Source organism: Pipra filicauda, unplaced genomic scaffold (genome assembly GCF_003945595.2).
Source record: "Pipra filicauda isolate LSUMZ 115617 unplaced genomic scaffold, ASM394559v2 scaffold441_size551697_pilon, whole genome shotgun sequence".
NCBI lineage: Eukaryota > Metazoa > Chordata > Aves > Passeriformes > Pipridae > Pipra > Pipra filicauda.
The window spans coordinates 426301-551691 of NW_024104578.1; the positions used below are offsets into that span (position 1 = coordinate 426301).

General features: G+C 44.3%; 3 protein-coding genes across 5 annotated transcripts; 1 reads left to right on the forward strand and 2 right to left on the reverse strand.

The window, feature by feature from the left end:
* The first annotated feature begins 1869 nt into the window (after positions 1-1869).
* Positions 1870-92117, forward strand: ABCA1 (ATP binding cassette subfamily A member 1). 2 transcript variants are annotated; one of them, XM_027714400.2, is made up of 50 exons: positions 1870-1898; positions 16997-17141; positions 23250-23343; positions 27124-27265; positions 28134-28255; positions 45829-45950; positions 50048-50239; positions 57246-57332; positions 61846-62086; positions 62662-62801; positions 63038-63154; positions 66028-66216; positions 67069-67274; positions 67367-67543; positions 68074-68296; positions 68653-68874; positions 69480-69684; positions 70226-70339; positions 70813-70984; positions 71524-71655; positions 72181-72320; positions 73320-73457; positions 73999-74219; positions 74582-74654; positions 75176-75378; positions 75847-75895; positions 76565-76678; positions 77021-77172; positions 77652-77776; positions 78153-78251; positions 79265-79454; positions 79599-79693; positions 80083-80115; positions 80684-80789; positions 81501-81575; positions 81955-82124; positions 83049-83226; positions 83760-83875; positions 83963-84107; positions 85446-85569; positions 86181-86310; positions 86444-86564; positions 86741-86803; positions 87258-87364; positions 87798-87939; positions 89176-89310; positions 90020-90123; positions 90251-90343; positions 90525-90768; positions 90970-92117. In XM_027714400.2, the coding sequence occupies exons 2-50, from the start codon at positions 17076-17078 to the stop codon at positions 91108-91110; spliced, it is 6789 nt and encodes a 2262-aa protein (XP_027570201.1). In that variant the 5' UTR covers positions 1870-1898; positions 16997-17075; the 3' UTR covers positions 91111-92117. The 2 variants fall into 2 exon arrangements, with proteins under 2 accessions (XP_027570201.1, XP_027570203.1); XM_027714402.2 differs by having other exon boundaries at positions 77024-77172.
* Positions 92118-92828: 711 nt separating this feature from the next.
* LOC113984430 (nudC domain-containing protein 2-like) lies at positions 92829-93494 on the reverse strand. Its single transcript, XM_039385853.1, has 2 exons — positions 93417-93494; positions 92829-93318 (listed from the first exon to the last, which is right to left on the reverse strand). Exons 1-2 carry the CDS (start codon positions 93492-93494, stop codon positions 92869-92871), a joined length of 528 nt encoding a protein of 175 aa, XP_039241787.1. The 3' UTR covers positions 92829-92868.
* A 3761-nt stretch (positions 93495-97255) lies between these two features.
* Positions 97256-106536, reverse strand: NIPSNAP3A (nipsnap homolog 3A). Of its 2 annotated transcripts, none has more exons than XM_027714410.1 (6): positions 106462-106536; positions 103940-104141; positions 100128-100289; positions 98838-98987; positions 98365-98451; positions 97256-98253 (listed from the first exon to the last, which is right to left on the reverse strand). In XM_027714410.1, the coding sequence occupies exons 1-6, from the start codon at positions 106534-106536 to the stop codon at positions 98177-98179; spliced, it is 753 nt and encodes a 250-aa protein (XP_027570211.1). In that variant the 3' UTR covers positions 97256-98176. The 2 variants fall into 2 exon arrangements, with proteins under 2 accessions (XP_027570211.1, XP_027570212.1); XM_027714411.2 differs by lacking the exon at positions 106462-106536 and adding an exon at positions 104271-105146.
* Positions 106537-125391: the final 18855 nt, after the last annotated feature.

A 125391-nucleotide genomic window follows, 5' to 3' on the forward strand; every position in this document is an offset into this window, starting at 1 on the left:
GTAAATGTTTGGAAATGTGTAAAGATGGAAAACTCTAGTATATGGTGAAGAACACACAGCTGCATTTATACATTAAAGACCCAATTTTTATTTCAGCCAAGTGAAGGTACAAAAGAGGCAATCAGCTGCAGTCAGTGATGTTATGTAGCAGCTACATTGGGGAGACCATGATCAGGACCAGGAGCCTTTTCATTTGTTCAGCCCTGAGCCCATCTGTGAGATGCTGACACACAGGGACTAAGGGAAGAAGCTGGGATCACTGACAAAATGGATGAGCCGGCTTTTTTCAGTGTAGAAGGGTCTGCATTATTAATTTGAATATTTATTGCTGTCTGTGATACTCCAGTGCATTATTTCAGATTACAATCAGTCTGAACTCTCTGCTTTCAGGTGTTTGTATTTCTGTACCACTCAAAGAATACCGTGGTGGCAGTCTGAGCATGGAAATAAAAGCCAGGAAACTCGAAGATACGGTTCCCTCAGTAACCATGTATCATCCAGATGGCTCATAATAAGGCAAAGCATTAACAATATGAACGATAACATCAACCCCTTCACTGCAGAAGAGCAATGGCAGTGCATTATGTCTGTAGAGTGAACCATAATTTAGAGTTGCCTGTCTTTCGTGCATTATTTCTTTTCAGTCACAGAGCATTTTATGCACTGAAAATGCACTGCTACACTTTCACAGACTGCACTGCATGATTTTACAGTGTTCCTGCCATGTAACAAGCAAAAAATTTGGAAGGGTAATGTTTCTAGGGGAGGGCCCCATTTGGGAGGACACCTTCAGCCATCAGACACAGGCCATTTTTCCAGTAGATAAAACACATTATCATTTATGGATTTTGTATCTGGAGAAAGTCAGGTCGGTCACTGTGAACTGTTAAAAATAAATTAAGATTTGTTTTTATTAAAGTTTGTGATTAATTGTCAGTTTCTCCAGGAACTGACACAACTAAATCCAGCATTATTTCTGGGTACGTATCCAAGTGTTGGCTTTCACATTTCCTTGCCTTTCCATTGCCGTAAGTGACCGGGAGGACAGCACATCTGGTCCTGTTGAATCTGTTCATTGTTGACTGACTCCTTTCAGGCCAACACTCTCGGTGCACTCCGTGTGCTCTGTAGCTGTACAGCGGAGGATGTATCTGTGCTCAGCTTGCGCCGACTCAGCCCTGAGGGTGCGGGGAGCAGTGCGGGCCTGGCGCCGTGGGCGGCTGGAGCACAGTGACCTCGCTGGTAACTCCGTGACCGGGTTTCTGCTCTTTCTTTTTACGGTTCTCAGGAAGAGTCGGCCGAGGGGTACGTGCAGGAGCCAGATGCGAAGGGCTGGGATGCTTCTCACGCACCTGGGACGGCGGAGTTTCACTAAAAGCAGCGAGTGCAGCTACACCACGGACCTCTGGCTCGCCGTGCGAGGACGGAGCGGACATACCCAGCCCCGAAGTTTGTTTTTGGCTGCAGGGTGCACGCCCACATGCAAATCGCCGCGTCCCCACCCCCTCCAACAGGAGCCGCAGAGCAGGGAAAAAAATCAAAAAAAAAAAAAAAAAAAAGGCGTGGGGGGTGGGGAGGGGGACAGGAGAGGGGGAAAAGAAGGACAAAGAAGAAGGGGAAGAGCAGACAGAAAAGGCGAAAAGGAAAGAAGACCTCAGAGGGTGGGGAAAAGCAAGGCTCCTGGGCGGCCCCGAGCAGGGAAGGGGCGGGCGGCGCGCCGAGGAGGGGAGAGCGGCCGCCCTATAAGAGGCACTGCGGGGCGGGGGCGCCCGGCAGCGGCAGCGGGGCCGGATCGGGGTCGGGAGTGGGGCCGGAGGGGTGCGCGGAGGAGGAGGAGGAGGAGGCGGCGGCGGCGGCGGCGGCTCCCTCGGGACCGACGGCGGCTGCCGGCCGGGGAGGTAGGAGGTGGTGGAGCCTTGCGGGACGGGGGGGACGCGTCGCGGGCGACTGACGGGGAGGCTTCCCTCTTGTCCCCGCTCCGCCCGGAGCAAGCGGCACAAAGCGAGAGGAAAAAAAAAAAAACCGAGTAGGATGGTTGGGGTGGGTTTTTTTATTGTTTTGGTTGGGGAGGGAGGGGGTATATTGTTTTGAGGTTTTTTTTTTTGTCTTCCGACGTGGTGGCATTCGCTGTGCCCAGCGTGTCGGGAGCGCGGCTCGGAGGATGGTTTTTCGGCGTAGCGGCGGATCGGAAAGGGGCTGATAGTGCATGTGTGCGAGTTGTGTGTGCTTTTTTTTTTCTTTCTTTTTTTTTTTTTTTTTTAATAGTTACATTATTTTAGCTTGTCCTGAGCCAGGCGACTCTGATTTGGCAGCACTCGCTCACCTTACTGCCGCCTCTCCCTGCCCCGGTGGGCTCTGAAAGATAACGGGAGGGTTTTCATCCCCTTCACCCCTACGTGAATCCTATAAAGTCGCGGGGGTGGGATAAGGGGACGGCCGTGGGATGAGGGGGCGTGTAAAAATAAAAAAAAATATCTATCTGGCCGCTTTTACGATGGGCAGGAGGCTCAGTTGCATGCAACAAATCATCCTGCTGCGTGCCAGACTGTTGTGAAGTCTGGACTGCTACACTGCAATCTATTATCAGGCTGTTGTTACAAAAGACTGGAGCTGCACGGCAGCCCAGATGCTTAAAACGTGCCTGGAAAGATACTCTGATTCTAAATTCAAAGTTCATATTAAACGTCATTTTTGCTTGTTTTTAACCAGGGGTGCCCCATCTCTCCCAGCTGTTGACCTTGGATATTTTAAAGGCTGTACAAATAACATATTTGAAGGATATGGATTAACACATTAAAATTTATTTTGGAGGTGCTTTTGGAAATGAGTTGGTGCTTGAACTGCAGAAAACAGCAATGTCTTGGGGATGTTCCACTGACAACAGATGGTCAAGCCTGCTGTCGAAAGGCTATTGTAATTGAGCAGTCTTGCTCAGTTTTGAAAGGGGGTCATGGTAGTAAACATACTGTGCAAATGCTTTTTGTTCTTCGCCCTTGTGGCACATCTTGCCTCCCTAACAAGTGGGAATGACAGTGTATGCTCGGACTTTCCCGTAACACAAATCAGTGTGTGATGCCCCAGCTGGCCATTAAGCTAAATGGGTAGTACCTGGGACTCTGCGGTGTCTTACTGATGTAATAGGTAAAAATAGTGTTGGTGGGTCTTCACAGTTCATTGTGCAAATTTAAAGTTCAGTTTATGTAAGAGTTGTGTGATAGAGTCTGTATCTGGTATGGTCTGGACAAGTAAGGAGTTTGATGCCTTCACTCATGACATGGAGCACCTTGTTTCCCATGTAATCATAATTTGGTAGGGCTGATTATGGTAAAAATTAAAGTCAGCTCTTAACAAAAAAAGTGTGGGTCACATGAAACACAAGTGTTGCATGATAGAATTTAAGTTGAAATTGTGAAGTTGAGAATACTTAGCATTAAATAATAAAGTTTGATTTTTTTTTGTGTGTGTTTTTTTTTTGTTTGTTTGTTTTTTTTAATGCTCACTTTAGGTGTTCTGAGGTGTTACCAGCTGGCCTCTGGACTGCAAGAGATGACAACTTGCTGTAATTTGGGGTTAGAATGGGATAATTCAACAGCTAGCCCAAACTATTCACAATAACTGTCCCCTGACAAGTTGCTGCAGAAGGACACATAGCTGTGTGATAGGTGAAATAAACACCTTGGGTGCAGCTATATATAAGGTTCTGGCATTTCCAGGAGTCATGGTACTCTTTTGGATGTTTGTTCAAAATTTCTTCTGAATAGAGCTGCTTAGCAGTGCAAGCAGGTACATCGAATGTTTCTTAGTGGTCTCTTCATTGAGGCACATTTATAAATCAGTTTGCCACAGGCAACGGCTGGCAAACCTTTTTTGTACTGCTAAATATTTTTCAGACCCAAGTCTCATTCAGTGGTGTGATCAGAGGCTTGATCTGGCACCACATTCAGCATGTACCATCATGGTGTGTATAAAGAGTAGCTCCTGGTCAAATGCTGAACTACAGAAGATGGAACACCACGAGCTTAAAAAAGGGTCAGTGAACTTATTTTGGCCTTTGTTCCTGGAGTGGCCTTTTTTCTAGCATTCCTTAGGCTAAACTTCTCCCTGGCTGTGTGCAGGTAGACCAGGCTTCTGTGATTTAGGAATAAGCCTTAGTGGCTTTGGGAAAGTGACGGCAGGTCTTCTGTGCAGGATCTGGGTTGGAGCATTCTCACCTGTTAATCAAGTGTAATACATTTCAGAAAGCAAGTCCTCCCTTGCCTTCACCTCTGCAAGCCTGGTATCTCACCACTGAGTTCACCTGGCAGAATTAGACCCACAAAGACAGAGCAGGAGGAGGATTGGTACTAACTCATCCATCTGTGGCTAAATATGATCAGCTCTGCTAGTGTTTATTATGTGCATTGCACCATGCAGGCACAATATTTCTTAGGGTGTGGTTTCTTCAGAACTTTAATCCAGAGTAATTGAAGGTTACCAGTGAACTAGTACTGGACCTGCTTTATTTTCCCTGGTCTGCTTGCTCTTTTTTTCTCTCCCCGTCTATTTCATCCTTTGTGCTGGCACTGGAGTTCACCAGCCCAGGGTGAGTAATTGAGAACAAACTCTTCTTTTTGTTTGGTGATTTTTTTTTTTTTATTTTTTTTTTTTTTAACCCCAGCATCCTGTGCTCAACATCTTCTCATGGCTTTGTGAGCACTGGCTGCACAAAGATGATGACAGAAGGGGAGCAGAAAGGGAACCAGACTACCACTTTGTTTAAGAAACCTTGAAGCAAGCACCCATGATGTTTATATAGATCTTCTAGGCTGGGCAACACACCAAATCTTGGAATGAGTCCAGAGACCATGGCTGACTAAACACCAGCATGTTTTGATTAGGCTGGTTATTCCTGATGATTCCTGTGAGAGGGGCTAGAGTAAGAACCTAATGTTTAGTAAAATACATTTCATACATAAAATATATTTTTCTTGATCATCTGAGGCTGCTAGGGACTCTGCCCACTTTCTCCATGTCTGATGTGTTAGAAACTCACTCTCTCTGTGATTATCTCATATTTATGCCAGCTGAGGATTTTAATTATGAATAGTTGAAAGTGTTTTGTGTAATTGATGAGCATCCACGTCTGCAGTTACTTGTATTATGAGTATAGATAAAAAATACTGTGGTCAGACTCTGCTTGTAGTGTTCAAAAGATGATCACCACGAAAAAAAAAAGCTTCACATTCTGAAGCTGCATGTTCTGCTTCTGTTGATTGTCCAAAAATCATACAGATCCACTCAGAAGAACTACCATGACTAAAACTACTGAATGGACTACCTGGCATACACTGTTTTCTTTTTTTAAAATTGGTGGCAGCAAAGCTAGTCCTGTCTTTTTTAGCATTTGTAGTTGGGAGGAAAAGCATGTGAGCTCGCCTCAGACTGAGAGCAAGACAGAGTAGGATGGAAAACTGTTGATGCAGTCTTCCTGACACAGCAGGCTAACATGGTAGGAAAAATGGGAGCATTCAGGTCTTTATTCATTGGGTTATTAGCAAAAAAGCTTAATCATAGATAATAAAGATGCCTGTTGGTTTGAATGGCATAAATATTCACATACAAGCTGACCTTTTTCCTCTTCTGTTATTTTCTGGAGGAGTGTTGCCTAGCAGAGCTCTGTCTTATTCAGTGAGATTGGTTTGTCTTATGCTGACTTTGTTAGAGAACAATTGGAGTTAGACAGAAAAAGGAGAGCAAAAGAGCCTTTACAGGACTGTTCTGGTTTGGGCTAGATAGCAAGGTTATTCTCTGTGAAAGAACAAAGTCCAAGCCTTTGACCGCACAGTTCAGAGATAATTCTGGGGATCTGGTTTCCTTTGTAGCAAATTTAGCCAGGGCTGTGTGGAGGATAGAGGTGGCCAAGACCTGTTACCACTCTGCTTGCTTGACTCTCTGAAACACTTTGCAGTTTTCCTAGCCCAGTTCCAAGTGGAATGGTTGTTCCTGGGAGCAAGCAAGCAAACCGTGCAACAGATATTTATTAGCGCAGTAGTTTGTTCTTAGCTTAGTAAAATTCAAAATTAAGATATGTGGAAGGTCTCAGAGCAGCACTTTTGGTGGTGTAGGTGACAAGAGCAGGGCTGGGGACCAGGAGAACCTGGATCTCAGCACCTGTACCCATCTTTTAATGACTTGATGCATTTCTTCTTATCTGCTTTCAGCATTATTATAATAATGACATGACCAAAGTTTATACTCTCTATGGCAGAAGTGAAAGCATGTTTGTGTTTTTTTTTTTTTTTTTCTCACCAGCAGCAGGTAACACTTCTTGAAGACTATGGGCCGTGTTGCTAATGTCAGCAACCTGGGTTTAAGTCCAAGGTTTTCAGAGGTATGACTGCTTTTACAGGTGGATTTTTTGTGCCTTAAAAAGAAACAAGCAAGTTAGCATAAGTGTTCTTTTTGGCTGAGAACTGTATTTATGAGGAATATATTGATATTTTGGGGATCTATTGGTGGGGGTTTTTTCTCTTCCCCTTATCTTAATTATGCTCCCAAAACAAGAATTTGGCTATGACTGACAGTAAAAGCAGAGTATGGACCAAATTTGGATGGATTAAAAAAACTCCAGACTCTCCTCGTCCAAACAATAAAGCAGCACTGACTTTTTCTGAGTGCAGATGCATGGACATTTCATTCTGGTTCAGTACAGGAGCCAAAATTCAAAACCTACTCCTCCCCTGAATGCAGCGTTCCTATTTAATAAACTAAATTGATCCCTCAATTGTATTTTTGTTCTACGAAAGGTGCTTTTAATCTAATTTATTTGTTTTAAAGTATTTTAGATATTTAATTATTCTTTACCTTATTAAATCAGAGTAGCAATTCTTACTGCGTTGTTTCCCAGCTCTCTCAAACTTGTATTTAAATATTCATTGTAAAGTAAGCAAAAAAGGAGTTTTTCCTACTGTCTTTGGAGAGATCTGGACTTGCTTCCTTCTTTTAGCAAACTGATACCATCACCTGTACACCCTCTGTTTTCAGGCTTTGTCAGATGTTATTTTTCCCAGTACTTTTTTCATTCTCCTGATTGCCAGGTCTCCCTGTTCTTGTGACATAGTCTTAATAGTCCACATCACTATATGTATCCTCCCAGTTGTGTTTATATATAAACCCAGACACAATTGCAAAACTGGGTTGTCTGACGGAGCGTGCTTTGGTTCCGGTGGAACTTTCCCAGCACAGTTAAGGATATTTAAACTCAACATAAAAAAATATGTTTTGAATCCTATATCCATTTAAAAACTTGCAAAGCTTCTTTTTGCTCACCTAGCTCTCCTGCAAGGTTATTGCTTTTCCCTTTAGCATTTCATGCTACTTCTGCACTTGCCTGAAGTGTTTTCTGTTCCAAGCCATTTGGCTGAAATTTAGTCGAACACCTCTGTGCTTGGTCCGTTGAACCTTTTGGAGAAAACTGATGGAACTCTGTCCTGAATCTTTCTGCGTCTTGAAACGTACCTTAGGACACGAACAAATTCTGTCATCCTTCTTTCCTGGATATGTGTGTGCATGATGTTAAATTAGGCGTGCACTAGCCTGCTTTGTGTGCCTGCTAAGTGCCATGCTGGCCCTAGGGACTGGAGCTCCAGCAGCGGGGTATGGGCTGTACGGCTGGAGCTGGAGAATAGAAAGTGTGTGGAACAGCTGTTTGCTCTGTGGATCAGGCAAAACGGGAAGATTGGCACACACTTCCTGGCAGCGTGCCCAGCTAACTGCGCTGTGCCACACCTGACCCAGCAGGTATTCAGGCTGCCTTATCATGTGCCCGCTATTTTCATATTCTTCTATGAATAACTTTAGAGATAAGTGGTTATTAAAGTCTGCATGGGTTGCCGAGATTGATCAGAAATTCGTTCCTTGTCATAGCTGACACTCACTGCTTTTGAAAGTACTCGGACATCTCTTTATCACTTCAATGAATTACCAGCTTCTGTATCAGCACTGTTGGACGGTAGCCATGTGGGAGCCGAGGTCCTGTTGTGGCCCTATCTGTTGTAGGCTTTGTAGACTCAAACTCTGCTCAAGCTGACAGTGGCTGCTAAATACTGACTTTGCCAGTTTATTGCTTTCTTTTGTCAGTGTCATTTCCTTGCATTGTGCTAGAGGCTTTTTCTTGGCTGCTGTTTTTCTGCATCGTGCAGGGTTATTTTTGTTTCACTTGCTGTTACTTAAAGCTGGGGCACAGATATCAGTGCAGCTGTGTAGATATCCAGCTTAACAGACAGCTTATTCTTTATGCTTATGAATCTCAAGGGCACCACTGGGATGTTTATGACATGATAGGCCATGTTGTTTTCTGCTCTGTTACTGAATACATGCACTGGTTTTTGGCATGATGTTCCCAAATAGCAAAGATGGAAAGGAAAATAACGGTACAACTTCTTTTGATGTTACGGGACAGGCATACATCTCAAACTGCAGCTTAATCTTGTACTGGACACAGTTTGTGTCCTTCTCTTCTCCTGAGATGAAGGAACAAGTTACAAACACAGGATGCAGGAGAAGACACTCCTTTCCAAAACAATCCTAAAGAATGTGATGGGAAAGCTGCAAGGCTTGATATCTTTGCTCAGTAGAAGATAGAAGTGATGCTCCAGCGACTCTGCAGTAGGATGGTGGAACACCTGTCAGCTTTGCACTTTGTTAAACCAGATCTGTGGCTGATTAGTGTAAATGACTCAGTGATCAGGAAGGGGTGTGGAAGGGGTGGTGGTCAAAAGTGTTTCTGTCCTAACGCCATCTGAGCTTGTGGATTTCGTTTGGGAAAAGCTGCTTTCTTGGGGAAGCTGTGCCTTCCTTTTCCCCTTTGAGGTTGCTGCCAAGCAGAAAAGTACCTTTTGCAATGTGAAATTCTTTACCCTTTCTCCTAGTTGCAGATGTAATGTCCTTAAACAGGATGTGCCAACAGCTGGAAAAAGTGACTGAGGCTGTGTAACACAGCTTTTTGCAGAGTGTGTACTGACAATACTATACTTGCTCAGAGATCAAAGCTTAATGGCATGAATTGTGCTCAGATGTCGCAATTATTATTTTAGCAGGATGTTCTGTTATTTCTAAAGCCCACTAGAAAAGAGCCATTCTTTGAGAGCCCAGGAAAAAAAAAATCATCTGCTAATATGGACTATGGATTTTTGGACATTGGCCGTGATAAAGTAAATCACATTTTGTGTTTGTTTTTGCCAAGGAATGGACTAGATTTTTGCCTTTTTATTTTTTTTTTTTTCCTCCCGTGGGGAAAGTAGAGGACATTCAGTGTAATGTTTAAAGTTGAAATGCTTCACGTATTTCACAACCTTCCCATTTTTTTAGCTATTCGAAGCTATTTTTTTTTGGTAAAATAGATGACTGGATTTCATCTTGCGTCTTATACTTGACACTTAAGCAATTCCTCTTGCCTAAGTGCATGCCACGTTCCCTTGCATGTGCATTCCTTTAGGTCAGTCCAGCTGTGGTGCATGCAAACTAGACACCTTCCATTGCATTGGAGCTGTGCTTGTTTTCATCGATGAGCCTTTTAAGCGTGCTAGAAGTAATGAGAACCAGCTGTTTTGGTGATTCTGGGAAGCTGAGCTGTGACAGGTTCTTCAGAATGACTTGGCATGTTGTGTCAAAAGGAAATGTTATAAAACAGCAGCCAATTTTGAAAATATGTATCCGTGTAAATGTGTAAGGAGGCACTGAGGACTCTGGAAAATGTAGTCAGGCTTGTATTTATGGAGTACTTTAACTGGTGCTGACTCTGGAGGGAATTGTCCCATATGGCTTGTTTCTGATTGGTAAGGGTAGGCCCACCAGTGTCCCAGAAATACATCTTGGGAGTTCGGCTTTGACAGGAGAGGCAGGTTAAGTACTGTGAAGAGTTTAGGGCCAGGAATGTCAGTGCTCGTTGTGTTAAATCTAGGCGAGGTCTTTCAAAATTATCATCTGCTCATGCGTTCATAGTGGAGCATTCAAAAGGGCTCAACACACAAAATACTGACTTGTGAAAAATCAATTTTCTCAGTTCTCATGCCAAGGCTAAATACCTTTAGAAACCACTTGCCATTTTGCGTAAAGAGTTGGGAAGTCAGGTTCCTGCTCCTAACGTGACATTACGTTAAGCCCAAGTCTTGTTTGAGCGAGATCCAAGCTCACTTCAATGTGTAGTACCTCATGCAGCAAACGGAACCCAATATAGGGCTTGGTTTTTGTCACTAGTTGCTTTAGTAACAGCAGTTCAAGCAGGTTGTGAATAAGTATTTTACTGTCGGCCTGTTGCTAAAATTATTTCTTTTCCACTGATTGCCTCCAATTTTCTGTGAGGTTGGAGCCCCCTTAAATAATGAAGTAATTTACTTAGTGTTTTATAGCTGTGTGCGTGCTGCCTTAAGGATCCTGTGGATGAGTGGGAGGCTCTGTGTCTTGGACCAGAGGTGGCAGGTCGCTGGAGGTGTTCCATGAGGCTCTTCCATCAGCTTCCTGATATTTTTGCTTTATTCTTTAAATCGTGGTTTTACAAAATTTGACAGGCTCCTCAAGGAGGGAAAATGAGTTCAACTGGTTGTGAATTATCACAAAGATGGATCCTTAAAATTGTGCCTGTCATACAAATCACTGTTATTTAGAGGGCTGATGTGGCTGGCCATGTTGAAAGCAATATATTAGTTGCCTTCAGTATTGGTAAGCACTGGAGAACAAGGCCAGTTTACTACCTAACCTAAGAGCAGGTAGTCAGTGTGTGAACTGAAGTAAACTAGTAGGGGATCTTGCCAAGAATTGCCACTAAAATGCTGTTGTTTGTTATCCTAATTCTTGCCTGCTGACCCAGAAGCTCTCCAATCACATTCTTAGGAACAAGGAGTTGGTGTAAACTCTGTGACATGACCTAGGTGATTTTTGAAGAGGAAAGCACTTCTCTGTGAATGACTCTTTAAACGGGATAGGAAACTTTGTGTCCTGTATTCATTTGGCAAATAGGAGAGAAATGTCCTCTGTGGGGAGATTATGAAAGACCTGCTTTTAGTGTTTGTGTGGCTCCACTGATAATGATCCTGTGTCCCAGGCAGAAGGCTCTAGGTTCAAAGCTCACACCTCCACTGCTGATCCTGCATTGGTTGTGATTGCTACAGAGTCCAGCCGTGCTTAACCCAGGAGATGGACGTGTGAGATCTGCAGGTTTTATTCTAATCTCTGCTTTTGTGTGCTTGTGGCCCCAGGTGAGTTGCTTGAACTCTGTGCTGCTAATGCTTTATATGGCACCTATTTGTAACCTAGTTCAGGCTCTTCGGCTTAAAACATTAAAAGGTCAATACTGTCATTTATATAAAACTATCATTATTTAGGTGGCAGTTTCCCCTCTTTCCGAGAGCCCCAGTAGGTGCCGTTAAGTTTTTTGACTGCTCGAAAGTTTTAGAGATGGGAATGTCAGATTTGTTCCTTTGGGTTTTGCAAGCTTTGTATGAGTTTTGATCATGATGGACATTACTTCTGGTTCTTTATGCGTTCCTTTTTTTTTTCCTATGGATATTAGCTCCAACTAGATGATTAGCATCAGGATAAAAAATTATTTGCATTTGTCCACAGCTGCTCTTTATCTGACCTAATCTTAACAGAATCTGGATTAATACTGTTTTTTCCTCTTCCTTTAATCTCATTTGAAGTTGCATCTATGCAAAGTACTTTCTGGGAATTGAGGGAGTAGCAATGAAAACATCTTCCCAATACTTATGCCTTGAGAGCTTTTTATGGCCTTGCACAGTTTTAAGTTCTACAAAGTGGATGCAGTTGTGTAAGAGTAAGTCTCTTGGTTACAGCTGCTGTGCTGGAAGAAGGGAAATCCTGGTGTTTGGCAGAGAAGTGGCCAAGATACTAGACCTTGTTTTGGGAGACGGGGATTTGATTCTGGACTCTTGGCTTAATCTGTACCTCTGTTACACTAATCCCCATCCAGGCTGCTAGTTTCTTTGGTGATTTGTCTTATGAGAGTCAGAATGTCAGTTCATAAGGGAGACACTTCCATCCTGTCTTTGTGTGTACAGTCCTCGTGGGGACCTGATCTCAATTGATGGCATATGGATCACTGGGCTTTGCAGAATTCACATGGCTCATGGTCCTGTTTCCTTCACAAAACAGCCTGACACTACCTAAAAGAAATTGAATGATAAGACATCTATCAGCATTCACAAAGAGGACTGTATTTCTGCTGAAGTATGATGTTTGTGCCTTAGTTGCTTCTTTTCTTTGAAAGTGGGTCTCATTAGACAAGATCTGTTGGAGTTAAGCAGATGTACAACTTTTTGTCTGGGGCAGAAAGCCTGAAGTGCCAGATCCTGTCTGCTTGTGGCAGGGGAAAGCACTGGCTCTAGGAGCTCAAACCCGTGCTGTGTCCAGCAAATAATGCCTATTTTGCCCTCATAAAGGCAAAAATCATATGTAGGCATCAGATTGGCACTCTCCATGGCTGCTTGATCTGTGGAGAGTTGCCAGTGGTGGTAGTTTCTGTGATGTGGAAAATCTGAGAGGACAGAGGCTGCTAACTGATTTCACAGAGGCCACTGAACCTTCTTCAACTAATAAAAGCTTTTTAGCTCTGCTGACAAGGACTTAGTTAAAGTTGTCCATAGTCTCTTGCCAGAATCATGAAATGTTCCAGTCTCAAAGTTTGTTAAGTTCGTTTTGTTCCCTCTTGAAATAATGATTTTTTTAAAAAAAATTTTTTTTTTTTCTCCAGGGGAAAGAGTTTTTTGCCCCCCCCCCCCCCCAAGAAAGCAAACAGCTGCATTGTTTGCAGAAAGCTGCTTTTGAAGGCCATTTTATGTTTACTTAGCACAGACACCAGGCATGGGGGTGGAGAACGGATTCTCTGCCACTTGAGGTTTTTCCTCTCTAAATCTACAGCTGTAAAAATACATTTCTTTGTATTTAAGGTGGATTAAGTCCGGAGACTGTTGGTATAGCAGCTAATGGACTTTTCCACAGCCATTGTATTTCTAAGTGGTGGATAGCACTTCTCTAGAAATAAAGGGTTGGCCAAAGACTGTGTTTCTCTGTCATTGTTTTCAGAGGTTGCCCTGCAGCCTAACTTTCTTTTGAGAGCAATTTTCTGAATTGCACACAGGGTTGAAATAGGTCTGGAGGCTGTGCAGGTTTTTTGCAGCAGGGCAAAATGTCGTGTGTAGGGAGTCTTCTGCAAAGGCAGACCATGGGACAAGTGTGTGGAATCATCGCTTTAATTGTGCCAGTCCGTGTTGTACTGTGGTACTTTAGACCACAGAAAACTGATACTGTGGGGATGATTTTTTGAAGCTTTTCTTACCTTAGACAGAAACAGTATTTCTGCTTCAGATAGTTCTGGGTGAGCGTCAGGAGTGATAGTTACTGTTAGCTCAAAATTTTATGTAGGTGAGGCACAAAAGAATGAACTGGAAACAAGCTGTGTTTTGGCACTGCAGTGCTAACTGGCAAGTTGGATTTCCCAGCTGTGTTGAACTTATCAGGCTGGTCTGAAACAGAGATAAAGATGGACTTCAGCTCTAACTGAGCTGGAAGTGTTGAGTCTATCACTTTTTTCTGCATTTCTGTCTTACAGTTCTTGCCTGTTGTGAGCTGGATGAACATCTGAAAGGGTGCTAACCCATTTTGCTCTGATACTCTTAGTTTGCAGAGCGCTTTCTGATGGATTAGTAATTCATTGGACCTAGCTAACTTGTGTCAGCAGTGAACCAAATATGTCAGCCTTTGTGGATGAAAATCAGAGGCGGCTCTAGGCATTAACAAACCTGTGTTACCCAGTTTGTAACAGATACTGGGGCACACAGTGTCATTGCAGCTGTCATCCAGCATGGCTGGAAGAAGAATTGGATATGCTTCAGGTTCAGGTGTTGTGCTCTTGGTGGTTAGTCCAGTGTTAGGCTCCATGGCCTGGTTTAATGCAGGGACTTAGCTGGTATGCCTCCAACTGGGCAGTCCTTAAAAGTCAGTATTTTTACATCATATGAAACCTATATCCAGGCAAACTGGTCTTATTTGAAGGCCAGGACATTTGCTTTGTTCCCAGTAAAGTCTAGCCCAACTCCAGAGAGTGGAAGTTCAAGCAGAGGTGGCACAGCTGAGTCTTCCTGGCTGTGCAGGCTTCTGCTCATCAGCTGAGACAAGCTGATTGATCAAATACTTGCCCTCTCTCACTGCAGTCTGCTAGTGTGATGGGAATGCTACAACCTCTATAAAGCAGTATTTCCATGTTCTGGATCCCGTGGGCTGACTGCGACTGCGAGGGATAAATATTTGGATTTTCACTGATAGGCATTAAATCAACTGCCCTGACATTTGCTCAAACATCCCACAGACCGTTTCAACTTTTATCTCTACCTCTGTGCAGAGTATTAAGGTGCAGGAGTAGGGCCTAGTTCCACTGAGGAGAATGCCAAAGGCCTCTTTGACTCTCAGTGGGATCCTTCTTGTACTCTTCCTGTGGCACGTCATACGCAGGGATTTTGGTGTTTATCTTTAGTGGTTGGAAAGCATTGGAAGTCAGCTTATTGCAGAGAGTTAACAATATTGGGGGGCTGGGGTTGCAATATAGAGTGGGTACTCTGAAACACACTTCTGAAGATTAAAAAAACCCCTGTTACATAAATACCACTGATTGTAGAAGGCTGTACAGTGGCTTCCTGTCCTCTACTCCTGTATGCCAAACTTTTGCAGTGGCCACAGGATCAGATGCAGGAAGAAAGGATTATGTTTCGTGGCATGTTGGACAGCACAGCAAACCAGTACCAGCACCCTTGTGGAAAAATGCTTGAAAAGATTAATTCTCCCAGTGTTTTGTAAAGTGATTTTGCACCAAGTTAGTGTTTGCAGCGTGCCTGTGTACTATGTGAGTAGCAATCCAGGTTTCTCAGTAGTGTGAGTAAAAGTGTTGCCAAATCCCCCAAATCCTAAGCAGAAATGGGACAGTGGAGGAGGTACAAAGAAGAGGTGATAATATTCCCTGCTTAGTTCTGTTGCTAGGTTACATGTTAATTGCAGCTTGAAATGTGTAGTACTGACATGCAGGGGAGGTGCTGCAGCCCTTCCAAACCTGTAAGCAAAGGTGTGCTTTGGGTCCACGAGCATGTGTGCAGTCATCACCAGCCAGGGTTTGTCCTCTGAGATTTCCCCACAAAGAGCAGGGTCTTTTTCCCTGCTGTGGCCTGTCAGGTGCCTCACTCTAAGCATGTCTGAGAATTCTATCAGCCAGATGTGCATGCAGCTGGAACGTGTTACTGTCAGGGTGCTCCAGCCAGCAGCAAGCACTGTGCAGGGAAGGATGGCTCTCCTGCCAGATTAGTTTTGGGCATCCCTCTGTGAAGAAGCATCTGTAGAGGTCATGTCAGTGAGTTACAGCAGCACGTAGCAGAAGTTAATGAGCCCATGCTGACTGTACACTCAGCTGCCTGCGTGCTGACATGAGGTTCGATTGGTAGGGTTTTGTAGGCATCTGTTGTTGTTCTTTGGTTCTCTGTGCTGGCATTAGGAAGCACTGTTGTCTTGTTGTGATACTATAGTGTAATTATCTGTAGAACTCAGTGTAATGGGTTTAATTTATTTTGTTAGTCATGTTAAGGAAATATTTTTCTGACACAAGGCCTGTATTATTAAGGGAAGTTTTCATCCCACAAGTCATTGTAATAATGGAATTTACTTTTGGATGAGACTTAAAGATCACAAATTGTTCATCAAAGCTCAAAGCTCACATCCAGAATTGCCATTTAACATATAATCTTAACTCCAGTGTAGGGCTGGTCAGAGCATTTCCCGAGGAAGTGTTACGTTCCTAGTACATTTATGAACTTTGGGAACCTTCTCAAAGCAGTTTGCAGTCAGGGAGGCAACTCTGAATCACAGCACTAGGGTACTGGTATGTGGGACACCAAAATCAAAAGCATGTGTGTTCCCAGTTTAACAGGTGTTTGAAGGAATGATTCTCTTGCTGTGTTTTTGGATCAGTTGTCTTGTTAACACAGAGTCTGTCAACAGAGTATATTCAGGTACATAAATCAGAATTAATTTAATGTGGATTAACTGAATTCTCGTGTGAACACTTACTCAGAATTAAACTACTCTTGATTTGAAGTGGTCTTAAACTCAGAAGTAAATTAAACTATGCCAAAATGATTCTGGAAAGAAAGGTTTAATGACATTTAACTAATGTATTATAAGCTCACCTTTCTGTATGATTGAGTTTTCCTGGAAGGCTGTGTACCCAAGCCTATACCATGCTATTATTAATAGCTACCAAAGAGATTAATGTATTTTTTAACCCTTTATACTCTCATACTCTAACAAGATGCATGCTTAATGCACCTAATTCTCAGTAGTGCTGGAGGCCAGGTGCTCGCAAAACCTGAACACTGACTCAACAGCAATTTTCCATTCGTTTTATCCAGATATTAACAAGTCTGGGGTCATTCTTAGTCAATTATCTTCGAGGAAATGAACATTTCTGCCTTGCTTGTTAAATGCAAAACACTTTCTCCTACAAGTGGTGGTGTTGGCTGGACTTCAAAACAAAGGCTTTGCTAATTTGGCAGCGGGCTTCTCACCATTATAAAAGTAAATATGGAAAGAAGCATTTAGAAAAAGGGTTGAAATGTATGATTCTATCTCATTCAGAGGGGTCTTTAAATCAGCTTTCAAATAGTAGTATTTTTCTTATTCTGGGCTATTCTTGCTTTTGGAATTCTTGGGGCAGAAGAAAAGAAAATTGTCTTGCAGAGTGGTGCTTTTGGAGCTCTGAGGTAAGAGACAGCATGTCTAGATCTAAGCCTACTGAGACCCATGAGATTTGGCTGGAGTGCATGGGATAAGAAGGCAGTGGGGAGTGCCATGTGGGGGCTCCAAGGTCACAGAGTGCAGCCTCTTGTCTTTCCCTGTCTTGTTGCCTTTTCTCTTGTGACTCCCTTTCAGCGTTTTTCCTGTTTTTGTTTTCTATCCTTAGTTAATGCCTGGCCACAAACATCTGTGCTGTGTACTGCTGCTGCTGCACAAAGGAAGCTTCTAGGCTTTACTTAGGGAAGATGGCTTTCTGGACGCAGCTGGGATTGCTGCTATGGAAGAACTTCACCTACAGAAGAAGACAGACTGTAAGTATTAACCAAAGGGTGTTTTGAGACCTTAAGCTGTAGCCTTTTAGCTTACTTTTCAAGCAAAATGGGGAAACATCCTGTATTTTACTTACTGTCTTTCCTCTGGTGGTCCCTGGCTGAGCAAACTGGTCTGGTTTTGGAAAGACCCAGTTCAAACTGAAGAGAGTGATGGGTGTACAAAAACCAGAGGGCTTGAAGGAGCTCAAGACTTCTGTCCTGAATTCCAGTGTGGGAGAGTGTTGGAGTACTGAACCACTCGTGTCAGATCAGGCAGAGAGGGTGCATGACTGCTGTGCGCAGCAAGGAAGACGTGAAATAAAAACCTGTGCTGTGACCCACTCCACTCTGGGTGAGGCATTCCCAGGCTGTGGGGATGTGCCGATGAGTCTAAAAGCTTTGGAATATTGCAAGCTGCAACAACAGCAACAAAATTCTGCCATTTCTTAATGGCAGAAATGGTGGAGACAATAGCAGGCATCACCACTCACTTTTTAACCAGGGAGAGAATCCCAAACCAGTTATGTAACTTTACAACAGGAGATATAGATTAAGTCAGTGGCATGAAGCATGTTCTTGTATTGGCATGGGGATAAGCCTAGGCAACTGATATTTTTCTACTAAGGTGTGTTCTGAGTAGTTTTAAGTGCTAGCCTCACCATCTGTTAACTGTGTGGAAATGTACCTGTTCAGATAGGCAGTACCTAAGAAGAGCTTCTCCTTGCAATAACAAGGGCACTGGAGTGTGAATCCAGCACGGTGTTCTTAAAATTCTTTTGCCTTTAGGTTAATGAGACCTCATAGAATGCTGTAACTCTTGCAGATAGCTAAAAGCCAGAGAAGACCTGCTACTGGACATAGGCATTTAGGGAATAGTTGTGTTGGATAAGGGCATGTCCTGTGCAATAGGCTTGTTCAGAGGATCCAGAATGTTAGATCTGACCTTGAGGAGACATGAGTAGGGAACGTGAAAGGAACATGAGGCACTGAGGTGGTGAGTGGAAAAGTGGTCTCTCTGATAAGCTTTCTGAACCCTCCAAATGTCAGGGTGCTTGCCAGCTGGTTGGGTTGGGTTGTTTTAGAAACTCAGTGTCACAAGGGAGGGGAAGCTATCATATTCACCACGGGGGACAGTGACAGTCCTGAAAGTCTTCACTCAGGTGTCTGAGGCTTGTTTTTATTGGACTTGTGGGGTCATTTTAGTACTGGAATTAGTCCATTCTTAAATAAAACAAAGGTGCCTCATGGCATCTTTGACTTTTCCTGTATACCTCTGTGGTTAGAGAGCTGACAGCGAGGACAAAGTTTTTGTTTTGCGTGTTTTTTCCCTTGCTTTACAAGTCTTGATCTCCCAGGACAGAACTGCCCCCCCAGAGAAGAGGTCATGGACCGTATCATCTGCAAGGATGAGGTTATCTGCTCTCTGGATGCCTGGGCTGGCATCCTGACCTTGTGAACAGCCTCTTAGTTTATAAAAAAGTTACAAATGAGCTGGGGAAAGCAGTCTGGAAATTTGCTATAGCCCCTTAAGATTGGCTCTTCTCAGCTCTTGCCTATGTAACCTAGGCTCTTGGAGCTAAAAACATCCTTCCTCCCTTACTACTAGAGGTCTTACTCTTGACTCCTCCAAAGCTGCCTTTTGAATGTAGGGGAACTCTAGGATGTTGTGGGATTTTTCTGGAGCAATGCTTAAACCAGGAGGATATTTCAGAGGAGCTGAGTTTTACACTGAGGATGATGGCTTTTTTTGTGTCAGGATCTTCTGAAAATAATAGAATCACAGAATCATTAAGGTTGGGAAAGACCTCCAAGATCATCAAGTTCAGCCTTTGGCCAAATACCACCATGCCAACTAAACTATAGCACCAAGTGCCACGTCCACTCATTTCTTGAACTCCTCCAGGGACAGTGACTTCACCACCTCCCTGGGCAGCCCATTCCAGTGCATGACCACCCTTTCAGTGAAAAAATTATTCCTGATGTCCAACCTGACCCTTGACACAGCTTGAGACTATGTCCTCTTGTCCTCTTGCTAGTTTCTTGGGAGAGGAGAACAACCTCCATCTTGCTACAACCTTCTCTCACATAGTTGTAAAGAGCAGATAAGTTCTCCCCGAGCCTCCTTTTCTCCAAGCTAAATAGCCCCAGTGTTGCATCAGGTTTGAAGGTTTCTTGAAGAGGTCTGAGTTTAGCGTGGATGTCATGTCAAGGTAGGTGTAGGCCAGCTTACTGGGCAGCAGAGATGCATTTGTGTCCTTTGGTGATGCCACAAAAGTGCATCAGAATGGCTAACCATTCTGGATCTGCTCAGCTGTATCTTGGTACCTTCCAGCAGCTTCGGTACCAGTTTCCCATCAAGTATCCCAGAGGGCCTGAAACTCTATTCCACCCTGCTGCTATTAGTAATTTCACAATGAAGGTCTAGGATGTGGCTTGTTTTCTTGGGATTCCTTGTATTTGTGGGGGTTTTCTCATTAACAGTTCCCATTTGAGCTTTACCTGAAAATGTCAGGAGGGGAAGGCCACTTAACAGGAAATTGCAGAAAAGCAGCAGAACACCTCTTCTCACCGTGCTATTGTGATGTCTGCACAGTTGTTCATCTGTTTGTTTTCCTGTTAGGACACCATTGTCCTTGAGCTGGGTGTGCTGATGAAGGCTCTCTCCCATTTGTACTTAGTGAAGATGTAGCCCAGAAGTGGTTTGATCCTTGCTCTTCTTCCCACACGCTAGCCTTGGCTTCCCGCTGAACCCCCTTGCTGGCTGCTGTGAGTTTGGGCTGCATTGCGAAAGCTGGGTTCAAAGCTCAGCCTGACGTGTGCAGTTCAAGTGTTACTTTGTACTGGATAACTTCCAGCACCACCGGAGTGGGGGGAGGGAGTCTACAGGGGGTGGGAGAGAGAGAGAGAGGAAAGAAAAATCGTGTTCGGGGATCGCTGTTTTAAAAACATTTCTCTCCCTGCTTTTTTGCAAATGAGGGGACGCCCCAAACTTGCATGGAAAGGCTGGTCAGCTGCTGGTAGCTCCCTGCATTTGAAACTGGACCATAAAGGTGGCGAGGGGGGTTGGCAGTAAATGGGGTCATAGCTTAGTTAGTTCTTGCTCAACAGATTTCCTGTTGACACAGTGTAGAGCTCAATATTTGATGGCATCCTGCATCATCAGGCAACTGGTATAAATTTGATGTGCTTCAGGGATTAGCCTCGGTTAAAATAAGGAGCAGTTTGTTCTTGGCTGAGTGTTGCTGCTGAATTCACCTGCTATGTGCAAATGGGATGTTCCTCCTTCAACTCCCAATGGATCAGGGATAACAGAGGGGTTGGGTGGTTGAAGATTGATTTCAATATTAACCAGGATTCTCTAGTAGTTGCAGCACAAAAGTCGGTGAGGAGGCTTGGCTTTTCGCTATCTACTTAGTGTGAACATCAGTGAGATATGTCCCCTTTAGTATCTTCGTGTCCTCATCTGCAAAGGCCACAGTAGATGAAAAGTGCTGTCACAGCAAGATCAGGAAGGAACCTGCTGACTTTTGCAAGCAAAGGAAGGTAATTCGGTTTTTGTTCAACAGCACAAAAGGCTGGACAAGGAGTCTCTGAGATGCTGCTGACACTCTGAGCTTGGCTCTGTGCAAGCCTCTGGTGCAGCAGTTGCCAGCTCCTTGTCATTAAGTAGCACTTTGGTCTCTGCCATGATGCAGCAGCCTTCAGCTGTAGAGGTGCAACTTGGTCAGTCCAAGCTGCATCCCTCCTTTCTCTGTCCTCTCTGAGCCTGTCAGGTTAGGTAGGCATGTTGTGTGTGGGGAGGCACACAGCCCTGAGCATGCAGCCCACATGTGGTTACCTTTGTGACTGTAGTTACCCATAACCAGGCAGGCAGCAGGAGCTGTGTGTACAGGTGGCCAGTTCCCCCTTCAGCAGCAGGGCCATTTGGGCACTGCTGTCCCACCCCTGTGTGGTGTGGCTGAGGTTGGTACTTCTCTGAGCAAGCCAGGGCTTGAACCCAAGGGCATTAGTTTCTCACTGGTTCTGTAGCAGTTGCAGGGCTGAGAGAGGCTCTCTGGCTTCATTGGTCACCCCCAGAAGCCCCCAAAAGCCCAGCTGACACTACCCTTCCCCAAACAGTGTAGTGGCAGTTGCTTGGGGTACACGCTGCTCACCTACAGCCAGGGTGTCAGAGGGCTCTTACTTGTGCCAGGGCATGACCATTGATGCTGGTGGGCTTGTCTTGGTTTCACAGCCATCCTTCTGTCAAGAGGAGGAAAAGTCCTGCTATGCCATCCTGGAAGCAGCTGTAAGGGGATCCTGAAAACAGAAGGCGTAGACAACTTGTCAGTGCCCTAGCTCTGAGCATCTTTGATCTGTGGGGGCCAGAGCACTGTTTAATGTGGAACAAATCAGGCTGTCCATGTTAATGGCTGAGTGTGTGCTGCCACTACATTGCATATTGTAATAGGACAGACCAAAAATGCTGAGACATCTTCCTGGCACCTTTGTTAGTGTGGTCTCTTTCTTATCCAGTAGTCATACAGTGTGTGCATGAAAATAACAGATCACAGAATATTTTGAGTTCAGATGACCCAAAGGGATCATCAAGTCCAAGCCTTAAGCGAATGGCCCATACGGGGATAGAATCTGCAACATTGTGATACTAGTACCATGCTCTAACCAATTGAGCTAATCTCAAGGTCCAGTGGGTAACAATATCTCAAAATTATCTTGCAGAGACTGGCGCTGTTATCAGGAGTGCCTGGGAGACTCTGATGCTCAATTTTTGCCTTTCAGATAGAGTTGCTGTTTGGTTTGATGTTAGCCCTCAAGGGTATCTATGAAAAGCTATCCTACGTAGTTTCCTCTGCTGGATCAAGTGGCCTTTGTTTGAATGGTCTGTTTTTACAATGTGAGCTTATTTTGAGGTGGAGTAGTCACCTAGAAGCCTCACCTCAATGTTTGCATGGAGGGCCTTGTGCTGAGTGCCGAGTCCAATTTTAGCTGTTAATGATGGAACATGGGAAAACATGTTTGTGTGGGGGATTCTGTCTCCTACTGGAGTGCAGGTCTGGCTCTTAAGGAGAATGATGTAGACCTCTTATTAGAAAAGACTTGAGTTTTCCAGGAAAGAAAAGGAAAAGAATTTTCTTTACTTGACCAAGAAAACACTGTTTTTCTACTTCCAATGACTGAAAAGTGTAAGAAGTGGCAGCATAAAAAGCTTTTGGTTTTTCCTTGTCTCGTGGCTTTCTGAAAATCCATGTTTGGGCAGTCTTTCTGGAGTGGGAAAAGATGGGTGTGGCTGGGGAAGCTCAAGTCTGGGAAGCCTCAACTTGTATCTCAGATGCTCTAGGCCAAAGAGTTGCTTTGTCCACGTGGTTCTGTGGGATGTGACACATCTCAGTGAATTTTTCTGCACTTCAATTCTCTGTTTAAGAAATGCTATGCACTTAATATCAGACCTTTCTTTTTCTTGTCCAGTTCCTCTAAATTACTGAGTTATTTCTTTATTTACCTGACACTCCCTGCCTGTCTGTAGATAACCTGGACCAGTGGGTGCCTACCTTGGGCAACAATGGTACATACATTAGGATAAAACAATAACTAGATATGAGCTTCAGTTTAATAGTTTTTCTTTCCTGATACCAATATACTTCTGCAGCACTGAAAGATCTGGCATAGCTGTGCATCAGCACAGTTTCCATGCCTGATGTGTTAAGAGTAGAAGCTTGGTGGTTTATTATGAGAAGGGCATATAAGTACCTCCCACTACCTCAAAATTATGAGGCAAAAAATTTATCTTATTGCTGGGAAGATTCATTGGAAAGTTTTTTTCAGTCAGGGGACAAAAAGAACTATAAAAAGAAGCCAAAAATAGCCCTTTAAGCATATATCTAGTTTAGTCCAATAACGGCACATTTTAATGAGAAAAGCCTGTAATTCTTTGCAGATTATCCTCTGAAGCTGGAGGAACAAACTTCTTGATCCTGGAATGCATAGGCAAATCAAAATGAGACAGTATTTACAAAACTATTCTGGCTTACAAGTGGATTGTCCTGGAACCTCTGTTCTGACCTGTATTTTGAATATGATGTCTTAATACTTTGTCTTTATTGTTTCCAGTTCCAGCTGCTGATCGAAGTTGCCTGGCCCCTGTTTATCTTCTTCATCCTGATCTCTGTAAGACTTTCATATCCGCCCTACGAGCAGCATGAATGTAAGTACCAAGCACAGCAGCTGCACCCAGAATGGCTGTTGTTTCATGGCTAGAAGGTAATAATAATGCAGCTGGCAAGATGCAAAGAGAAGTGATTCTCTACTTCAGTTAGAAATCCATAGGGAGGTCTTAATAGCTCCTTTGCTTCCCCCTCGAGGACTGCAGTGTCTTCTGACATGTTAATGTTGCTCCAGGACTGTACTTTGCTGCTCTTTTTCTTGCTGTTTCTTATTTTTTCCATTTATAATGAATTACCTGAGAATTTGCTGTAGAACTGTGACAAATCTGTAAAACCCACACAGAACACAAATCTTATTTTTCACTGTTGATCTGTATGTGACTTAGCATGAAAGAATGCAGTGTTCTGATCTCTAAGAAAGCAATCTCATTTCCAGGCAGTAATGTGCATTAATGTATTATAAAAAGCACAAGTGCAATTCCATTCCATCTAACCATTAGGGTGTCAGCTCTGCATTTAGCAGATTCAACAGTCACACATTGCTGAGGAAAAATTGTTCTACTTTTTTCTTTATACCATAAATGGACACAATTCTGCTTTTCTTTCAAAGGATGCTTGTTCTTTATAAATGACAATCTGTAGGCTTCTTTGGTTGGCATTTGATTTAGGAAGCACGACTTGTTTATTAGGAACATGCTTTGTTCTACTGTGTTTGGTGACAGCTTCGCACTGCAATTAGCTGACTCTGGAAGAGCTCTTTGTTTATCTTTCCTTGGCCTGATTGCTGCAAGGTAAGGTTTAAGGGTCAGCAAAACATGTTTCTGAAGGGCACTCTGAAGCATTTTGTTCTTAAAACAGGGCATTTTGTGCTGTTTGCTAGATGTTCAAGCTAGTAAGGGTCCTTTTAAAGCTGAGGTGTTAGTGTGTGCAGTTTCCCATTACACTTCAGACTCTGCTGGTCCCATGTACTGCCTAACTCACTTTCTTCAGTGCTCAGCAGGGTAATTGAACCTTCCCTAAATTAAATCTCATACTTTACATAACATTTGAATTGCCTCTTCTGACTGAATGTTACAGTGACATTAGGAGAGGTACCTGTAATATAGACATGAAGCTGAAGAGAAGCAATAAGCAGTCTACTCAGCTGGTATAAAAAACTAGCAGCTTTGATAGTAGTTCATTTCAACTGTGGCAGTGCTGTATATAAACTCAAACCTAGCAAGAGCTGCAATTTCACAGAGCTATTTAGATTGATCTTGTTAGTCAGTAGCCTCCTTGTAAATCATTTGCTCTGGCACCCTGGTGTCACAAGCAGAGTTTTGAGTCTTCCACCTGCACCCCTTTTTCCTTCCCATTTATGTTGTGTGTTATTGCTTTGCCTGCTTTCTTAGTGTCCCCAGGAATTGTAGAGTATAGGACATCTGGTAACTTTTTAATTAACTTTTATGATTAACTCCTCTTCATTTTTCTAAAAGGTTCTGTGAATAGGTTTCTAAATTACGTTTTTGGCATCTGGATTGGTTTCACTGAACATTCACTCATATGCTGACAAATGTGGATGTGTTGTTGTAAAGTAAAACAATTTTTGCTGAACTGTGAGCAGAGATAGAAAGAAGCTTTGGGTTTGTGGCAAACTCTTTGGCAACTCTGTGGATGCCTTAAGGGAAGTAAGATTGTTATCTGTAGTAGCAGTGCTGTATGCTGTTATGAAATCACTTGAGGTGATGCCTGGTGATAACAGTAACAGAGCTGCATGCAAGTGCTTTGTAGCCTCCAGATAGCCTCAGAATTTTAATGGTAGTCTTTTCCAACAAACAAGTAAAATTTTCAGTTTTCTTTTCCTATTTGAGAAGAACCAAGGATTGGACTTGTTATCTTCTCAGGATTTCTTATTTCTAGCAGCTTGGCTTAGTGTGAGGAACTTTTCTGCGAAAACATGGGGGAAAATTTTGCTAACTTTGAAGTGATAGTTATGTGGCTTTCACCAGATCAGTCAGAGAAGATCTCTCTTAGATTGCTATTGAGCCAGATTGCTGACTTGTGTCTTCTAGAGCTTTTCTGTTCCTGTGACCCCTTAAGGTATTCAAAATGCACTTTACTGGGGGCAGTGGGAGGGAAACTGACAACAAGGGAATTTAATCTCTACTGAAAAGCTAGATGTTTGAAGCAATGTAATTGAAAATGGTGTGCTGTTGCACTGTGTTTCCTGTGTAACTCATCTGATTTAAGACTGGCAGATTCCTGCTTTACTCTTGGAGAAACTGCTGTCACATGCATCACTATGTGTAAAAAGTTGCCATAAACTCTTGGTGCACCATTTCTTTCCATATTGCTCTTAATAATTTCTTGGAGTTCTTAACCATGTAAAATGAAAGGCATGGAGGAGAGAGAAGGTGATTCTCCGGGAAATTTTACAAAAAAGGTTCTGAAAGTCTTAGCGTTTTTTTTTTTTTTTGTCCCTCCCACCTCCCAAGCCCCTCAGCCAAGAAGAACAAAAAACCAAAACGAAACAAAAGCCAGAGAGCTCAGGTAAACAGCTCTTCTATTTTAAACAGAGAACTAGGAACAAGAGCTCTCTGAGTACTGGAAAAAATGAACTTTCGATTCCTCCACCTTTCTCCTGGACAGAGTCCTTGGCTTTCTCCCAGGAGGGCTGATAATACTCCCGTCTTTCTTCAGCCATGTACATTAACCAGCCTTGCTGTAATTCAGCAGCTTTGATATTTCTTCCTCCTGGGGCTTTGGTACCTTCATTGAGGCTGTGGAGGTAGGGAGCCAACCCCCTGAGTGATCGAGGCATGCTGGGAGGACGAGATGAGATGCACATTCTCCTCCCCGGTGCCCATCATCAGAGTCTTGAGCTTTGAGATACTGAGGAAGGGGATAACCTTCCTCCAGGCTTCCCTCCCTAGTGTGGGGGTGAAGAAGGGAACTCCTGGCAGAAAGTAGCTGGACAGCTCATCTAAGGTGCAGGATTATACAAGGGAAGCCTTTCTTCCCCTTCACTGGTGGATGAGGGACTCGCAGGTACCTGAGCCACATACTGCTGGAGATCTGCCATGAGTAGGGTATTACTGCTTTGTGCTTAAACAGGCTGTAAACTCTGGCCTACGACTTCAGTAGTTCTGTAGTAGAAAGATTCAGACTTGAGCAAAAAGATTTGAAATATGGCAGGCAGGTGGCTAAACATTTTGGAGACTCTAAAAGTTTTAAGACTATTTGAGAGTCAAGCCAATATGGGACATGCTTATCTCAGGGAAACAGTGTAGGCACCCACCCTTTCTTTGGTCTTTAGTGTGTGTGTGTAATTGGAGTGAGCAGATTTTGAAAACCAAAAGTACTGAATAGAAATACTGTGGGTCTTCAGAACCTAGACCCTGGCCAGGGCTGTCCCTGTGGCCTCAAACCAAATCCTTGTGTTAGTTAAGGCTGTAAATCCAGAGCAGCATGGCTGGTTTGGAAGCATGTATGCATGCATGAGCTCACCACTGCCAGTCTTTGAAGTTGCCTGTTGTTAGGCATTAATCAGCAAGAAGTACTTTATTCCCATCAGCATGGCCAAAAACAATGCTGCACAGCTGAGAGCAGCAAAGAGCTTCTCCTACAGGTTTAACAAGGTTTTGTTTTTCAGCTGAGGAGGCTAGAGAAGTGTGGAGAACCTAACATGAGCTCAGCCCTTCTTAGTGTTGGCTGCTCTGCTCTCTCGTCAGCACTTTGGGGCAATAACCAGCACAGAGTTAACACTGTCCTTCAGATTCAATGGTGTGAAGTAGAGGCTTGTATCGTGTGTTTGTTTCCTAACTCCCCTGCTTCTGTTCTAGGTCATTTTCCAAATAAAGCTATGCCTTCAGCAGGCACCTTGCCATGGATACAGGGGATCATCTGCAATGCCAACAACCCTTGTTTCCGCTACCCGACTCCTGGGGAATCCCCTGGTATTGTTGGAAACTTCAATGCCTCCATGTGAGTCTCTCTGCTTTTGCCTCAACTCTGTTCTTGGGGGGAACATAATGAAAAGGGATATTTGGAAGTCACCAACTAGTTGTAAAACTGTACAATATCAAGGGTTTTGCAGTTTCTACCACCACTGAAGTACCAAATTCTTCAGCTACCAAGTTCAGAGGGACTAGCAGACAGCTGGTAGGTGTGCAGTATCTTCAGGTCCAAGCAGTTGAAGCTCTTGGTGAATGAAAATCTCTGCCTTGATGAGAACTGAGTCCATTTGCTTATCGGGACTCAGAATTTGGCCCATAAAAAGGTACGTCTTTTTAAGATGCTCTTTTTTTCAGAGCATCTCTTTCCCTGGTTAATGAACCTCTGAACAAAGCAGAGTAAGAGGCAGTTGAAGGACAGGTCTGGGGGATACTCCCTGGCATTTGTCATTTATTACTGGCTAATGTGCAACAGAGTTTATGGCCAGCTTCCCTATACCTTGTCTGACTTTCTACATTAATACTGTCAGGTGAGCTAGGCTTGATGCAGAGTATAATGTGTCTGCAACCTGGAGAAACGTTTGAAAGGAGCAAGGACATACTTAAATTATTGTGCTTCCGAGGAGTAGTTTGCAGGCAGCAGGAGTCCCTCTCTGCCCCAGTCTTAAAAATGCTTTAAAATGCATGGATGTACCCAATGTAACTTAGTTTGACCTTCCTTTAGCAGACATCTTTTATTAGGGTCCTTGGATTGTCCTAGTGGATGCAGGGTTTTTTTGTGCTGGAGTGGCATAACTGAAAAAGACTAAAGTTTGGAATTGGTATGTAAAACTGTGTCTGTGGATGCTGGCTCACAGAGCTGATGAATGCTGCGTGTTTTTCTGTTTTCCCATCCCCAGTGTCTCCCGCCTGTTCTCAGATGCCAAGAGGTTACTGTTGTACAGCCAACAGGACACAAGTATAAAGGATGTCCAGAAGGTCCTGGGAAAACTACGCAAGTTGGGAAACTCCTCTGGCTTAGGTAAGAGAATGGCAAAAAAGAACCACCTACATCTGGCACTTCTGGTCTGGTTAATTCTGCATGTGTGTAAATTTCAGAAAGGTACCGTAATGGGAATGTGCATGATTACAACTTACAGCTCATCAAACCCTTTCCAATCCTGTAGAAGTACCTTAAGCTTCTCCTGTGTCAGAGAAGTTTGTATGCTCGTTAGCTTATTTGGTGGAAGTGAAAAGGGATGGTGTGCAATGCCAAGAACAGCAGCTGTTCTGGATGTGAAATTAAAATCCTCAACGCACCGAAGTTAGTCAAAATGCTGGCTTTCTCAAGGAGAATAAGTAGTGTTTCTTTTTGGAAAGTTATGTTGATATTTTGTCAAGCAGTGCACACAATGTAGCTGCAGTTTAGTGTCCTAACCCCTGAGCTCCAGAGGGAAGTGTGCTGGAAGAACACAGATGATGTTGGCCTCCAGTTTACAAACTTGAAGCTGGTTATTGTCTGGCAAAGAAGTATCCATTTCCCTTCTTGTATTTTGTTTTGGAGGGGTATCTTTGTTTCTATATGACTGTTTGGTGTAGTATAGTTCATTCTCTTCTATTGTCTGGCAGGATTTTGAATGGCAAAGTACAGAAGAAAATTTTTTTGTTTTGCACAGCCCTATTTACCATGAAAAATTAGAATCCTTATGTTGTGTGAGAAGATCTGGTGTTCCTTCCTGTACTGTGCAGATGAATGAATGACAAGTATGAGATCTCATGGGAAGCTTGCAGCACACCTGGGACATGAAAGAGCTCTGTCCAGTCTTGGGAAATGTGGCAGGTTGCTGGTTGCTTGTTGTTGCCAGGACTCTCTGATATGGCAATTTGTAAAAGTTTTTTGGGATATTTTTTTCTGAAAGGTTATTTATATTGGCTGCTGTGTTAGTGCTGCACGAGTCTCGTGGAAGTGATGGAAAGCAATGGTTTAGAAGGAAATACAGCAGGAAAATAGATCAGGGAGAACAACCATTGACTGTCTTCCTCTACAGCATTTATCCAGGCATATGGAGCTCTTTGAATGTGGGTAGTATTTTAGTGCTTTGTGTGAAAATTGCCCTTGGTTTTATGCCTCTCGTTCTTCCCAGCTCTTTTCATTTGAGCATGTCTCAGGCAGGCTGCAGGAAGAAAATACATTTGACTTGATGTGATGTGAGTAGTTCCATATAGTCTGATGTGTGCTGAGCACACTTAAAGAATAGATGGCATTTTTACATCCTTTCCTGTGTTGCTCAGTACGTTGCAGGTGACTTTGAAATAATCTGTATTGTTAGTGGTTGGCAGATACGTGTTCAATGTATACCATGTCACCAGGCCGTCTGTCTTTTTCCTCGGAGGACCTGGCAAGGGGCATCCTCACGCTTTTACCGAGATCTGCAGCAGCATTAGGGGGGAGAGCCTGCAAAGTGAACCCTTTTGCATGGAGATGGATACATAATGAGCACAGCCAAAATGAGCTAAGATGGTTATTTGCTGAGGGGAAGTTTGACACTGTTTTCATGGAGGCAATCAAACGCTTAGGAACAAGCTCTCTCCATCAGAATGACAGATACTGCTGTTAGTGGATTTTACACTTTGTGCTTGTAGCAGCATCTGCAAGGTAACTCTTCCAAAAAGAGTAGATACCGGTGTTTTGTATTGAAACATACAGTGAACATCAGACATGGACATTTAGAGGGAAACTAGCAAAGCCATAAGCTGAAGATCTCCTTGCTGGTAAGGTTTGAGGGGGAGTAGTGATTCCAAGAAGCGTTTTACACGCAGTATTGTACAAGTTGAAAGTCAGAAGGCTCATGTTTCTCTATACTGTAAAGATTAGCTGACTAAATTGCAAAAACAATACTCAGACCCAGTCATCACAGATCATAATTCTAGAATAAAATATTTCAAATGTGTAATCAGAAAATCAAACCTCTGAGTCATTAGAATGACAGAATGCCCATTGTTGGTAAGGCTTGTGGACAACAAAGCCTGTTTGTCCTTCTTATGGTCATCTACAAAGCCTCCAACTTGGGGGTCCCTGCTGCCCTTTCCTGCTGTGTGATTTGTTCTCTGACAGAATGCATGCATCCTCTAATCTTAGAAGTATTTATGTATTTATACTTAGTATTGCTTAGATTCATGTGCAAGGAAGGTCAGTCAGCCCTTCAGTTGCTGTTGACAGTGAGGTGTGAGAGATGCAAATCCTCTCCACTCTGGGGCGTTTGCTCTAGTGACTGGAAACCTAAGACAGCTGGAGTGGATGTTAGCTGTAAGAACACCCCCAAACCTCAAAGTACCATCTTTATACAGTTGTTTCCCCAATTAGCAGGAGGGCTGATTACCTGATGAGCCTAACTGAAAACATTGTAATACCCTCTGTGTCGTAGCTCTGGCCTGGACCTGAAGTTGTGTCAGTCGGTGGTGCTCAGGGGTGCAGCTTTGCAGCTTCCCCTGTGGAAGGGACTGTGTGCTCCCTGCTGTGTGCTGTGGGCTCTGTTGGAGTGTCTGCAGCTCCCTCATCCCCTCACACACTGCTCTCACTAGTGCCTGATGATTTTGAAACAGGTTTCCAGGAGGTGATCTTCTATTGCTGGTGTATAAACTGGAGCTGTGGTATAGATATTTTTTCTAATGCTGGTCATACAGAACATGCGTGTCTGTGTTTGGCTTCTGATGTCTGAATCTGTTCAGAGAGCATTTGCTAAAATCCTTTCACCTGAAGCTTCTTTCAAACAGCCCTCACAAACTAATGTTCAAGGTGTGACTCTTAGAGTTGTCTGATCTGAAATTAGGCATGCACTGAACCCTGGGGAAGGGAGATTTATTTAATGTGGCAGGTTGCTTGCACAAGTATGTGAAAGTGAATGTCTTGTCTTCGTTAAAGACAAGGTAGGTCACTAAGATTTTTGTTCTCATGCCAACATGCTTTGTGTCTCAGGCACTTCTTGATGCAGTGTGAGGTAAAATCCTTCATAACAGGGCTGTTTGTGCAGGAGTTTGAAGGGGAGCAGCATGGAAGAGCTCTCTCATGGAGAGAGGGGAAGGTGTCATCAGTAAGGAACAGTCCGCTGTTGCTTAATGTAGCACCTTTTGTGGCCAGGATGAAGTACTAACCGTGGTGTGAAGGAGTTCAGCACAGTTAAATGGCTGCTTTCAGCAAGACCTGAGCAGTGAAATCTACGTGCAGGCACACACATACCTTAACATAATCAATTTTGCAGGCAGGTGCCAGGTGCCCTCTCCGTCCCAGCACTTGTTACATCTCTGTCCAGCAATATCACCAAGGTCTTCTACACTCATGATAAGGGCAGAGTGCAAATCAGAACAGAGAGTCAAAGACCTTAGTGACAGCACTTCCAAGAGCGTGACATGGCTGCTGGGATTGCCAGCTGCAGTTGGTTTGGGTCACTGCTTGCAGGCACTGCATTTGCAACTGGCCTCAGTACCACTTTAGCAGATAAAGTGTTTGCAAGAAATAAGCTTTTGTTCTGTTTTGAAAGGTGGAGATACAGCTTGCTGTTGATTCTGAGGCACACTTTCTTTATTTCTTCATTCCCTCTACAGGGCTTCCAAATACTTTGTTCTGCAGTGCCATGGGGTAATAAATCAATGGATATAATTAAAGCCACCTTCTTTGGTTGTTGCTAACAGTTGCACATATAAGCCAGTCTGGCTGATATTTACTTCATTGCTCTCAGTTTTCAGTGATCCCAAAGGAAATGTTTCTATTTTTCTGGAAAGCAACCCAACCAAACAAAAATGAAGCAATGAAATAGGCAGAAGGAAACAAACATCGCCTAAGAAATTGCATCAGATCTCAGATTATTGTTCCACACGTGCCCTGCCTGTCTCAAGTTGTTTGCTGGATTAGTATTGCTCATGGCAGAGGAGAAACATAACTGGGTGTCATTCTCTGCTTATGTTGCACCTTGCTGCACAGACCGATGCTGAGACTGAAGGAGTTTGCAGCCTGTCTGGTCAGTGCTATTAGTGCTTCTTTCATTTAACAGGTAAAAAATGATGGAGGGCTTGGGCTAAAGAGCAGCCTTGGAGGAGGCTTTCTGGTGGCTGTGTCCTACTGTATGATTACAGGGTGTTCAGGGAAACAGGATGTTGTACATTGTCTGCTGGGTGACATTAGGTGATGGCTAACTCCCTCTTCAGTGTCATGTCCCTAACAAAATTGACCCCACACCCTCAAGCTAAACATTTAGATTGAGTCTTATACCTGCCTACGCCTCCCTGATTGAACTGGTTTCCTCCCTGGCTTCCCTTGGGAAGAATCCTAGCAAAAGCCACCCAGGCTAGAATGAGGACTAGCAAACCATATGTTCAGGTGGCCTTCACCCCTGGAAACACCTGCAGGCACCAGCTGTGGCAGGGTGGCATTCCTGTTGCTGTACATAAATATACAGCTGTGTTCTCTGATACTGTGCTCCATAGTGGCATACACATCCTTTCCTTTCCTTTAGGCCGGGGGGGGGGTAAAAACGTTGCCAAAAATGCTGCCCTGTGGTATCAGTAGAGAGATCTTGACTCACAGGGGCAGGTAGGAAGGACACTTTATGTCTCTTACTACAGGTAGTGGACAAAGTCTGTGTGAATCCAATGGGTCTGTTTTTTTTCTTTTGATTTTATCTTACACTGAAACTGGGAGGCTGACAGTCAAGAAGTATGCGAAGGTAGAAAAGACTTCTAATGGCAGTGTTAGTCCCAGGGTTTTGTTGGACAGTTAGGTATGTAGCTTTTATTAATGAGGTGGAATGATATTGGCATAATTCAGAAAATATCATAGTATAACTATAATACAACTGCATATGCTGTCACCATCTTCAACAGAGCCTACTTCTGCTTTCCTTAATATTCTGAAGCCAAAGATGAGATTAAACTAATAAAATGATCTTGGTAGAGGTTAAGGTACAAAGGTATGCTGTAGCATTAAATCTGTTCCCAGGAGAATCATGCTTGTTTCACAGGGGACTGTTCATGAACAGTTTTTACTACATGACTTAGCTTAGAGGTTGAGATGGGTAAATGTATGATTAGATAATGTGTATTGCCATCTTCTGATTCTGTAGAACTGGACTTTGGTGCTTCCTTTTGGTCTTAACGTCCTTGCTGCTGAGACACTTTTGAAGTGAGAAGTTTAGAATTATGCCAGCTTGGATTCTAGGTCGGTCTGTATGGATGTGAAAGGGCAAGACTGCAATCTCTTTGAATAGGGAATTAAAAAAAGCCATGCAGAGTTATGTTAAATCTGGCCTTGCTGTAGTGTTTGCACTTTACTAGGTGACACGAGCTTGAGAAAAACACTTCTGAGAATCCTATCACAGAATATTGTGTGAACCCTGTTAAAAACACACAAGTGGAATAGCAAGTTTGTCAGCATAAGCCTGCACTGACAGTAGGTTACTTTAGGACTGGCTAACCTGATGGTGCCAGCTAATAGGTTGACTTCGTGTAAGGAAGTTAACAGTGCCTGTAACTACAATTAGCAACAGAGCTATTCCAACAGAAACCTAATTGCCCTACTTTAAAGGCACCATCTTTATCTTGCCGTTAATTTGCTTTAGATAAAGACACAGTGATAAAGAAAGCAAGAATTGCTTACTGTGCTTGTCAGTAATTAATATTAGTATGTGCTGCAGAAGCAGGACAGTATTAAAAAGTTCTGGGTGCTTTCTTTAGTCTGTAGCTGACTTTTTAGTCTTAACACTGACTTTTATTTTAAACCAGCAAATAAAATGGAGAGTATTACGTGAACAATTACACCTTTCACATTTTGCTATTATCTCCCTCTTTTTGTATGCAGCCTTGTTGGTACAGCTTGCTAATACCAGGATTATGTTGCTGAAATTTAAACTGGATTAACTTCAATTTGCATTTTTTTCTATGTTTTCCACTCTGACAAAATTTCTAGATTTGTTCTCATTAATTTCTAATCTCAGAATTCTCAATAAATTGCCTGATTTGTGGAAGATTGCAATCGGTTTATTTAAGCTACAATCTGAAGTTGGTTGAGACAGCAGGGTAGAGACTTTTCACATGGAGCTTGGTGTTCGTAGTCCCCTAGGAAATTTGTAACACTGTTATCTGGTGAAAAGTTCAGCTTTCTCGGGGGATTTCCATGGGCCTGAGCTCTCATGAGAGTGGTGATTATGAAATTGTCCCATTTGGAAAAAGCCCTGTCCACTTCTGTGTCTGATTGGTATTGAGGCCAGAGTGTGTAATCTGGATCTGACCTCCCATATCTTTCAAGTTAATATTCAGCTTTGGAGCCATCTCTAGTAATAATACATTTTATCTTCAGCATGCGTTACAAACTCTTATTACCTAATTTTTACAGCATTCCTGTGATCTAAGTAAATAAACAGCTTCTAAGGAATTCTGAATCACAGTGGGATGTGGCAGTTTTCAGTGCAGTCAGGATGCAATAAAAGGTGATGGCTTTGAAATGTTGATGCTGAATCAAATTTATTTTTAGACAGGCAAGAGGACAGAGCACTGCTTGACTGAATTTTTTTGAAAATCCATGTCAGTTCAATTTTTTGTGGGCAGCCTTTTTCGTGGGAAACAGATGCTGTTCTATTTAAATATTTTTAGTCATTAGATGAGCGAGTGTTAATACCAGGATCCTGGCTTATTCTACCACCTGTTGCTGAATTTTTTTGCAGTTTCAGCAAACTGCAATATTCTTCACTTCCAACCCTAGGTTTTTTTTTTGTTCTGCTGTGTTATATTGAGTATTGGTTGGGTCTTGTTTGAGATACATTTTTAGTTCACTTTACAGTTTTTATGCTTATACTTTGCATATGTTTTGTTTCCAAAATTGTGGGAAAATCCTTTGAAATTAATTGCAACAGCTGCAGAATTAAAAAGTGCATATCCTTATGTATTTACTAAGTGTTAATAATTAACTGAGTTTGTAAAAACTGCATATTGCTTAGGCCTGTGTGGAATCAAATCCTCAGCTGATGAAAAAATGGTGTAGCTCTGAAAATTTAGTGGAATGTAGCTCATCTGTTAGCTGAAGATCTTGCCCTAGCTTTTTTTTTTTTATGCTGATCTGGCAGGATTCTTATGTGCTATATGTGGAGGAGATTCAGCCTGTTCTGTGACACACATCCTCTGGAAACAGCCAGAGTTTCCTTCCCTTTCTAATTTAGTTTTAAGGATGGTGCAATAAAAGACTCTATTAAGGAATTTTAAATAAGACCTTTTGCTGTGAGTTTTGATGTTTTGTGAGTTAGTATTTGCATGTATTTTTGCTAGACACTGTCAGAAGGTTTGTGTGACCTCTCAGGAGGTCCTTTCCTTGTGCTTCTCGATCTATTTTAATAAGTGCGGCTGAAACATAGCTGGACCCTATCTGAGGCTGACTGAGCATACACATGTGCCAGAAGGAGATTTGCTGATGGGACAAAGCTTACTGCAAAGATAGCAATATCTGAAGTCTGAGTGCTTGTTCTGGCTTGTGCCAGCCAGCTCCTTAGGAAAGCAGCAGCTGCTGCCTACCCACCAAAAGTGCTATTTCAGAACAGTAGGGGAAAAAAAAGTGCTTTGCCACTTGAGACAAGATGTGGACATCAAAGTTCTTTGTCCCAACAACTTTTGTTACAGCAAAGGCACAACTGTGTGACAACATGGTCAGCAGCCATGGCGTATATTATTATCCTGCTCTGTTCACATGCCCACTGCCTAGCAGGTGGAGAAAAGTGTGCTGTAAAGCCAGAGAACACAAATCAAGACAGTGAAATAGCCCTTCAAGACCACAAGTGTCTTTGCATGCTTGGTCTCTTTCCTTCTTTTTCATGTTATCTCTGCTTCTGCCTTAAAGTGTATCCATAGAAATAATGCAGAACCTGGTACACAGAACCAGGTTCCTAAAGTACCAGGAGGCACTGCTGTTCTGTGTCTAGTAGTAATGTTCCAGTCCTCTGTGTGAGACACAGTGGTGCAAATACTCTGTGTATTTTCAGCTTGCAAGTTATGTCAGAACTGAAGGGAAGGAATGGTTAGTATATTGACAGTCCAGAAGAGAACCAACCTGAAGTGTGAGCTCCTGAGACTACCAAGGCAGGGGCTGTTGGGAGCATCCTGATGTGAACAGCAGTGTAGCGTCGCACTTAGGATATAAGAGACATGATCTCCAGCCAAGCCATTATGTCAATTTGGGCAATCCTTATCTATTAAGCATCTGTTTTTCAGTTTTTCCCAAAGACTCAAAAAGTTCTTCAGCTATTTTGAAGTGGTGTTGCTCAACAGTCTGTTTTATAGTAGTGAAGGCTTTGAGTGGTTGCAAAGGTTGCCCTAAACTAGGCAGAGAAACCATAATCTTTTCTTTTAGTGCTAAAGCTTGAGGGTTTTTTCCTTTCTGTTGGACTTGAGACTCAAAACCCAAATTACTATCCATAAGGGTAACTTCGCAGTGACCAGCTAAACTGAAATGTAAGAAGCAATCATGGGAGATTGAAATAATCTAGATGTAGGTATATTTTCAGTGGACATAAAGAGTTGTTCTGGTTAAACTAGTTGCACTATAATAATTTGCTTATTGTTGTTAATCTTTAGCATTTTTCGGATTGGTTTGACTCTTTGTTCTAGAGGTGGCTTCTGCTGTAGTGTGCTAGATAAGGAGCATTAGGACTTGGCAATTATCTGGAAATGACAGGTCTTCCTGAAGATAGGAAAAGCAAGAGCCACTATGATCTGCTCACTGCAGGCTTGATATCTTGTTAAACTTTAGAATATGTCAGGTGTGAGTCAGGTTCCCCAAACTTTTGGCAAGTGAGAGGAAGGGATATCTGGCAGGATGAGTCTTCACACCCAAGGGAGGGGTGGCTTTTTCACTTCTTGTCAGCCTTTCTGCATAAGGAGGGGCAAACACAAGTACAGCATGGTCAGGGAGCTTCAGTCCTGGGAAGCTCTGCCTACCATTTTGCTTCAGGTTCACCATGGCCATGCCAGTTTCATGGGGGAAGCTCTTCCAACTGTACAGCTGGTGCTGTGATATGTTCCAAGTAGGAGGATACTACTGGGTTGGTTCTGCCTGCTTGTTTAGGGGACTCAGAATGGTTCTGATATGAGTGTCTTCTGTTTACATTTGAACCAGCAATCTCCCAGATGCATGCTTACATAAACAGCTTTCAAAAACACTTCTGCTGTTAATAATGGTCATTTGATTAAAATGTCCAGCCCTGCTTTTTCCTGTTACTTGAATTTCCACTAAATTTAAGGTCACTTGTTCAAGTACAAGGAATTCTGGACAGGGTCCTCTTTGGTCACAGCTTATTCTTTCAACTTCTATTTAGCTGCATGCTTTTTTAATGGCATAATGCCATTGCTTGCATGCTCACACCAGTGCTTGCCATTAGAGTAGCAATATGTGGTTGGATGTGACCATGGCATTTGGTTTTCAGTCTGTCTGTTGATTTTTATTTTTTTTCCCCCAATGTGTTTTACTGTCTGAGTTTATGCTTTGAAACACCTAAAAGCTGCATATTTTCTAGGGCATAATACTCCTAGTGCAATGAAAATCCAATCCTAACAGCAAAGCCTTACTTTCTGCCTCTTTACCAGGATCTATCTTGCCTTAAGCTGGATTTGACCTTTAGAAGGACCTTCTCTGCAGCCTGTACCATCCTTAAATGTGTTCTGTTTACCACTCCTGGAAATAATTTTGTTGAAATAATGAAGTATTGTATCTGGTCACATCTGTGGTCTGCCATCTCTGTGACTGACAAGCCAGTTCGGAGGCTGAGAAGTTTGCAGTTTGTCCTTATTTTGTGAAAATTAGTGTGAGAATTTTCAACCAGTTATAGCACCACACGATTTGGAGCTCTGCTCAGGACTTGCTTCTGAAGTGGTAGAATGAATGTACTTAAGGTGTTCCCTTGAAGTCTGTTTCATTTTTTGCACTGGTAGAAGCCTGCGTAATTTTTTTTCCTGCTTTTTTCGTTGGCAAGCTGTATTTCACAGTTGTCTGTGCTGATAACAGAATTTGTCTTGCAGCAGGGAAGGCCACGAGAATATCTCTTCTGTGGCATTACATGGGGCTTGGGGAGGTGTTTGGGTGTGCCCCTCCATAGGCAGAAGGTCTGCAGGCTGTGTTTGCTGGCAGGGCTGCTGGTGCCCAGCCTGCAGCTTTTGCTTCTGGGATTTGTGTCTTGGCTTTCTGATGCAGAGTCTTTCTGTCATCATGTGTGTCATACTGGAGGAGGGCCTGATGGCTTTTGGGACTTCAATAACTGCACAAAGGGAGGTATGAGCCTTGTGTTGGCTGCTGGCTTCCCACGGAGAGCAGAGGTGGGATCTCAGCTGGCTTAAATGGGCTCTGCATCCTTGAAATCACCCCCAGTGAAGGCTAACTGAGGATTGTGTCGTGTATGTGACTAGTGTAGGCTGTGAGCTGTGCTTTTGCCAGAGTCATTGTGCTGGCCACTAGATTTAAAGCTCTTCTAAGCAGAAATAGTGACTTATAGAGGACTGGAGGTGGTCCCAATGTTTACACTCTCAAGATGAGAGAGAAGACCTGGGCCTGTTTCCCCTTCTCTCAGGAGAGATCCCAGCTGCTGGAGATGGATGGCAGGCTGCCTCCTCTCTACTCAGATCACCATTTGGCATGGCAAATATATGAAGACAATGGGCTCTGGTTAAGGGGGTGCTCACTTTGGTGTTATCTAATGTCTGCAGAGGCGGCACTGTTGGGTGTCTGATGGCCTCGGAGCAGAGAGCTGCAGCCCACTGTAAAAACAGGGCAAGCCATGGCTGCACAAAGAGCAGCACTTTGACTGTGAGCAAATTAGGCTTGTATTTTCCCACTAGTCAATCCTGCACAACAGGCCTGCTGAGCTGCTTGATTTCTTGTCAGCAAATCAGGGTATGGCTGTCCAACTTTTTCAGAGCGCAGTTTTAGCTCTTGCCAGCATCAGTAGGTACACAGGCAGCTCTGAGAGCTGTTCCCACCACACAGGGGGAAGGCTGCCCTAGAAGAAAAGAGCAATTAAAACGTAGTAATTGCTTAAAAAAGAAAAAAGCCAACTTAAGAAATGTTACTTTATCATGCTCTCTGGATGTGTTGTCCAAGGTTAGGAGTATGATGAAGGTGGGAAACTGTTCCATCTGAAAGGTTTCCTTTTTTCACTGTCAGTTGGGGTCATTGGCTCACTAGGGTACAGTGCAGTGACATGGTTCACCATTAGGAGACTGTTGTGCCCTCTGGATGGTTGTCAGTTTACTGCAGATGATTGTCAATTTACAAGTTTTTGGTTCTCCTGTTGAAGTTGTTTGAAAGCCTTTTTTTTTTTTTTTTTTTTTTTTTTTTTTTTTTTTTTTTTCCAATGGGAAGTAGCTTCAGACTGTAGATCTTCTGTCTACAAATCAGTGTTGGGTAATGAGTGTGACAATCAGTCCAGGTGTTCAAGTGCACCCATCACCTATGCATGAGGAATACTTCTCAGATAATGAAAGTTAATACAAAATTCCAGTGTACAAGGTAACTGTGTGACAGCATTTGGTTTGCTTGCCCTGGTCCTGTCACCTTGTGAGCGTTTGCTGAAAGGTAAGGCAGGCTTCTAGCCAGAGACTTTGTGGTGGTCATGTGTGCTACCAGTAAATGCTCTCAGCTGCTGGAACTGGAGCTTCAGCTCTTGCTCTCGGCTTCAGCCTCTTCATGTGCTTGCAAAAACTCCTGTTGCTGGAAGTGTGACTAGTGAACAAGCAATGCCCTGGGTGAAGCAGGCCTGTGTGACCAGGCTGCCTCGTGACCTAGTTCTTCAGTTGTGCCTGGGCACTGTGGAATAGTTTTGCACAAGCCTGACGGCCAGCTGTGTGATCAGGCTGGGCCTTCCCTTGCTGTAGAAGCATGGCTTTACCTGAGTGGAGAACTGTGAATATGAACTCTTTAAAAAGGGAGAAGAAACTGCAGGTGCCTCTGACTGTGCTGTGCTGGGAACCCACTTCTCTTTTTTGTCTCCCTTGGGCACTAGCTGAAGCCTGCTGACTCTAAAGAATGAAACTAAAGCTTCTCATGCCTCACCCTGTCTCGCTTTTCATCTTGCTGTGATGCCTTCATGTTGCTTTTACAAAAATGATTGGGTTACCCTATGGTCAGTCTCTGTGGTGAGAAATAAGGGTCAGAATTTAACATCAGCTTCTCTGTTGCCTTGATACTTGACTATTATGAATACAGGCTTAGCCAAAGGAATGAATATAAAGAAAATAACATAGCTGTTTTCAGCCTTGCATGTTCCATCAGTAGAGAGTGAAATCCCCTGATGATAAATTGTCGTGTCTGTAGATCAGACACACTGCCCTGCTTTCCTCTTGGCTGTTGAATTATCTTTCGGCATGAAGCCCCTTCTCCCTTTTCCTGCACCCAGTTCTTTGTAGGAAGTCAAGATATATGAGGCTGTGAAGAAGGTTTGACTGTCACAGTGTTTTCACTGAGTTTGTTAGCTTTAAACTGTCTTAAAGTTGGTATATTGCAGATTACAGGCGCAAACCCTTTGGGCAGAAACCCCACAAATTAAAGTCAGACCTGGTGAGCTGTGTACTCTACAGCGGACTGAGATATGTGGAAATAACACTTGCATGCCTTTTATTTTTAGAAGGCAGTGTTCAGGATATGAAAAACGTAGCCACAATTTCCGTGGGGTTTTGTTTTTCCACCCTATTGTTTCATCATGACAGACAGTGCACCATTAAGTTTCTGGAGGAAGGTATGGGCCTTCTCTGCTTTCAAGTGAAGCAGGAAAGAATGAGAGAGAAGTTTGAGGAGAAAGGTCTTGTTCTGTAACCTGCCTCTAGAGGCTTTTTTGTTCTGCTTGCTTGTGGATCTTCCCAGTATTGTTGGAAATTGTCACTGCTTACTGTGGGACCTGTTACAGTCATCCTTGCAGTAAGATCAGCAAATTAAAACTTGTTCCTAGCCGTGGTTTCAGAAGTAACTAGGGAGGTGTTTCTGGAATGAGGACACTAAAAACGTCTGGCTTTTGGACCACAGGTACTTCACTGCACAGTCGGTGCTTCAGTTCTGGTCTGCATGGAACAGAGACCTCACATAGCACTGACTTGCTGTTTTTCTATAATGCACATTTTTGTTTTGATGTTCCATGTAATCAATAATTTAGCAAGCATAGAGGTTGCTTTTCTTCACTAATTCATGTGACTATCTTGAGCTGCTTGAGCAGGTTTTTTTTTTCTCTTTTTTTCTATTGTCACAAAATTTTGGCTCTCGAGCAGAGACTGATTGGCCTACCATTGTGCTCAGGAATGAAGGTGCTGGAAAAAATTAGGCTGTCAGAAAAATGTAAATCTTAAAAATATTTAAAACAGTGTTACAGTCCCGTAGGAGATGCTCTGCAGTCTGAAAGTCCAAGAGTTTCTAGTTTCAATGCCCAGAATGCAGCCTCCAAGGTTCTTTTGAACTGTGTGGAAATGAAGGACAGCTGTGCCTTTCACAAAGACAATATCCGTGAAATGCTGCCACGTGGGATTCTCTAATCCTGACCGGTGACTTCAGGGAGGAAGGAAGGTTTTGTGGTTAAAAGGCACAAGACCTCCAGAATCTAACAACTCTCAATTCTACTGGAAGCTTCCTTATGTGACCATATGAAGGATCTTTCTCCCTGCCCTGCATGGGAATTGGACTTCCTTCTGCTTGTTTCATGTGAATAGGGACAGTCTACTGTTGTGTTGCCACACTGTGCCCAAACTAGTTAGAACAAAAGCACTTCATCCCTGCCAGACCTGCTGGCATTGGGGGTTATTTGCATGATTTATATGCAAAGTCTCTGCTTTACTATCTTTGTTCTGCTGTTGCTCCCTTAGTGTCAGGACTGAAACTGTAAAAGTAATCTGCCATGGGGAAAAGCTGTCTCAGTATTACTTCTGCAGACATTTATCCCACCACTGAATAAGCCTGATGGTTCACATCAGATCTGACAGTCCTGGAGTGTGTTTGTTCAGTCTGACCTGAGGTTCATCTCCACACTTATGCCTGGGGCTTGGCTTGCTTGCTGGGACCTGTGGTTACAGCCACAGGCCATACCCTGCTGCAGGACTGCAGCTCCTTTGGTTTTGCCTTGAAGATGAAGGCAAGAGGGAAGGAAAGGCTGCATGTCTTTGTCGGGAGGCCTGTGGAGAGACTGCTCTGTGATGTGCTGCCTGGATGCTGCAGCTGCATTTTTCTGTGCCCACCAGCTTGCAAGGGCTGACCATAAGGATGCTCTTGGGGAGATGTGTGAGTTAAAACGTGTTTGAGCTGACATATTTTGCCTCATGTTTGAGTTACTTGATAGGGTGTCTGAACTTTTTTGGCAGGAAAATACTGCCGTAGTAGGCTCATGGTGGTAAAATGAGTTCTTTCACTCGAGGTGTTTGCATTATTAGGTAAGCTTGGTATTAGCCTTCAAAAAACTCACCTGTTTCTTTTGTTTCTATTTTTTGAGGAGTTCTTTTAAATAGCCCTCTTGTATTTCCTCAAGTCCTAGTGGGCAGGCGGTTGTGTCGGAGGGGAATGGCTGTTTTCAAGAGGAAGCCTTTATTAACTCTTGACTTTTTGAGTTATCCTGGGAAGGAATTTAGATATTGCAGTGTTAGGTGCTCTTCTGTGGTTTCATGTGCAAGTCGTTTTTCGTGCCTCTGTGATTGAGACGGGTTGCATAAGACACTGACCCACAAGTCCTGGAAGTAGGACCACATGGGATGGGGGAGGAAAATGCATGGTAAGAAAAGGCTAGCTGTTTGCTTAGGGCACTGCAGCCAGGATCGTGGTGTTGGGATTTAGCTCCTTGGTCTCGCAGAGCTTTCATGTGTGGCCTTGGGTTAGTGAGCACGGGTTCGTGATCAGCTGGCTGGAATCCAAGCATTGTCCCACAGTTTTGGTAACTTCATGTTCTGTTTCCTTCGTGTTTTCCTCCAAATGATGATGAAAACTCCTTCAGATGTTTGTAGGCGTTCCTTGGAAGGCAGCTTTGATTTTCAGCAAATTCTGATGTTGAGCAAGTCTGAAAATGCTAGGCATGACAAAAAAGGCAGGGGATAAGTGCTGTGTTAATGCTGGGCTGGTTAATTATAGCTGTGGAAGATGGCAGGCTCTTTGTTACTCCTCCTCATGATTATAGACCGGCCAGCAGGAATCTCAGTGTAGTTCAGGTTGCTCTCCTGCAATTGCCTATAGAATATGTCCCCGACCAAGAAAATCCTGCTTCCATGTGGCAAAAAAAACCTCCAAACCAAACCCACAAACAAAATAGCCCCGGCAAACCCCAAAGCAGCAAAACACTGTGGAAACAGAAAAGTGGGGGAATCATTGCCTTTTTTTTTAAAAAAAAGGTGTGTGGCCCTTTAAGAGAAGCTTGAAAAATATCTTAAATGGCGACAGATTAAATGAAAAAGCTTGCAAACATCTGATCTCTGCATGCCAGTGTGCTTTCAGCCAGCCACCCCTTTGTCCATCTGAGTTTCTGAACAGTAGATGATCTCACCAAAAAATAAACAAGCTGCAGAAGTGCTTAGGGAGTTTGGCGCATTTAGGAATAATTAACCAAGGAATCGGGGGGGGGGGGGGGGGGGGGGGATTTTTCCTCCAGCTACGGCGAAGCAGGGTGCTTCAGCTGGAAAGAAAAGGACGTTTTTGTTATTGCAGGAGCCGGCTCTTTTACCAGCCTTTCCCCGGGCTGGGAGTGGGGGGTGATGGTTTTTTTTTTTTTTTTTTTGGGGGGGGGGGGGGCTCAGTGGGGCGTTTGCACGGCCTCAGACCCGGCACGTTCACGAGTGGGTCCTGCTGCGTGGGGAGAGAGAGAGAGAGAGAGAGAGAGGAGAGGGCGAGGGAGGAACTTTTTTCGCCCCAGAGTAACCTCCGCGCCGCCTCAGCAGAGGCGGGTGATTTTACTTTTTTTTCGCCGTGGAACAAAAAAAGGCAGCGGGGAATTTGTAACTGGATATGTGGATGAGGGAGCAATGACCGTCAGTAACCCCGCGCGCTTCGTGCCGCAGGAGCGGAGCGTGTGGATTCTATTCCTCCCCCCGACGGCTGCTCCGCCTGGCTCCGGCCGGGAAGCAGAAGTGGCACCCGAACCACCGGTCCCCCTGGTACAGCTGTTCTCTGTAGGACGAGGGGGGAAGTGCAAACTCTTAGTTCTCCCATGTCATTACTTTCTCTTTAGGGCTGGCTCGTTGTTTCCCCACTGTTTGCTCTGGGCTGCGTGAGTCCTCCTTTCCTAGAGTGGTAAAACAAACAAACAAACAAAAAAAACCCAACAAAAAAACAGCCTTGCTGGTTTTGTCTTAGCTCAGCCTGGAAATCTTCACCCTGGTAAATCCTGTGGTGCTTGCTCTCTCTGCCTCCTCCTGGCATAGCTGCTTTGCTCATCGCTGCTTGTTTGCAGAATCACAGAATATTCTGAGTGGAAAGGGACCCGCAGGGATCATCATGTCCAGCTCTTAAGTGAGGCCCATAGGGGGGTCAAGCCTGCTGTCTTGGTTTTATTAGCACCATCATGAAGGCAATAGTGTTCTCTCTCTCTTGAAGAAAATAACAAAACCAAAACAGAAAAAAACAAAAAGAAAGAAAAAAACCAAGAGAAAACCAAACAAAAAACCCACCCCCACACACCAAAAAACCAACCAAACAAACCAACAAAACCCCCAAAACCCAACAGAGAAACACCCCCCAAACAAACAAAAAACCAAAACTACCCCCCTCCCCCCAACTGAAAAAAGTAACCAAACCCAAACTGCAAGACGAAAATCCAAAACAGTGTTTGAGGGTCAGTTTCTTAAGGTCCAGGTTTGTGACTTCAGTAGTGTGCTTGGATTACAATTTCCCTATGGTTCCCCTCTTCTGTGGTGAAGATACGAATTTGTTTTAAAGCCAGGAGGTGAAACACCAATGGCTTGAGAAGGTGAAGCTTTTGGGAGAGAAGTTGGAAAAAATCCTGCAAATGTTTTTTTTTAATTCCAAGTGGTTAAGATTGTTTGCTAGATCTTTGTGCAATTCTATATCATACCTGTGTGTCTGTATATGTCAGACTTAGAAATTTGTGGTAGAGTACATTTACTATTAACATAATTGACTGCGGGATGGTAAATCCCTTGGTGGTCCATGCACCAGCTCAGTCTCATGTTCTGTAACAACACAGGGATTAAGTGCTAATGCTGGGTTTCAGCCCAGATGAGGGGAAAGCTTGGTGTATCTTGCTTCTGTGTACATATGTGCAAATTGAGCTGAACTAATGGTGTTAAAGGGAGCTGTTTTTAAAGGTGGGTTGTTGGTTTTTTTGTTGGAGTTTTGAATTTGTGGGGGTTTGTTTGTTTGTTTGTTCGTTTGTTTGGTTTTTTTCATTGGGGGGTGGGGGAGAGGGGGTTGAGGTCAAGACATCATAGATTGACATTTCTGATGTCTGCAAAGCTTCACAACACTTTGCCAGCAGCTCCTCTTTTCCCTTTGTGCCATGGTTTGTGTAATTCCCTATCCTCCATTTGTCAGCTTTGCTTTTCCTGTTCAGAGCTCTCACATGAGTTTCCTTTTGGCTTTGCCCTGACCAGAACGTTTCTTGTTTTGTCACTTTCCAGACTTGAAACTTCGGGATTTCCTGGTTGACAATGAGACATTCTCAGACTTCCTCCACCATAATGTGTCCATGCCATCATCTGCAGTAGAGGAGTTACTGAATGCAGGGGTCAACCTCCAGCAGGTAAAGAGCACTTTCAACCACTAACATAATGCTTGTCTGTTGTTTGTTTAGCCATAGTGCCAAGATCCACAGCGCAGAAACCCTTTGAGATAGATGTTGTACAAACACAGAGGAAAATGCATTCCCTGCTTCTCTCTTCCATCCTGCCCTCTCAATTTACTGTCTTATTTGATTGTAAGCTGTAAAAGGACACTGGGAACACATGGGCAAATGTTTTGGTCTGCCTGAGATCTCAGGCTAAACTGAATTTCTTCTTTCCTTTTTTTTTAGTGTAAGTAAAACATTAATTAGGTTGCTTGTGCTGTTCTAACTGTTCGGTCACTCAGCTTGGACTGGAGCAGGGTTTCTGTGTGCCTTATAGTCCTGTGCAGCAGAAGGAGGCATGCTTTTAGGTTTGTGGCCAACTCTTCAAGACAGACACACTGTATATTATGTACTACAGGAGTCCTGATATCAAATGAGACTCCTGAGCGCTCCCATGGAGCCGTAAACACAGCCATTGGTGACAGTGGGCTAGAGCCCCTGTCTTATGATGGCTGTCTGCCATTGTCAGGTTCATAACGTGTTTTTTGCTAGTCTTGATGCATTAGTCCACCAGCATCCTTTCCAATGCAGAAGTCAGAAGAGACTTCAAAGGAGACCCATGGTTCTCTTGAGGCGTTGCAAAAGATGATATGCAAAAGGAGAAGGAAATCCATTCTGCCTCCCAACTCCGTATCAGATCTTTTCATTGAAGTGGGATGGATTAATAGTCCTTTTAGTCTTTGTTTTCATGTAGTTACAGATGCTGTGCTGCTTTGCACGAGTTGTGTTGTTCTTCAGTAAATTCTACTATGCCATCTGTTTTAGTGCAGTTTGATAGTTAATACTGTAAGTTAAGGATATGTTCTACTAAAAAAAATGTGGAAAAAATTTCTTACTCGTTTTAGGGTGCAAGTTTTGTTTTATTTGAAACTAATTTGCCTGAAATTCAAGCTAGATTAAGACAGAATCATGGTACGGATGGTTCTGGAATGATAGCTGGAAGACTTCAGCAACAGCAACATAGTCATTCTTCCTAAACTGGTGTGGAGAGGCTTTTAAAGCATGCAAAAAATCCAGCTCTCACACTTACCTTGCGTGGCTGCCACGTTGTATCGGTTGTACAGGGCAAAGCCAGTGGAAGGCGAAAAAAGCTTAGCTTTCATCTGTATAACATGTCTGAAGGGCAGTCAAGGGGTGATTGATCATCTAGTTCTTCCTTGAATGATTTAAGCTGCGTTCTTGTTTATGTAATTCTTGAGCTCGTTCTGCTAGGGCACTGGGAGTGAGGCTGTTAAATCTTAACAGTGTTTCGTGCTCGGGGATGGCAGGGAGAGCTGACAGGGCAAGAGGGCAGTAAGCTGCAGAGCAGTGGCCCACCAGATTTTCTTTGAGCACTTTTCTAACACAGACGGTAACTAGAGATGTAGAGCTCTCTCCTCCTGCAGAATGACTTCATCTGAGTCACAAAATGGACCCCTTTGATTTTGTGGGAGATCTGGGTTGTAGATCTGACCTCGCTGCTGAGCTGACTTCAGTATTAATAGGCAGCAGTTATTAGGTCTCTGTATGGGTGGGTCATATAGAAGGGCCTATGCAGAGAATGCAAACCTCTCACAGGAAATATAGCTGCCTTCTGTGGTCTGTTTGTGTCCTAGGGTTGTTCAACAAGGCAGGAAGTTATGATATGCTAGCAAGTAAGGAACTGAAGTCACCAAGGAGATGGGACTGTTCACTGGTCTTACTGTGATGACAGTGCTCCAACGTGCCAAGCTGGGTTGTGTGTCCAGCATGCTGAAATAGGTGCAAATAGATAAAAGCCACCAAAACCTTCTCTTGATGGGCATGTTGCTTCCTGGGGCAGAGTGGCTCAACACTGTTTCTCCAATAGTGGCAGCTGAGGGATTTGGAAGGCTCCTGGATCAGCAGTGGGCAGGCAGCTGTCTAACCAAGTCTAATATGCTGCTGTTGTCCAGGTGTGGCCAGACAGCTCTTACGTGGCTTGGAGGCAGGAGTAGGTCCTGTCCCTCCAAAAAGTTGGAGGCACAGTGAGGTCCTGGGCCAGGGCTGCAGCATGATGTATTGAATAGCAGTGAGGAGTGAATAACAATGGCCAGTGCATATTCTGCTTGGAGCAAATCTCCCTGTTTCATGAAGCAGGCGCAGTCCTAGGAGAGAATGATGTGACCTGTGAACACAAAACAGTGACCTGTGACTACTTTCAAACACGACCTTGGCATTTTGAGAGTCCTTAGGGGACTTAGTCTGTCACTTAGGATGTATTTTTGCCCGTTGAAGATGCTATGAGTTCAGATGACTGCAGATGGTTAGAGAACCGGCTGGCTTAGCGTGACTGGGTGTTTTAGTTTGGGGTGGATGGGCAGAGCCTTAATTAAGGTCTTGTGCTGTGGACCTCAGCATTTGGAAGGGGCAGCTTCTCTCCAAAAGAGTTTAAAATCTGAGTGAAAATAGTTGGGCATACTCAGGATGGTGGAAGGGTTGGTCACCTTCAGTTTTTGTGGGTAATGCTGAGACACTAGGAGACACTGGTTTTCTATATGTCCATGCAGGGAAGCTGGTTTAGACTAATTCCAGGTCTCTGGAGTGTTATTTCCATACCCTATGAATATCTCCTTTTCAACATGGCTATAACGGCTATAACACTGGTAGTATCTCTGCTGTCCAAAAAAACCAAACCAAACCAAAACAAACCAACAACAACAACAAAAAAAAGAAAAAAAATCCCCCAAAAAACCTCCAAGATTTTTCAAAAGTCCAGCCTTTTTGATGAGAGAGAGCTGATTTATTCAGCTGAGTGTGCAGCACTGAAATATTCTATTTTTGGCATATGGACACAGACCAGAGTTAAATGTTTGCACAAGTGTTGCGTTAAAAATCTTTTGCCTCTCCTGTCAGTTCCATTTGCTTGTTTTCTGAACATAATGTGCTTTTTCCCCTAGATGGTTGATACCCCTTTGGTTTTGAAAGATGAGAAAGTTTTCAGACTTACCAGCACTGTTCAGGAGCTGGTAACTCTTCTGGGATGTAGATCAATCCTCCTGAGTTGTTACTGGAAACTGGGCAATGCATGCCAGGTATTATTAAAGAATAGAAAGAAGAAATGAAGTCTAAAGCTATTGTTACCTGTGCATTTACAATAAAATTGTTCCTTCTGTCTAGCCCCATGGCAAACAAAAAATTCTTGCCAGTAGTAGATTCTGCATTTTCCTTGTTTATCACCTTTCTGAAGTGTGCAGCTTTTTTGACATGGACCTGTTTGTTGTTCAGCAAGCCTATATTCTGTAACTACCCTGATTAGAAGAATCTAGGCTGTAAGGTCTGAAAGGGTCTGATGGTAACACAGAGGGATTTTATCAATTTCTTTCATTAATAAGGTGGTTACTTGTGGGTTAAGAAACATTATCGACAAGCAAACCATTACCTTAAGTAGAATTTGCCTGTGAGGGAAGACTCTAGAATCTTATCTCGTCTGTTGCAGCCAGTAAGATAACTTTTTTTCATTGATATGTTATCTGCTCAAAAACACTGCAAAAGGTTTGTCTCAGCACTTAGTGAAGAGATTTCAGAGCTAAGGGAGAAGATGGTTCTGATCCAGAACTACACAGCAAATGTGGCTGGCAGATACGTCTGAGGAGCTTGGGACATAGGTCTTTTGCCCTTCGCATACATTTGCCAGACTTGTGTCTAGTCACAACCCTTGTTTTTGTCTCTGTGGCTCAGTTCCCAGAAGACTGAAGGTTAGGCAATGCATGTACCCTTGGTTGGAGGAAATGGCTGCTGTGGAGGACAGGATCACTGCTGCTCTGTGCATGTTTGTGGAGAAGTGAAGAGAGACCTTCCTCCCCCAGGACTTCTCTCCCATGTTCTTCAGCGGGGAAACGTTTTTCTTGGAACTGAGTTGTGTATGAGTCAGGGCTGCTCAACCTGTAGAGAAGAATGCCCTCTTACCTCTATCTGGAAATGTTATGAGTGTTTTCTTTTGTCTAGGCAATAACCAGTTTTTTGCTTGGAGTCTTATTTGAAGGGAGACTGACATGCCTTCCTCACCTTTCTAGGTCATTGTGTCTGGTTATCGAATGCAATTGCGAGATCTCTGCAATAACTCAACGTCATCCGAATATCTTAAAATCCAAAATCAGACGGTGGCCATGGACTCTGAAGCCTTAATTTGCACCTTGTCAAAGGAAAAACTCCATGCAGCTGAGCAAGCCTTCCGTGCTAACCTGAATCCTTTGAAGCCCCTTCAGGTGAGTTCACTGGTCCTGCCTGTGAGAGTCTGTCACTGACACAGTGGCATTTTCCGGAGCTTTCAGTCTAGGAACTCATTCGTATGTTTCCAGAGTGAACTGTTCATTGGCAGTAAGAAAGAAGATTGTCTTAATTACTGGAGTGTGAAGAGCATTGCTTCTTCCTGTCGTTCTTACCCTTCCTGTTGCAGTCTGCTACTTGTGGAGCATAAATGTGTGTGGTCTGCAGTTCAGTTTGTCAAGAGGAAAGTGTTTATGCTGCATAGTAACAAACAGGCTCTTGGTTGTCCCTGTGTTTTAGTCAGATATTGTGTCTTGACTGGAATGGGCCTGGATATTAGACCATCTTGTGCTGAGTGCTAAAACCATCACCCTCTGTCCTTAGCATGAGGCCACTGAGAGTAGAAGTTTCCACCCACTGATAAGCCACAACCTTTAAACAGGTTTAATTCGTACAAACTAGAGTCAAGTTTTAAAGTCCTGTTTCAAAAATTGACCAACTGAATGGGTTCTGGATCAAGAATTCGTTGAGCTTCAAGAAAATACATTATTTACAGGGTAATTGGAGGCTGGAGCAGACTTGATCTGGGAAAATCTAGTGATGTTTCGCTACAGATCCACAATATCTGTGAAAATACAGAAGTCTGAGGAATTCAGTGCTGGAAACAACAGTAGAGTGAAGAACAGACCACAGAACCCACTCTGTTACCCACTAAAACAAACATTCTGTTGTCTGCTGTGGAAGAAATAAACACTTCGGCTGTGTGAGTTTTCAGATTTGATGAGCCTTTCAGGACTGAGAGTCATGTACCCCTTGCTTGGCTTTGTCCCCAGTCAAAGAGGGTCATTATCGAGTACTGGAATCATGTGAGTCTTCTGTGCAGCATGTAGTGGTCAGTGACTTCTCTCCACAACTCATCTTCTGTTTTCCATGTGTCCTCCATCTGCATTTTTTCTTTCCTTCTGGAAGAATAAGATAATCATAAGCATGAAAAGATGAGGTAACAGCACTAAAACTGTCCCCATAACAAAGATGGGCTCTTTGGAGAGGAATGGCTGTATGCAGTTTCTTGTCTTCAGTTATATGTATGTGTGCACATCTATACATATATTGCTTTAAGCCATTCAGTGATGCTAGAATTTCGGGGTCTGAAGAGGATGAAAACAGCCAGCTGTTGTACCACTCAGTATTGGCTTTCTGGGCCCTGTGGAGACTCAGTTTTGCTTTTCTCATTTGTGGAAATTCCCCCAGGATTGCTGACAGAAGTGGGTACTGAGTGTGTCTGTGCCATTAGGTCTGTGTTGGTTGTTGGTGAGATAAAGCAGTCATAAACCACTCTGTGCCACTTGGCAACAGCAATATAGATTTAAGACATTTATGTGCAATTGTAGGGGACTTCTGAGAAGCTGGCTCATTATCTTGTCTACAAAGGGAAAAAAAGCTGGAGTACAGAGGCCAGCAGTTCTAAACCTGCTGTGTGTTACTGTCTGGTAAAGGCCCACAGTTTTTTCTTAGAAAAATGTCACAGCGTACCATCTAGTTAAACTGCTGTAATGCATCAGTGAGTGAAATAAAAACTAACTGGCTTCAATGTGTCCGGGCAAAGTGAATAAATTAACTCTAGGATCACGACCAACACGTTTGAAACTTGTGTCTCTAAAGACCAAAAAGTGCGCTGACCTGCAGTAACATCTTTGAACAAAGAGAGAACTTTCTGTTTGTGAACAAAGGAGGCTTTTGACACAGCTTATTGAAAGCACTGTGTGTCAAATCTTGGACATGCACACTGAAGATAGCTTGTACCATATCTACTACAGAGTCTGTAAACCAATAACAACAGTTTGCCCAGAGATTAATTTTTTTTCCCCTTAATCTCTTTGATGTACTTCACAGCAAGTCATTTCAGTAAGTAGAGTAAGAGCCAAGTCAAGTGCAGGTACAACAGCAATTTGGAGGCAGGTTTTTAGTTTGTGTAATGGGACCTGGGCTTCACTGGTTGCACCATTTTGTGACTTATGGAGTGGCAGCATCTTAGTGCAAGTAGGGTAGTACAAGGACTGGAAGCTGTGTGCAGGAACTGTGTAAATTCAACACCAAGGGCTTGAATAGTAAACCAGGAGTTTGAGCCCCTCAGATATGTGCGCAGTAAAGTGGCTGTGGTTTCTTGAACTGTCTTAATCCTGAAGACTTCAACTCCTCCTTGTTTCTGTCCCTGTGCATTCCTGTTGTTATTCCATCTACAAGATGATGGCAGTAAATTACATCATGGAATTGATCCAAGAGGCACCTGACTGGGTGCTTACACAAACATTTGTGCTGAAATATGAAGAGGAGGGTGCAATATTGAGAGTGCAGTGATAAGGGAGTGTGTGTGTGGCCTGTGACCCTGATGATGACTCCTGCTGGCTTAAAGTGTCTGCGTTTGAAGCCTCAGAGAAACTACAGGTGTTCTAGGTAACTCTTGAAAACTCAGTAATTATTAACAAATTATGGCTTTAAAAAAGAAAAGTGCTTGCTTGGTGAATTGCTTGAGCTGTAAATGCCACAGCACTGTTAAGGACTTTTTTTTAAAAAGAAAGGCAAAAAATAAGCACTTTGTATACCTGCTCATCAGTTCTATCCAGAACACCTTGAGTGTTGCCCCAAGTGCAGCGGTACAGTTAAAACAAAGAAGAACTTCTAATTAAAATTTTCCACTAGGATTTCTAGCTCTGTCACTCATCCTTTGTATTACTTCTATTTAACCTTCTCTGTGGGATGAGAAAGCAGATCCAAGCACATAGAGGCATAGTAGGAGGGTTAAAGGGTGTCTCCTTATTCTTTTTTTTTATGTAAGAACCTATTTGAGACAGGCTGTTTAGATCAAAACCCAGCAAAATATCTGGAAGTGATCGCAGGGCAGCAAGGCAGAGGATCAGCTTTCCTGATCCCACGTCTTAGTCTGCATTCATTCTCTGAAGCCTTTTGACCAACAGTAAGTACTGTGGGACACGGGACATGTTGTACAAGATGCGGACACATCTTCTCTTTTTGGGGTTTGCCTTGTGCTCTGGGTGTAGTGAGTGGGACTGAGGTAGGAGAAGCAGGTTTGAGAACAACAGTGAAGCAGTAAGGTTGCAAGCACTCCAAATTTCCTTTCCATCTTTCTCCCAGTGGTAGGGCAGCAGTTGTCCCATGGAAGAACTACACAGTTTGGGAAAGATTTGCAGGAGCAATAAGTCCCCACCCATCCCAACGCAGTCCAGTGGGACACCTCTGACTGTCTTAAATCATAGAAATACCTGTTTAGATTTCCCTCTGCAAGTTCTCCCCAGTTTAGAATATGATTTGAGGGGGAGGGGAAGGTTTAATGACAATTCAAATTCGTCCTGTAGGATTTCATCTCTGCAGCACTGCCTAAGAAGGGCTTTGCCACACTCAATTCCAGTGAGTAATAAGCCATAAATATGTTGTGGCTTGTGTACTGTAGTGGTCCTTGAAAGAGTGTGGGTGAGCACATGAAAATCCGGTTGTTTTTTCTCCCTTCGTAATATGGGTGGTATTTTGTCAAAAGGTTAGCATGAACCAAGTGTTAGATAATAAATGGCTTTTAGAAAAGGTCTCTTAATGTTAATATGTGCTGCAACTGAACTTGTGGCTTTCCTTGCTCTTTTGAGAGCGTTTTCAGTCAAGCCCAGTGATATCATCCTTTTAAGCAGCAGTAGTTTGGGACTTCTGGGAAACAAAAGCAGAAGCTTAAAGCACATGATTTTTCTGCAGAGGCCAGTAAAAAGTTTCTGCTGAGATCAGTATGGAGTTGCAATAACTATTTCAAAGCAAATGTGGCAGAGTGGTCTTTATGAAGCAGAAACAGTTAGCTGTATGATGCAGACTGAATTTTGGTGGAATTTTGTTATGACTTTTCAACACTTTAAACACATGCACTCTCATGTATGTTAGCAAATTGGATTTTTCCATCCCCAGTAAGTCTCAGGTGGATTTATTCTAGGCTTTTCTTGATTGTGCAGTCAACTCCAGTCATCTCAAGTATTTTTCACTATTTTAAATCTTGTAGCGTGCACGTACGAGCAAAGTCCCCTCAGAGCACTCTGTGCCTCGAGAGTATTATGATGTTGGCTGCCCCAGAAGACAAGTCTAGTGACTTGCTAGACACTAACACAGCAATCATACGGGGCAGTTGTGCTCAAAACCTGCTAGAACTTTGTCTTTCCACATTGTGTGCCTAGAATGGACAGTCGATGTTTTTGCAGTGCTTCACCAGAACATGAGTCATTGCCCCTCAGCCCCAGGATGTAGTGCAGACACCTGCTAAAGCCAGCCTCACAGTAGGACCAATCTTACTGAAGCTGCCCTGAACCATCTAGATGTTTCTTATTTATGGAGTGATCTACTTAATGAGCCCCTACAAAGTTTTATATTGCAGGGAAATCAGTGACACGCTCATCTCTTCGAAGAAGACTGGCCTCTGTGACTGACTTTTGTCATTGTCTCTGGAGATGACTTGTGAGAGGCTACCTGAGTGGGCTTTAGCATGCAAGAGGTGGTAAAGAAAATAAAATTTCCTCCATGTCAATGGTACCATTGCAAGTTATGGTGAGAAATGAACTTGAAGTGACGTGAATTTGTTAGGGAAGAAAAATCAGGGTACTGTGGTGTGAAAGGATAGGTTGGCTGCTCCTCATGTTTCAGAGTAAGGTTTGCAATCTCCTTGAATCTCCTAAGGCTGACATACTGAGTCAGGACAAAGTCTTGTTAAGCTCAGTGTCATTGAGTGATAGCCCTTAATGGAGGCATGTGACAGAATGCAGCCATGGGGCAAATATGTAATATTTCCTCAGTATAAAGTCCTGTTCTTCAGTAGCTTGCAACTCAGACTTTGTCAGCTACTGCTAGGATCTTGGTGTTCAATAGCATTTGGTAAGATTTTTATGTTTAATGAGTTCTTTTAAGCCTTTGTCAAACTCACAATACCCTCAGGATTGCATAATAGCTACTGATTTTTTTTTTTCCATTTTGACTAAGTTGCATATGCAGAAGCTTCTTTTGGTTTTGTTTTAGACTAGTCATTTCACTGGAAGTCCTCCAGTCCTGTAATGTGAGGCACAGTGAACAATCATCCCCAGTTTCCATTCTCCATCCCACTTGTAATTCTACAGACCTCTCATAACCTGTGTTTGTCCTTACAGATCCCATTGGAAGAATTGTGGTCTATTGTTCTTCCAACGAAAACCGTTTTTGCCTTGAGTCACACTTGTGGCCTTTATTCCTTCAGAGATGGAGAACCTAAAGTTGCACGTAGTTCTTGAGAACCAGGACTGCAGTGTGGATTTATATTGATGTTAATCTGTTTTATCACTGTAATTCTAAGATCTCCCTTTCTGAGTGGCACTAGCTCATTCAGAGTCATAGAAGCGTATCTTAAGGTTCTTCTCCCTATGTACTTTGCAGTACCGAATTATGTTTGGCACTTTGTAAGTGTGTCAGCATGAAGTTGTTCACTGATCGCTTTGCAATTGGATTTTGACTCTTCACTGCTCTGAATCAGTTAGTGTCATCAGAAAACTCTTCCTCATCCACGCTGTTCCTGAATCGCCTCTGAATGCAGTGAGCAACACAGAACTATGTAGATTGAGGTATATGGAGCAGAACAAGCACATCTATTGTTATACAGGAACCTAGGACCTTCCAAGTCGTTGCTAAAGTGCTAGAGCAGATATGTAGCTTTGGTATCTGCTAACTGAATTTCTTTAAATGTGTCTTGAAGGTCTAAGCCTGTGGGAATTTTGAATTGCTTTTCTTCTACACCAGTGATGTGGGGTTTATTTATCCAAACTTTAAGGCTCCAAAGCAACTGGCTTTGGAGCGAACACTAACTGTGCACTCAGAAAAATTATCTAAGTCTTAAATGTCCCAGCAGATCAGCAGAGCAGTGCCCATTTACACCAGCTGATGCTGACCAGGTCTTAGCAGCCTCCAGCAGATCAACTAGAATAAGTGAAAGCCTCCAGGCTTTGTTTCCAGGAGTTACTCCAGGAAAGATGTGAAAAGGAAAAGATTCAGCTCAAAAGTCGTGTGCTGGAATCAAGGGCTTGGCTGTTCAATGTGTCACAATGTAACTTCAGTATGCTTTCAGATGCCACAGCATGTAGCTACTAATGTGAAATCTTAAGAAATTACTTTAATCTTCATTCCCTTGAAACAAAGATTGCGTCCAAATGTTTCTGTGCATGATAATACAGATATGTGAACAGAAGGGCAAAAGAACCCCACAGCCCAAAATCCAGGCCTGCTAGTTACATGTAGAGCAACTGGAAACAAGGCGTTGTCTTCAGTGTAACTCCCTGCTAGAGCAAATAATTTCCTGAAAGCTATGCCTTCCACTTCCAGAAACCTGTCAGTCTTGCTCTTGGTGAATGGTGCATGTCAGCTGTTTCCTGGAAACTGGTTGTTTTTAAATAGGCCACTGGTTTAGATAAAAAACATTAAGGCCCGATGGGGGGACTTGAATAGTGCTGATATACACTGTAGTAAGGAGTTCTTTGTATGTGAGCTGGTATCTGTGTAGTCTCACTGAAAACTTGTGCCTACCAAATCATTTTGACAATATCCTCTGTTGTACTGACTTTGTACATCCCCTTCTTAGTACTGGCTTGCAGGATTTCAGGTCTGTCCACGCGCTGTGCTTGCTTTGTGATCTGGAATGCAAGTCATCCTTTGCACTGTTAAGTGTGTGTGCATGCATATAACGTTTTATTGGTATGGTTCTGGTTATGGCATCTGTACCTAAACCCGTGAGGAGGGAAAGGAGTGATCCTATCACATTGCAGGGTGCAGATGGACAAGGTATTTTAAGTTCAAGGTTGCACAGAAAGCCAGCTCTGCCTTCCCCATCAAGAAAGTTGCTGTGTAAGCAGTCCTTACTACTCTATACAAGAATGTTTGTAAGAGTTTAATAATCTTAGTGCCTCGCAGTAACTTTTAGTTTCTTTTTCTGTCTTCCTGCAGAGACAACTTTCTTTCAATTCCTCCTTGTGGGATCTATCAGAAACTGTGGAAACTTTGAGAGAAAGTATTGGGAAGCTTGTTAAAGAGGTAAGGAGCACCTTTGTGTCACAACACATTACCATTGTGATGAAGTTGCTGTCTTAGCCTGCCATGGAGCACAGAGGCACGGGTGTCCTTAAAACAACTCTTCAGTCAAATCCCTGGCTTGTTTTGAAAACTTTGCCCATCCTACAGCTGTGTCAGTGCAGGCAGCGCTCTCTTTGCAACCCCTTGGCACTCCCAAGTTACAAACACCATAGCAGGAGTTCAGATGTTTTCTGTAGTGTTTTGCCTTCTCAGCAGTGGCACAACTGTTGCCCTTGCAGTACATCTGCTGCCTAGCAGTGCCTTACAAGCTGTACGTGGAGGCTTTTCACTCTGTTTTTCTTCACTCGGTTGCCAACCATGTCAGGGTTATTACTTGGTTGTATCTACTGTTTTTTGAGTGCGGTTAGGGTATGGCATGTGGAAAAGATGTTGTGGCTGTTCTAATCTAAACTGGTAGCTGTAGGCTGCTGTTGCCTCTTTGTCTAACTAGCTTTTTGGGGCAGAGATTGTTTTCCAGTCTTGAGGGGCACTCGGCACAACGACATGACAGCACTAAACATTAACAGAGATTTGCAGAGCCAAATTGACATTCTCGAGACTGCAAGTATTTGTTTTTACAGGTGAAACGATGGATCAAGAAAAAAAGCCCCGCGTACCTTAGTGTGAGTCAGAAGTCCAAATCTGGCGGGGTGGGGGGTGGGGGGTGCTGAGCCAGAAACTTATCCTAGTTTTTTTGGCTGACTCTGACTTTGAAGTGCTGCTATTAGTCAAAAACATTCTCTCCCTGGAGCAGAAATCACAACCATCTAAGCTAAACAATGCCGCCGCCTCCAAGTAAGCCTCCAAGTAAGCTAAACAATGCCGCCGCCTCCTCCTCCCCTTCGCTAGTCTTCCGTCTTCTGCATCAGAGCAGGAGAGCTCAGCTGTGAACGGCAGTAACCTCTGAGAGCAAGCACAAGAGCGGGTCACTTCAGGTTAGCGAGCGCCTCGCTCCCACGGAGGGGCAGCTGCCGGGAGCCTGCGCCGTGCCAGCCAACAATTCCTGGCACGCATCCTTCCCCGAGTCCTCCAACCTGCCGCTGAGTCCCATTTGCATTAAAATTAAGACTATTCCAGGATCAGCTTCAGCTAGGATCGACCATGGCAGAGCTTTTGCTGCCACCAGGGAGGCTGCCCTTCAGAGTTTGATTACAGCTGTTTCCTGTTACGTCACTTCAGCTTGCGTTTTTTTCTTGTCTGGGTTAAAAGTAATTGAAACCATGTGATACTCAGTTTGCTGATGTGGACGAAAACGTCCCACAGTAACTTGCCTTTTGCTTGGCAGCTGCTTTGGGTAGGACTACCTTTTATTTTGCCCTACTGCTCTGCAAACAAAGGCAGCTTTTTGCCCTGTGTACAATATGAGCTGCTCCAGATGGCTTGACCGAAAGTTACTTCTTATTGTCTGTCAGGCGGATTTCTGTGTGAAAAGGAGGGACTTGCTCCCTTGTTTCAAAGGGCAGCAGCTTGAGGGGGTTGAGAGAACTATTGTTTGTGCCATGTCTAGGAGCCTTTCTAGCAGGGAATTTTAATTAGAAAATGGTCTGAACAAAATATTTGTCTTGGAGTGTGGGGGTTGATTGGGTATGTGTCCTTGAACTCTTCAAATCAAGGTCCAGGAAGGCAGATTAGACACCAAGAGCAAGGGCAACTATTAAGAAACACTTACAGAGCCAGGTCTGATGTCTGGGAAAAGAAATAGCTTAGTAACCCTTCATGCATGAGATGCTTGTTTCCAGTGGTGTAAAAAGAGCAACTCTGCATGTAAATTGTGAAGTTGCTGGTGCCAAAGATGAAACAAAGCTCCTTGCTCAGGCTGTTTTAACATTATATGTAAAAATGTATTTGCCAATGTACTCCCTCTGTAAGATGATTAACACTTCACGTGTTCATGGGAATTAACTACACTTCCTATTTGTGCACCTTTGCTACTCATATTTTGGAGTTTGTGGTACTTAGCTAAAGCAGTTGACTTTTTGCTGAGCTAAAATGAGCTGTTTTGCCTAAAGTATCAATACTCCTTAAGGGGTTTCTTTGAATTGTACTCTGAAACTGTAACACGTCTGAAACGCAGCCTTGGCCTCTTGGGTAGGGAATCATCAAATCCGAAAGGCCACATGAGCATGTGTAACAGACGAAGGCTGTTATGTGACACTTTTTTTCCATCAATGTCCCATGATGCTAGGGTCCTGTCAGTCACCCTGAACCTGTGGAGTCAGCTTGAGTGGCACCAGGGTGCAGACAAAGGCAGCAGTGAGGAAATGAAAGCACACTTGAACCAGTCACTGGACACACGTACTGAATCCTCAGGCTTTAGCTGTTCTCACAGCTGTCTTCCATCAGATCAGTGTGTCATGTGTTTTTAGGCAGCTAAAAATAGAGGCTCCTCATGTAGATGACACATAGTAGCTGTAGTTTAGCATAAAAGAATTTTTGTCCAGATGTTGGCACATCCAGAGGATGCACAGCACTGCAGATGAACACAAAGGGTCAGGTTTGCTTCCCACTGTAAGGCCAGAGACTCTTGAGTGCACTTTCATTGGGTGATCTTGGACTGAGTTGTTCTAGCACACTGCTGCTTTTCAGCATTGTTGCTGGCTGGCTTTACCAGCTGTCTTAGACTTGGGTTACCTGCATTTTAAACAAAGGTGACAGAACCAATACACAGTGAGCAAAATTGGCAAATGGTCTTTGATTGACTCCGTCCCGTTTTCAGAGACGGTAACAGTTGGACCACAGCATCTAAAGTTTGTTTCTAAAATGAAGCTTGATGAGCAGTTACAAATAGGTGTCTCAGCAGCTCTCCTTGCCTTTATTAGTGCATGTGGCTGTTTTGGGCAGCATGGTAAAAACATCCAAGTTAATGTCACCTGATATTTCGTAGCAGTCAAGAAATCAATTAAAATGCCGGAAAACATTTAAAATGGGATAGAGAACCATGTAGCCTTTCACCGTTTGATATGGAACACAGATGTAGGCCCTTAATCTCCAAAAAAGGATATCAGAATTGAAAAAAAACATTCAGAAAAGGGCAGTTAGGACATTTAGAAGTGGAATATCTTGCACACAAAGAACAAGGGAATGAGACTGGACAGCTTGGAAAAGAGACGAGCTGGGGATATGGCAGAGGCCTATGAAGTTGTGTGGCACATGAAAGAGATAGGAATGGAATGTTAACTCTCTCTTCCAGTAAAACAAACAAACAAAAACAAAACAAAACAAAACAAAAAAAACCACACAAAAAAGACACCAAAGGGAGCTAACCATAGCCAAATTAAGGAAGGGGAGAGAAGGTTCTTTCGAGTGATACGGTGATGTGTTGGATGTTAAACACTTGTGGATGTTCAAAACTCTAGGAGCTGATCATGGAAGAAATTCATTGAAGGTTAGGAAACAAAAGTTCCTGGAACTGAAAATAAATGGAAGGTGGAAGGTTACTTGGGGAAAGTATCCTACATTCTTGCCTTTTTCTTGTTTTTTCATAACATCCACTTACTGTCTCTGTCACAGAGGTGTTGTTCTTGCGTCTTGAGACAAGGAGTCTGAGAGCAATGCTCCAGTGTAGCATGAAGTACTCAGGGAAGTGGGTTGCTTTTCCTCTTGTGGTGAGCTTAGCCATACCCAAGTATGGCCACATTAATGCAGTGAGTGTCTCAGACTGAGGGCCTGGTGCTTTTATTCATGACACATTGCAGACACATTGTCTGGCTTATGCCAGACAAATGAGTCTGGAGGTACCAATTTTCCTGGCTGGTTGTATGTTGTCACCCCAAGCCTGGTGCCAGATCAGCTGGGCAGAAGACTCCTTGCTGTGGCTGGCTGCATGCACAGCTTGCGCTGTAATCAGGCTCCAGGCTGCAGCAGGGCTTGTTTTCAGGCATTTTCTGGGAATGCTGTTGACGATGGGACAGGGAGTTTCTGGGGCAGGGATAAGCGATACCAATCTGAGTGGTCAAACTGGCTGCCAGGTGTAAATCAGCGGAGGCTTGCTGACCTCTATGGAATTGTGCCAGGTGACACTGCTGTGGCCTGCAGCTCACCCAGCCTGTGTCTCCTGAGCTGTGTGTTGTTCCTTTAATCCCTGTTCTGACTCAATGCACCCCACCCCACCAGTCCTTGTGAGGGGACTCCACTGGAACATGAGCCATTGTGCAACCGGGAGGAGAAGCAGCTTCCATGTGAGAGGACAGGGAGGGCAGGAACCACCCAAAGCACTGGAGGAGAAAACTCAAGAGTAAAGAACTTGGCAAGGATACATTCCAAGTGCTTGCACAGAAGAGACTTCCTTCTATATTCTCCTGCTGTAGAAGGGGGGGAATGTTATCCCTGGTCCTTACCCTTGGTGTTGTGCTCAAGGGCATTCTCATCTGTTCAAAACCAGATGTGTGATTTGAAGGAGCACGGCAAGACCTTCTCCTTTCATTAATCCTGTTCTGTACTTGCTTCCATTCTTTTCTACCCTCTTCCCCTCCAGTTGCTGACTATGAGGAGCTGGAGTGACATGAGGCAAGAGGTGATGTTCCTGACCAACGTGAACGCCTCAGACTCCTCTACACAGATCTACCAGGCTGTGTCACGCATCGTGTGCGGCCACCCTGAAGGTGGAGGGCTCAAAATTAAATCCCTTAACTGGTATGAGGACAACAATTACAAAGCACTGTTTGGAGGCAACAGCACTGAAGATGATGTAATTAACTTCTATGATAACTCCACAAGTAAGTGTAACTGTGGCGTGGCCCACGGTCCCGTCTACTTCATGGTTGTCACCACTGGTGTTTCCCAAACTTCCACAGACAAAAGCAGGTGGTCCTGAGGGGCAGTATACTCTGTTGTTTCAGAAAGGCATGTGCATGTCATCCTGCACGTGCCCTTAAGTTCAGTGAAGGTGCCAACATGCAGAAATTCCCAAGGCCCTTCTGGAGAGTCCACAGAAAGCTGTGCAGTGGGCTTCCTTCATGGGGAGAGGGAGCACAGTCATGTGCAGCCTTTGGAAATCTGTCCTTTTTGGGACAGATTTTGCTTGTGCAGTGCAGTGGGGTTGTTGAGAGCATTGCAGAACTACTACTGTGGCTCTTAATGATGGAGGCGAGCTGGTTGCTCCGTGTTCACTGGGCAGGCTTGGGCTGAAAGGGGCTTTTTGCAGAGCTTTGTAGTAGAGGAGGGGTTTTGTGTCTGAAAAATGCTGTGCTTTCAGTTGTGACTGTCCTTGAAGCCCACACTAGTGGGGTTTATGCCTTCTGCAGTTGTCACTGTCCTCTTCAGCCACTCACTCTTGTGCTCTCTTAATCAGCACCCTACTGCAATGAGCTAATGAAGAACCTGGAATCCAGCCCGCTTTCCAGGATTATCTGGAGGGCTTTGAAACCCTTGCTGATTGGGAAGATCTTGTACACTCCAGACACACCAGCTGTAAGGAAGGTCATGTCTGAGGTAACTATAGCCCTGTCCTCTGATATGTAGCACAAGCTATGTCCTCTGACTGCAGCTGATCTGGTCTAGTTATATTGGGCCCAAACACAAGCCTAGAAAGGACTGGCTGCAAAAGGAGGGCCTCCTTAGCCTCTCACCTCCCATGCACTTACTCTTGAAGGCTCAATGCACCCTCTCAGCCCACAGTGGGTCTCTGCCAGATTTTGGAAATAAACTTCCTCTCCTCTTTGTGACAGGTGAACAGGACATTCCAGGAGCTGGGTGTGTTTCGTGACCTCGGGGGAATGTGGGAGGAGATAAGCCCAAAGATTTGGACATTTATGGAAAGTAGTCAGGAAATGGATCTCGTTCGGGTCAGTATGCTGTCCTTGCCAGAACCACTACTGTTGTTTTTTGCAATAAGTGATCAAATATTTATTTTAGATGGTACTTCATGGTCCTTCAGAGCTGGATTGGGCAGATAAATAGTATGGATGAGACCGCTTCTCGAAGCAGATTGTGATTGTACTAGTCCTGCATTATGCTTGACATTCCTTCCTTCATGTAACAATCTCCTGCAAATGGGAGTAGTGGATGTTTAAAACCTGTTTCTAATCTGCCTCTGTTGGGAAATGGATTGTTTCATCCACAGCATTGCCCTAACAAGTTATGAGTACATCACCATGATCCCTCACGTGCAGCTCTGAGGGGTGGAGCTTTGCACCCTGTGCTGATGTCTTTGGAAGCACAGCAATGTAAAACTGGGGTCGAGCAACTGAGGGACAACTGTAGAGGAGCTTTTCCAGTGGTCTCTGCGAGGCAGCTGGTTGGGTATCACAGTGCAGCTGTTTGTGCACAGAGACCTCCCCAGGTCTTAAAAGCCTTGAAATTCTTTCCTTTTTTTACTCCAGTGTAATGCTGTGCTGAATAATCTATGACCTGTCCTGTTGTACTTTCCCATGAACGTGACATACTGGAGTGTCAGCCTCCTGTAGCTCTCTTGGCTTTATGAAAGTTAGTGCTGTAGATGGGTAGCATCGGAGGTGAGAACTGTGGCCACTAACTGTAAGCTGAACAGTTTGTTGCAGAGTTCAGGTGGAAAGTCAAGGTCCAAAACTTTGATTTGCAGTCATGTCCTGGGAAAAATGAATGTTTGTGGGTTTTTTTTGTTTGTTTTGGTGTTTTTTTTAATGGGCCCTGTGCTTTTCTGGTTTCCTGTTTTGTGTTGCTTGTTAACTCTGCTGTCTCTGGGAGTTAATTCTTGATCTTCCTAGCAATCTCTCTTCTGTATTGGTGTAGTAACAGGAGTTCCTTTGTTGTCACCTATTGATGATCACACAAGCAAGAGTACTTCACTGTCAGTGCCCAGGCAGCTCCCAGACAGCATCCCACTCAGTTTAGAGGTGCAGCGCGGATCATTTGCACCTTGAGGACATGGAGGTGCTGGAGCATTTCCCAGGAAGGGCAACAGAGCTGATGAAGGGACTGGAGCACAAGTCTTGTGAGGACCAGCTGAGCAAGCTGGGGTTGTTTATTCTGGAGCAAAGGAGGCTTGGGGAGACCTTATTGCTCTCTGCAACTACCTGAAAGAAAGCTGGAGCCAGGTGGAGGTTGGTCTCTTTTCCCAGGTAGTAAGAATGAGAGAAAAGGACTTCAAGTTGTGCCATGAAAGGTTTAGATTAAATATCAGGAAAAATTTCTTCACTGAAAGAGTGGCCAGGTATCAGAACATGCTGTCCAGGTGGTGGAATCACCATCCCTAGAAGTGTTCAAAAGGCACTTGGCTGTGGTACTTGAGAACATCACTTAGTTTGATCTCAGTGGTCTTAGAGATGTTTTCCAGATTTAACAAGTGAATAAACTGAAACACAGTTGCCTGTTTGTGGGTGCTTTCAAGAGGGAGGTAGGTCCTTTGCTGGTTTTTACCCACTGAGGCTGCTATGCTGCTGGGTTGACCAGTCACCATCTTTCAACTTTCTGGGTTGCACAATCTCTTTGGCATATTTCTTCCTGCTGAAGTACAGGAATGTGCTTTGCTTGCCCATCTCTGCCACTTCTAGCTTGATGCTAATGTGGCTGCTCACTTCAGGAAGGACAATATGTGCCCTTAGAGTTAAGGAGCTTTTATATGGGCACTGAATGAGATGAGGCTGAGCCACTTCCCTGCAGGTGTGGTGTCCTTTCTGCTGGGGATGGTGGCATAAGCTAACCTTGGGAGGCCAAGTGAGAAGAGAGAGAACATATCCAATCCCTGTTTGCTTGGATTTCCCTTTTGTGTGTTTTCCTTTGCTAGCTTGGTCTGTTCTGTTTCTCCACTTTGCAGTGCTGTTTTTATAAGTGTGTGACCCACTACTTTCTGGTTTGCGGGTAACAGCAGAGCATGGGGAAGCTCTCCCTGCTTCATTTTTTCTTGGGGCAGAAAATCCATTTCCTGTTTTTATTCATATGGATTTTTGCAGTTTTTTCTCTTGTGCAGGCTTTTTTTAATTTTTTTTCCCCCTCATCTCCCTGACTTCAGTTCAACTATGTCCTTTGCAATTAATGCTCCCTTCCTGCCTGGTTGTATTGTCTGCCCATTGGACTGGTGTCTGCTTCAGTGACAGGCTGGAATTGCACTTGTGTGAGGTGTTGAGCACACAATAGCCTGTCCTCAGAAAACTGAAGTTAAACGAGATGAAAAAAGCACTGTCCCAGCCAGGAGAACAAAGGCAGTACCTCATGGTACTGCTTCAGCCAGCCCTGGTGACACAATAGCAAAATATGTAAGAAAATCACCTGGCCTCTGGTACTGGTATTTCTGCTCAGCACCGTGACACTTGAGCCTTCTTCCATGCCATAGTCCCTCTCCATCCCAGCTAGGAGCAGAAGCTTGGCAACCAGCATAAGCTGAGTGGGTTTCTGCTGAGCACGCACCTCCCTCTTCCCTGGTTTGCATTTGTAGGGTGCAGAGCTGTGCATGGCTCTCTGCTGCCCTCTCCTTGGGAGAGGGGGTGGCAGGACATGGAGGCAGCCAACCAGCCTGCAAAGCACGCCCGATGGTGTAGCTATACCTGGGGAGGCATGTCCTTCACAATGGGAGAGTGAGAGGAAGGACCCCACTGTGCTGATTCTCCCAGTATGACAGGGGGCCTCTCCCTGCACCTTTTTAACAGGTGTTTTCCATGGTAACACGTGTTTTCATTATGAGAGAGGAGACCTAACATTAATTCTCATAAGTGCTTCTCCTTTGAAAACGAAATATTTGCAGACGCTGCTGAAAGGCAAAGCCCTCTGGGACCTGCACTTGCCGGCGTCCAACTGGACAGTGGAGGACGTTTCCCGTTTCCTGTCAAACCATCCGGAGGACTTTGGGGCAGAAGATGGCTCTGTGTATACCTGGGTGGATGCCTTCAATGAGACAGACCGGGCTATCCAGACCATCTCCCGCTTCATGGAGGTGAGATCCTGCTGCTGTGAGAAAGAAGCTGGGGAGATGGCAGGAGCTTGATCTCCACCCGTGCAGTGGGGTGTTCTGGAAAGGGAAGTTCCTCAGTCCATTTTCTGGGCGCTACCAGGCGTTAGCAGGGCTCAGTACACAGCGTATGAGAAAGTTATCATTTATTCAGGTGCCTAATATAGGTGTAGGGACCTAGCTGTAGGCCTTGTTCTTGAAGCTTTTGCTTTGGCTCCTGTGTGTGGTTTCCTGCCCTCCTGTTCTTGGGTGACTTGAGAGTTGCTGCTGTCTCTGGCAGTGTAACAGCTCCTGTTTTAGTCTGGGGTTTAGCTGGGGACCACAGTGAAGCCAGCAGCTGCTTTAAACTGAGGGAAGACAGCGAGTAACAAAATTAGTTCTGCTTGTTACCTGATCATCCTGGGAGATGAGTGCAAACAGAAACAGGCCATGGTCTGTCAGGGACCTGGTCCAAAGCCTTCAGATCTCTCCATGATATTTAGAGGCTTTGAATGACTGGTTTATTGGCAGAAGAGGAACTAAGACTGTGTATGGAAACTCATACTTGGATGAGGTCCTGTAGGTAATGCTGCTAGTGCTACCTAACCTCTTGTACAGAAAATACCTTTGCTGGGGTATCTGTCACTAATAGGTGACCATCAAGCAGGCAGAAGTGGCATCTCTTGCAACTTGCTGGGCTACTATAACCCATAGCAAAATAGTCCAATGCTGTCTCTTCCTTGGGCATGGAATTACCATTACAGAGTTCTCCTTTTTTCCTCCATCCCAAATGTAAACACAGTACATTCTGGTTTAGTAATGTATCCAGTAAATGCTTCCAATTCTGCTCCTGTCTAGTGTGTCAACTTGGACAAACTGGAGCCTGTGGCCACAGAAGTCCGTCTTATAAACAAGTCCTTGGAACTTCTGGATCAAAGGAGGTTCTGGGCTGGCATAGTCTTCAATGAAATAGCTCCTGACAGCACAGACCTCCCTCAACATGTGAAATACAAGATACGCATGGACATTGATAATGTGGAAAGGACCAACAAGATCAAGGATGGGTGAGCCCTGACATCCTGCCCGATGGATGATTTCCTATGACAGATGTGGTGATGAAGATTTCTCATGGAAAGGTCTTGTTCCCTTGGTGCAGGTACTGGGATCCTGGTCCCCGTGCTGACCCCTTTGAGGACATGCGCTATGTCTGGGGAGGCTTTGCCTATCTGCAGGATGTGGTGGAACAGGCTATCATCAGGGTGCAGACAGGCACGGAGAAGAAGACAGGAGTTTATGTGCAGCAGATGCCCTACCCGTGTTATGTGGATGACATGTATGTATGCAGGCTGCTTTGAAACCTCCCAGGGGGAGCAGTTTGGGAGGCATGGGCTCTTGTCACTCCTCAGGCATGGTTTATGTCCCTATTATCAGTGAGGAGGCAGTCTCCATAGTGTTCCTAATCCCTGGAATTAGGGCGTACAAAGTACGTTCCTGAGGTGTGACCATATCTCCACACCTGATGCAAACAAAAATAGCCATGGGGAAAAAAGCAGACACATATGCACAGGAGAGTGGAAAGAGGACACTTGAGAGCAGTGCAGTCCCCAGGCAAGGCAGGTCTTTGCACCCACTCTTCCATAGTCATAGTTGTAGCTCCAGCTCCCACTCCTAACTAGCAATGTGCTCCAAACCCATCAGCCTCACCTCATGGTGATCACACTGATCCTGTGTCAGGCTCTGCACATCAGCTGCTGTGTGCAGTGAAGCCCTGGCTGTCACCATGCTCTGATACTTGAGTGATACTGCAGTTTCAGTGATGTTTCTGACTGTGCTCTCCTGGCCCTTTTACCTTCACTTTCTCAGATTTCTGCGTGTCATGAGCCGCTCCATGCCCCTCTTCATGACACTAGCCTGGATCTATTCAGTGGCTGTGATAATTAAGGGCATTGTGTATGAGAAGGAAGCCCGGCTGAAAGAGACAATGAGGATTATGGGACTTGACAATGGCATCCTTTGGTTAAGCTGGTTCATTAGCAGCCTCGTCCCTCTCCTGATGAGTGCAGGACTGCTGGTGCTGATCCTGAAGGTGAGTTGTCTGGTTTTTCCTGTGGCAGCAGACCCTAGAGCCTTTAGAGCCTGCTTAAGCAGTGGTCTGCACTGACATGCTGGGGAGGAGTTAATGGTGTATGTCGACCAGTCACTTTTTGGGAACAATGTTCTGGAGCAAAACAGGACTGAGTGGCTGAAAACAGCAGGAGGGGATGTAGTAGATTCAGTGCTCTTGAAAAGATGCCTCTGGTACTGCCCCACTTCTGGGAAAGCTGTTGTGCAAATTGCAAGAAGCCCAGCTTCCCCTGAGCAGCAGCTTTGTAGGCTTGCTTATAATAAAGCTGCCTTGGAGAGCCCTTTTAAAGCCTAATGCACTTGTTGTTCTCCTGCCAGATGGGGAATCTGCTGCCTTACAGCGACCCTAGTGTGGTGTTTGTTTTCCTCTCGATCTTCGCCGTTGTGACCATCCTGCAGTGCTTCCTCATCAGCACAGTGTTCTCCAGGGCCAACCTGGCAGCTGCCTGTGGGGGCATTGTCTATTTCACCCTGTACCTGCCTTACGTGCTGTGTGTTGCCTGGCAGGACCACATCAGCTTCTCACTCAAGATTTTTGCGGTAAGTCTTGATGAAACGATCCTGAGTACTGGGCCTCCACCAGTGTGACACTCAGCAGCTCTCTAGCTGGACTCTGTTTGAAGGGGGAAAGTGGCAATGGGAGGATAATTTCCAGTGTAAGAGACTACCAGGGCTGGGCTTAATGAAGCAGTTCACTGAACCTGCTAGAAGGTTCTGGAGGGTTTTGTTGGCTTTGGTTGTAGAAGCAATGTGGCTGGACTAAGTTGCCTTGATCTCTGTATGCTGTGATGCTGTACCACCAGATATGCAGGCTGAAGGAAGCAGCTGCCTTTCCTTTGCACAGCACTTCTTACCTGTCTGGAGAAGGTGACTGTCAGTGACCTGTTCCCTTGCATAAAAATCCAAAGAGGAAGGGGAAAAAGAGAGGGAAACAATCAATTCTGGAGGGAGGTCTAGCAGAGATTTCAGGACTTGCTGGAACCAAGACCAAATATGCCATTCCCTCTCTGCAAATACAGTGACGCTCCTTGGAACTTTGACTTTTCACAGGGATGATGTCCCTTAGCCTTGTACTAGAACTGAGCTGCCTAGTTGGAGAGTAGATGTGAAAAACTCAAATGCGTGTTTGTGCTTCCCATTTGCAGAGCCTGCTCTCTCCAGTAGCCTTTGGCTTTGGTTGTGAGTACTTTGCACTGTTTGAGGAGCAGGGTGTTGGTGTTCAGTGGGACAACTTCTTTGAGAGCCCATTGGAAGAAGATGGCTTTAGCATCACCACATCTGCCGTCATGATGCTCTTTGATACGTTCCTATATGGAGTCATGACCTGGTACATCGAATCTGTCTTCCCAGGTGAGGTGTGCTTCTGAGGTTGGGTCGTGTCTTCAGGCTTCTAAATAAATCCTTTCACCCTACTCGCTTGCTAAGGTGCAGATTTGGCCCGTTTTTAAGCAGAGCTGCAGAAAGGTCATGGAGGAAAACTACAGACCAGCATCACAGCAAAGCTGTTGCTTGCTGTTAGTGGTGAATGTTGCCCACCACTGAAGTGTGGCCCCATTGTGGCCACGGCTGAGCTAACCAGGAGCTTTGCTGTACTTCAGCTGTTCCCTTCACTGAACTGCTGAGTCCACAGACCCTGCTGCAAGGGAGAATTTAAGAGTATCAGTGCCACATGTGCCACTTAGCGCCTTCCAACACAGCACACTTTAACCCTAAAGTGAAGTTAGATGTCTCTTACCCAAAGTCTGTCAGTGTCTTCATCAAGAAAGATCTCTTCTTAGTCCTGCTTCACCTAGAGGCTTACTGGGGGTGGAGTACTTCCCTTCTTGTCTTGAAAGCTAATAAAAGAAAAGGGACAGATGCAGTCAGGTTCATGTAATGCTTTTCTTTTTAGGCCAGTATGGGATTCCCAGACCCTGGTACTTTCCTTTCACAAAGTCGTATTGGTTTGGTGAGGAACCACAGGACAGGCAGCAGCCTCATCCTGATCAGAAGGGGTCTTCAGAGGGTAAGTGGCTGGACAGAGAGACTTTCTGCAGTGAAGTGTTATGGTCTACTTTTTTTAAATGAGTCTGAGGACAGCAGGACTGGCATGGCTAAGGTGAAATTGATTGTCATTTTGTTATCACAGTTTGGGTACACTGATCAGGTGGGTGTATCCAGATAAACCCAAAGTACTTTGCCCACTTGAGTGCAGATGTGCACTCGAGCCTCATGGTGTTGCAAAGTTCCCTCCCACTTTTCCTGACCCTGATAACAGTGGAGATCTCCAGATCTCAGATGAGACCAGGAAAGAGAAAAGATTAAAGGACAATTTCTGTGGAAGGTTCCTGTTCCTGAGGAAGAAATGTGGTCAATTCTTCATATAGGTCATTTCTTCTTTGAACTCCACAGTCTGGGGGGAATGTGATCGCTGTTAGAACTCCCATGCAGTTCCTGTTAAAACCTGTCATATCTTTCTATTACTGTGTTTTCTTCCAGTCTGCAAGGAGGAAGAGCCAGTGCATTTAAGTCTTGGTGTTTCCATCCAGAACCTGGTCAAGGTTTATCGTGATGGCAAGAAAGTTGCTGTAGATGGTCTCACACTGAACTTCTATGAAGGACAAATCACCTCCTTTCTGGGACATAATGGAGCAGGGAAAACCACTACCATGTAAGAACAAAATAATCCTTTAGGACAGTGGAGGAAGCAACTGCATAGTGCAGTTCCTACCCATATGGTAGAAGTAGCCATACAGCTGCAGTGTGCAAGCTGGTGCAGACTAGTGTGCTTCTGCTGGTTTACTACAATTGTGAGCTGCCTCAGAAGACTTACAGGGGACTGAAACTAGAGGAAGTTCAGGTAGAGAATGGGTGGAATGAATCTGGAGAAAGCATTTTGTAGTAACACCATTTGTAATTCTGACTTACCAGTGTAAGGAAGAAAGTTGGGACTGAAAGAATGAGAAGCTCTTAGAAGAAAAAATTTTCCTTCAAGCAGCCATGTGGGTGTTCTTTGATCGCTGTTAAAACCATTGGAGATGACTTTATTTTTTTTTTTAATCCATTAGTGAGATGTTTTTCAGACTACTTTCTTGATGTGGGAGTTCCCCAGGGCTTCCACCCACTCTTAGTTCAGCCATCCTGGCGTGCACAGCAGCTATTTCCTGGCGGAACCTAGGAACCTGCTAATCTGTTCTGTTTGTCCTTCAGGTCCATCTTGACTGGCTTGTTCCCCCCAACTTCGGGTACAGCCTTCATCCTGGGCAAAGATATCCGCTCTGAGCTCAGTGCCATCAGGCAGAACCTGGGTGTATGTCCACAACACAACGTGCTGTTTGACTTGTGAGTAGCATCTGTGAGGCACAGAACTGGTGTTATCCAACAGGCGTTTGGGTTCTTAGGAATACAGTAGTGGGCTTTCAGCTTTGATGGTCATTTTTTTAATGTGTGCATGGTGTGACACAGTGGGGTGGTGTGAGATTGGTACAGGAACGTTTTGTTTACTAGCACGTTCCTATGTGCCTGTGAATGATCAGCAAGAGCCTACACTTTCATCTGTCATGTCTCGTAATAATCTATTCCACTGAACACAACTAGGCCAAGTGCTTTCCTGGTGCTTAGTGATTTGGGATGTTTGGGCTACTCTGTCAAGCGCCCTTAAAGGAGGATTATTTACATGGGTGGTGAATAGAGCCACACCCTGAAGTCGGGCCCAAGCAGAGCACTCCCAGTCTGTAGCTCCCTCCTGAGACCTCAGCCTTAAAAGATGTTTTTCTGAGCAAACATATGCCTGTGTAATGCTAATGTAAGCGATGAATCCCAGCATGATGCTTTCAACCGTTCCCTGAGGCTGCTCCTGTTCCGTAGGCTGACTGTGGAGGAGCACATCTGGTTCTATGCTCGGCTCAAAGGGCTGCCGGAAAAGAAGGTGAAAGAGGAGATGGAGCAGATGGCAACAGATGTTGGTTTGCCTCACAAATTGAAAGCTAGGACAAGCAGACTCTCTGGTAAGGTTCAGCTCTGTTACATTCCTTCCCTCCAGAAATGCTCTGTTGGCTTTCGTAGAGGCTGCATTGTGGACCTTGATTGGATCCTGTAATTAGATACAGACTGCTATACAGTTAAGCACGTAAGGAAATCAGTTGTTTATTAAGTACCTAATCAGTGTGTCTTAGTAAACTTTAAAATCTTGCACTGTCTCAAGCTATCTAATGGCCATAAAAAGTATCTCACTTTTTCTGAGTATTTTGTACTTGTTTCCATCATGATGTAGTCCAGCTGCACATGATATCTGTTCTTCTAAAGCTTATGAGTTTCATGAGTTTAGGTGAGAGTGGCTTAGACCATAATGTCCAAGTCCCTTGCTGTTTCCAAGCTGTATGTGCATTCCTTATGCTGACTCGTGCTTCTTCAGTTGGTGACTTGGAGTGTTCTTCTCATTGGTTCAAGAGGAGCTGGATTCCTGTATCATTCTGTACCAGATAGTTGAGAGACTGAGATACCTTTGTCTTACTCAACTATCAGTACAGACTGCACGTTTTGAGTTTGGGAAGGGAGAGCAGATGACCACAGTTGGCTTTAGTATTGAAGAGTGCAATGTAATTCCTCGCTTCTGCCTCTGGAACGCCTCCATGAGGTCTCATGGGGACCTAATTCTGCAGCTCAAGCTCTGGAGACCTGTGCTCCAGATCCCCAAATATGGTTTGGCCTCCAAGCCGGTGACTTGCTCAGCTTGTGCTGAGATAGATGATTCACTTACAGAAGGGCATGCAAGGCGTGGTTTCCTGCAGCAGGAGGAGAGTTACATCCACTGAGGGAAGACCACCCAGACCAATTATCCACTGTGGAGAAGCTGGTTGGGACCCTGAAGGCCTGAGACAGTAGCAGTACTTGTTCTTCTCAGTCTGCTTTATTTCAGAGAGCTCATTATCCACTGTGCTGCAAGTATTGCTGTTCCACTTGTCACTGCATCAGCCTGAACACCTCTTTCTTCTTGTGCCTGACAGGTGGCATGCAGAGGAAGCTCTCTGTTGCCTTAGCGTTTGTTGGTGGTTCCAAGGTTGTCATTCTGGATGAGCCTACAGCTGGGGTGGATCCTTATTCTCGCAGAGGGATATGGGAACTGCTTCTGAAGTATCGGCAAGGTAAGTACATGTCTTTTTCTTGACTCTTAATGAATGTGTTGTGGAAGGCAAAAGAAAATCAGTCCGTTTCATGACTGTTCTCAAAATAGCCACGTGTCTCTGCAAATCTATTGTTGCCTGCACTGAGGAATGAACAAAGATATGCAGGACAAGGTTGTTCTGATCTCTCACCTGTCCTCCTCCCTCATCCTATTCATCCTATTCATGTCAGAGCTCAGAACAAAGTTCTTTACTGGGTCATGAGGGCACTTAAAGTCTAAAAGTCACCCTTGGTGTTCAGCAGTGTTCTGTTCTGCTCTGTGCAGCCAGCCTTGCTGACATGAAATTAAACCTGCCTTTGCTGAGCACGACAAAGGTCAGCAGAATAAGCGCGTGACAGCAGTTGTGAACTTTTCCCATACTGCTAGTCTTGTTCAAAGGAGCCAAGCTTGTGGCATCAACCTCCCATCCAACTTCATGGCAAGATGCAGATGGCTGTGGCTTTGGCATGGGAACGTAGGTCTGTTTGACTTACAGCAACATCTTCCTTGGTGTCTTTCAGGTCGCACTATCATTCTCTCCACACACCACATGGATGAGGCAGACATTTTGGGGGACCGGATTGCCATCATTTCTCATGGCAAGCTCTGCTGTGTTGGCTCTTCTCTCTTCCTGAAGAACCACCTGGGAACAGGCTATTACTTGACCCTGGTCAAGAAGGATGTGGATTCCTCTCTGAGCTCCTGCAGAAACAGCAGCAGCACAGTGTCCTATCTGAAAAAGGTACAGCTTATGTTTATTTTTTCTTCTGCTTATGTTTATTTTTCCTTCATGAAATCTCAGGCCTATTAGAAGCAGCAGAAGTGTTACATATTTGATAGGTACTATGCCAGACCATGTCTGGTTAAATTGTTGCATGGGGTGTACATCTGCGCTGTAGTTTGTTTCAATGTCCGTGGTCCAAACCTGGTCGGAGGGATACAGAATAGATGAAGTGCATGCTTTTGTAACACTCACTTCTATACCTATGACCTCTTACTTTTATTTTAGCCCTTTGCAGTGGTACGTCACCGTCTGCAGCATCTAGTGGGCCTTGTTTTGATTAAACAGGAGGAAATAATGTTTGTCTTCTCTTTTGTGACCAGGATGACAGTGTTTCCCAGAGCAGCTCTGATGCTGGCCTTGGCAGTGACCATGAAAGTGACACACTTACAATAGGTGAGGCTTGAAAGAGAATTTAAGATTCAGTCCTAGTGCTGATGTTGCTCTACAGTTCAGCTTGGACAGCCGTCTTAACCTTGTGCCCCTATGTAGCTACAGTCTTGGGGCAATTATTAAATTTACAGAGATGGTATTTTTAAAGTTGTATATATTGGAATGTTTTTCTTGAGTGAGCCGTTTTGAATTCAAGCTCTCCTGAGAGTTAATAAGCAAAGATTATGTAGTTGCTAGGGCTGTAATGCTGGTGGACTGTACGTCAATGACTTGCAGATCTTCCAGTAGCATGTAAAAGCTCTCCCAAATTCTGCATGTAAAAAGTTATAGCTAGGCTTGGGTCCAGGCTTCCATCCATTGTTAAATGTGAAAAGAAACAAGACTTTCCATGGAAATGAGCTGCTTTTCAGAGATGTCCTCTTTTCCCTCCTTTCCTTCTGGCAAGATTTTTCAGACTGAACTCTTCTTTCCACGTAATGAGTAGTAACCAGAAGAAAACTGTCTTTTATGTTTGTTTTTTCTAGATGTCTCTGCAATTTCAAATCTCATTACAAAACATGTTTCTGAGGCCAGACTAGTGGAGGACATTGGCCATGAATTAACCTATGTCTTGCCATACAAGGCTGCTAAAGAGGGAGCTTTTGTGGAGCTGTTCCATGAAATTGATGACCGTCTTTCTGATCTTGGCATTTCCAGCTATGGCATCTCTGAAACTACCCTGGAAGAGGTTAGTGAGTTCTTCTATCTTAAACTAGGCAAAATGAATTGTGTCACGACTAAGAATGAGATGTAGTCTTACCTCTTCCTGTAAAAGTTTATTATGGAACAGGCTGCTTTGCGTTCCCCTCCAAAATGGATTGTCTTCTGCCCTGTTTAAGTGTGTGCTCATAGAGGGGTACCCTAAAAAATAGGTCTGTTTCTGAGACATGGGAAAGAGCTCAGGTTTGAGATGCACTGAGAACTGCCATTGGAAAGGGGGAACAGCTGGTATGTGGTAACAGGCTGGCTCCTGGAAACTGGAGAGAAGTCACAAAGTCCATGTCCCTGTCATGCAGGGGATAAACTATATCCTCTGTTTTCTTTTTGCACCTGTCAGTCTTTTGCTCTCTCATGGCATCTCCTGAAGCAGTCCCCATATTGTTGTTCCTTCTTTGATTTTTTTTTTTTTTCACTGACACTTACCATTGCTTTTCAGATCTTCCTGAAAGTGGCTGATGATAGTGGTGTGGATGCAGAAACCTCAGGTGGGTCTAGTTGTCACCTGCAGGAGTGACACATCCCCTGCAGGTGTGACAGACCCTGTTTGAGACTGAACAGGAGCTCTGGTGTGCTAGTATTTTTAATGATTTAAAATAGCTGTCTTAGTATACTTAATGCATGCTTTTATATACTGTAATCTTCAATTGACTAAGTGGTAGCATATTTATTTTGTAATAGTGAAGAATTTCTACTGTTTAAGTGTATTGAAAATTATTTGACTGACACAACTGTCTACTCTGAGGAACTCTTGACAGGGTCAGACCAAATGAGTTTCTGAGAGCGGATCACTGCACTAAGTGCTTATAACAACATTTCCTGATAAATGAGTGCTAGCAAATTGCACTTTTAGTCATATGCATATCAAGTGAGAATTTTATTATAATGCTGTTTCCCTGCCTACATGGAAAAAAAAAGTGTCCAGTGCACTAGAAGTTGTTTATGGAACATCACACAAGATATGATGCATAAAATATGACCCTTTGCAGAGTGAGGGTCTTGGTTTTACTTTTACCTGCACTGGAGTCACTCCAGATCAGCTCCTTGTTTTGCAAATAGAAGACATGTAAAATGAAAATGATATTACTGTGGTTTTTCTGGGGCTAATTGGAGATTACCTGAAGCAGTTCAGCTAACCATAACTGCATTATTTTCAGATGGGACATTGCCAGCCAGAAGGAACAGACGTGTGTTTGGAGATAGACAGAGCTGCCTTCGTCCATTTACAGAAGATGATGCATTTGATCCTAATGATTCAGACATAGATCCAGGTATTGCTGTGTCTTAAGCCTGTTCTTTTCTTGTGGATACTCTTTTCTGTTATAAATACTGCAGGTCTGAAGGCTGAGGCTGCAAAAGGCGTGGTGGCATATTTGCCTTTAGGAATAGTGAACAGTGCAGGATCCACAGCCTGTTCAGTCCTCTCATCAAGGCTCAGAGAGATAAGGGAGAAAATACATTCATGTAAATTTCCGTTATCTCTGCTCACCGTGCTCTTTCTTTTTTTTTTTGGATGGGTGAGAGTAGCTGCTCCAGCCATCACCTTTTGCCTCCAGCACAGAAGTACCCAGAGAGCATCTCTGAACTTCTGAATGAGGGTCATTTCTTCTTAGCAGAATCCAGAGAGACAGACCTTCTCAGTGGCATGGATGGGAAAGGCTCCTACCAAATGAAGGGCTGGAAGCTCACCCAGCAGCAGTTCATGGCTCTGTTGTGGAAGAGGATGCTTATTGCCAGGAGAAGCCGGAAGGGCTTCTTCGCCCAGGTGAGAGCACCCAACGTGAGCAGAGTCCCTCAGCAGGGACAGCTCTGCACTGTGTGTTGTAGTCTGAGTGGGTGGTAGGCTGAAAACCTCAAGGGAATGCAAATAACCAAAACTGGTCTTCAGTTGTGAACTGCACACTGCACCTGTGAACAAAAGGAGGCCTGTGCAAGTGAGAGGAATTGTGTGATAACCAGGTGGTTACAGTATTCTTGCACAGCGAGGATGCAGCTGAGGTTCAAATCTAAATTTGGCCTTGAGAGCAACATTTGCTGCTGAATCCCAAGTCAGTGCCCTGGTTAAATGCCAAGATAAGTCTTGCATTGGTGTCTATCACTGCTTTGGTGAAAACAGCGAAGACATTCCTGGGAAAATTTGAAAAAGTTGTAATCCAGTAATCCACTAAGTGATTCACATGTAACTTCTGATGCCTCTGGGAATATTTGCTTAAAAAGGGACTTGCTCTTTCCTTACACTTTCAGATTGTGCTGCCAGCTGTCTTTGTGTGTATTGCTCTCATGTTCAGCCTGATTGTTCCTCCTTTTGGGAAGTACCCCAGCCTGGAATTACAACCCTGGATGTACGATGAGCAGTACACTTTTATTAGGTACGTTTCTTGTGGCCTACAAATTCTGTTCTTTTCAGACTTGCGTTACTGAGTTCCTTAACAGGTTATTTAAATTTGGGGTTTGTGCTTATCTCAGAAGCACATTTTAAAGAGAGTACTGTTATTTTCTTCTTGGACCTTTAAATACCAACTCTGAACTACTGGCAAGGCCGTACCCCTTTTTGAATGGTGTTATGACTCTAGCAGTTCTGTGTACAGAGACTGGAAGTGTGTGTGTGCTCTAGGCCAAGCATTCTTCAAAGGCAAATCCCCATCCATTATCCTTTCACTGTGTTCTTGGCCTTGCTCTGCTGCTGCTTTTGCTGTGTGCCTGTTAACACACTGACCCAACAGTGGTTTTCTGCTGTACCCATAGCAATGATGCTCCTGAAGATGCAGGCACTCAGAAGCTTTTGGATGCCCTTCTTGATAAGCCTGGTTTTGGGACACGCTGTATGCAGGGACATTCCATCCCGTAAGTAGAACTCTGGTCTGGGAAGAGGAAGTCCACCCCCAGGTTCTGGTCACTAGTAGATTTAGTTGGCTTTAGGGAATTATAGTACTGTGTGGCCAGAGCAGGATTTAAGCCAGAAGAGTTGCAATTACATTCAGTTTTTCTCCTGAGAACCTTTTAAATAGTTGCCAGCCCTCAGCATGCTGAGGGAGTGAGGTTTGAGTGCAAGTCCTTGCTGATGGAGATGAAAAGGAGAGAGTGGTCTCTTCCCCCAGATTACTGTTTGGTCCTGAACATGGTAAAGAACCTGGTTACATTGCTCTGTGTTGTCGACTGTAGGTATTCCCTACAGAGTGTACATCAGTCTGATTTGGTTGTCTTTAGCCTGGAAGAACTGCAGCTGATGTTCATGGGATGATAGGGAGGGAGGCAAGGTGTCCAATATACTGGCTAGGGGTGGAAATTAAGCTGCATCCTTTTTAACAGACATGGGAGCTGCATTACTCCACCAATGGGCCATGGGGAGAAAGCTGCCCAGTGATGCTGCCGAGGGGAAAAATAGTCTTTTGGTGCCCCAAAGGCAGAAATGTCATTGAGGAAGTGAGTGTCTGCTGTGATCTTAGAATCATAGATTATCTTGAGTTGGAAGAGGCCCATGAGAATAGAGTCCAAGTACCTGCTCCTCACAGGGCTACTTAGAACTAAACCATATGACTAAGAGCATTGTCCTTGAACTCTGGACACTGTGCATGCTGGGACTGACTGAAATAAAGAACTTAATTATAATACAAAGAAGGGAGTGTCTGACACTACTCAGTGTTGGCCAGCCTCGGTCTCTTTGGCACTGGGATGTCTTAAAAGCTGCAGAGCCAGGTCTGTCACTCTGAGCTGTTTGTCTCAGTGAGGTCAAGCTCCTTTGAGAAACACTCTGCCTCTTCTGAGGACTGTGACGTTTGATCTTTAAATGGCTTGTAAGCAAAGGCCATCATAGTTGTTTTTAAAACTGCATTTTTCTTCCCTCTTTCCTGACACAGAGACACTCCTTGCACTGTGGGGCAGAAGGAATGGACCACTGCTTTGGTCCCAGAGTCAGTCCAGGACATCTTCTTGAAAGGCAACTGGAGCATGGAGAACCCTTCCCCATCTTGTGAGTGCAGCAATGAGAAGATCAAGAAGATGCTGCCTGTGTGCCCCCCTGGTGCAGGCGGGCTGCCACCGCCACAGGTAGGAGGGAGCTCAGTGGTACTGCAATCAGGAGCAGAGCGGCTGGGTGTGATTCTTGTGTGCAAAGCATTGCACAAGATTTGTTTGGCTCGGCGTCTGTGCTTTCTGACGAGTGTTTATCTGTGTTTTCACCGGTGGCACCAGCGAGAGCAAGACACTGCTGACATCCTCCAGAATCTGACAGGCCGCAATATATCAGACTACCTAGTGAAGACCTACGCGCAGATCATCGGGAAAAGGTAGCTGTTAAACACACTCTCTCCATTCCCTCCCCACCAAATGTTGCTTGCTCTATGGGGGGGGTGCATAGATCAGGCAAATAAGCCTGGGCAGCCCAAATTCTTCAGCAGTGAGCCAAATCCACTCAGCTCCTCACATTACCCTGATCCTCAACTCAAGTGGTGTTTTTGCTTTATTAGTGATGCTGTGTCCTGACCCTTGTAGGCACAGTATGGGAAAAGTCTGGGTACCAACCCTAGGGATTACTCTGCAGAGGAGTGGTGGGACATGTGACAGATGCAAGAGGCTGTTGCACTCTTTTCCCTGGCCGTGTGCCTGCAACAGTGATGGGTCTGTCTCTTCTCTTGTTCTACATATTATACATCAGCTCTCTTTTCTGTCTCTACAGCTTAAAGAATAAGGTCTGGGTGAATGAGTTCAGGTGAGTTACTGCCTTTTCTTTATCTTGTATGTGTCCACTAACCCTTGAGCACTGTGTTAAGCCTGACACATCCACCCCACTTTGCAGTTTGTTTTATGACTCTTAGCTGCCAGATGTTGAGGGAAGATGTTGAAGGATAAACTGGGAGACAACCCCAGAGTACTGAAAATCATATCTGCCTTATACAGATTGCAGTATTGGCTTGAAAAGATTTGCATGACCAGCCTGTTGGTATGCTGTCCTGGGAGGTGCTATCCTTCCAACCGAGGGCAGCAGGGAGATGTCCTGCTTTGTCTGCACTTGCAGGAGAGTATAACTGCATTTATTAAATGGGCAGCATGCTCAGCATTCATAATATGGGTATTTAACCCAAGAAAGAAAGAGCACAAGACACCATGGCTAAGCAGCCATGTAGGAAAATCAAAGTCATCCTTTCCTGTACTAGAGGAGACACTTGTGTTGGATGTAGTGCAGGAAGAGGAGGCATCTGGAGAGGGAGGAGGAGCGGTATTTTCTGGATGTCAGTGAACAGTCAGGTCTCAGCATCACTTTCTGTCTGAACTTTCAGGTATGGTGGCTTTTCCTTGGGAGCCAGCAGTTCCCTCGTGCTTCCTCCAAGCCATGAAGTCACCGATGCCATTAAACAGGTGAAGAAAATCTTTGAGCTAGCACAGGTGAGCAACCGTCCCCCATAAACCCGGGATGCACTAATATCACTCTTGTTTCTTGGGAAAGGACTTGGAAGCCATAAAACGAGGGGGGTGTGTATGTTAGCTGCGTCCAGTGGCTTCTCCCCACTGTCTCTGAACTGGGATCTCCCAGGCAGTTGTCTGGGAGTGGCAGGAGGCTGGGAGAGATGCTCAGCTGAAGTTTATGTAGCCCACATTGCTGATGTGGGTTCTGCCCAACACAGTTGCAAGCTGGTGGGGATTGCAGACACCTCTGAGTGTTTTGTGGCAGGACAGGCTGGGCTGTCTCAGGGAATTAACAAGGGGTTGCTGTCTTCTTTCAGTACCCTAGTTTAGCCCTCCTGTACTGAGTCTGCCTTGGCTCAGAAGAGAATTTGGGCCCTGGTTTTCCTCTGAGACTGCTTGCCTTGTGGGCTGCAATGTCTCTGAAGGTTGCCTGCAACCTTGTTTAATACATTTTATTGGGAAAAAAACAGGCGTGAGGCTGACCTCTTACCGATGAGACCCCAGAAAGGAAAGGGTGGAGGAAAGCTGAAGTCTCTCAGCCTTCTTACCACCTCCACCTTGGTGGATAGAGGCTTTTGAATGAGAAGAAATCTGTCAGAGCTGTGAAAAACGTTGTGTAACCCCTGCTAGACCCCAGGGCGTAAATAAGAATACTCTCAGAGGGGAAGTAACTGTCTTTTCTGTTTGCAGGGAAGTTCTGGAGATCGATTTCTCAACAGCTTGTCAAGTTTCATGAAAGGCCTGGATACAAAGAACAATGTGAAGGTAAATTAACCAATCCTCACTGCTGTGCCTGCTGTTTGAAGCTCTGGTGACCTGGTGTCACAGCAGTTTGCCATGGTCAACTGTGCAGAAGAGAGTTCCCTGTGGGAACATGAGTAGTTTGCATTCTCGTGTGGGTTTCCTCAAAATCTGTTTCTTCGAAGTCCTGAAAGGAGTTCAGTGCTGGATCATTGCTGTCTTCCAGCAGCCTTTTGTACTTACTGATTAAACCCTGTGTTCTGTCCCTGAGCGTGCTAGCTGGAAAGATGAGGAAAGAAATTGTATGGCCTGAATAGAGGAAGGGATGTTCTGCAGGGCTTAGGTGCCAGTTGGGTAGATGATGTACCTGGTGCCTTTCTGATGTCGATGTGGTCTCTCGCAGGTGTGGTTTAACAACAAGGGCTGGCATGCCATTGCATCCTTCCTGAATGTGATCAACAATGCCATCCTTCGAGCCAACCTGCAGCAGGGTGAAAACCCCAGTGCCTACGGGATCACTGCCTTCAATCACCCTCTGAACCTCACCAAGCAGCAGCTCTCTGAAGTAGCCCTGTAAGTCCTGATGTGAACATGGGTGGTTTTGGGCTCATCAGCTGCTGATTACTGGAAACAGGCAACATGGGAGGTTTAGCCTCGCTGGTAGACACTCAGTGGCCTGTGGCATTTAGGCTCTAACATGCAGGCCTTATTTTCTCTAGTCTGGGCAGCTGGCAACGTGTGCTGCTGAGAACTTGGTGTTGAACACCAATTCTGTGCCAACTTTCTCTGTCTCTGAGTCCCTGGTAGCTGCAGTTTCTAAGAACCAGTGTGATCTTCAGGTCTTCTGCCACTTAGGAAATTCCTCTCAGCCACCTTCAGAAACGTGTCTCACCATAAATATGGTCATTCTTTTGTCCCAAGGTGCCACCATTTGGCTAGGAATCATTGATAGATCCTGTTCAGTTTTACCCACTGTCTCAACCGGGGGGGGCACACAGTAATGTGCAGGGTTCACTTCCCTGAAGCATTGACTAGTCCACTCCTACCACTATCCAAGTCAGGACCTGTCTGCAGGTACATCTTCAAACCTGTAAAGCAGTGGCAGATGACACGCAGGTATCTCTGAACTTTAAAACAGCACCAAAAAAAAAAAAGATAAACCCCCAAAAAACCCCAAGAAATGCATTAGGTGGGAAACAAAATGGTGGTGATAAGGAAAGCAGAAAGCAGTGTATTACACTGAAGTTCTAACCAGTCTGCAGGTTGTGGTGTTGTCCTTGAGATGACAACAGGCTGTGTATATTCCCTTTGTTATATGGCTGGAGAAGAACTGTGCAATTAGGACAGCCTGGTGTGGTCATCCCTTACCCTGCAGAATAAGAACAGCAGAAGAAGCAGTTTCTGCTTTGCTCTGAATGAGCTGCTTCATTTCATCTCAAAGGAGCCAGCACCAGCATACAAGCATTTTGTTTTCTTCCCTTTTTTTTTTTTGTCCAGGATGACCACCTCTGTGGATGTCCTCGTCTCCATCTGTGTGATCTTTGCCATGTCCTTTGTTCCTGCCAGCTTTGTGGTTTTCCTTATTCAAGAACGTGTCAGCAAGGCTAAACACCTGCAGTTCATCAGTGGTGTGAAGCCTGTGATCTACTGGGTGGCCAACTTTGTCTGGGATATGGTAAGGCCTTTGAATGTGCTAAACTGTGCTCTCTTCTGTTTTTGCAGGGTGTCTTGCACTGAAGTGCAAAGTGCAGTTTGGGCCAGCAGGCACCACGTTATTTCAGTGAATAACCACTGTGACCATGACTTTTGCGTTCGCTCTCTTGGGGCAGTTGTTCACTTCAGTAGGGCAAGAAGCACAACAGAGGATGGGAGGACAACCACAGGCTCAGTCATCAGCATTTATTACGTCACGTTAAAGTAATTGCCCCAAAATGTTTGCTTGTGTAGCCCCTTGCTCTGCTTTGTCCAAAGCAGGTTTTTATAACGTGTCCAGAACCTCTGAGAGTCTACTGGCTACTTCTAGAGGGACCAAGAAATGTAAATTCATGTGTACTGAGTTGTAGTTCATACATATGACACTTCTAAGAGTCTCATATTGAAAAGAGCTTTGGGAACACAAAAGAGTTTTGAGAACTATTGGATTAGAGCAGGAAGGCGCCTTTTTTTGTCATTGGGAAAGAAATCTAAAGTCATGCTTTTCCCTTCAAGTGCAACTACATTGTTCCAGCCACATTAGTCGTCATCATCTTCATCTGCTTCCAACAGAAGTCCTATGTATCCTCCTCCAACTTGCCTGTGCTGGCTCTCCTTCTGTTTCTCTATGGGTAAGAGATTTCTCTTTAGAGAGTGACTGGGAAGGCTCTAAGACTCAGCAGGTGCTTACCTGATGCTGCTGCTTTTCTTTTTGCCAGGTGGTCCATCACCCCTCTCATGTATCCAGCCTCCTTCGTGTTCAAAATCCCCAGCACAGCATATGTTGTGCTGACCAGTGTGAATCTCTTCATTGGCATCAATGGCAGTGTGGCCACCTTTGTCCTGGAGCTCTTCACCAACAACGTACGTTTCCCCAGAAGCTCCTCACTGTCTTGTGCTGCTGCAATCTAGTTCCATGCTGGTGCCATGCTGCCTTTAGCAGCCAGTTCTCCAGAAAAGCTAGGCCGTGGCCTGTACCCAGTAGCTTTGGCAGCAGTTTAAACACAGGTTCTGGTGGAAGTGGGTTAAAGCCCAATTCAGCAATGTTCACAGAATGGTTAAGATGGGGAAGGACCTCCTGTGATTGTCTGGTCTGACCTCTGAGCAAGATCAACTACAGTACTTTGCTGAGGGCCATCAGATTTTACATTTCCAGGGATGGAGACTCCATAGTCCCTCTGGGCAACCTCTTTCATTTCTCAGTCTCACTCTTAGGGTAAAAAAAACCCACAAAAACAAAACAACAAAAACCCCCAACCAAACAGATGAAAACCAAACCAAACCAAAAACAAACAAAGAAATCCCTCAAACAGTTTTCTTATGTTCAGATGGAATTGTTTGTATGTTACTAATGAAGGGCAGTTTCCATCTACTAAGTCTGTTTAATCACTCAAACATTTAGTTGCCCTCAATTTTGCCTCCTGTGGTAGAAACCTCTCTAAATGTGTTGGGAACTGACACTCCTCCATTCAGTTTTTCAAAGCCAGATGCCTACTGGGGAAGGTGCAAGTTCCTCCCCTGCTTGTATACAACACGTCTTAGCCAGCCCCATTTGACCCACAGTGGTGTGAAGTGTTCCTTGTGGGAGGAAGCTCAGGAGACCCTGTGGGAGTTATTTGTTGATTATACCTCTTCCTGTGGGCATAAGGAGGCAAGGAACCTTGATGGTGGTTCCTTTTGTTACAAAGCCTGTTTCAGCTCAGTAAAAATAAGTACATGCTGGAAGATAAGTGTCTGGCAGAACAGGAACCCCTCCTCAGGCTGCTATCAGTTCAATCTGTGGGCTAAGCCAACTGGAAGACAACAAAGGAGAAGTCTTAGAGCCTCTAATATGGGATAGGGAGGAGCTGCCCACATCCACTGACATAACCAGTTTGTGCAAGCACAACTTCCCTGTCTCCTCAACCTGTAGCCCTTTTACATGTTTGCAGACAGTGCCTTTTAGACTGTGAGTGTTTGGAGAAATCTCTCCTTTTGTTGCAGTTTGCTTGTGTTAATAGAATCTTGAGCAACTCGACAACACTGACTGTTCAGAGCAGCCAAGGCACTGGCCCTTGCGAGAACATTTCTAATCCTTGAATTTTTGTGGAGTGCAGTGTTGAGGAAGGGAGGGAGGGGTCAGACATAACATGGGTCACCCTTGGCAGGTGGTGGCTGCTTTCTTCTCAGGTGGCTCACTGGCATTTGATTTTGTCTTAACAGAAGCTGAAGGACATCAATGACATTCTGAAGTCTGTCTTCCTCATCTTCCCCCACTTCTGCCTGGGGCGGGGACTCATTGACATGGTGAAAAACCAGGCCATGGCTGATGCTCTGGAGAGGTTTGGTGAGTGAAACTATGTATCACAGGGACAATGGCCTGAAAGGAACAGAGAAATCTCGAATCTGCTCTGGATGAGCTTCTCTAACTTTTCAGGAACTGAAAGGGCACAATTTGCAGCACAGATCTGATCAAAGGTGGCAAGTGTCCACAGCCATTCACTTTAGGTTGTTACAAGGACTGAAGAGAACCTGGCAGACAGAACCCCAGTGTTGTGAGTTAAGGAAATTAAATAAAAATGCATAAAGACAATTGTATGGAGAGGACCACTAGGCCAAGTGTGATGACTGGCTGAGGTTCTAGAAAGCTGGATTTTTTTTTTTCTGGCGTGCAGATGCCAGGCCTGAGTCATAGTCTTCCTGTGCTTCACTAACCTTTTGAAAAGGTGATCCAGCTCTTTGGCAGACTGAATTCTCTGGGCCTAAGTCCCAGCTTTGCTACAGTAAGAAATGTGTACACAGCCACAGCCGTCTCCTGTGTGGTCTATCCCTTCCCTCTTGCACCTGGCTGATCACCAGTTGTCCCAGTGCCCAACTTGGTGAACGCTGTGGGAAGAAATGCTAGCCCACTCCCCTTGCTCTGGAAAAGTGATTGTGTGTCTTGTCTCCTTTTGGCAGGAGAGAACCGTTTTGTGTCCCCTCTGTCATGGGACCTGGTGGGAAGGAACCTCTTTGCCATGGCAGTAGAGGGCGTTGTTTTTTTTCTCATCACAGTGCTCATCCAGTACAGGTTCTTCATAAAACCCAGGTAGGTTGTCCTCTCCACTGCTCCACGATGGGCAGGTGACGTTTTCATTGGTGTCCCTTGTGAAATGGGGAGAACGTTATCTGTGAAGGCCCTGTCATCTTCTGCTAAGCCTTTGTCACATTGTTCTCTCCAGGCCTGTCTATGCCAAGCTGCCTCCTGTGAATGATGAAGATGAGGATGTAACCAGAGAGAGGCAGAGGATAATTAGTGGAGGGGGACAGAGTGACATCTTGGAAATCAAGGAGCTAACCAAGGTGACAGAGAACTTCTGCATTCCTACTTGTTGACACAAAACTATGCAGTTCACCATGCCTTATCAGAGGAATTTAGTGGGGTCAAAATTGGATCAAGTATGGAGCGTTAAGTATGTATGGCTCTTGTGAGAGTTCTTTGACATTCTCCTTCTCATTCTTTTTTCTTCTGGTTTCAGATTTACAGAATGAAGCGAAAGCCAGCAGTTGATAGGATATGTGTTGGAATCCCCCCTGGAGAGGTAAGCTTATCTGTCAAATGCATTGTTTTGCTATTACTGCAGCATTTTAAGAGCCACAAGGCAGCACAGGGTAGAGTAAGGTCTAAACCCAGTGAATGTTCAAATTACATCAGAAGAAACTGGAAACGGAAGCAGTTTCTGATTCTGTGTATCTCTGCCTTTGAAGAAAATACTGAACTCTGTTTCTGGGACCAGAGGCCAAACTCCACTATCCAAGGTTTGGTATGGATACACTGTGGTGACAATGTACCAATGTGTCACCACGGTTCCTTCATTTTCCCAGCCTAAAGGTTTATACTTAGAATAAAAGCCTAGAAAACTTTTTTTGAAAATGCACGGAAGAGTCTCTCCAGCTGTCCTGAGGATCAAGTTTGCTCCTTCCCCTCTTGTCAGTGCTGAAAGTGATGCAGCTGAATCCCGTTCTCAAACACACTGTACTCTTTTATATCCCCAGTGCTTTGGACTCCTGGGAGTAAATGGTGCTGGCAAGTCATCCACTTTTAAGATGCTAACTGGTGATACAGATGTGACAGGAGGAGAAGCTTTCCTCAAAGGAAACAGGTGAAAGGCAATGCATCTTTTCTCTGCTTTGTGTGGAAGTAGGTCCTTTACTGCCTTCTCCTCCAGCTTTTGCAGCAGTTGTTCCACTTCCACATCTAAACTCACTTCCACTTTTTCCTTTTACAACTCCTGTCATCTGTTTCAGCCCTTGTTCAAGTCTGGTAAAATACTTCAGTGGCCTTAAGAAAATTGATTTAGTCTGGTAGTCACTTCTGAATACCTGCTCTTTCACATTTAAATGTCCTTTTTAAAAAAAAAAAAGAACTGGAAGAGTGGGAGAGAGAAAACGTGTCTTGGCTGAGATGGACTTTGAGGATCCTGTATTTTCATTAGTTCAGTGATTCCAAAACTGCTGTTTCACTTTCCTTCTGTTAACATCTAAAATAGCAGCATGTACTCCTGAAATCCTAACAAAGGGTTTTTTCTTCTACAGTATCCTCTCCAACATTCAAGAAGTCCATCAGAACATGGGCTACTGCCCACAATTTGATGCTGTTAATGAACTGCTGACAGGGCGAGAGCACCTGGAGTTCTTTGCTCTCCTGAGAGGTGTTCCAGAGAAAGAAGTCTGCAAGGTAAATGAAACGCCATAGAACTCACCCCAGTAACCAGTTTGCAAGTTGTTTTGTGTGCCCTCACTGCAAGACATAAAATGCCATGATGTGAAAGTGTTGAAGGTACTGTATGGTGAAATCTGCCCCCCTTCCCTTCAGAGCAATCCAAAAGTTTTGGTGTTTTTTCAGTGTTGCCTAGAGAAGTGTACTAAATGGAAGGGCAGATAATTTGGGTCCTGTGTTCTCATAGTGGAAGCCCTTCTCCACTGAATTACTTTCTTTAAGAATTTAAGGGCTGTGGAGTTGCATGTCTTGCAGAACCTCACCTGCTGTCAAGGGTTAGTTCTTCAAAGTCCCAGGAACCAAACTCTACAGCTTAACAGAAGCCTCATGCTGGCTGTTACAGCTTTCCAGTTGATTGTGCTTCATCATTGAAGTGCTGCTATTTCACCATTCAGACGTGGAGTTACACCAATGGTCTTTAGGCAATTAATCACAGCTGCCAGTACCATACAGCACTCTTCTCAGCACTGTTTCCTTGAGTTAACAGCAGTTTTCACTGTATGAGACCTGGGTGCTACAAAACAGGAACTGCTGAAGGTAGATGTTACATAGGGTGTGTCCAAGTAGCTTGAATCCCTTTGTAAGAGTAGGCATGATGGGTGAAAATTGCAAGCTCCTTCTAAGATTGCTGCTGAGTTCTTCTGTTTGATATTCCCACCAGCTCCCATAAAAAAAGGGACCCAGGTCTGCATATGATTTGAATAGTAGCTGGATCCCTTCCCCATTTAAGTCTGTAGGGCAACAGTGCCTGTCTACTGGCACCATTAGGGATACTCCTGAATAACAGACAGATCCCATCTGTCTGAAGGGCTAAGATGCACCACGGTGGGATTTGCTGTGTGTCAGTAGTGACCATGTCCCTGCTGTAAGCCCACAGGAGCAGGAAAGCTCTCTGAAGCTGGTGCTGCTAAGAGCACTAGACTGGTGGTTAATGTGGCTCAGCTGGTGTTAAACTCATGCTCACTGGCTGATCAGCTGCAGCCATTTGACTTTTCAGGGCTCCCAGGGACAGGATTGCACATATCCTGCTCTAGAGGTGAACAGGGTGCTTCAAAAGCCATATCCGTGCACATCATGTCCTCGGATGAATGGCCCTTCTAAAAACTGCTTTCAAAGCCAAAGCTCATAAGGAAAATCTCCTTGTGTGGATGTTGCTGTGCTTGATTCAAGATGGTGACGTGCTGTCTGTTGTAGGTTGGCGAGTGGGCAATTCGGAAGCTGGGCCTTGTGAAATATGGAGAGAAATACGCTGGGAATTACAGCGGGGGGAACAGACGCAAGCTCTCCACGGCCATTGCCCTCATTGGAGGGCCACCTGTGGTGTTCCTGGTGAGTCTGCAACCTTTGCTCATTAGCAGTTTTCTTGCAGAATAGAAAAACCGTCTTCAAACGAAGACTAGCTATTTCATGTCCAACTAATGTTTAACTACATCATTAATCACTTAAACATGAGCAAATAGCACATGGAAATAAATATTCCCTATGTAGGTGCAAGCTATAAAGTGCCTCCAGGCTTCTGTTTCTGGAAAATCACTGTGAAGTGGGGGTCTCAAACATGATGCCAAACCGTCAGCAGCTTCAAGATTTCTATGCCTACAAAAAACTACAGCCTTCTTGCTAGACATGAACAAATCTGACTGTGTTTTCAATAATCGACTGAAAATTGGAAATAAATATTTTACCATTCCCTAGATTAAAATTGAGGACAGACACTAGAATTACTGAAGCTCAGAGTGCATGAGAAAGTAGACTTGTGCTGTATTTAAACAAGCTAATTGGCTTCAACTTGTCTTAGAACTGGCTATTTCAACGTGCTGTAATTGCAGAATAAGCAGTACTTCTCAGTTCTGAAAAGGATGTGTTTGCTAATTTAAAATCTGGAGCACAAGTTATTTTCTCATTTTAGAAAACGAGTCAAACTTGCTTATTTTCAGTGTTTCCAGTATGCTTAATCAGAATGGACAGGTCATTTCATAGACGAGGTATTTGTCAGTGCAATGTAGCAGTGTAATCTGTTTTTTTGGTACACGTATTGCAGGATGAGCCAACGACAGGGATGGATCCCAAAGCACGTCGTTTCTTGTGGAACTGCGCCCTGAGTGTGATCAAGGAGGGGAGATCAGTGGTGCTCACATCTCACAGGTACGTGGCGGCCCACTTGTGTCGTACCCTGGCTTTTGCATCTGCCAGGGCTGGACGCTAAGCTCGGCTTGGCTGCTCTGCCCTTCGCTGCTGTTTGCAGTGCTAATGAAGTTACTCTTGCCTGCAGCATGGAAGAATGTGAAGCCCTGTGCACTCGAATGGCGATAATGGTCAATGGGCGGTTCAGGTGTCTGGGCAGCGTCCAGCATCTAAAGAACAGGTACCTGTTTTCTTTTCACTTACACCACAGAGTTGCCTGCATTTTTAGGGAGATACAGTCAGGCTTAATTCCTCGTGCAGCGTTCCCGTTGCTGTTCTGACTGTGGGAAATGCTGATGGATTTTAAGCTGCGCTTGTATTTCCGAAGCACTAAAGCCTTGTGCTGGTGTTCTTGTTTGCAGGTTTGGAGATGGTTACACCATAGTGGTGAGAATTGCAGGGGCAAACCCAGACCTGAAGCCTGTTGAGGAGTTCTTTGGGCATGCCTTCCCTGGAAGTGTCCTGAAGGAAAAGCATCGGAATATGCTGCAGTACCAGCTTCCTTCTTCACCATCCTCCCTGGCCAAAATATTCAGTATTCTCTCCCAGAACAAAAAGAGACTCCACATAGAAGACTACTCCGTTTCTCAGACAACACTTGACCAAGTAAGTTTTTAGTAGCCTGGATGCCAAAAGCTTCTTTGTGCAGAGGTAGGAATAAATCCACTAATTTACTGGACCTTTCTTTTAAGGGCATTTCAACAAAGTAGAGTAACAAATCCCAAGACTATTTCAGGATGCCCAGTGTTTAAAATGCCCCAAATTAATGAAAATCCAGGTGTGTGACATGCTCTTTTTTTCCTGTAGGTATTTGTCAATTTTGCTAAGGACCAAAGCGACGACGACCATAGCAAGGACCTGTCATTACACAAAAACCAGACTGTGGTAGACATTGCAATCCTTAATTCCTTCCTGCAAGATGAGAAGGTAAAAGAAAGTTGTGTGTGAGCCAATTTCATCAAAGAAATGATGAGCAGAATGCAAACTTCCTTTCCCTGGGATAGGATACTCCCAAAGAAGAAGCTAGAGGAAAAGAAACTGGACACTCTACTGATAACCATTCAATGCAATGCAATTCAATGCAATGAAAACAATTCCTTTACAGGGGCAGTGCCTCATGGAGTCGTCTTGTACTGTTTTCAAGTGAAAGACTTGAACTTAGCTCCTTACAGTATAACTCTGAAGCTGTGGTAAAGCACCCACTAGATGCTGTGGGCTTTAAACCATACTGTATCTTGTTCTGCACAGTATGTTTTTCTTAGGGTTGCTAAAATAATTCACTGAGGAGTCAGGGCCAGTGGTTACTTACAGGTATTCTAGACATGCATGTTTTAGTTTTTAGAACGTTCATGTCAGGAGTGGGAATTTGCTGGTGCTACATCCATTGCTGGCAATGAATGTACCAGAACAGTCAGTGGCAAGAAAAGTCACCACCAGTGTTGTAGCCTTAGATTGAGAAAACTTACCTGACCAGCTGCTTTTTCTAGACTGGTACAGATCAGTAGTGACAAATCTGAGGCCACAAAGCAGTACTGTGGAGGTGGGATGGCAAGAGATGGGCCATGATAACCATGTATCTTCATCAGCAAGTTGTGATATGCAGAACTGTGTACCCTCCAAATGCATATGATTGTCCCACCAGCATCACAATCAATAACACACTCTGACTAGGTATTTGTGTAGTTAAGTACTTTACTGTTCCTTTGAGGTACTGCAGCAGCTGCATGAATATCTAGTGGGAGGAAGTGGGTGAGAAGCAGACCTAGGGTTTGGACCACAGCAGCGAACTCAGTAGTTGTACAAGCTGCTAATGCCAAGAGCAAATTCTAAGTCATGAGCTGTCACTCAGATTTGTAGTATCTGCTCTTTAACCTCTCACAAGTTCCTGCCCGTTCCTCTTGTCCCATTGATGGGCACCCCCAAGCAGAGCCTGGTCCATCCTCTGACAGACATGGATGAGGTCCCCTCTCAGTGTCTCTTCTCAAGGCTGAACAGCCCCAGCTCCCTCAGCCTTTCCTCATAAGGAGATGCTCCAGTCCCTTCATTATCTCCACAGCCTCTGCTGGACCTGCTCCAGGAGCTTTCTCTTGTCCTGAGGAGCCCAGACCTGGACACAGCAGTGCAGATGTGCCTCACCAGGGCTGAGTAGAGGGGCAGGATCACCCCCTGACCTGCTGGTAATGCTCTTCCCAACGCACCCCAGGATCCAATTGCCCTTCTTGTCCCCCAGGACACACTGCTGGCTTAGGGACAGCTTGTCCACCAGAACCCCCAGGGCCTTCTTTGCAGAGCTGTTCTCCAGCAGATCAGCCCCAGGCTGTGATGGTGCCTGGGGCTGTTCCTCCTCAGGTGTAGATAAGCAAGAATAAGATGTAGAAAGACAAGTGGTAGATTTATAACTGAACAGTTTACTGTGGTGTTTCTAATAAGAAAAAAATACCCAAGCCAAACATACTGCTCGAAGATGTTAGTTTTTTATGTACACCTTTGTCTATAATTTGTCCCTTAGTATTATAAGGTAATTGCAGCTTATAAATCAGCTGGTAACATTTTATCTTCATTCTGCTGGAAGAGACCTTTCTCTTCACTGAAGTAATTACTTTTGACAACAATCCATTGAAGAGATCACTGAAGTCTTCACCAGTTACGTGATTCCAGTCCTTAACTGTAACATGTAATTCCTCTGAAAGAACACAGATAAAAAGTTTATTTTTCAAGACTAGAAAAGTCTGGTCCTCCTTTGCTGTAGTTTCCAGAAACTTCTGCCCCACTGAAGTCAAATCCAGGGTTCTCTCTTTGGAATCGCTCCAGTGTAAGCTTCCTCTGCATCCGGTCCTGTACCCAAGGATCAGCAGCGTATTCATTTTCTGACAGAGATGTCCAACAGTTTCCAGCATCTCTATTTGTCTTCGTTAGAACAATTCGTATCAGCTGCCTGTCTTCTAATGTCCATGTTCCTTCATCAGTTACTGTAGAGTCAGAAAGTTTACTCTGCAGCAGCTCCCGCCCTTGTGTGGCCAGCATGATGTCGCGGCTGCCCAGGCTGCAGCGCACGTCCTTGGCGCGCACCTCGATGAAAACCTCCTCCAGCGTCTGGTACCAGCGGCCCCAGGGCGTCCCACAGGGCACCGCCCCACCGCGCTCCTCGAACGGCGCCTATATGGGGCACGGCGGCTCCGGGGGGCACGGCTCGGCACACTTTACCTGCTCTTCAGAGCCTTTAAGGGGTACGAGGGGTCTCTCATCAAACTCACCTCCAGGCAGCCCATGGGCTTCGTCAGCTTCAACAGCCGCTCCGAGGCAGAGGCGGCGAAGAACGCTCTGAACGGCATCTGCTTCGACCCTGAGATCCCCCAGACAAAGTACAGGAAATAGTTTGTAAACCACAGGGACCGCTGCCCTCAGCCCCCCACAGCCCCCGCCCCGCCGACAGATTTTTTTTTTTTTTAAACAGTATTATTTATGACTTTAAATATGTAGGTAGCATAATTAGGGATTGAAAACACTGTCAGCTGATCTCTGTAGCCACACTATTCCTTCACATTATGCCCCAGTGCTATGCTCTCTTTCTGTCTATTTGGTGGATAGCTGCATTCATGATGGGGATGATGGAAGACTTCCTGAGGTGCAGGCTGATAGAAAACTTCTGTCTTCTTTAAGCTGACTTCTAGCCCAAAAAGCTCAGCAGCCTCAGCAAAGCAGGATGTTAAACACTGCAGAGCTGCTTCTGTGTGGGCAACAAGGGCGGCAGCATAAAGCAGCTCCCGGACAAGGTGGTTTAAGGTCTTGGTGTGGGCCTTCAGTTGCTTTAGGTTGAAAAGGCCTCCATCAGTACAGTATTGGATGTAGACACCGTCCTGATCCTCGAGGTCTGCCGTGGCCCTTTGGAGCATCCTGCTGGAAAAGAGTGTGAATAGGGTTGGAGTGAGAACGCAGCCTTGTTTCACACCATTGGTTATTAGAAAGGGCTCAGAAAGTGCATTGCCATGTCTGACTTGGCCGTGCTGATCCTCATGGAGTGAGATGATCATTTTAAGGAACTTGGGGGACATCCTAAATGTTCCAAAATCTGCCATAGACCTTTTCTGCTCACAGTATCGAAAGCCTTGGTGAGGTCAACAAAGGTGACATAGAGACCTTTGTTCTGTTCCCTGCACTTCTCTTGCAGTTGTCTTGAGAACAAACACCATGTCTGTGGTACTCCTGAAACCACACTGGCTTTCAGGTAGAATTCCTTCTGCTGTAGCGGGTATTAGTCTGTTCAAGAGTATTCTTGCCAGGAGTTTACCAGCAATGGAGAGCAGAGTAATACCACGGTAATTTGAACAGTCTGATTTCATTCCTTTCTTCTTATACAAAGTGATGATGACTGCATCACAAAGGTCTGATGGTAGTTTGCCTAGTTCTCAACAGCGCACTGCAAACTCGTGAAATTTAGCATGGAGTGCAAGGCCCCCATGTTTCCAGACTTCAGGTGGAATTCCATCAACCCCAGCTGCCTTGCCAGTTTTCACCTGCTGTATGGCCTTGAGGGTTTCTCCCATAGTAGGGGCAATATCCAATTCATTCTTCACGGGTTGTTGTGTAATGCACTGAATTGCTGAGTCTTGGGCTACATGGTTAGTACTGAAAAGAGTCTGAAAGTGTTCAGACCAAAGATTCAGAATGGAGGTTTTATCTGTCAGAAGCGTTTGGCCATCTGCGCTGAGTAGAGGGCTTTGTACCTGGTATGTAGGCCCATATGCTGTTTTCAGGGCCTCATAGAATCCTCTGTGATCACCCATATCTGCGCATAATTGAGTTTTTTCAGCTAGATCGATCCACCACTTGTTCTGGATGTCACGGAGTTTCTGTTGGAGCTTGCTGCATGCAAGACGAAAGGCTGCTTTTCTTACGTGACAGGATGGCAGTGCAAGGTGTGCTTTGTGAGCAGTTCTCTTCTTCCTCAACAATTCCTGGATCTCTTGATTGTTTTCATCAAACCAGTCCTTGTTCTTCTTGAAGGAGAACCCTAAGAATTCTTCAGAGGACTGCAGGATGCTACTTTTAATATGTTGCCAAAGTGTTTCAGGAGAGGGATCTATAGAATGATTATTGAGCCTAGTTTGAAGATTTGCCTTAAATCTGTCTCTTACTGTGGCTGTTTGAAGATTGTTAACTTGGAATCTCCTCCTTGGGATACGTTATACATGTGACAACTGCTTCAGTAAAAATCCCCTTGGAGAACAAGATAGTTCGAAATAGTAGCACTGCAGTTCATCAATCAATTTTTCAAGTTTTACAAGGCCAGAATAATATTAGATATTATATATTATATAGTGAGAACAACGAATTCTTGTTCACATTGTACAACAGTCATGGGAAAGTATGCTTTCAGGGCCCCTTTGTCTTGCTTTTACATTCAGAAATGGGTTCAGTAACGAGGTTTGAACCTAAGTGCAGTTCCTGGGCTATTCCTTTGTCATGTCTCTGCCTTAAACACCCACAGAGTTTCTGCAGTAGTTCTTGATGCTACTCCGTGAATCAGTCATGGACCATTTTCTTCTGTGAATGTTCCTAGCAGCCCAGCAAACAATGAAGAGGCTGGCATGAGCCTGAAGAAGGTTGATGACCTATTTCCAAGTACACTTGGTAACACTGACCAACTCAGCATTTTTAAAACACAGTTAAACCAAGTTCCCAGTCTCTCCATGTCCTGTCTTGAGGTAAAGTTAGAGCTTACTCCAGGCTCTGCAGAAGTGCCTTTTCCATACCTTTTTTTTTTAATCTGTATAATACATTGCTAAGGGGATTGAGAAAGGAGTGTAAAGGGGATCGGTATACCTCACTTTAAACATACTTTGTTATTACCTTTATGGCATCACTCTATGGGGATGAGTACAGGGTGATGAACACATCAGACTTCCAGGTGCGAAAACAGCTGAGTTACAGCCATTGCTCCATAACAGGCTGCAAGTATGTTGCAGTATCATTGAAACAAGTAGCATGTACTGGATGCTTACCACTGCTGAAAACCACTGTTGTGAATCAGCATCAAGTTGCTGAAGTGAAGGGCTTAAGTTTTGCACTGCACCAAACTAGTGCATGTAGAACTAGAACGAGTTCTAGGAGGATTTGGATTTGGTCCTGAAAGGGCTGTGGTTTGCTCTTGGTAGCTGCTCATTTAAATTATTAATTTATCAGGAAACAACACTTACGTCATCCTCTTTCCTTAGCCAAACAAAAAGATTCTTGATTCCTGTTGCCCTGTGATTGTCATGCTTAAAGGGTCTGCTATCTGTGCTAAAACGTTACAGTGGATATTAACCAAACTATTTCACAGCTCTGATCTGCCTTGTTTGTACTGAACAGACAGCATAATGCAACACTGGCATGAAGATATGTCATGGAGTAAGTTCAGACAGCCACTAATTTACTCGTTCAAGTATGTGTTGGGGAAAAATCACTCTAGAGACACACGCAGTATATGAACCACTCTTGATAATGAAACTGCACTGAGGTGTTAACTTATTTTAAACTGCAGTACTATTGACATGTTGCATCCCTCTTTGTAGTACGTTTGTATTTCAGTAAGGAGTTGTTGGATTTTCCCCTTGGTTAAACCACCACTTTGTGCTTATCTTTCCCTCCTGAATTGTAGTTGGCCCTTCGTTCCAAGCACTTTATGCTATCTGTAATGGGATCTATTTTTGCACTGGAATATCTGTTAACTTTGCAAAAATCTAGAGAGATTTCACAACTGAAATTTCTAAGTTAAATCCTTAAGTGGACATTTTCATTAAAAACAAAAAAAAAAAGTATATATATTTGTATTTGCTAATATCTGTTATGTGAAGTATTAAAAGGCACTCTGCCTTGTATTAAGTAAAAAATAAAGCTGTTTTAGCACCACTGGTCTTCACAAGTGTCATTTTTACATTTGTTCTTTTGTGGAGCACAGGTTTGTTTTGTTGTGAATTTTGATGCATAACATTCCAGTATCTCTACAACTTAGCATGGAGTACATACTATTCAGGCAAGCAAGGTGGTACAAGATTTGAAAGGTACATGCTTTAAGCTTCTAAACTTAGTAAATAAAGAGGTCTCTAGCAAGTCATGAAAACAGTGTTTGGTTTATTTGTCAAATCCAGCTGCAGAGCATAACAAATTTCTCTGGATGTTTAAATCCCAACTCAAGTACCTGTCTCTGAATTTTCATTACAGAGATGTAAGTTGTACTTTGGACATAAGCATAATTGCCTATGGCTGTTCTATAGTGCTTTCTGTGAGACCTTAATGCACTTTAAGCAAGCAATAATCATTAGGCGAACTGCACAAAGATACCTCAGTAGAGATATTAAATCAATTGCTCGTTGCAGGTCTGTGATGAACGTCTGGAACAGACTCCCAAGTGCTCTGCAGTTCATAGTCAGTACCCATAAATTGCAGAAGAGGGTGCTCCACACCACCTGACCAGCTCCACTGTAGCACCCAAGTCCAAGTCCAGCTACGTTGATGTTTTACTTTGCTCAGGATTAATAGAGTTTCCCAATGAGATGTCTGATTAAAACTTAACTGGGTAAGGTATATGTGGGAGCATTCCTTCTTAAACCAGTATGAAATAACCACGATGTGATAATTATAAGAGGCACTAAAATATGTTAGCAAAGTGATACCACCCCTGACTACAGTGTTGGAAAAGAACACTTAACTTAGTAGGTTTGATAAGGGATCTAGCTATTTGAAAAAGTATTAAGAACTTAGGGGTTAAAATGAAAGACTGGTGAAGTGTGGTTCATGTCATGTGTGATACGGCTCAAGTTCTCTTTCCTGGAGAGGTAGGAACAACATCATAAACTTCTTTTTAACAACTGATAGCAGCATGCTGATTTACACTGCTAGTGATCAGCATTTTGCATCCATTTTTGGTCAACTGAAGAACAGCTGAGTTCGCTGGGTAGGGGGATCCATGTCACTTGCTGACAGCACTTCCATCTTGTCTCTTTTGCCATCAGTTACACCCTTTAGAAGAAGGTTATTTCAGCGGTGAGCACTGCAGAGGAATCAGGAGTGCGTTTTGCTGGGACTCCAAGAACCTGACGCTGTTGCGCACTGAAATTAAATGCATGTTTAATTAAGACATAACTTCCAATGAGAAGTAATATTTTTCTCAGCATGCATGCAGGTAACATGACTGAGTTCTCTGGATGCATCATCTCTTACCAGCTGCTACGACTCTGGCATCTTCATGGGCTCTGTGTCTTCCCGCTGCCCGGTTATCTGGGCTCTCATTCCACCACAACACATGGACTGAGAAAGAACAAATAAAGTCAGCTGAATACTGTTATGCTGCAATACAGCATGCACTGTAAGTCCTAGCAATCTGCCTTCATCTGTTAAAAGCCTTGCAGTTAGCAGAAAGAATTCTCCAGGCAAGTCAGTGGTGGGATGATCCTTTACTGAGGTTTTACACAGTTTGACTTTAACATCAGATCTGAGAGACTTTTAAGACTGTGGCAATGAGCTTAAGCCTATTAACCTAACAAACAAAGCTGGGTTCAAGGACTGTTTACAGGACTTTAGTGATCTACACCAACGTTTTCAGCAAGCTGGCCAATCCTGATGCAAGACCAGGGCTTGCCCCTCATCCTCTGCCCCTTCCCCTGCCAAAGTCTGTATCAGAAATTGAGTAGTACCTCTGTTAAGTAATCCATATTCTGTATGGAAAACACCAATCAGCTTGGTATAGCCTGTGTTGATGTGAGCATTGATTGCAGCTCGAAATGCTTCACCCCACAATGCTGGCCCACCAGGCTTCATCTGGAAAGTAACCCATTCATATACCCCTAGAAGAGAAGGCAAACACTACCACAGGGAAGGAAATACAAATTAATATGTCAGTTCTGGAACAGTGTGTTATGGCCATGATGTATTTATTGTGAAATGAGTACTGCGTTTCCCTGCCATTTGGGGTCAGCAGGAGACTGCCCATTCATGCCAGCACCCGGTGCAAATTTTCAGTGTTGCCTGGAAATTTTGGGAGATTCAGACTACTTTGCAGAAATCACAAGTGCTCATACCTGTCTTCTTTCCGTTCAGGTAGTTACTTCAGATCACAATTGCTGACACTGTAATAGAAAGCCAGACACTTGCTATAGGTCTGGTCTCATTCTCCAGCAATGGGCTGGAGATGGACTACAACAGGAACAAAGCGTCTGAAAAGTCATCTCTCCAGATTTAGGAGAAAACTGGACTGCTTTCAAATTCAACTATAACAGCATAAAATTCAGAATCCTGAGGAAATAAAGAACGAAGATTACTGTATGTATGCACATGCTGAGGGCTGAAGAAAGGCCTGTTCCATGCCACTTCATGCAACAAATTCTACAAATGTTCATAAACTGGGGAATGGTCAGTACTATTAACATCGCTTTTGCTACAGAGAGAGTTAAAATACATAAGGACAGAACTTTGACACCTAACCTATGACTAACAAAGTATGGTTGACTTGCGTGCATCTTTAAAAGGTAGGGAATTTTTTTTAAACTATTAAGCAAAAGAATCAAAACAATCAGTAACAAAGCAAATTGATAAAAGAGAAGAATCTCTGCGAAAGAGAGCAATCATTATTCCCAGCATCTCCAGGAAATCCCCTCTCACTGATGGATAGACAAAGGAAGTCTGGGATGACTGCTCTGACCACTACCATGGCACTGCCATTTTGCACGTCCATTTAGCAATTCACAACCCTGACCATCAACAACCTTAACGAGCAAGGCTCTAGTCAGTTCTTGATGTAAGTTAGTGTAAAATCCTTCTTAAAAACTCTGTCCCTTGTCTGTGTTATGTCACCTTTTTCACATGGGTGCACGTACATGTCTTTGTTACATAAGGGGTTATAAAACCATGCAACAGCTGGTTTAAACGTTAAACCATTTTTTGTTACTGTCGGTAACTTTAATCACCAGAAGAAAAGATAAGCTCACCCCCCTCTTTTGGAGGCTTTCCAAGTTGACACCAAGGTACCAGATAAGCGACCTCATTGTGCTGCTTCTCCATCAAGGGGAGGGCTGCAGACATAAATTTTCCCTGCCAGTCTTTGTCATTGGCTAGTGCTTGCCGGACTGCTGTTCTATGGGCAAAATTATCTGTAAGAAAGCAAAAGAAAACCCTAGAAAAAAATGCATTTAATGTCACATTAGACTCAATCAAAATGTTTAATTACAAGAAGGCAAGCTGCACTTATCTAATTTCAAAACTGGTATTTTTAAACAGAATATTAGCTTGAAGCAGATGTGGCAAGTTTCCTTTAAATTCTGAAAAAAAACCACCTTTAAATTCTGCTTTACGTTTCAGACTAAAATGGTTTCAAGCCAAGAAAGTTTACAACACAGTTAAAATCCGCTAACCAATTTTACAGTTAAAGGATATTTACATATGGCATCCACAGGCACTACTGGATGTGGCAACAATTACCAAGGACAAGTAGATTCAGAGAAAGCACAGTGGATAAGGAAGTGAAGTGGAAAAAAAAATTCAAGATAAATAATAGCCTACCAAGAAAAAAAATTAATAAAACTATGGGTTTTTTGCTTATATAAAGTGACATTAAAAGTGTAGAAGGAATGTTTGTGTGTTCAGCTACGTAAAAAGTTGTTAAATCCCCAAAAGCTAAACCTTTTCTTCTTTTTTTTCTTAATTAAAACCAAAACTACTTAATTAAGAGTGTCTGAATTTCAACTGGTTAGTCTGCAGTAGCATCTTAAACAATATACTTATGCAGACAGCTTCCAATATAATGCAAGAAAAATCCAGCAACGGAAAAGGGGAAGGAAGAACCTTAAGAAATGTCAGTATTTTGGGACTAAGAGATAAATATACTAATTACTTTTAACTACTAAAAAGGTATAAGCAGGGGTTTGATGAATCAAGGAGAAAGGATGTTGTAACTTAGGCATGTAAAACACTATTACGAAACAAATAAAAAGTACAGGTTTTTCCTTTGTTTTGCACTTTAAAAGTTTCTCACAGATTATTATTTTTTTTTAGTTTAGAGATAATAACAATACCCAAGGCTAAAAAGTTCTGAGAAGCAGGACAATTTATTCATCATAGATGCAGGTGAACTCAAAATATTCCTGTTGACAGATGCATGCCCTCTTTGGAAGAAAGGGGAGACATGGCTGCCTGGTCATGACAAAGAACTGAGGTTCTCAGTGACCTTTTTTTGCCTTGGTCTGCAGTGGCAAGTGCTCCAGCCAGACCACCCAGGTCACAGAAGGCAAAGGCAGGGACTGGGAGAACAAAGAACCACCCACTGTAGGAAAAGATCAGGTCTGAGACCATTTAAGGAACCTGAAGGTACACAAGCCCATGGGACTCAATAAGATATATCCGTGGGTTCTGAGGGAACTGGCAGCAGAAGTGGCTAAGACACTATCCATCATGTTTGAGAAGTTATGGCAGTCCGTTTTTAAAAAAGGACATAAGGAAGACCTGCCAAACTACAGCCTTGTCAGTTTCACTCACCCCTGTGCCTGGGAAGGTCATGGAGCAGACCCTTCTAGAAACTACGCTAAGGGACATGGAAAACAAGGAGGTGACTGGTGACAGCCAGCATGGTTTCACTAAGGGCAAATCATGCCTGACAAACTTGGTGTTTGACCTTCTGTCATAGGGTTACAGCATTGGTGGATGAGGGAAGAGTGACTGACACCATCTACCTGGACTTGTGCAGAGCATTTTACACCGTCCCATACAACATCCTACTCTCTAAACTGTAGAGGCACGGACCTGATGGACAGACCACTCATTGGATAAGGAATTGGCTGGATGGTCGCACTCAAAGACCTGCAATCAACAGCTCAATGTCCAAGTGGTGCCCCTCAGGGCTCAGTACTGGGAACAGTGCTGTTTAACATCTTCCATGGACACAGGAATCGAGTGCACCCTCGGCAAGTTTGCTGATGACACCAAGCTGTGTGGTGCAGTCAACATGTTGGAGGGAAGGGATGCCACACAGGGAACTGGACAGGCTTGAGAGCTGGGCCTGTGAAAACCTCATGAAGTTCAACAAGGCAAAGTGCAAGGTCACACATGTGGGTTTAAGCAATCCCAGTTACAGGATCAGGCCAGGATTGAGAGCAACCCTGAGGAGAAGGACTTGGGGGTGCTAGTGGATGAGAAGTTCGATGTGAATGTGCACTTGCAGCCCAGGAAGCCAATCACATCCCGGGCTCCAGCAAAAGCAGCATGGCCAGCAGGTCGAGGGAGGTGATTCTGCCCCCAGAATAAGAGGGATATGGACCTGTTGGAGCAACTCCAGAGGAGGAGGCCAGAAAATTATCCAAGTGCTGAAACATCTATCCTATGAAGACAGGCTGAGAGAGTTGTTCAGCCTGGAAAAGAGAAGGCTCCAGAGGCACCTTAGAGCAGCTTTCCAGTACCTGAAGAGAGCATACAAGACAGTTGGAGAGGAACCTTTTACAAGGGTATGGAGTGACAGGACAAGAGGAAATGGCTTTAAACTGAGAGTAGATTTAGAATCATAGAATGGTTTGGGTTGGAAGGGACCTTAAAGATCATCTAGTTCCAACTCCCCTGTCATGGGTAGGGACACCTTTCATCAGACCAGGTTGCTCAGACCTCCATCCAACCTGGCCTTGAACACCTCCAGGGATCGGGCAAAATTTAGATTAGATATAATGAAGAAATTCTTCACTCTGAGAGTGGCGAGACACTGGAACAGGTTGCCCAGAGAAGCTGTGGATGCCCCATCCCTGGAAGTGTTCAAGGCCAGATTGGATGGGGTCCTGAGCAACATGACTGAGAGAAAGGTGTCCCTGGCGATGGCAGGGAGGTTGGAACTATATGATCTTTAAGGTCCTCTCTAATCCAAACTATTCTATGAGTCTGTGATTCTATGACTCACCCTTCCAAAACAAAAGAGGCAATCCTTTACTCTAAACAGGTACTGTGAACATGCTGGACTTTGATGAGCACACTGTCTCAATATGCAGATATACCCTGGACTACAGCTGGTATCCAAGGAAATGATATTGGTGTGCCTTCCCACCTCTCCATTATCCAAGTACCAACTTCCTTTGGTCTCCACAAAAAGCATGGCCAGTGCACCTGGTTTCTGGTGTAAGTGTAGCTTTTCTTGGCTCACCTGCACCTTTCATGTCAGCACCAACTCCAACAACATAAAAAAGTTGATTATACTGAAAAAAACCTATTGTTACCAAGGCTAAAGCTGCAAGAAAACACTGTGTGCTTGAGAAGTCAGAACTGGTTGTCTTCCTATCTCAGCATAGGCCAATTGCAGAAGGAGTTTAAGCATGCAAACTGCGTGCTCACTGTTTTAAGGAAGCTAAAATTTGAGAACAATTACACCGAGCGAAAATTTGTGAACAATTATACACACATACGAACACACATAGAGTGCATATATGTGCATATTTCCTTTTTCTCCATTCATTTTGAAATGCTGAAGGCATTTGTGGAGCTGGCCACAAGTTAAAAATATTTACCATGAACAAAACACTCTACCATTCTTCCTCTATTATAACTGTTTTGAGCAGAGACTGCTGCTTTAGAACATTTCTAACTCTCTCATCCCAGCATGTCAAAGTTGTCCTGACAGGCTCTGAAGTTGTTCTTTTCACTGATCAGTACAGGAGCGATTTTTGGGGGGCACCTGTTACAGTAAGAGCAACAAATAAAAGCCAGCACCTTCTTGCCTATGAGACAGGGAACACACAGAGAGCAGAGCAGTGCAAAGGGTTGCTGGTCATACCGTACTTCCAAATGTGGAAGACCTTATTCATCGCTCCCAGCTCCGTGTACCAGAATCCCACCAGCTCTGAGTGAGCTGTGCGAAAGTGAATGTACTTGTTGACCATTTCCAAAAACTCCTTCATCTTCGATGGCTTAATATCATATGTGCGAATTTCGTAGAAAATGCTGGTATCTTGTCTGGGCCCTGTAGCAAGGAGTGCCTGAAAGAAAACAGTCAGAAAAATAAGTAAAACTAATTATCAAGCCAGAAAGTTGTCTTCTAATTTTTTTTTAATTAGTGAGATGCTATAGAAGGATTTTTTACTGCAAGCTGGGAGAGGGGTACTTACTTCATGATGTCCAATTCCAAAAAGTTTCTTGCGACATTTTTCTTTGGAAATAGTTCCCACGTGCATTATTTGCTGCCATTCCTTTCAGCAGTGCAATAGACTGTGATGTGTCTCATATTTGTTGCACTTAATTGTTTAATTATTAGCTTATAACAAAGCAGCATTTTCCTCTTCTCAATCCCTTCCTCAGGAAGTCAGCAGCAAAGAGTCAAAGCAATAAAAAGATATTTGACTAAACACATTATTCAAAAGCAAGGCTGCCAAGATGCCACCAAAGCAGGAGCGACATCAACATCTGCCTTTGTTGCCCTTACCTAACCAGCTCACACCATTGCACTGTGTTTTCTAATTACAATCTTATATCAGTATTAGCAAATTACATATTGTTGGCAAAAGAAAGAAAAAGATACAAACACTTGGGGAAAGAGTGATTCCTTCCAACACAAGCTTTCTTAAGTCTGCATCCTAGCCTCTTACTGGCTGCTTCCCAAGGGCTGGTCAAGAACAGTTCTTCTATTCATGTAACATAAAACACTTTGAAGGTCCCAGACTAAGTGTACTTTTGCAACTGTCTCAATAACCTGGAACGTTCCACTCACCTTAGAAATAAAACTTGAAAAAAGAAGGCCAAAACACATCTCTGGCCTTAGCCCATATTTGCACAGAGGTGGCTGCAGGACGGATTTTGGACATGTCTTATTTCACAAGCATCTGCAGGCATGCATACCATACAGCTCAAGCCACAGAACAGAACCCTATAGGTTGGAAATGACCTCTAGGATCCTTTTATATACCATTAACCCAAGAGCGCCATGTCCACCACTAAACCATATCCTCAAGTGCCATACCCACCTGTTTTTTGAACACTTCCAGGGATGGTGGAAACACTTCCCTGGATAGCCTGTTCCAATGCTTTACAAACCCTTACAGTGAAGAAAAATTTTTCCTAATTTCCAATCTAAACATTCCCTGGCACAACCTCTTGCCACTTCCTCACATCCTGTTAGTTGTTACCTGGGAGAAGAGCCCTACCCTCACCTGGCTACGCTCTCCTTTCAGGTAGTTGAATACAGATGGCCAAGACCAAAGGTTCTTGTTCCCCAATGGCCCTCTGCAGCCTGACACATCTAGTATTGGTTCCCGTGTGTCACAGCTCCTCGGAGCCATTATAAACCCCCACGGGATGCCAACTGAGCAGTGAGCCTGCAGCACTGGCCCATCCCATGCCAGATTTCTGCAGGAGAAGAGAGAAGTCCCGATGCTTTCTGCTGCTCAAGTAGGTGCTGGGGTGCTGCAGGACCAGTTCTGTCCAGAGAAGGGCAATGAAGCTGGTGAAGGGTCTGAGGCACAGGTCCTGTGAGGAGCAGCTGAGGGAGCTGGGGGGGTTCAGCCTGGAGAAGAGGCAGCTCAGAGGTGACCTTATCGCTCTCTACAACCACCTGAGAGGAGGCTGTAGACAGGTGGGGGTCGGCCTCTTCTCCCAGGCAACCAGCGACAGGACAAGAGGGCAAGGTCTTAAGCTGTGCCAGGGGAGGTTTAGGTTGGACATCAGGAAGAAGTTCCTCACAGAAAGGGTGATTAGAACTGGAATGGGCTACCCGGGGAGGTGTTGGAGTCACCGTCCCTGGAGGTGTTTAAGGAAAGACTGGACGTGGCACTGAGTGCTGCGGTCTAGCTGACACGAACGATCGTGTTCGGTCACAGGTTGTGGACTCGACGATCTCGGAGGTCTTTTTTTTTTTCCCCCAACTTAAAATGACTCCGATTCTCCCGCCCAAACGACGTGCCACAGCCGGCCCGAGGGGATGTCGCGACAGCGACAGCGCGAGACCCCCCCCCCCCCCCCCCCCGGCCCACAACACACACCACCCACACCCACACACACCCCCACACCCCACACCCCCCCCCACCACACACCCCCACACCCACAAACCCAACCCACACCCACCTCCACCCTCCCACCCCACCCACACACACACACACACACACACACACACACACACAGACACACACACCCACACACACACCCACACACACACTCCCACACATACAGACACACACACCCACCCACACACACACACACAGACACACACACAGACACACACACACACCCACACACCCCCTCCCCGGGGACTCCGCGGGCCCCACGCCCACCCTCTCCCCGCTCCCCCGGCGGCGCCCCCGCCGCTACCTGAGGGCCGGCCCGGGCCCGGGCCAGGCGGGCGGCGGCAGCGAGGGCCCGGCGGAGCAGGGCCGGGGGCAGCATGGCGGGCCCGGCGGAGGCGGCGGGCAGGCGGGGCAGGGCGGAAGGGACGCGCGGGCCCCGGGACGGAGGGCGGGCCGGGGGCGGCCCCGGGGCGGGGCGCTGGAGCCTCCCGGGGGCGGGGAGCGCCTCAGCTCAGCCGCCCGGCCCCGCCGGCCCAACCGCCCCCTCACGGGCTCTGAGCTGCGAAGGCTCGGTTGAGGAGAATTACTCGTCCAAAACACCAGGCACCAGTGCCCGAAACGTATTATCTGTGCCTCTGCCCGTGCGCCGGAACGCAAGAAGAAGTATCCTGATTGCTTGAGGAGACCTGGGGCTCTTTGTCCCCCACAGGCTGCACTGGGACAAGTCGCTCTCAGGAAATCACACCCCCCGGCCCCCCTACCCTGCCGCCCGGGATCAAACTTCAGACTGATCAAACTGATATCACAGAATCATAGAATCAGCTGAGTTGAAGGGACCTCAGAGATCATCAAGTCCAGCCCTTGATCCACTACCGCTGCAGTTACTAGACCATGGCACTCAGTGCCACATCCAGTCTCTTTTAAAAGAGGGAGGATCAGGGACGGAGAATCCACCACTTCCCTGGGCAGCCCATTCCAATGTCTGACCACCTTCTCTGTAAAGAAATCCTTTCTAATATCTAACCTAAACCTCCCCTGGCACAACTTGAGACCATGCCCTCCTGTCTTGCTGATAGTTGCCTGGGAGAAGAGACCAACCCCCACCTGGCTACGACCTCCTTTCAGGTAGTTGTAGAGAGTGATGAGGTGTCCCCTGAGCCTCCTCTTCTCCAGGCTGAACAGCCCCAGCTCCCTTAGCCTCTCCTTATAGGACTTGTGCTTGAGTCCCTTCACCAGCCTTGTTGCCCTCCTCTGGACCTGCTCCAGGACTTCAATGTCCTTCCTGAACTGAGGGGCCCAGAGCTGGACACAGCACTCCAGGGGTGGCCTCACCAGCACTGAGTACAGGGGACGAATCACATCCTTGGACCTGCTGGCCACACTGTTCCTGATCCTCCTTTGCGGGCTCAAACTCCGACTTGTGCAGACACAACCTCTCCACCTCTATAAGAAAGCCCCGTGGCGTTCCTCTGTGGCATTCCTTTGGGTAAATCCAGGAGTGCTCAGCACCAAGCGCTGTCACCCCATCACAGCTCTGTGCCCAAGCGTGTACTTGTTCCTGCCACACAGTTACCAAGGGGTGGGATTATGTGATGGCTGAGACTGTATATCTTTGCAGAGATAATTATTGGCTAAGGCGAATGTAAAGGTAAAATTTCTTCTGGTGTCAGTGCAATCTAGTGTTTGACCAGTGGGAGTCAAATCAGCTCCTAGCAAAGGATAGTTTATGGGGCACTACCTAAACTAACAAGACATCTTTTATGATTCCTCATAATAGGGGCAGCACACACCTTCCTGCACACCAAACTGAGGGTCTCTGCATGGAATTAAATGTGAAGAGGAAAATTATGAATTCATGCCTATGGAGCTTTCATGCTTTTTCTCTTGTTAAGGAAAAATTCAGGAAGAAAGACTGTCTTTCCATTAAAACGAGATAGAAAGAGCCGTAACAAACAATTTAAAAGTGTGGTGCGGAAAGAATGAAGCATCTAAACTGCATACGTCATGTCATTTTGCAAATGGTTACATTTGTTATAGCAGCATGAATATTTCACATAGCTTTTCCAGCAGAATCACAGAATCACATGTAGTGTGATTATGGATGCAGTTGCTGCTGGTTTAAAATTGGTTTACCATGGAGTTTTTGTTCACTTATGAGCAAATTGTGCTTCAGCTGAGGGCAGGGAATGAGATGGCATTCTCCATTTAAGGTTCTCTGTTGTTTATCTTATTGTATGGATAAAGTAAGGCTCTTCATAAAGATGTTGTACTGGAATATTCCTTCACATTTGTAAAAGATTTTATTTTTATTGTTTGAACATTTTCTGTGTTTGCTTTCTCATCAGTAATGATCACACAAGCCAGGATTTGAATTGAGTAGTCATAAAAAGCAGGTTTTGTTCTTGGTAACCTGAATAGCCAAGAAGAAGCTTTGATTTTATCTTTACTGTTGTGTAGTCAGGGAATAGAAAGGTGAACATGACTTTCATAATTGAGCAAAACAGTTCATGACAGCACAGAGCTAAAATGTCCAAAATTGCACTACATTTCAGTGAAGGCGTGAAATGATTCCCTGAAACAATTCAGCAAATTATTTTATAGAGCAAGTAAATCTGAGAAAACTGCAGTTCAGGAAGTGACTAAGATAAATTTGTTGAGCAGAACGTTCTTTCAGCTCTGCAATTTTGCCTGGAACTGGGGCTCACTTTTACTTCCTGGTATTTTCTCATTCATGTTCTTCCAGAAGTCTAGAGGTGTCTCTGTCTTTCCACTTGTATGTGGCAGAGAGTGGTGAAGTGAGAGGATTGTACCTCCAATTCCTGCCTGCCACTCGAAGGTCTGCCTACCAATACACACAGAATGGTGAACAGGAGCTGTGCTTTATAGACACAGATGGTACTGAACATCTGGGAATGGCAGCGTTGATCTTGTAGAAGAACCCATAGAGAATAGTATCTGTTACAAACGCTTTTTGGTGGGAAGCTTTTATTTTGGTACTGAAGTGATGAATTGTAAGAAATCTTCAATTTATGTAGCTGAGACTGGCAGAGCTGCCTGAGTACAAGTTGTCTATTAAAAACTGTTCTAACTGTTGGAAGCCAAAGCTCCATGGAGGCAAAAATGTAAGAAGGTGATTTGTGTGCCTTAGTCCATTTATGTGTTGTACTCCCTGCATGAAACCTTTTCATCCATTCTCATTTTCCCATGGAACAGGAAACACTTTTAATCTCATCTGCATGTGTCTTGTTAATGTGGGCAAGGACTGGATAGGGTTTTTTTAATTTGCTTTATCCTCTAAGTGAGATGGTGATAATGAAAGAAAGGTAACCATCTATACCAGAAGGTTTAATGCTTTCAAAAGCAGCTTAAACTTTGTCATATTTGCTTAAACACAGAGAAGTGACTCAGAGTTTTGGAAAAGGAGGAAGAACAGTACCTGTTGCTTTGCTAGGGAGATTTTCCCATTTGTGTACCCCAGCTTTCAGTTTCATATCACATGAATGATAAAACAAGAAATTTTCCTTCTATTTCCTCATAAATCCTTTGGCTTAAATTCTTTCCTCAGAAAGGCAGTTTTCAAAAGTACAGGAGGGTGTAGCTCACCACACATTTTCTTTCAATGGCAGTAGTGTTTCCATTACATAGTGCTGTGCTGTTTATAGGCTTGAGAAAGGTGTGCAACAAGCTCGTTCAGTGAAATTGTTAGACACAAGGTTTCCACTGTTAGGTTTTCACAGATCTCTCATACTGAGTGCTTCCCTTCCTCTGCTGGGTGAGCAAGCAACAAGTGGTTTCCTGCTTTGCACACAAGGCAACATTCCTGAATGTAATGCAGCCTCTTGGTCTGTTCCCAGTAGGCCAGAACATGTAAATATCCTCTCGTTTCCATTCTCTCAGCTGTTCCATATGAAAATCTGGATAACAACTTAGCAAACTTGGTATTTTCTTCCCTGTTTTTTCTCACCAGTTTGCATTCCTCATCTCATTAAAACAGTCTGCATCGTGTATAAATATTTATTGTGTAGAACTGATCAGAATGCCTACAAGAACCAGTGTCATCTCTGTGTTTACCAGTGGTAAGAATCACGTCAGTGTCCTTTGTACCTAGAGCCTCAGGACATGGTTGAACCATAGTCATGTTCAGGTGCCCTACCAGTGAATGAGCTTCAGGAAAATTGGTTCCATGTTTTTGCTTTGCTGGGGAAGGCAGTGGGAGAGCAACATAGCACTTTATCTCTCTGAGAGGCAGGTTTATGTTGTTCACTCTGGATTTACCCACTCCACACCCAAATACGTGCTGACATCTGACCATGCCAGCATGGAGCCCATTAGCTGATTTGGCCTGGCTGAGAGACTGCCAGCTTCCAAAGCTGCACAGTGGGAAGATAAAGGGCAGAGCAGGTGCTTATGGTTACATGGAAGGGAATTAAAGAGCTGCTTCATACTGCTTGGTTTTTTTTAAACACTTAGGCCTGACGTTTGACCTAATGGCACCTTGTGTCAGTGCTTATATCAGCCCTTGAAGGAGATAAATTCGACTGTATCAAAATGTTCTCTGCTCATCTTGCAAGTAGCTTTAGCACAAACCTGGTAACAGGCCACTATGTCTGTTTGAATTAAGTTCAAAAGAAAACACTCAGATATGTTCTCTGTTCTTTTTTAAGAAGACCTGTTTCTTAGAATCTTCATTAATGGATTTTCCTTTTTTTTTTTTTTTTTTCCTGCAGCATCTGTAATAGTTTAATGATTCCAGAAGAAGGAACATGTTAAAGGTAACACACAGAAACTGAAATCATCAGTCGTTTCTGTACAGGAAAATGATTTTATTCAAAAACTCTGAATTAAAAAAAAAAACACTTTCCTGTCAACAGGCTAGAAATATTACAATATTTAAAAACTATATAAATTGCTAATACATTTTACCTGGCCACTGTAATTGCAGTTGTTCCCCTCAAGTATCTACTTGGGCTTTGTGAATTATATTTTTAAAAGCTGAGAGTGAAATACTCCTTTTAGTCAATCCATTTTTAGTTAATTAGGCAAAAAACAAATGCTCTGCCTGCATGTTTTCACAGATGGGGTGACATAAGGTAGCTTCTGACACTGTGGATATTTAAAGCACAATTCAGCTAAGAACTGGGAAGTTAGGGCTACAAAGAGCACGGGAAAGAGACAACATGAGATAGAGGTTTACACAAAGAAGATCTGGGTGGGTTGACTTTTTACTTCACAGGTACTAACTAAAGTAGCTCAATTAACATCTTCCCTAATAAAAGTAAGACTTGAAAGCATGGTGATAAACTGCCAAGATCCTCTTTCCTCAGTTAAAATTGTCTACAGGCATCTCTTATTTGCTTCTCTTTTAGGGATACGGTAAGCTGTCTTCTGGAGGTGGGGAGTGAGATTTTTCTCTAGGATTTGGCCAAAGTTGCACTTCTGTTCTTCTTATCCCGAATGTGGGCTTGCTGCCCAGTGTGCAGTGCCAATTTACACACCGACACAAGGTGTTTCTATTTCTTTGTTCCATTTTGCACGAAGTAGGGAGCTGAATGGTAACCCACAAAGGGCTGTCTCCCCAGTCATCAAAACCTTACACTATTTATACACTTTAACAAACAAATAAATCACCGTTCGTTGACTACAAGTTATGTAGTTCTCTTACTAATTAATATTATATCCTCTACTGGTTAAATGATTTTCTCGCTTCTCATGCTAATTAGTCTGGATGCTCAGTCGTCCTCTTCTTTTGAGTCAGTGGGTTTCTTGAGTCAGTGGTCACAATCTCCCTCTGCCAGAATTACCTTTTATGCAGTTGGAGCTGATTTCAGCACAGTTGCTGAGTTGACTTTTTCAGTTTCTTCCTTATCTTGAGAGCTCTTGCCAAAAGTCATTGTGGCCTGTAAATTCTGCATTCTTCGTGTCCACTATCAGCAGTACATTCTTCTTCCCAAGCTTTGTTAACTTCCCTCCAGGTCTGAGGTCACTGAAACATGTCAAGCCCTAAACCTTAACAAGGCAATTCTACCGACAAATAACTCATCTTTCTAACACTTGGACATCATTCTGAACCCATGTTTTCTTGCAGAGAACTGAGTGTAAGATAGCAGCTAAATACTGCTTTGAGGCAGGCTCTAATTTCTCAAGTATGAAAGCAGGTAAAGCCAGGTGGCAGAGATCATTATTTCAGGGACACTCCACCATTCCTTGGGCAGGTATTTTCTATGTTTTCTACTTGGTCTTCTACACACAGACCTGGACATGTTTAACTTGGAAAAATCCTGGATGATTTCAGCTGAGGAACAATACTGTGCCTCCTAACCTCCTAATCTGTCTGAGGCCTTATGTCATAGAGGAGACAAGCAAAAGTACCCATTGCATCAGATTTTTATGAAGGAAGATGGAGTCCAACATAAGGCAGCTAACTGGGAAAAGCATCTTCTTACTTTGCAGTGCCATGCTGGGCCCAGCCCAGAGGTGGAGAAAACACATGGTCCTGTGCAGGCATAAGAGAGGGGGTGGAGGGTGGGAGAGCTGACCCTGCAGTGCCCCAAGTCGAAGGAGAGCACTGCTGGTTTACTGTGGGACTCATTAACTTGGGTGGAGAACCATCAATGCTGGCACATAGCAAACATCTAATTTCTAGGTATTTTGTTCTTTATCTCTTTATCTGTGACCTACTGTAATACCAGTAATACTACTTATGACATTGACCCACACAGCCTGCAGCCAAAGTCCCAATGGTTATGTTCATGAAAGAAACTCCCTCATGGCTGCCCTTGCCCTCCTTGGGGTTAGAGGCAGCAAGCTGTGTTGCTTTTCAGTTGTGAGCAAGCTCCTCTGCCATAATTCAGCTCCTGATTTGGGCTAAAGTCCTGGAAGATTTTTCAGAAATGAAAAGCCAAAAATAATGAGTGAGATTTCTAAGCAAGGCTTAATAACTCCAGTAACTCAACTCTCCTAATTATCAATGCATTGCTTAGATAAACATCTCTTTCCTGTAGAAAAACAGTCTTGTCCCAGTTGCCTAGAAAAGTTGTTCCTTCTTCCACTCTCTGTAAATAACTTCTTTCAAAGCTTCCTTTGCCTGGAGTTGCATTGAAATGAGTACTGATAATAGGAGTCTGTTTCTGCCTTGGTTGCTCTTCCCTCAAGCTCTACAAAACTTGCTTTTCTTGGTACTGCAAGATGAGAGGTTCCCCTGTTATACAATGCCTCCTGCCAAAATTCAAGAGGCACTGCCGGTCTTTAGGGAAAGGAGCTGCAGGTCTGTGCTAATCACACAGGGCAGATTTGCAGCAGTACTTGTCAGCTACCTTAGCATTGTCTGGCATGGCATCAGCCCCATCTCTGTCCTTCTGATCTGAATCCTTGTGCAACAAGCACAGCTGAAGGCTGAACTACTTCATCTGCCTGTAAGTGAGCTATGGTTAACACAGGTTGAACGTGCTGAGCAGGGTACAGCTCAGTTAAAGAAACCAAGGGGTTAAGAGGATGGAGACTGGGAGCAGTACAGACAAGTTCTGCCACCTTGCTCCTCGAAGCAATCCCTAGAGTGGTACTAGGCAGAGGAGCTGTGAGATTACACCTCGGCACTCCTGTTACCACATGGGAGTGGTTGTAGTACCCAAATAAACTGCAGGTAGACAGATATGAATTGAGTGGACATGCAATGTGAAGAATGTTTGCAAGGGAGCTTGGCTCACAGGGAGATTGTAACTTACATCAGGACCCACTGCCTTTTACAAAAAATAGAGGCTTCTTCTTCCTTGCTTACATCTACCCGTATGGGACTCATTCTTTCAATAAAGAGTGAAAACAAGCAGTACTGGTGTCTTTTAATATGCCCACACTATTTCAGAAAATACTCTGAAATGGTGCTCTCTGTGAATGCTTCCGCAGAGAGAGCTCTCTTAGAATTTAATGTATTAAAACCAGAAAAAACAAATCCTTCTCTTTTTAAGTTAGGAAACCCATAAAGCTGTTTACGAAGCTTTGATACAGAGTCTCTTGGCTAACACAACCAAGGGAAGGTGATTTTGTAGAAAGTCCAGCCTAGAGAAAAAGTTTTATCAGTAAGCGTTTGAGTGATTCCATATATATCTCTCCTACAGTGATACAAAAATAAAACCAACAGCCTGAAGTGGAAAGCATCCTGTTACTTGTAATCAACTTGGAGGAAGGAGGAATACACCTACTGTAGAGAGAATCCTCTCAGCAGGCTCAGATGGCTTGATATCAGGAAACTTGTGGGTCACAGCAACATTAGGCAAATCAGTTTAATCATTCACTTGGAGGGCTTCATATGTCAATACTTACACATGGGGTTCCTGGTATTCTGAAGTCCTGCAATTTCCCATGTTTACTTGGAAGCTACTGATATCCCAGAAGTTTGATGTAGTCACTCTTGAAAAACTTTGATTTTTAAAAACACCTGGAATATTTCAGAACAAAATTTTTAAAATAACTTCCAAGAGAGGGCACCTGTTCACATGGAAGACTGTCATAACAGTGAGCTCTTCCACCAGACTTTACAACATCTCCACAATCTCCAACTTCATATTACCTTGGCCATCCTGTGCTAAGTAAAGCAAGCTGCTGTTTCTAGACCTGTTGTTATTTCTAGGGATGTCTGTCAAGAGAAGAAGCTGTGAACTGAGATTCAGTTTGCCCAGGATCAGACAGACTGGCAGCAGCAGAACTTGGGTTTGAATCTAGGTACTCCTAGCTCCATGTCCCAGACATTTATGGCCTACAAGCCCGGAACATTTTCTTCACACTCGGTGACAGGTAGCTGTAGTAATCACCTCTCAGTTCTAATGAGAAGGTGGACTGTTGCATTTTTGCTTTATCTGGCTGGTAGGCCTGTCTCAAAACAAACAAGTTACACACGCAGCAGGACTTACAAGTAACACTGAACAAAAGCCAAGGTTGTTTTAATTTAGAGAAGAGGCAACTCAGGGGTCATACGATCCTTTTTGATGTAATTACAGGAGTGCTTCAGGAGAAAAAGGTGTAATCTGTTCTCTCTGACCATGGTGGATAAGATAAACGCAGCTGGCTGAAATTACAGGAAGGCAAATTTAGACTGTATGTTTTCCACTTCTTAAGATAGTGAAACATTTGAAAAGAGTGCACGGAAGAAAGTAGAATACCCAGGCTCAAAAATAATAGGGATAGTTCAAATGGTGTTCATGCATTCACACAGCTGGTACGGGCTAGATTAGCATCTTTAACCTGTGACATATGGACCACAGAGTAACAGTCCATAACACATACAGGGCCCATGCAGCATGCAAGGGCAATGGGAAAACAATCTAAAGATACCTCTGAGTCCACACCCAGCAGGGATGTGGCAGATCTCTGACCCCTGCTCCAATGGATTATTTGACTTGTTGGGGGCAAAAATACCATTCTGTAAAACCTTGGTCAACACTGACCAAATGCTAAGTAATCACATCCCACCTAATTGACTTACCTGGATACAAAAAAATAGGCCCCGAAGGACTAGCAGCCCTTCAACTCAAAGCAACTAAAATCTCAACACCTTCCACATGGGACTCATCAAAATATACCTAGGATCCTTTGCCTTATCTATTCTCATCATCATTTTATCAACACACAGAACTAAAAATCACTGCTAATCACCCTCAGATTCTGTAATGCTTAATGGCTTATAGCCTTTTCTTTCCTAATTAAAGAAGGTTGTGACATTTTTGACTACTTGACTTTGCTGGTTCCCTTCAGGCATCTTGTCTAGGATACTGTCAATTTCTGGGAGAAAGTAACTTTTATTTATTCCTGAAGATTGGCTGATAAGCAGCTTCTGCCAATAGCCAGTCCTTTTCCCCTGAGCCTTATACATATTGAGTGACTACCAAAATAACCAAGGATGCCTCAGGTTTAAATGTTGCAATGTAGCTCTGCCCCCTACACACCATAGAGAAATTCTTTCTGGGAACGCTGCAGACTCAGGAAAGGATGAAGAAGGGTGAATGCCACGTCATAACTTAGCTCTGCTGTTGTTTTCACAATTGCTTCTCTGTCTGTGATGTTGATGCAGCACTCTGGGTGTTCACCAAAGAGCTACACTTTGGTAATCAGGAGCTCTTCCCTCTGCTAGCAAGGAAAAAGAAAATGAAAATGAAGGACTCCTCTAGTTAGAGCTGGCAGAATTTGAAAGGGACCAAGTGTGTAAGTGTTGAATCACCAAGAAAACTATGGCTTTGTTTGCCTACTAGCAGGGCACATGAATCACAAGGTAACAAAATCACAAGGTAACAATGGTAACAAAAAGTACAATGTTTTGTGTAGTCTCTCTTCCTATAGATTCCCTTTTTTGGGGCATACCTCATGCACTCATATCAGTATTTTCCATCTCCCACTTGTGTCCTGGTGGATACCTCTGGCAGGTTTAAAAAGTACCTAGATGAGTGGACCACCTGCCAATGCTGACTGCTGCCCAAAGGGATGTGCTTCTCCCTGTCTTTCTCTTGGAACAAGCGTTAATAAAGTGCTGGTTTCCAATAACTTAACTTTCCCTGAAACCTCTGTCCTACTTTTTCTTTAAAAATCAGCTAACTAGTTCAGAAGATTTAATGGGAAGAATACAGATGAACAAACAGATAACACGCAGCATAACCCTGTAAGCTCTTGTTTTCTTAGAGAACTCAGGTAAAACAAGAACTGTTTAATCAAATTGTTGCTGTCCGTGAGTTGGTCAAGTTATGCACTCAAGAGAAAGCCTGCACCTCAAGCAGACTGCTTGAGGAAACACACACAGAATGTCATTACAAAGTATTTCCTTCTAGGGCACCTTTATTAGCCTCCTTGTCATGTGATTCATCGACATTTTGAAAGCTGAGTATCAACTTTTAAAAAAATATCGCTGAGATTTAACTGTGAATTTTCTGAGTAAGAAGCAATGCTTATAAAGCATCTTCCACATTCTGGTTTCTCCCACGGGGTAAGCAGCACTTACATTAACAGTTTTGGGTGGTCTGTACTGTACCTTATTTTCTCCAATATGCTCTAACCTTTGAAAGCATTCCACTGTGTTCATCTTCAAGATGGCTTTCATTATCCAGTCCACTCCAAGGATATGCGTTTTCCCCCGTTCAGTCTTTCACTGCAACATCATTTGAATTACACAGTGACATCCCCTAAGGATGATCACAGATCTCACAGAGAGCTTTTCACTGGTGGCTTGTCTTGCCATCTTTAGAGAAGATCTTGGTGGTTCGAGATCCATTAGTTGTAGACATAGTTGTGTGGTGTGCTTACTGTGATCTCCCACACCTTTTATGGGCTCTGATCTATAGGAAAACTTATATTTGTGGTGGCTGTTAAGACAGATTGTGCCACTCTGTTTAATTCCACTATCTTCCTCTACTAGATTTGTAGCCACACACCTAGGCAAAATGCTGGAGTCTATGCCCAACCCCTGCCAATTCTTGTAAAGTACCCCTTGGGTTCCAGAGCTCTTCTGGCTTTATTCAATTCAAACATGGCTTCCTAAAGAGAAAAAAAAAGACCTTAAACAATCTCTTTTTGGCAGGTTACCTCAGTGCACATAGCACAACGAGTCTTTCCATGTGTTTGAATGTTTCATATCCAGAAGAGACCCTTGGTGAGGTACTTGCAAATCCTCAGGCTGCATCAAATGCAGCTGTATGGCTTGAGGCCCATAGCCTCAGTACAGAGATTACCTTTGGGATGTGCATGTTCCATTCAAAAAATGCATTCCCTGCAGGAAATACAGAGAGAATGCAGGAAATGCAAAAAGGATCACTGTCACGCCACCAGATGATTATGGTAGTTTTGTATCATCATAAGACTGCAGTATTTGTTTTCTTTAGAAATCAAAGCCATTATTTAAGCAAGCTATTTTAGCAATAATCACATTTCCATTATGGGAAGTAGGAGGGTTTTCCATTCTAGCCTTGGCTGTTACTAATATCCAGTGCAGATCTGTCTGCCTTCAGTAGGTGTGTCTAAAGAACTGCTGAATGAATTCTGTGGAGAAACTGAACCTTTATATTTTACCTACAGAAAACAGTGGTCTTCTGTTGGTATCAAGGAAGCTGCTAACACATTGACAAATACTGACTTGCAAAAAAAGGCAAAAATCTCCCATCTAACTCAGAAAATCCCCTCGAACTCAAATCCAAGAAGTGAGTGAGGTTTATTAATCTGAGGTCACTGATTGAAAGGTTTCCCCCATTCAAGTAGGAGAACAAACCTGAGGAACAAACCTGAGTGCCTCAATAATATCATTCTCTTCTTTTTCCACCCAGTTCCAACAGCCCAGGATCAGGCCCTCCTTGATGTCTCAGTTCTGCAGAGCTCACTCCTGAGGCAGCTGGGCTGGCTGGCTATTTTGTGACCACTTCGGATGTAGTAAATGAACTGGAGCTCATGCTTCAGCACAGTTCTTGACCAGTGTCTAAAAATGTGTATGTGAATATGTGATATTTTGGTCCTGGTTTTATAAAGTAGTTGTGTGTCTGTCTAACTTCATGTATGTGACTACCTGCAGTGGGACTGAACCACGTGCTTAGTAGGGACTGAGAGGTGCCTGGCTGAGAGACATCTGGTTTATTGCCATGCAAAGAGCAGCCTTTTCATATTAAGTGTAACACTCACTTGCATCCGTGGTTTGATCAGGTCATTTGACTTCTCTACCTCACTTGTTTCATCTGAGAAGTCAGATTGCTGGGGCTTGCATTTTTGGCAGGCGGTGTAGGAGGATTAATTCATGAGTGTGTGCCCTGGACTTCAGAGAAGTCTACCAGTATGAAAAACTATAACTAAGAATTGCTTGTCCTGCACTTGAAAACACTTGTACAACGACCTTATCCTGAGAACAGCTGACTGTTTGCCACTACTACTCAAAGCACTGAAGGTTAAATGTGCTCAGCAGGATCACAATCAGGCTAAACATTTGCTTGTAAGACAGCCATTGAAAATCCAAAGTTTGGGAAGAACCAAGACAGACTCCAAGGGCCAAGGGAGACAGTGATAGCTTTCCACGGACTCCAGTAGGCTTTGAATGAAGTTTGTGTCTCCCTCAACTGTCTCAAATAGTTATCCCTTCATCACTATACATACCTCTTCATCTTCTGAAAACAAGAATCCAGCAACTTTTTCAAGCCAGAAGAGAGTATTTCTGACATCAAGGAAAGGGAAGAAAACAGCATGTTGCTTCTGCACCAGCTATTAAAAATCTAGCATTCTAATTGAAAAATATAAATGGAAAAGAATTATGAAGGATTGGAACACATACTTGTGGAACTGAGCAGCTTTTTCTTTTGGGCTGAGTTTGGGCTTGGATTTCATCTGGAGATAAAGCTATGGAGCTGTAAAACTGGCTTGATGGAATTGTAAAAAGTCAGTATGACACCGAATGAAAACAATGAAGCTTTTGGAAACAAAATAAAGAAGGATTTTTGGATTTGAGGGAGTCAGGAGCACCATATCTGTTCCACCTGTAGGCGCTGGATCCACGTGGTGATGGTGAGTGATACAGAGTGAGAAATGACAGGCAATGCCACCGGTGGCCTCGGTTGTTCAGATAAAACCTGCTTTGTAGGAGATTGAATCTCCATGCTAGAGCATTGAATTGTCCATTTCATGTCTTCTGTGTTCCTGGTGAGGATTTTCTGGAAGTAAGGGGAAGAGATAGATGCTGGATAGCCTGCTACTCTGGCTTTTAGTACAGTCATCTAGGTTGCAGAGGAAGATGTATGAAAATGGTGAAAAACTTATGCTGAGACCTGTAGCACAGCAGCAGGTGAGAACTGATGGAAAAGTAAGGCTGGTGTAAAGAGTGGGGTGAACAAAGGTGACAGCAGCAATTAATCTGGGGAGAAGATGGAGAAAAAAAAGCTCAAATGCAAAATGATGCTTCTTGGCCAGAGCATTTTGTCTGCACAGGGTGGGCCTGGCTAAATGTGGCATTTGGCAAAACTTCCATAGCATTAGAAGGAACAAGAGTGGGGTGGGTGGGATGAGAACTCCTTACATGTTTCCTGCTGCTTCAGGTAATATTGAATGTCAAGTCTGTGTGCCCAACTCATTGATGGAGGGTGGCCCCTGGCCACAGGTAGGATAGTAATTAACAATTAGCCTGGGAAAAAGCAATAATAAGAAGATAAATGATTGCTGGGGAGATAGGGACCATGAGTCTGGGGATGCATGGCAGTGGGGCTGGGACTCTTCACCAAGGGGGCAGCAGTTCTCTAGAGCAGGATAGTAGGGGAACTGAGAGTTCCTGTGTTGGGATCTGGGTTTGAGTGCTGTAGGAAGCCAAGGCTGTGAGGAGCAAAAGGTGGCACTCGGTTTTGAGAAAGTAGGGTGGTACATGAGATGGTGGAAATTTAGAGGATGCATGCTGAGGTTGAAGTCTGGGGAGAGAAAAGAGAGATACAAAAAGTTTGAAAGGAGGTCTGGTGTCCTGCTTTGGAGAGGAGCAAGAAACTGTAGAAGATTTACATCTTCTGCAGGAGATGACAGGAGTCATCTCCTGGTAGCCTGTTTTCTACTCACATCTTCAGTGTGTGATGCCAGCCATATGCTCCCTGCCACTTGATGCAAAGCTATGCCTCCCTTCTCGCTCTGTCCTCCCAGGCACCTCAAAGGTCTTGCTTCACTAAGGCTTTCCATCCCTTCAGATGACCCTTCCAGCTGATATTAGCCCGGTAGGCTGTGCAGCAGCCTTGTGTGGCAGGCTGTCCCAGGAAACTGCTACAGAAGAAGAAAACACCTGTATCAGCCTGGTGATACAGCCCACTGCACTGCAGACCCTGGCTGTTACCATGGTGCTGCACCAGGAGAGTGGCTGTCTCTGGTGTCACACTCCGGCTGGACACATGACACCTCTGCCTTGAGTCTTGTTCAGCTTTGCCTCCTGTTCTCTGCTGTGGGAACAAATGGCATCTTCCTTTGTTTAGAAAATCTGCTGAGAGACCTGCCAGCAGAGACCTCCCAGTCCTGACCAAAGTCAATATTGATCTGTTCACATTGGCTAGGTTCACTCTGTCCCAGTGCAATGAGCTTGTCACCATTTAACCTTCCACCTGTCATTTGTGACTGATGCCTGAGGAGAACTGAGGAGGGATGTGCCCACCCATTTCCAGCTGTTTGTTGCTGACACCCGCAGCAGCTTTGTTTAAGCAAAGGAAGTGATCTTGTTAGTACTTTTCTTTGCAGCAGCATTGATTCCATTTTTGGCTACAGCATTTCAGCCAGCGGCTGCTGTATGAACATGCCAGAGTTACAGGCCATAATTATCCTGTTTTGGGGAGCACAGTGGGGTGATATGCCTTATGTTTGCCTGACTCTGAAGGCTGCTTATTGCATGTCAGTGCAACCACAGTTTTAGGTGCAGCAGTCCTCCTCTGACTCGGGTTTTCCAGGTACTGATAGTACTGTAAAAAGCTGCTACCTACCCTACCAAAAAGAAAAGCCATTGAATAAATGTTCCCTTCCCCTCACTGGCTTAGTATTTGATGTGCAGTCTCAGTCCTGTCTGAACCATCTGTAGGAAGATAAAGAAGATACTCATGAAAAGGGGAAAACTGTTCAGGAGACTTTGCAGGAGTATGCCAGGGTCTAAGGAAGCCGAAACCACAAAGCCACAGTATCTTGGCTTGAAATGTATGCTTTCCTTGATGATAGCATGCCATAGAGTTACAGTATTTGGCATCTCCTTTTGGAGGTCAAGATCAGAAAGATTTCTGTGAGACTGGCTAAGGTTTTCATAGAAAGGATAGTATTCTGTAGGATCACATATGTTGTTCAGGAGGGTAAAAGACTACCTGGAGCATTTCTGTTCAGCTCAAATACAGTGTGCTCCCTTCACCTGCATGTTGGAGTATGCTTCTGAACACCTCTGCTGATGTTTATGCAAAACATTCCTTTTTCTTGTGGCTGATAGTCTAGATGGGCTACTTTGCTAATGAATCCATCTGGTTACCATATGCAGGCAAAAGGCAGGGATGGCAGAAGGAATCAGGGAGTCTAGGACAGATGGGGCTCCGAGAGGAAGACTCAAGAGTAACCATGCTTAGGCAGAGGTTTTTCAGGCTTATTTTGAGATGGCCTTTGATAAATCTGATTCAACAGAGCACTGTTTGCTTGTTGAACATATGGTTGGGTGTTTGAGTCTGAGAGAGGAAGGTCTCACTTTCCTTACCTTCTTCCTTTGCTTTTCTGCTAGGCACTGTATCCTCTGGGGAAGAGCTGAGGAGCTGTGCATGCCAGACTGACCTGTGGGGCTGATGATGCTGGTGTGATGCATCTTATGTACTATAAGGCAGTGAAAGAACTCTTCCTTCATATCACCCCAAAGGCCAAATCTACCCTTGCTGCATGGATGACACTGCACATAAACCAAACTGTGATTCTCTCCTTTAGCCTTTACATGGCAAGCTGGGGGAAGGGAAGAAATCTTGGTGATTTGATCCCTAGAAGCCTCCCTCTAATGATATAATATGGCACAGATCCAGACACAGAAACAGCTGAGCTCCTGGAAACTGGCTGAAATTTGCTTTTCCCTACCTCCGATGGCATTCCCATTAGTGGAGTATTCTGGAACTCCCAGACCTAGCCTCTTGCTTCCCTGTCAGAACTAGGATGGTGGACTTTCCCCTATCCAGAGAGATGGCTAGGCTATACCCCTAATGCTGGGGAGCAGCAGGAGCAGAACTCTGTGTGACTTGGTAGCCCAGGAGCAACCGATTACTTCTCTGTCACTTTCGGAGGTGCTTGGGAAGAACATGGACAACACCAGCCTGGCTGGGACCCTTTCTCATGGTCTTTACTCTGGCAAGCTTTTAGTAGAGCCCGTAGGTGACACCAGGCTTGTTGCATGGAGCTGCTACTTTTGGAGGGAGTCGGCAAGGGAAAGATTTAATGACCTGTCCCTGCTGTAGGCTCACCAGATCCGCACAAACTCCCAGGAGTTTTGGGTTTTGCTGGGGAGGGGATGGCGGGCTGCTCAAAAGGCTGTACCCACCACAGATAGGCTGATTTCAGGACCCTGCAGCCCTTTGCTAAAGAGAAGGCCAAAGACGGAGATTTTGCTGGACATGGGGAAGAGCAAGGGTTAAGAATAAGAGAGGAGGTGACAGCAGAGACTGAGGAGGTAGCCAAGAACCTGCCAAAGCAGGGATATTCAGCAGGATTTTCTGTGTCCTTCAGTTTGACTTGGGCTAATAAGGCGACTTCTAAACACTGCCAGAGGAAGTTTAGGCTGGATATTAGGAAGAAATTTTTTACAGAGAGAGTAATCAGACACTGGAATGGGCTGCCCAGGGAGGGGGTGGATTCACTGTCCCTGGAGGTTTTTAAGATGAGCCTGGATGTGGCATCAATCCCATGGTCTGGTAACCACGGCAGTGTTGGATCAAGGGTTGGACTTGATGATATCAGAGGTGTTTTCCAAGCCAGTTGATGCTATGATTCTATGACTCATCCAGCAGGGGAGGTACCTGTGCTGTGAAGTCCTTGGTTTTGGAGATCCCCAAAGTCTGATGGGTGGAATAACAAATGTTTTAGATTCCCCGTCAAATGCTCTAATTTTGGCCAGTTACAGGGCTCCACAAGCAGGGAATATTGGTCATTTCCTCTCCTCCCAAGGAACATGTGAGATAAAGGAGAGTGTGAAGGGAAATCTCCAGACACAAGAAATGGAGGATCTGAAAAAAACAGTTTCCTGGAAGTCCTGGGCATAGCAAGACTCTGGAGAATTGTCAATGCAGAAAGGAGCAGGACAAGAGTCAGTTAACCCATAAAAGGGAAGTTTCCAGGAGCTTTGAGTATGAGGCCAAACCAACCTGGCAACCTGCAAGGAAAAAGCCAAGTGGAGAATGATGATACTGGCATGGCTTGCAGCATACACCTCCTCACAGCAAAGCCAGTGTGTTCACTAACCCAGTCCATGTGGCTATCACCCTGGGCTTTACTATAATGATTTGTACCTGACTCTTCTGAAGAAAGTTACCATCTTTACACATGCCCAGTTGTTCTCAGTCTGCACCTGACCCCCAAATTTGCTGTCTTCTTTGTGCTGTTGCAGCTACTTTTCCACCCTTAATTCAAAAAGAAATGGTTGTGATGGTGACTGTGTTTTTCTGAGTAAAACCAGAAAGAAAAATGTTTTCCCAGCTGTGTCCAGAAAAGCTGTGTCCAGAAAAGCCAGACACACAGAGGAAAATCCAATAAATGATTAACTCAGTCTTTCCATCTGTAGATAACGCTGTTTCTGCTTAGGGATTTTCAAGTATTTTTTTTTTCTTTTAGTGCTAACCTTCTTCTCCCTCATGACAAAAGAGAGTCTTTTTGATTTGCATGTCCTGAGAAATTTTCTGGTGAGTACCTGGATGATGGCTTACTTGTGCTTTTCTGCCTTTTGAACGAGGAAAAATGATTTGGAAGTGAGTTTTCTGTACTCCTTCCCTGTGAGAGCAGAATAATGAGCAAGGCAGCACCTTTATAGCCAAAAGATTAGAGTTTATGCATTGTTACCCTTTACAGAGCACTGATTTTGATACACTCCTTTTTTCTTTTTCCCTTTTTTTTTTTTTTTTTTTTGTTTCACTGGGGGGGGAGGTGGTGATGTAAGGTATTTTCAGCTGTGAATTTCTGACCCAGAGAATTAGTGTTTGTCTTAGGAAGTGGTGGGAAGAAGTTGGGGCCATCTGTCTGGAACAGCGATGTTCAATCCATGCATACACCTTGGTGCTGCCCTGCTGATGAGAGAAAGCACCCTATGACTTCACGTTGTGACCAGAAGCAGGTTTGATCCATGTTTTAGGATCAGAAAAATGGGTTCAGTTTGCTGCCCTGCTATCACTCAGGTGTGGGTCTGCTTGACAAGGACACCTTGGCAGCCCCTTGACACTGCCTAGCTTATCCATTTTCCTGTTTGTTGACCTCCTGTTTCTCATTCAAGACTCCTTGCAAACAAGCAATCCACCATAATTACTTTTTTGCCTCAGGTCCCAATTTTGCTGCCTGGCATATGCTGTATGCTCGAACCGAAATTCCTCAATTCTTAAGAGTTCTCCATAGCTGTGACACATAACTCACAACTACTTAACAAGCTGCCAGTTTTTGTGTCAGTTTTTGCTGACATTTCTTTTAGCTTTTCATATAACTACCCGGACACTTATATCAAGCCTTTGGACAAAAAACCCCACAGATTTCCTTCATAAATGCACTAAACCCATCCCAT

Excerpts from the sequence above, each read along its gene's own strand:
- ABCA1 (XM_027714400.2), top strand. The coding sequence starts at position 17,076 with ATGGCTTTCTGGACGCAGCTGGGATTGCTGCTATGGAAGAACTTCACC. Across the intron at positions 83,227-83,759 it reads CCAACTTTGTCTGGGATATG|TGCAACTACATTGTTCCAGC; the intron begins GTAAGGCCTTTG and ends TTTCCCTTCAAG. Across the intron at positions 89,311-90,019 it reads GGCCACCTGTGGTGTTCCTG|GATGAGCCAACGACAGGGAT; the intron begins GTGAGTCTGCAA and ends CACGTATTGCAG.
- LOC113984430 (XM_039385853.1), bottom strand. The coding sequence starts at position 93,494 with ATGCCGTTCAGAGCGTTCTTCGCCGCCTCTGCCTCGGAGCGGCTGTTG. Across the intron at positions 93,319-93,416 it reads AGCCCATGGGCTGCCTGGAG|GCGCCGTTCGAGGAGCGCGG; the intron begins GTGAGTTTGATG and ends TGCCCCATATAG.
- NIPSNAP3A (XM_027714410.1), bottom strand. The coding sequence starts at position 106,536 with ATGCTGCCCCCGGCCCTGCTCCGCCGGGCCCTCGCTGCCGCCGCCCGC. Across the intron at positions 98,988-100,127 it reads AAAGCCTCCAAAAGAGGGGG|GGGTATATGAATGGGTTACT; the intron begins GTGAGCTTATCT and ends CTTCTCTTCTAG. Across the intron at positions 98,254-98,364 it reads TGCCAGAGTCGTAGCAGCTG|TGCGCAACAGCGTCAGGTTC; the intron begins GTAAGAGATGAT and ends ATTTAATTTCAG.